The 144,179-nt window shown below is 40.7% G+C and overlaps 1 protein-coding gene across 3 annotated transcripts; it reads right to left on the bottom strand.

Moving 5' to 3' along the window:
- Nucleotides 1-5,979: 5,979 nt before the first annotated feature.
- Nucleotides 5,980-84,361, bottom strand: EPS8 (EGFR pathway substrate 8, signaling adaptor). Of its 3 annotated transcripts, none has more exons than XM_065411684.1 (20): nucleotides 84,300-84,361; nucleotides 82,920-82,993; nucleotides 65,207-65,274; nucleotides 62,593-62,754; nucleotides 62,235-62,384; nucleotides 59,884-59,966; nucleotides 56,840-56,976; nucleotides 53,866-53,939; nucleotides 52,816-52,942; nucleotides 52,365-52,453; nucleotides 50,260-50,334; nucleotides 46,235-46,383; nucleotides 43,542-43,725; nucleotides 39,610-39,644; nucleotides 35,945-36,056; nucleotides 33,436-33,579; nucleotides 18,779-19,010; nucleotides 14,952-15,132; nucleotides 14,082-14,211; nucleotides 5,980-6,093 (listed from the first exon to the last, which is right to left on the bottom strand). In XM_065411684.1, exons 1-20 carry the CDS (start codon nucleotides 84,359-84,361, stop codon nucleotides 5,980-5,982), a joined length of 2,382 nt encoding a protein of 793 aa, XP_065267756.1. The 3 variants fall into 3 exon arrangements, with proteins under 3 accessions (XP_065267756.1, XP_065267747.1, XP_065267764.1); XM_065411675.1 differs by having other exon boundaries at nucleotides 39,511-39,644; XM_065411692.1 differs by lacking the exons at nucleotides 82,920-82,993; nucleotides 84,300-84,361 and adding an exon at nucleotides 33,072-33,107 and having other exon boundaries at nucleotides 39,511-39,644; nucleotides 65,207-65,269.
- Nucleotides 84,362-144,179: the final 59,818 nt, after the last annotated feature.

Raw genomic sequence — 144,179 nt, forward strand, 5'->3', positions numbered from 1 at the left:
TGTATTTCAAGCCTTCCTGTGCTTACCTAGGACGTATTACCTGTCTTATTAATTTATATATCCACAGGTACACAAAATTCTTTGTTCAGGAGGAGATATGAATACCTTAATGGCTGTTTGATTCCTTCCAACATGGGCCTGGGCCTAATCTGCCACAGGCCTATCTGAAGTTCAAACACCCAATACTTGGATCTAGGATTTTCAGTTGCCACATTGGAGATGGGGCTGGCATCAAAGTTAGGACCCAGGTTTGGATTGCAGCTTCCACTCTGCCACAAAGTACAGGGGTGTTTGGCACTGGGGTTTTGGTTCAGGCTCCTCTCTACTCTAAAGTTGAGTAGGACGAACATCCTGTAAACTAGAGTTATGGTCCATGCACATTTAGAAATAGATCACCATGTAGTGATTTCAGTATACAGCTATATACCATACACACTGGCCATAGAAGCATAGGAATTGCTTTACAATCAATGGTAGAAAAACAAGTGTGTTGATTTCATTCTGTTGGAAGTGTTACAAGTTTCAATCAGAGCAGTAATGTGTATAAAATATCTGTTTTAGGCCTTGCTTATTTGAGGTTGTAGAATAGACTTTGAGCTTGGGTCTAGAGCTGTGTGAGGTTGAATGGCACAAATTACACTGGTCAAAGAAAACCTTGTGGATGTTTTATTTATTTTTTGTGCTGTCACTGGCCATTGCCCACTGATTCTCCAGATTCTTCATTTTGAAACAGAGGTTAATTAGTTCTAAAGGATCACAGCAAAGATGGATGTTATAACACAGCACAGACTGGACAGGATATGACTATAGATTACACCCCATAATTAACCAACCACCACCATTTCTGCAAATGGTACAGGCTCCACACCTGCTTGATTTAAGCAGATATTTATATAAAAGCCAAAGAGGTATTTAGGGTAAAAGGTTGACCTGATATTTTCTTTTTAGTAATTAGTACAGGTTAGACGTAGTCATGCTGAAAGTCTTCCTCCAGGCTGCCTCCCATTTTTCTTACGTGCAAGATGGTTGTAGACATTATGGAGGCTTCTGATACCCAGTTCTTCCCTCAGAAGGGCTGTCATTCCAATGTAGGCTGCTCCATTATTAGGCACCAAGGCCTCACTGAGGTGAATCTGAGAAAAGCAGGTGTTCAGCTATCTTCCCTGCAGAGCAGACTGCACTCCTCTGTGTTTCTAAAAATGTTATCTTGTGCAATCTCTGGAGTTTAGTGGGGGGAGGGGGGGAGTAGAAGGTTCTTTCCCTTCCTCCAGTGAACAGGAGCCTGCCACAGGTCAAGGGATGGGCCTATCGTGACTTGTTAAGGGCACAGTCACTTCTAGCAGAGTCAAGTGATGAATATAAAACTTGCATTGTTTTATAAACACTGAGTTTGAAACAGTCAATTCAAACTTTAAAGCTATAAGCCAAATACAGCCACCAGAAGACTAATAAATTTGGAGGTATCACCTTTCACAAAGCTCATTACACCTCTACCTCTATATAACGCTGTCCTCAGGAGCTAAAAAATCTTACCGCGTTATAGGTGAAACCGCGTTATATCGAACTTGCTTTGAGCCGCCGGAGTGCACAGCCCCGCCCCCCCGGAGCACTGCATTACCGCGGGGTAGAGGTGTATATTGTCACCAACTGTATACTTAAAGTGCAAAACTTTGTGATTTTTGGTTCAAAACCTTTTTAAGGTAGATCTCATGTGTGTTCAGCTTAATTTTTCAGTCAAAGCAAAACAAATGTGGTTTGGGTTCCTATCATAAATCAACCCTGGGGCAACTCTCAACTCATTGCAGGTTTGAAATCTCTCTCAAAAATGCAGTGTTGTAATGAAAGCCGGGAAATTGTTTGCTTTGGGTTCAGATCACTCTAGTACTGATGTAGAGGATCTTTATTGGCAGTGCTGTACTTCCCATACGCTGCCACCAGGTGTTCTGTACCAGATCTATCTCAGAAGTGCCATAAATTGATTGGCTGTGTTCCAGAACCAGAGAGGGAGCTACGTTAGCCATACTAAACAGACAGTACTTTACCTGCTAGCTCAGTGATGCCTAAGCCTAAGGGGGCATAGGCGTGGGAAACAATTCCTTAACCTCGCCACACTACTTATAGCAGTGATGAAGTTGTCATGGCTAAGGCAGAAATTTGTGGAATCTTCTAAGACCATGTGCAAGTGCTGATTTTTGGCTTATGTCCCTTGCGTTGCCCCAGTTTTTAATTAAGAAAGGAACAGTAGGTTTAAAGTTACTCAATTTCAATTCAAATCATCACTGTATATACTACAAAACTATTTGCACTTTAGGAGTTTGATGAATGGTGCTTAATCTTGTGTTTGACCTCCTTACTCAAATAAGCCTTACCAGTCCCTTCTATAGAAGTTTTAAAGGAGCCTGTGTGAAAACAAGCTGTATCTCATTCACCTAACCTACCATTGTTACTTTTGGCAGCTTCTCTGTTGTTTCTACACTGTGCAATTCTGTAATATAGATATAGTCAAGTTCTTTTGACCCACATTCTGACAGACATCAGAATTTAAGGAATTCTCTAAGCTACACCACCACTCATAAGAAACAGAGAAACAAGGGCTATAGCCTGCTAATGTTGATGTTCTCCTGCTGCAGCAGTAGTACAACATAAATGGAGCAACTATTACCCATCCATAGAATGTGGATGATATAAAGGGAGATTGATGAATATAGGGGATCAAATAAGATTGAGCACCCATAAGCATGCAAACACATACTTGATAGCTTAAATAGATACACGTTAGGGTTGTATGTATATACATGAAGACCCCACTTTGTGTATGCAATGCACAAACATGCATGCCCCTGGGAAGCGTGGGCCTGATTTGCTCCCCGCATTCAGAAACAGGAGGTTTCAATCAACTCTTCAATAGCAACCTTGGTAATTTGCCAGACCAATATTTTCTTTATCAACCTGTTCTTATGATGTTGGCCTTACTCCTGAGCGAAGTCCAGAGCTACTTGTTTCAATATGACTGTGCATGCAGGGAAGTTGAAAACCAGTCGCTTGTTCACAAATATCCCTCTGAAATGACAATTTGTCTTTATTTCTCACAAAAGAACACGCTTCCGAATACAGGGCTGCCTGTTTACAAATACTTACACTAATCATGTTTGTTTTTCTTGGCTTCTTTCCTCTCATCTTAAAAGCACTGAGGCCTCAATCCAGAAAAGTCCTTAAAGCATGTACCTAAGGAGGTTCCTTTGCTGACCAGGGATGACCTTAACTTTAAAGCATGTGCTTAATTCCCCCTGAAAGCAAAGGAAGGTCAGCGCAGGCTTAAGTGCTTTCCTGCCTTGAGCTCTGTCTAACAAATCAGTGTTTTCAGTGTACACTGCTACTGTGCAACCTGCATCTATGATTTGCCCCTAAAATTAAAGGCTGGAGTCTAAATTCTCCAAAGCACAGTTATAATAAAAACATAAATATGTTCTAAATCACCACTTTGCCTGAGTCAAGTGCTGTTTAACTGACAAACATTGGGTAACCTGTGTAGTTTCAAAGTGGTTTTCTTTTGCCTCTCTCTCCCCCTAGGGCAAAGTGAGCAGAAGTGACAGTCAGCTGTTAAGTGGGCAAGTCCCCACAGAACTTTTACATCTTCAGAGTAATTTTAACAAAAGCAGATACCTTCCTAAATGCAATGCAGCGAACACATGGGCACTTTAATTTAGCATAGATAATGCCATACAATTATAGCTTGCAATTGTGTGGGGATCAGCTATTCAGTTTGCTCATTTCTTGTCCCCTAAATAGCACGAGGATGATTTTTTCCATAGACGTCATTGTTGTGGCCTCCTTCCAACCTGTGAGCAGCTACCATAGTAAAAGGAGGATTATGCAGCTTATTCCTTCTCTCCGAGTATGTCTTCAACTGCACTAAAACACTCAGCTGGGCCATGTCAGCTCACTTGGGTTATAAAATTGCAGTGTAGATGTTCAGGCTGTGACTGGACCTTGGGCTCTGAGACTGGCTTCAGGCTGGAGTCCTCCCCTCCTCACAAACAGCTGTACAGCCTGCAGGCCAGCTCCTGGTCAGCTGACAGGGGCCAGCTGCAGGTGTTTTAGTGTAGCCATAGACTCGGCACCTAGAACAGTGTTCCCGCTCTTTCACAGTGGACATTACCTTTTGGCCAAAAGTGAATCAGTCCATAAGTGATCAAATAAACCTGAGGAAGGATATGAAAACTAAATGTAAACTTGTGACTGCCATCAATGAGGAGGATATAACTGTTCTGTGCCATTTTACAGTAGTGAGCATTCTTTGAGTTTCCAAAAGACCTACCTAAAATTTTACTACTCTGATCTGCTGGAAGCTATGTAAAATAAAGCAAGGTGCAAGAGTATTTTGTCAGTCATTCATTGCCCACAAGAGAACACCTACAACAGGATGACATTTCTTGGACAAAGACCAGGAAACCTGCACTATTGTAGAAGACTGGGGTACCATCAGTGTGTTGAGTTAAAGAGTTTGTGTTTAGAGACCCGGTCAAGGTGACCCATTGTGCTAAGACAGGATGCTAGTTCTACGCTATAATGCTAAATGTCAAAGACTTTGCCTGCATAAAATAGTTTTGTGCAGCCATTCAGGGACATTCCCCAATACTTTGTGTTCTCCATCCTTGAAGATGACTGCATTTGAGTGACAAGCGTAGACACTACTTAAATTTAATACACACACAGCAAAAGCATTTATAAAGGTGCTTTGGGATGAATGGCATTATTAAGATGTGGGCTTATCATGTTATGAAAAATGGAGCACTGATTACAAAAGACAATTTTTCTAGTATGTATATAAAGAGCATAATCGAAGCACAAAATCTGGAATGGTTCCTAGCCTCAACTCCCTCTTTGTAACAACAAAGATACAACTCTTTAACATACATCAAACACTGTTTATTGCAGACTTTCAGCTGAATCATGTGAAAAAGGCACTATGAAAATTAATGAAACTAGATGATGAAATCTTTCTAAATGACGTGTCAGTCTTTATACATGTGAAACAATAGAATATTTTGTGACAAAAATTGTGTTTCCAAAAATAACATTTGCTGGAAAGTGTTTTTTCCCCCCTGGAATCAATAATATTTCAAAAGATTAAATTTATAAATGAACCTTTTTTTTTTTTTTTTTTTTTTAATACATACAGAAAATTTGACATTTAGGATCATCACCAAAAAAAAGAGTCTAGATTACATTTTCCTTTTGACTAGTTTAGTTACCAACAAAAATGCAAGTCTATTAAAAAAAATACTGTGAATACCGTTATGGCTATCAAAAGCAGGTCTGACTACCTTTGTAAGCTGACTTGTGTGTTAATGTTTTCTATTTATTCCTGTGTAATAGTATGGTTCGTAACCAGTGAAACAGAAATAAAATCAAAGTACAGAATATATTCTCTCGCTATCAACAGCTTCATTAGTAATAAAGCACCTTGCACGAGGTACAAGAAAAATTCAGCCTATGTTCCGAAGGCTTGAACTGCTGTTTGCATTCTAACGTCTTTGATTGCTGGCATCAAGAACTTTTAAATAAATCTGAACATCCTGCTGTTCAGAGCATGAGACTGAGACAAAAGGAGTGAATCACAGACTACAGCGACAGAGGGAATTTAAACTCTTCTATTACTGAAGGCCAAGTATGTCTTACTGCTGGCTCAGCTTCACTGGAATAAATCAAAAGCAGCAATGTGTTTCTGATTATCCACAAAGAGCATGAAATGGTTAATTCCACAAGGCTAAAACTCATGTTTGGGTGTAAGGGTTTTCTCAAGTGCCAAGAACGTCTAGCAGTGGGTACTTCTGTCAAGTCCAATTGCATGGTTTCTTTATGGCAACAAGTTATGTCTACAAAATAATAATAAATCAGACATTCCCCTTCATTGCTTCCTAAAACAAAGCTTGATGGAATAATGCCAAGGACAATGGGATTAAAAGGAAAAGACATTCAGTGACTACTTCCCTCATCAAAAGATTCCACTCCTGAATCTGAGGCAGCTGCACTAATTTTTTCTTGTCGTCTTCTCATGATTTCCTGTAGTTCTGAGCTACCATTGTTAGCCTAAAAATGAAAAGGAGAAAACAAGTTAATTTGTGGTTCTAGCAACAGGATGAGGCTTTTCAGCCAAGATTTTAATAAGACAGACGGCTTAACGTTAGGTCTTAAATCCACATATAGGCCCTGATATGTAAAGTGGCCCATTCAGGACAGCACTTAAGTGATGTCCTACATAGTGAGGAACTTAACTATATTCTTAAATGCTTTCCCGAATGAGGGTTGTAGGCTTCTAAATAAGTTCAGCCTGATTTTCAGTACTGCTGAGCATCCTCAGCTCTGATGTCAACGAAAGCTATTTGGTACTCAGGGATGAAACCCTGACCTCAATGAAGTCAATAGGTGTTTTGCCATTGACTTCAATGGGGCCAGGATTTCATCCTTTTTGGCTAAATTTATTTAGGAGCTTAAGGCCTCAATCCTGCAACCATATGTTTAATTTTACATGTACAGTACCACTGAAGTCAATGGCCATCAACAAATTTAGGCCTCTAACCATCAGAGGAGTGAATTTCTGAAACAGTCTTATAAGGGGAGCAGTGGGGGCAAAAAGCCTAACTGGCTTCAAGACTGAACTTGATAAGTTTATGGAGAGGATGGTGTGATGAGACTGCCTACACTGGCATGTAGCCAATCTGCAACTTCTAGCAGCAAATATCTCCAATGGCCGGTGATGGGACACTAGATGTGGAGGGCTCTGAGTTACTACAGAGAATTCTTTCCTGGGTGTCTGGTTGGTGGGTCTTGCCCACCTGCTCAGGGTCTAACTGATCTTCATATTTGGAATGGGGAAGGCATTTCCCCCCAGGTCAGATTGGCAGAGACCCTGGGGGCTTTTTGCCTTCCTCTGCAGCATGGGGCAGGTTTAAACTAGTATAAATGGTGGCTTTTCGGTAACTTGATGTTTTTAAACCGTGATTTGGGGACTTCAGTAACTCAGCTAGAGGTTATGGGTCTACTACAGGAGTGGGAGGTGAGGTTCTGTGGCCTGCAATGTGCAGATCAGACTAGATGATCATAATGGTCCCTTCAAACCATAAAGTCTATGAGTCTATGCATAGGTGTAAAGTTGAACACACACAAGTGTCTGCAGGATTGGAACCTAAATAGGAGCCCCACTTTATTTACCCATTTTACCTGCTGTATAAACATTTTAGCACATGGATTTGGCACTTATGACAGTGCAGTTTGGACTGATCCATATCATCTAACCAACCCAAATAACGTTGCCTGAAAAGCAATTTCGATGAAGTTAAAAAATTATGTTCTTACCATTCTACATTTATGGAGAAACTAGAGCAAATCTCTGTGTTTCTCTTCTGCGTACAGACCATTTGGTAATTTGAATGAAGTCATTAGTATGCAAGCACACATGCTAATTATATTGGAAACTTCCACACTGTATATTACTTTGAATAAGATTAGTAGATTACACAGTTGGATACAGACCCACTATTTATCTAGCTATGTAACAAAATTACCCTAAGAACTAGGAGAATCTTAACCTTCCTCATCACTGATAGGAAGTCTGCGTCATATGAGGCTAGCAACAGTTTCCTTATGCAAAGGATAGGTAAACAATTCTTGAATTGGTTCTTAATTATAGCTCTTTACAATTTATGCCAAGTTAGACTGATTACAGGGTATTATCCAATAAGCTATTTTGCGAAAGCTAACTGCTGGGCAACATGTTGTGCATATTAGAAAAATCAGGCATCATTTTCCACTTGGGTGGGGGGGTAGGATGTCTAATTCTTCTGTATTTAGGCATGTTCATAGTTCCCATTAAGGGAGATGTGAAAGGGAATCAACTGGAACATGTTGGGGGTAATCAGGAAAATAGACAATGTAAAAGTATAATGTTTTGAACTTCTATACTGCTTTCAACAGAGGATTTAACACAAAAATCATCCCTGCAAGGGAGGCAACTGTTATTAATCCCATGTTACAGACAGGGAAACTGAGACCAAGGCAGATGAAGGGCCAAACAATTCTCAGGTGCACTAAGTTCATTTTGCATTGCATCAGTGGTGAAAACTGAACGTAAGCTGTCTGGAGAAACCCTGGGAAAATTCTCTATGCAGAGGAGAATGTCTGATTAGCATAAAGCAGGTGGATGCTACCTACTGTGCCTGATCTTCCACCTCTAGCCATTGCCTTCTCTGCTGGAGCTGCACTGCCTGGTGTGGCAAGTGGAGAGAGAATGGCAGGGCTAGTTTTTGCTGGGCCCGATGCGCTACATACCTTAAAGCTGACCCCTTGAAGTATTTGTTAGCCTGAGGCTGGGCAGAAAGCCCCAGGGAGCTGTGATCAGCACCCCTTTCTCCACTGTGCTTAAGTTTTGTGTGGGCAGAGTTGAACTCAAAGTGATTTACCTAAAGTCACTCGAGTCTGTAGCAAAGCCATGAACAAAACCCAGATCTCACAACTCCAGGCACTTTGCTTTGGGCAGAGAGCCATTCTTTTTACAGCATGCTGCTCAAGACCAGCAATTTATGCTTTCCATTTTTTAGACTTTTTAAAAAAAATTAAAAACAAATAGGAAAAAAGTTGATTCAATGTAACAATTTTTGTAAGAAACCATTTATCTCCCCTTAGGGGAAAAACAATCCAGAACACCTTCCTCCCTTGATTTTCACTCTCTTTAGACCATGTTTATGTGTGGCCACAGAAAGCCCTAAACATTTATGCTTTCTCTTCTACTTTTGAATTCTGGTTTAATTCAAAGGAGAGAATGGAGGATTTGCAGAACAATCAGAGGTGCAGGACTGATCAAAAAACATTCAGCAGAAGATAAAGCAAAACAGACATTTAAATTATTGCACTTAGCATATTATTTTTCCTACAGGTACAACTACTGAATTACAGTAGCCTAAGTTTAAGGCATTAGTTCACCGCTTAACTGAAGAATTAGCCATTACGCAGAGGAGGATTAAGGCAGGTTCCCTGAATCTGGTGCGCAGTTTGGGAGCGCCCCTGCATCACAGAGAGGACACGGATCAAGGAGCAGTCTTTGGACAAGCCTGGAGAGGAAGTTGTTTGGGTGGATCCAGACTTAGTCCAGCATGGGATGTTGTTTGTACCTACACTGACTTAAGAGTCAATTCCTCTGATACACAGGTCACAAGTATTAGACACAGGATGCAAAATCTAGAGTACATGGAATCTAATCATCTGTTTTATATATTAGCTACATCTGTATGGCTAAACTCATAACCCAATGGCTATTCAGACATTTATAGAAAAGAGTTAATTGTGCTTAGTCTGTATGTCATGGGCTACACTGGTTTAACAATTTTACATGGCTCTATAAAAACTTTTATTATTTGAATTGCTTCCAGTTTGAGTGATAACATATTTCTTTATCTTTTAAGAACAAGACAGCTCATTTTTGTTAGCTGGTGTAAAGATAATGTTTCAGAAATGGCCACTGCCATTCAATTGCAAGCAGACTGGCTTTCTGCAATTTAAGTAACAACATGCTCTTGGAGGCAGGACAGACATGCACAGAAAAAAACATGCTCCTTCAGGGTGATCAAATGTTCCCAGTAGGACATCAGTAGAGGGGTTAAAGCAGGGGTGGGCAAACTACGGCCCGCGGGCCACATTCGGCCTGCAGAACCGTCCTGCCCGGCCCCCGAGCTCCTGGCCCAGGAGGCTAGCGCCCCCCGCCCCGCAGCCTCAGCTCGCTCACTCCGCTGCCGGCGCAATGCTCTGGGCGGCGGGGCAGCGAGCTCCTGGGGCAGTGCAGCTGCAGAACCCGGCCTGACCCGGTTCTCTGTGCTGCATGGTGGTGGCTGTGGCACCAGCGGCGTGGCTGTAGCGCCGCCAGCCACCGGTGCTCCAGGCAGCGCGGTAAGGGGGCAGGGAGCAGGGGGGTTGGATAGAGGGCAGGGGAATTCGGGGTGGTGGTCAGGGGGCTGGGGTGTGGATGGTGGTTGGGGGGGAAACAGGGTTGAATGGGGGCAGGGGTTCCGGGGGGCAGTCAGGAAGGAGGGGGGATTGGATGGGGTGGCGGGGGGCAGTCAGGGGCAGGGGGTCCGGGGGCAGGGAGAAGGGGTGGTTGGATGGGGCAGTGGTCTTGGGGGCGGGGGAGGAGCGTCAGGAATGAGAGGAGGGATTGGATGGGGCGGCAGGGGCCCAGGGGCAGTCAGGGGACAGGGAGCGAGGGTGTGGAGATGGGGCAGGGGTCCCCGAGGGGCCGTCAGGGAACAGGGGGTTGGATGGGGCAGATAAGAGGTGGGGGCCGGGCCACGACCCCGTCCCCTAACCAGCCCTCCATACAATTTACGAAATCCAATGCAGCCCTCAGGCCAAACAGTTTGCCCGCCCCTGGGTTAAAGCATCACATATTCCAAAAAAAGATTAAATTTTAATTTAATAAGTTCAAAGTCAAATGATAAAGTGGAGACTGAATTTTAATTAAGCCTTACAGAAACCAACAAAAAAGATCAACCTCCTTGTTAAACTTCCAATACCTGCATATTAACATTTGCAGATAATCTTAATAGACAAGCCTGGACCACTCAAATTCCTGAAGAATGAAGAAACAACAGAAACCAAAGGCGAGCGAAAAAAGCCCAGAACACAGAGGGAGAATGAGACTTCTACTAACCTGATACATGTTCAATTTTCAAATTAATATCCATTGAACACAAGAATATTTTCCTAGATATATGCAACAAGAAAGACCACATCTGCTCATAGTTCATCTCCACAGTAAATTTAATTCCCTATAGGACACCACCATGCCCTTTGACAGCATAAACTATTAACAGGGGGATTCCTTTCACAAATCAGTGTTTAAGTTTCCTGTTTCCTTGACTGCCTCTATCAAACCAGTATTGTACCCACTTTGTAACAACTGTGAGGTGTGTGGATGTCTACAGTTGTGTTATTCATATGCCAAGTGTCTGAATCATCTTGTGTAATAAACATTATACAGTAACTCCTCACTTAAAGTCGGCCCGGTTAACGTTGTTTTGTTGCTGATCAGTTAGGGAACATGCTCGTTTAAAGTTGTGCAATGCTCCCGTCTAACGTCGTTTGGCAGCCGCCTGCTTTGTCCACTGCTTGCAGGAAGAGCAGCCCATTGCAGCTAGCTGGTGGGGACTTGGAACCAGGGTGGACTGGCAGCCCCTTATCAGCTCCCCGCTCCCCTAAGTTCCCTGTGCTGCAGCCGCCCAGCAGGCTAGCAATCGACAGTTCAGCTGTCCCTCCCCCCACTGCCATGTGCTGCTCCTGCCCTCTGCCTTGGAGCTGCTCCCAGAGACTCCTGCTTGCTGTGCAGGGGGGAAGGGGGGGCTAATGTCAGGGTGTCCCCTTCCCCCCTGCTCCTGCACCCCGCTTACCCCTTCTCCATATAGAGCAGAGAGGGGACACGGATGGAGAGTGACAGAGAGCGCTTGGGGCAGCAGCTGCTGTCAACTTCCTGATCCACTTAAAAAGACAATGCTCTTAAGAGTGGGTCAGCTTACTTAAAGGGGCAGTGTGCATCTCTCTCCCACACACAAGGTGTGTGTCTGTCTGCTATGCTTCTCCCCTCCCTCATGTTCGTGCTGCCTTGTGTGAGAGGCTACATTAACAACGTGTTAACCCTTGAGGGCTCAGCCGAGTGCTAGTTCATTATTTAGCAGCAAGGCATTCCCTGGGAAATATCCCTCCCTCTTCCACCCTCTAACTTCACCACCTCAACCAAGCTTCACAATCATCGTAGCTGTGAACAGTATTAAATTGTTTCTTTAAAACGTATACCGTGTGTAAATCTATATAATATATAGTTTTTTGTCTGGTGAAAAAAATTTCCCTGGAACCTAACCCCCCGGTTTACATTAATTCTTATGGGGAAATTGTATTCACTTAACATCATTTCGCTTAAAGTCGCATTTTTCAGGAACATAACTACAACGTTAAGTGAGGAGTTACTGTATTTTAAAACTGGGTACGTTTCCTTAGAGGATAATTTCCAAAACATATTGACATTAAAAAAGCCATAGTAAAAGTAAATGTGGGTATAATTAATTTTAAGTAACTTATTCCCTCCCATATACATCCAAGTGGTTGAGAGTGGGGGGTTTGTTATTTTCCAATAAAAGTATAGAAGCTATAGGCAAAGTAAGTAAAACACAAAAATATAATACATGTAAACACAATGGGCAAGGCATTCTTCCAGTATAGTCATTCTGGCTGTGGCCATTTTCAAGTGCTGAATTGAGGGTGGAAGACTAAAATTACATATAGAGTAGCAACAGTGCCTACTTGCCCATACTGCCCAGCTAATTTGCCTCAACCCTGAACTGGACAGTTCACCACTTTCAGGTTTATATTTGGTCTCCATGGCTCACTCTGTTTTTTGCTTCTCTGCTGAGACTGTCTCCCACAGTGCCAGCACTTGTAGTGGCATGCATGGCTCTGGTGACTGGTGAAGGAACATTTCACCTCAAGGTTACCAGTTCAAACAAGATGACGAAGATAGAGATTGGAAATCATTACTATCCAATAGATATTTGGTTTCCTATGCCAAATCAGCAGGTGGTATCAGCTCAGTCCAATCCAAGGGAAACAGGTATCACTGGACTTGATTTTCTAAAGTGCTGAGTACCCACAAGTCTAACTGAGATGGGAATGCTTAGCACATCTGAAAACAGGAACACAGCACACCGGACTGCTAAGGACCTCCTGGGTCATCGAATCCAGTCCCCTGCTACTGTAGACAACCCCATCATGTAAACCTGTTCATAAATTTATCAAGCTCCATCTTAAAACTAGTTAGGTTGTTTGCCCCCATTACTCCTATTGGAAGGCTCTTCCAGAACTTCACTCCTCGAGTGGTAAGAAACCTTCTTCTAATTTCCCATCTAAATTTATTCATGAGGTCTTCTATCACAAAAAGCTGTTGTAAATGTCAAGCTTTATAAAGTTACAAATCATGGGGGAGTAGGGGAGGGGAGGACATGTGTATACACACACACAAATGTCAATCAATAATTACTTATGGTTCTCCACAGTGATCTGATAGCCCTTATTCACCACCATTATCACATTTCTTAATCTTCAACTGATCCCTTCTAAGAAGGAATACATTCTTGATTATCTATGCAAAATGGCTGGCTATAAGCACACATTACCATCACTACAAAATGCATCAAGTCTGTTTGTCCTTCCAAACACTGTCCCACTAGTGGGTGGAATGTCATTGTGGGGAGAGTGGAGAAAGGAAGAATTTCAGTCTGTAATGGCTGCAGCCTGCTAGAGCAGTGGCTCTCAACCTTCCAGACTATTGTACCCCATTCAGGAGTCTGACTGGTCTTGCGTACCCCCAAATTTCACCTCACTTAAAAACTACTTGGTTACAAAATCAGACCTAAAAATACAAAAAAGGTGTCACAGCACCCTATTACTGAAAAATTGCTTACTTTCTCATTTTTACCATATAATTATAAAATAAATCAATTGTAATATAAATATTGTACTTACATTTCAGTATATACTATATAGAGCAGTATAAACAAGTTATTGTATGAAATGTTAGTTTGCACTGACTTTGATACTGCTTTCTATGTAGCCTGATGTAAAACTAGGCAAATATCTAGATGAGTTGATGTACCCCCAGGTGTATGCGTACCTCTGGTAGAGAACCACTGTGCTAGAGGATGGGGAGAAAAGGAAGATGAAGGTAGCAGAGAACAGGAGAGAAGGACAAAATGAGTGATGAAGATCAGAAGGAGGGGGAATCACCTCTGATTTTACAGTCAGAAGAATATAGGAATTGCCATATTGGATCAGACCAGTGGTCCATCTAACCTCTGATAATGGCCAGCATCCAATGCCCCAGAGGAAGGCATAAGAACCCTAACAGTAGGTGTAGGATAATCTGACCCCTGAAAATCTCATCCTAACTGCTAATGATTAGAGATTGGGAACCCTACCAACCTAAGAACTGTTCATGTTTACCAGCTAGTATATGCCATTTTGATGGGAGGGGTTAGACATACCTCTAATGCAGCTTTCTGTACAGTAATTTGGCTGTAGACTCTAGACCCTTCAGGACAAACAGTCTTTAATTCATCCTTATTGAGAGAGAAAAGCTGAGCCCCTGTCAGCACTCCAAGGCTATTGACAGTCCTAAAAAAGGCAGAGCAGAGAGTGAACACCAGAAGATTTTATAGTTCTGTGGGAAGCACAATAAAAATAAATAAAAATCCACCAGTTGAGTTGAGAAACATGAGCCATTTTCTTCTGCTTGGGGCGGCACAATTCCAGGGGTGGCACCCCGGTCACTTTTTTTTCTTCAGCAGTTGCGCTTTCGGAGGTTGTTTTTTTTTTTGCTTGGGGCGGCAAAAAACCTAGAGCTGGCCCTGATGCTGAGGTACTCAACATTAGTACCTCAAAACTGGTCAAATCCACTAATATTTTCCTTGACTTTGCAAGGGGTTAAGTGCCCTTATCACCCATTAAAGTGGAACCCTGTAGTAAAAAACCAGCACCTTGTAGCGCTCGGCCCATTTTGGGTGAAATGAGTTTCTAATTTTGAAGATGAGATTTACAGGTTACTAGGATGGAAGTCAGTCACCGACAGGAGGTGCAATCTGATCTCCTTTTGTTAGAATCAGTGTAAACGTGGACAACATTTTCAAGAGTGACTTGTGGTTCTGGGTGACTCAATATTTTGGGGGCTCAATTTAAGACACCGTATTAAAGGGGAATGGATTTTCAGAGGGAGTACTCAGCACATTCTGAAAATCTGGAAAACACCACAAGTTAGATAGTCAAAATCCTAGTCTCTTTTGAAAAATTGTAGTTTATTTCCCTTTATACAGTATTCTGAAATTAGAGAGTTTCCCCAAGTTCATCCTCAGACTTACACTGGGCTGAATCCTTTTGACTCCAACCACATTTTCACATCCTCAGCAGAGGAATCATAAGTGATATTAACTACCGGTATGTTTGGTCGTGGCACATGGAACTTTTTCTGGGCAGCACTCCGGCCAATGGTAAGCCTGTGAATAAGCTCATCCTGTACCTCTTCCATCTGAGATTTCCTACCTAAAAAGAGAGACAAGAAAGATGAACACAACAGGGAATCTATTTTTAAAAGATGCTTTTGAGAAAAAAGCATGTTTGCTCTTAATACCACCACACTCTGTTTTTAAAACAAAAAAAGCATTCACTAGAGATGGTCAAAAAATATTTTTTTCTACTCCATGGAAAATTTTGATAAAAATGAAAAAAAAAAATCACTTTTGTTTAATTTTCCACAGAATATTTGGGTTTTTTCTGCAAAATTTTGAATACTGAAAATTTTCAAACAAAAACCAAAAGAGGGAGTGGGGGAAGACCTTGCTGCTGCAGGGGAGATGTCCAGGCTGTAGATGAGAAGGGGCACAAACGTGCAGTAGCTGAACAACAATTCCCATAAGGCACTGTGGCAGCACTTCCAAATCAACATACTTGGGTTTGGGGCATTTAATTTTCTGACAAAACATTGACACTGGCTGTGGGAAACAGTCACATTTTGGGGAAAAACAGTTGAAAAACAATTCAGATGGAAAATTTTTGACCATCCCTAGCGTTCACTGCATTCCTTCTGCAAGCGACTGTCACTATTTAAATCCACTTTCGCAATGGGTGTTTTGGAGAAGGGGTAGATACAAATTATAAGAGAGAGCAAAACAGCAGTTTGTTTTTATTTTAAATGGTATCACTGCTGAAATTTTAAGGGGTATTTAGTGAACCTTACTAAGATACTGGTGCTTAGGGTCATTGGAAATTAGCAAGATATTTACCAAATTCTCCAGAATTTCCACCCAACAAAATTTTGCTTCTCTGAAGCTTCCAGCATTGGCCTCTAGTGTACAGCAAGCTGAACCAGATGTGCACTGGGTCAAATCTGTAACGGAAATTTGTACCTCTCTGGAAGGTTATATGCTTTGGCTGGGAGCACTAACTCAGAACACAACCTCAGAGGAAGGAAGTATTGGAATTATTTTCTAAGGATTGAAGACCTGCCTCATGCTTATGAGCTATCATCTCTGTGGCCCTTTAAGTGACAACTCACTTATTCCGATAGATGAATAAACTGTCCCCAAAATGAAACTGTAGATCTAGTTCATAGTGTAGGTGCAATATTACCTTGTGGTGATAATGACAGCTAATGCAGAGAGAGGCTTAACTCTGAGGGATTTTCATTGCTGAAGTAATATTTCTGTAGGACATTGAATCCACATCCGTTTGGCCCCATTAGTTAATGGCTAAATTAGTTCTTAGAGCTTTTCTTTAAATAGTCAGTCTGTTCCAGAAGGAAAGGACATAATGGGCCTCAGTGAAGTTAAGTTCAAAGTGCACGACAGTTTGTCTCAATAGGTCAAATGAAAGATGCCCTATTGATTTAGCTCTGAAGACTGAAAAATGTGTTTATTCAGTAAGGCATGTTTCTCACTTACTGGGAACATGGAAGGGAGAGCTCTCTCAGAGAACTAAACATGGACATTAGTACAACTTTACCAGAAATGTTGCTAGGATTTTTTGCCATGCCAGAGAGTGGGGAAAAAAAGGGAAGAGCTGTCAACCCACAAACAGCCAAATCACTTAAGATCTCATTTCAGTATCACCTTTTCAGTTTGTAACAGTTACTTGTAAACTAGAGACAACGTAGGTGAGGTATCTTTTATTGGGCCAACTTCTGCTGGCGGAAGGTACAAGCTTTCAAACTACACCGAGCTCCTCTTCAATTCTGGGGAAAGAAATCAGAGTGTCTGATTTCTCAACTACACTATTAAAGTGCTGGTTTTAGACATATGTAAAACTGCTCAATTATTGGAATTATGTTACTGTAAAAAACCCTTCTGATTCGAGGGATACACAGTAAGGGACACAGCAGCCCTGTGTTACAAATGCCATTTAAGTCTCAGGGGGTGGTCGTGTTAGTCTGTATCTACAAAAACAACAAGGAGTCTGGTGGCACCTTAAAGACTAACAGATTTATTTGGGCATAAGCTTTCGTGGGTAAAAACCTCACTTCTTCAGATGCATAGAGTGAAAGTTACAGATGCAGGCATTATATACTGACACATGGAGAGCAGGGAGTTACTTCGCAAGTGGAGAACCAATGCCATTTAAGACACTGTTTTGGGCAGAACTTGAGATAACATCCATACAATGCTGGATCCAGCGTCATGTTCTAGATAAAGTGCTGTGTCAACTGTCCCCTAGTTCTAATCTCCTGACATATGGGTCTGAATGGTTGGTAGAGATACTGAAGTTCACTTATGGGCCTGTCTATGTTACAATTTCAACCATGTTTAGGGGACTCAGTCTTCAGTTACATTATGGTTCCTACTTTGTAATGCAAACTTCAAATCCTCAAACTTGCCAACGCCTTGGCAGATCTTCCTAGGGCCTTAGCCCGAGACATGTTAGAACCAGAGTGACATTTTCAAAAGCACATAAGTGACTGAGGTGCCTAAGTCCCATTTTTAAAATGGAGTTAGCCTAAATCCCATAGATTCACTGAGTTCAGCCTCCTACATGCCATGCCTAAGACACTTCTGAAAAATGTTACCCCTTGACAATTTTATATCTTTTCTACAAAACAGACTGAGTGTTGTAACTAGTGTAACATAAATACACTTCTAGAAAACCAAGTCCTAACAGAGGGGAAAAGGTCTTGGAAATGTCATCGGTAAATGTACATATTTGTGAGTTTTCCAGTAGCCAGCCTCTTCCATCTCTCTTCCTTGATTACCAGGGAGCTCTTGTTAAAGAACTGCCATAATTTCAGGCCACGTGCTCTCAGTCAAGCCAGGAAAATATAAGAAATTAACTCCTTGCTTGTTCTTCTGCAGTTTTAGCCTCTGCCTCCTGTCAGAGAGCCCTAACTGCTTGCTAAATGCTGAAAACAAGGACAGCAGCAACCATGTGCATTAAAGGAAAGGGTAACTTTTCCCAGAATACTAGCATGGCACTTCGCATGCTGGAATACACTGCTATATATCTGAACACAAAAATACATCAAGACTGATACTAAATTATTTCAAATATATCACAATCATTTTTATAATGTTTTCTATTCAAAAAGGATCCCCAAAGCTTTCCCAAAATAACACACAGGGAATCACATTTTTCCACCGCTAACATGCAGCCACCTCTGGGGTTGGAGGTAATAGCTGTTGTACAGCCTTTCACTGCAGCGTGTGGGGCTCCACAACACAGTGACAACTGTGTAAGCAGCCTGCCTTTCACTGTGGCATGTAGCGACGTGTGTAAGTGTAGATGTAGCCTGTGATACATAGACAGTTGACACCCTTTTGCAATAAGTGTCATGAGGTCTTTAATGACATGAAGTGACCTTAGTTTTGTCTCATCTGAAAGACAGTATCGCCGCCACTGCTCCTTATCACATTAAAGCATCAGGCTACTACACATTAAGAGGGAGAATCCCCAAACATCACTTCTTGCAGCTACTACTTTAGCTACTTTCCTCGGACAACTTTCATTCAAGTATGGAACTGTCCCACCCCTGCTTAGCCTGGTTACTGGACAGGATCACCAGGTAATATGGAATTTTTTTTTTTTTTTAAGTTATGGTAAAAGCCAAATATCAAATGACAACATGAAAAGTGTGATTTTTAAAATGCTAAAATGGATGGAAATGGTGGAAAATAGCTTTTCTGGCTGTTTTGAAGAAACTTACGATCCACAGGAAGTTGTTTGTGTCTCTGGCTGTCACGCATAATGATACCACCGCTCTCACTAGAGGTGCTGCTTTGGCGACTAATGGTTCCTGGTGCTTTTGGCACAGGAACTGGAATAGGTGCTGGTGTACTAGGAGGGAGAGGGACAGGAACTGGAGCTGGTGTCGGAGGTGGTGATGGAGCAGCAGGACTGGGATCGGGTTGTTTCAGAACATAATCCATCCTTTGTTTCTGAAGAGAGGCAAACACATAATTAGCTCTGCACCATAAAATCCCTCAGTGTTCAAAAGACAAACCTTCTGCAGGAAAGCACTTGCGTACGTTGCAGTCAGCAATCTCATTTTATCCCAGAAAGGCATGCTACTTGTCAGATATACAGCTGCACTTTTCCAAAAAGCTTACTTTCGCATCAATATTCTCAATGTTGTCTGTCTGTCCATCTGTCTTACTATTTAGGATAAACTCTGATTATCCCAACACCATCACCAACATCTCCTTTTGCCAACGCCACAGTTGGGTAAGAGGGCCAAAGTTATGAGCAGATTCCATCCATATCTGTTTTGAGTTGCCTGGATGGTTTTATATACCAAGTTGTACTACTCTCTCATTGGATGTCCATGGCCTCTCTCTCGCCATGCACTCTTCCAAAGAGACCGTTTTAGGCAGTTGGCATGGTGTCATCCCAATATTGATTATACAGAACTCATTTCTTTCCTCCAAATATGAAATTTGTCTAAAATTAGTTTTTTAAATCCAAAACTCCTGTTATCTGAAGGTTTTGAGTGGCCTCTGAGACATGTATCTGGAGTTTACCTGATTAAACATATGTACAAGAGCTGGGTAAACAAAAATCCTAGGTCAAACATACCCAAGTCTTGGGAAAGCTTGCCTTTAATCTGCACTTTGCTGTTGACTCCTATGTTTGCAACAGGCCAAGCCAAAACCCCACATCTAGCAGTGATCATTATGACTACCTACTCTGACCTTCTGCGTAAACATAGGCCATATCGTTCACCAAGTGAACCTACCTGGATCTGGATGAATAGTGGATTTTTTGGTTCACTGGCAATTTGGGGAAGTGGGGGGTGGGGAGGGAGGGAGTCATTTCCAATTGAACCAAAAATTACATTTTACAAAATTGTTAGGAAGCCCAAACATTTTTTTTTTAAAAAGTTTTGTTTTGGGTCAAATGAAAAGTTTCACTCAACTCAAAATGAAATCTCTTGTTTTGATTCTGAGCATTTTTTATATTTTGTAGGTTTTTTATGAACAAAATTAAAGGAAATTTTTAACTGAAAAGTTGTTTTGAATAAAAAATCAAAAGCTTTAATTTCAAATGTGTCAAACCAAAACATTTCAATTTTTCAGATTTTTTGGGGTGTTCTTCCTCGAAACAAACAATTCAGCAAAATTAACACACGTTCTTTAGCTTGTGTAGACAAAAACTCATATCTGTATTTAAACAACTTCGCATTTCTACCGTGTTTTCAATTGTGTTATGATTTAAGTCTGTTTCTTTAACACAGTGATGCCTTTGTGGGTGTTTGTTACAATTTTGCCATCAAACTGTAGGGAAGCGTTGTGGTTATTTTCCTCCCTCTTTGTGTTGATCCACCTGCCACAATATGCTACATCAACTCTTGCAGCTGAGATGTATTATTTGGCTCAAAAACAATTTTGAGGAGCAATTTCTTTTTTAGAATGTACCAGATTGTACTAAACGGAAAGTATTTTCCAAAAGGGTTTGCAGGAAAGATACATTTACTCACTCATACAAAATTGGGGTTGCCCCCTTTCTAATGGGACACCCGAGGCCCCGCCCCCCTGCTCCACCTCTCCCCACCCCCCCAGATAAAAACCTGGACATCAGGGATTGTCAAATGGCACCCAGACACACAAGCCAAAACCCGAATGGTGAAAACTGGATGGGTGGCAATCTACATTGCCATGTCCCCTGCAAATTGTACAAGCTGAACAATGCAATATGCTAGCAATATACTCTGTATAGTTTGCAGGAGCAAAGTATTGGCATTTCTAGCAGTACATATTAATATAAAGTAGTGATGCCTTCTTAGTTATGAGAAGTTGTTTTATTTTTAGCGGGCAAAACAAATGAGTGAACTCCCCAGGCCTCAATCCTTCCTGGAGCACATATCTCCATCCCCCCAGGACAGGTGGGTTTATCACAGATTAAGTAGAGAAATCTTTGTGGGAACCACGTGTTAAAATATTAGCACATCAGTGCCTTAACAATATTTGAACATTCGACTTTCCATTAATTTTAACCAGCTGCCCCTATGCGTGAATGCCAAAATGGAGAAATTTAACCCAAAAATATACGGGTCCAGATCTTGACAGAGTGTAAATCAGTTTAGCTCCAGCAGAGTTATGCTGATTTACAACAGCTCAGAATCTGTCCTATTGGTTTCAAAGCTAATAGATTAAACTGAGAAACGCGCCTCTATTTCTCTGTGGCAGTCTCTCATTATTTATAGTGGTCAGTTATTAAATTAACAGATCTTCCTAAATATGTTCCCCATAAAAGATTTTTTACTTTGATTCATGCAATTTTATTGTTTAATATATTACCTTACAATTATTTTTTGTTTGGTTTGTGCAATCCAATGTGGGAAGCTTACAGGAATTCATATGCTTGACATTTTTTGTGCTATAGCATTTGGGTGTGATGCCAATAATTGCCTTTAAAAATATAATGACCACCACAAAAGTGGAATATGAATATGAAAGAACAAACAGAAAGCTACTCTTTAGGTGAAACATAAAGTGGCAAATTAATACATCAGCAGATGAGTTAATGAATTTGTTTAAGTACTTCATAAGTATCAGAGTAAAATGTTTTAACGAAATTCAAAAATAATTAAATTATGCTCACAGATTTAAAAATGCCAAACTGCTATCCCCACAATGTGATTCGTGTTTTCTTTTAACACGGGGAAAAAAGCATTACTGGTTTGATGGTACTGAATGGTTCATTAAAAAGCAAAACATCAACTTTCATCATCACCACAGTCAAACCTCAATGCAGGGATTACTGAATACCAGGTGTAACTCTTATTTGACATCCCTGGACACTTTCATTGTCAAATGAGCCATCCCACAAGCACTATGCCCATAGAAGAGACCAACTATCAGTTTCCTATTTGGAAAGAAAATATAATCCAACAGGGAAAACCATTCAAGTTCTACATTTATAAGTGGAACTACATAAAACATACTCCAAAATTTGTGCAATCATGTGCTAAAACCAACTGTGTACTAAAACTGAGTTTACTCAATTTTTTAAAAAAATTAAAGTATTTTGAAGACCTCTTCTACTCATTCATCAGGTTATCTTCATTTATCATTATGAAAGAAACAAGTATGCACTATTGAATTTCTGAAACAATGCAACCCAAAAGATTCAGCCTACAAAGAGACATTTTCGAAAATCAGTAACATATAATAGCAATTTGTGTTACCTCTGAAAGCTCTCCCAGTAATTGCTGTGAGGAAAATGGAGTAAATTACATCAAATGAGATGGTTAGCACAATATTGGAACTTCAACCACATCAGCAGTTTAAAAAAAGACATTAGTGGCATTAATTAGCTTTTGATACCAATGACTGCATACTTTATCAGCTGGCTTTCTTATTTTTTTCTTTAGAATAGCAGGTGAAAAGTTGGTCACCTAACATACATATATGAAACCAAATGTATGGTGGCTAGTACTCATCTAACGTATCTTTTCACACTTCACATCCAAATAAACAGACATTAAAACAGGTGGTAAGAAACCTAAACTGAAATAGACAAAGATTCAGAAACTACATCTAGGGAATACTTACTAATTTTGAACAGTGCACTATTACTCATTTTCATATTCATTCTTAGTTAAACCATTTGGGTATTGCATCAGACCTGCCAGGGCTCTTTAAAAAGGGATACGTTTGAAAAGGATGTGTAACCTAGAAACTGGGGTCAATGGGACTATTCAAATGGTTAACGTAAACCACATGCATAAGTACTTTGCTGGATCATGGCCAGAATGCTTAGTACATTGCTGGCTTAAGCCCTAGTTTTCCAGAGAATCATGAGCCAGATACTCAACTGATACAGACTGATATATCTCCATTAATTTACATACGCTGAAGATCTGGCCCCATGTATTTCAGAAAAACTTGCTGGCACTGGAATTAGGTTATTACAGGAGAACTTTGTATTTTACATGAAAAGGAAAGATCTCAAAAAAGGCCTCATCACGGTGGAGGCTACTTTGTCAAGAATCTTGGTTTTGCACCATTTGTTCTAATCTCTCCTCAGACACACATTCCAGCACAATAACTTATTTATCTAAGCAATGAAGATCCCAACTCCACTTCTTGATCATTGCCAGAACACCAAATATGAAAGCATCATATTTTCTATGTATATTTTGGCCATGTTCATCAACAAAACAGAATATATATGTTCAAACCATGACATATATATAGCCAAGTTTATGTACAAGCTCACCCCCCAAACACTTAACTTCAGTCTAAGCAGTCAATAGAAATATACAGTCCTTGTGGATCTATAAATTTCACTAAGCAACACCCCTCCTTCTCTCTTTATAACACTTTATCACTTATACTGGTCAGTTATTCAAGTAACTAATCTTCCTAAATATGTTCTCGTGTAAGATGAAGTGTTTGCACAACTTATGTCACTGCGGCTGCATTGTCAGACAAGAAAAAAAAAAAAAAAAGAAGGAAATATAGCCATTTCTCCTGATACTTGAGATACTGCAATTTATTAGTTTGTGTGTCTGTACACAAACGCACTTAATATTCACTTAAGGCCAAATTTCACATGCAAGTATCTCTCGCTGAAGTAGTGGGATCCAGGCATAAAATCAAGACCAGAATTTAGCTCTAACACTGGTTACACTTTTTTGGAAAATGTTCCAAAACACATTTCACATATTGCAAGCCAAAATATTGAACTAAGAATAACGTTTCCTTTGTTTTATGTTGCACACTGCTTTCTTCCAGTATCCTTTTAGTAAGCCTCAGAGCTAATTACACACTTTGTCCTTTGTGTTTCCTTGTTTTTGTGTACTATAAAGAACCTCAACAATGTGTCTCATTACAAGGTACGTAAGTTTACATACCTATAATACACCCAAAGCAGTTCAACTTAAGAGTTAATCATGCTATAAATTCCTATGTTACATCAAAGCATCAGGTTAATTCGCACTCACATCATAAAACTTCACAAAGAAACTTCATCTCTTTCCTTTGTTTTCAGAAACATGTAATGAAGATTCACCTGAAGCCTTAGTTTAAAACTGGCATCACTGACTAATGATGATTCTAGGCAGTAGGGATTCTGATTACATGTCCTTTTCAAAATCCCCTTCCCTCCCCCCGAAAAGATACGCTCCATGGATCAGACCTATATTTTTGTTATGCGGGTGTACAGCATCTGGCACAGTGGGGCCCTGGCCACCGGTCTGGTCTACCCATAGTTTTTGTACTGACTTAACTATTTTGATGATAGGTGTGATTTTTCTACTGAAATAATTAAAATGGTATACGTCTCTAATGTCGATTCAGCTGTATCAGTAGAAAGGTGCTAATATAATACCGATATAACTTATTCCCCTACATTTACGGGAGTAAGGGACTGTCTACAATTGGAAATTTACCAGCATAACTATACTAATACAACACCATAACGTATACTAATATAACTCCCCATGTGGGCACACTTATTCTGGAATAAGAGCGTCAACATGTGGAGTCATAGTGGCATAAATATAAAGGTGTAGTTATGCTGGTAAATTTCCCCATGTAGACTATACCAGTATAGGTTAGCGTTTAACATCTATATACTAGTATAACTTTGTTCACGCTCTCGGGGGGTTGTATCACTTTAACCTCAAACCAATATAATTTAAGGGGTACAAAAATTGTACATAGACCAGCCCTGTGACTGGGGCATCCAGGGGCCACCACAGTGCAAATTAATACATTATTAAAGAATAATAAATAGAAAATCAGGCTATCAAAGAAGAGTATTGGCTGTGGGACAGAATCAGACGCCTCTCAAACACAGTGACAGAGGGCACAGAACGGTGATACCTTTGTGCCAGCATAAGCAGCTGAAGAGAAGCGATGCCAACAGTGCATCTGAAAAAGCCAACTGAGGCAGAAAACAAGCTGTCAAAGTGGGAGCCCTGTTTAGTGCAAGCTGATATATTAAACCATAAAAGAAACTGATAGTACTTTCGGAGCAGAGAAACTGTCGGTAAGGCTTGTATATAGAGAAGAGAGTCAAGAGAAAAACCAGAAGAGGCAAAGAAAACTGCAAACTGGATGGCAGCGCACACACCTGGATGCAGATAGCTGCATTCTGTCAGTGCAGTCAGGGAAAAAATATACTCAGAGAAATGTTTTGCTTTAGGGATTAATAGTTTGTGATAAAAATCTTGTGCATGTACATCAACTTCTGTCCCAGGGGATCCATTGGTGCTTTATTGAGATGACTTATTGTCCAAATACACACACACACACACTCTCCTTCTCCCCATATGTGATTTGTATATATATATACACAGATACAAAATAAAATCGCTTTGCACTCTCAGACTACTAACTACCTCTGAGATGAAACACAGCAGCAGTGTAACAGTGCATAGCAGCAATACATAACTATTTAGGGCAGGAAGTGAAGAACACTGCAGACAGCTAGACCTAGAACGAGAATTTAGGTTGGGTGGTATTGGCCAGGATTGTCAAGATTAATTTCCCATTTCTTGAAAAAAGTACTAAATGGGAAATTTGAACCACTCTCAGTAATCAGGACATACTTAAATATCAGGACATCCAAACAATAACACTTATATCAGCTAAGTGCCCCCTTATAACATAATGCAGAATTGGATCAGTACTGACTCTCATAGAAAAGTGGCATCTTCTCAATCACTAATAACCCATTTTATGGCAACAAATTTAATAGAACAGCATTTTATTAAGGAATAATATAAAGGGATACTAGCTCAGTTCAAAATGACATCTCCTCTTTGGCCACTACCAAATGAGCACCTGGCATGTGTTTCCCTTTGTTACAGTACACTTCACAATCAACAGGGAAGTTAACAGTTGGCAATAGATAAGTACATCGGTATCTAGAGCAGCTGGCAACAGACATGAATTTTGGGCACAAATGCTCAGTGTCAGGGGGAAGTCACAGAGAAATAGTTTAAGCCAATAGCTAAACAAAAAATAAGACTTGAAAGAAAGGCTTCATGGTAGATTCCAAGGAATATAAAAGACATTTGTCCTAGAGGAGGATAACAGAGCTCTACCTTGGTGCTCACATGCAAAAGCAAACAAAAAGGTAGGTTCGTTGGCACAACGTTTGCCTTCTCTTGTAAGGATCCTCAGAATGACTGGTAAGAATTTAAAATGTAACATTTTCTTTAGGAAGTTATTAAGAAAAACACTAGAAAAATGAATGACACTCTAGTCATTTTGCTTTAAAAGGTACCTTTGAATAGATACAAACAGCATCTACTCTTTATGGTTAAAAAAAACTCTTCAGGTGAGATCAGGGAGACACTGTGCATCATTACAGTATTATAGTGTAAGCTTCTAAGTGTTTAGTAGCCTAATCATCTCTGATTCTAATTGTTTAAATGTGTGTTAGGGGTTCTGAATGGAAAAAAAGGACATTAAAATTTGTTCTTGCTGAAACTGTAACATTTGAGGCGATTTAACTAGAATTGTTAAAATGGAATCCAATTTACCAGTTTATAAAGCCCAAAAGGTTTGGTAGCATGACTATATCTGCCAGCTAAAGTAAAACTAAGGGCTTGTCTCCTCTTCCCAGTGGATCGACACTGTGGTGATCAATCCACCGGGGGTCAATTTAGTGAGTCTAGTGAAGACCCGCTAAATTGACCACAGATCGCTCTCCCGTCAACTCCGGTACTCTACCAGAATGAGAAGAGTAAGGGGAGTCGACGGGAGAGGGTCTCCCATCGACATAGCATAGTGTGGACCCCACGGTAAGTAGATCGAAGCTACGTCAACTTCAGTTATGCTACTAATGTAACTCAAATTGCGTAGTTTAGATCGACTTTCCCCCGTAGTGTAGGCCTGCCCTAAGGCAGATAAGGTTCATTGAGGGACCAGGTAAACCCAAGCAGGTGTGATCAATCCATGGCAGGCAGGGTTTTATTTCCACCACACCAGACTATATGTGCACGGGTGCTTAGATCTTGAAACTAGTGGCCAGGATTGTGTCTCAATATATAGGCCAAGTCAGACATACTGCTGTTTTCCACAGGATTGCAATGGTTAGAGAGAAGTACTGAGGGATGAAAAAGGAATGGAGAGGGAAGAGACAGAATTCTCTAATGCTTTGTTCTGTTTGCTAATAAACACACTTTGGTTTTAAGAAGAATGTTCTGTCACTGGCTCCTGAAGTGCAGGTGACCAAACCCAGTTGGACCTGCTGGGTAATGATGGTTGATATACAGGCTACTGTAGCCTAGAGCCCAGTCTAAGAATGGTGTAATTGTGAAATTCCACCCTAAGACAGGTAGGAGCATGAGGCCTAGCACCTGTGCTCTCAGAGACCAAAAAAGGGAGAGAGGTGCAGCTAGCTCTATAATCATGACAAATCCCTAATAAGCTCAAACACTCCTACAGCACTTGAATTTTCCTTTGGAGATCTCCCTTTTAATACTGACCAAGCCCAACTCTGTTATGGTTTACTCCTGGGGGGAATTCTGCAGCACTGCACACACACAGAATTCATGTCCCCCGCAGAAAATACATTCTGCTGGAGAGACGCTGCAGTTGTACCTTTAGCCCACCAGGGGCTGCTGTGGTGCCAGAACATAGGGCAGCCAGCTCATTGGCCAGAGCAGTCAGCAGCCGATAGCAAGGAAGAAAGGCTGCAGTCCTCAAAGCCCCTGCATACGGGGCCAGGTGAGGAGGCATGGGATATGGGGAGGTAACAGAGTGAGGCACACAGGCTGCTGGAGGGTCACATACACTGGGGTTCAGAAGGGCTGGTGGGGGGCTGAATGGGAGTGGAGGTGCAGGGCCACACAGGGGCAGGGGTGGCTGGGACACATGGGCACAGGGCAGAGGGTGCATAAGGGCAGGGATTGGCTGAGTGGGGGTGCAGGGACACGCAGACAGGGGCAGATGTGCCTGACTGAACGGGAGAAGCTAGGGGTCAGCCAGGGTCTGCATGGGGTGGTCCCTAACTCCCTAACAATCCCTCTCCTGCAAAAAAAAAACCTGTTCCATACTTCTCCCACCCATACCCAACAACCCTCCAGGTTCACTCCAGGGCTCCTACCCAGCAATTACTTCTCTCTACTTCAGCTCCTCTGTTACCCCTGACCTCCCCCAAGCCATTGCATTGTTTCTGTGGGGTGCAAAAATGCATTCTGTATTGTAGTTTAAATAAATTATTACTCAAAATTCTGTATTGATATGTCTAATAAGGAATCTATTTGACAAAAAACATTTCCTGAATCTTTTTTGTTGTCTTATTGTTACAGATATACTTGTTCGCAGGTATCTTTGAATTATTTTGGTAATTTATTTCAACTGGTGTGATTATATTGTGTTGTTTTGATAAATAATATATGCAGAATTTTAAAATATTGTCCACAGAATTTTTAATTTTTTGGCACAGAATTCCCCCAGGAGTAATAGCTGCAATATAGGAGAAGTGAAAGCATCTACCTGATATACAGCACATTCTAACTGATTTCTAACTGACAAAGTCTGATAAATGCTTTGCAATTCTTCGGAATTGCAAATGGCATAAAATGTGTAATTGTCAACATTAAATTCCTTGAAGATCCTGGGGGTATTTCCAGTGTGAACCACTGATCCTACACATGTACCTTTGGTAAATTTTATCATTGCTTTATTCTAGGTCATTTATCAAGATATTAAACACCACCATATCCAACAACAGCCCTTGAGGAATCCCAGTGGATTTCTGAGTTCAACTGTACTACACAATCAATTAGAGCTGGGCACATTTTTTGGCTGAAACTTTTTTTGGGGGGGTGAGAAATGAAGATTCAGTAATACTGAAACGGGAGATCACAGTCAAACTGGAAAGGCATATTGAGTGTGGTCCCGCAGGGATTGGTCCTGGTCCGGTTCTGTTCAATAGCTTCACCAATGATTTAGATAATGGCAAAGAGAGTACACTTATAAAGTTTGAGGACAACACTAAGCTGGGAGGGGTTGGGTGCTTAGGAGGACAGGATTAAAATGCACAATTATTGTATCTACTATATTTCCACTGGAAATATTACTAAAAGAAGGGAAATGATTAGATTGCTTGGCAAATTATTAATATGCATAATGTATTATTTATCTGACAGTCAAAATATCTTTGCTGCTCCACAGTAACAAAGGCAGATTAAATAGCTAAAATCGTAAGAGGCCATGACAACAAGGAAGTCACATTAGCATAAAATCCATACACAAACACCAGTGTGCCATACTAAAGATCTAAACGAAAATGTTACTAGTTTAGTATTTTGAATGGCTTTGTTTAGTAGTTTGAAATTCCACAGTTCATACTAGACCAGAGGGGAGAGCATTCCACAGCCCATGGGCTGCAGAGGTAGACTGGGCTAGTGGCTCGCCTATCTTGTAAGTCTGCTGCATCGATCACCATCTCCAAAGGCACCAAGGACTCACTGTCAGGTAACGATCTTGGACCAGCCCAGGAAGAGGTTTAAGAGTTCAATCCAAAATCTAATTCAATGTGTACCGACAGAGGTCACCAGCAGAGCAAACACAGCTGCAGGTATGCAAAAGTCTCTCTCTTGCATATATTAAAATAATTAAGTGCAATCATTAATGCCCTAGCTCAGGGGTGGGCAACCTATGGCTCCGGAGATGCATGTGGCTTTTTGGCTGCCCCCTTGTGGGCAGCTGTTTTCTGAGTGGGTGCAAGGTACAGGCTCTGGCCAGGAGGCGCTTACTACAGGTGGCTCCCGGCCAGTGGCACAGCAGGACTCTGGCCACATGCCGCTCCCGGAAGCAGCTGGCTGCTGGCATGTGTCTGCACGCCCCTTGGGAGAAGGGGGGCAGCAGGTCTCCGTGCGTTGCCCGCACCCGCAAGCACCACCCCCATAGCTCCCACTGGCCGGGGACCAATGTGAGGACAGGGCTGGGGGCAGGGGCAGTGCTCGGAGATGCCTCCCCGCATGCCAGGGCCGCGCAGAGACGTGCCAGCAGCCAGCCGCTTCCGGGACCAGCGTGGGGCCACAGCATGCAGCCTGCCTGAGCCCTGCTGTGCCGGCAGCTGGGAGCTGCCTGTGGTAAGTGCCTCCCAGCCAGAGCCTGCACCTCACACCCCCTCCCACACCCCAACCCCCTGCCCTAGGTCAGAACCCCCTCCTGCACCCAAACTCTCTCACAGACCCCACACCCCCTCCTGTTTATATTCAAATGGCAGAAGTCACATTAAAAGTATTGGTGAGTAGTAATAACTTTAATATGCTCAATTATTATTAGTTGATAAATTCTCACTCTATAAGTAGCTTTGCATGTGATGGTCAAAGACAAAAACAAAAAAAGGCTCTTCTTTGAAAGGTTGCCGACCCCTGCCCTACCTATTCACCTCCCCAAGAGAGGGCTTACATCTGGAGAAAAATCATACGAAAAATGAGTCTGACAGTCTCAATAGGGCCTTAATGCCTTAGCGCCAGGAAGTGGATTTTCCCTGCTGTCACGTATGCTTTACAGACCGCCAGGGACACATTAAATGAACGGACAAATAAATAACTAAATCAAAAATGCCCACAGCATTCGTCACAACTGACAGGCCCCATGCATGCCAGTTCTGAAGCAGAAGTTGTGTTTGAAAGCATGGAGAAGCCTGCTCAGCACTTGGGTGCATTGGAACTGGTTGTACAGAAGCCAGTGCTCACACCATTCACATTCGGAGGAGACAAAAGAAGGTTATGGCGGCAGTCTGGGACTCAGGAGGTCCAGGTTCAATTCCCTGCTCTCCCAGAGACTTCCTGGGGGAACTTTAGCAAGTCACTTAATCTCTCTGTGCCTCATCTCTCCCTCAGTAAAATGGGGATAATAGCACTTCCCTACTTCACAGGATGAAGTGAGGCTAAACATATTAAAAACAGTGAGGTGCACAGATGCTATGTTAATATGGGCCATAGTAATACCTGAGAGAAAAGGCTCAGGAGCACTTACGTTTATAATCCTCAACAGGAAATAGAAGGTGACATTAGTAACTAGTACCTGGGTTTGTAAAGACCTTCCTCGTTCATGACTATAAATCTAGGCAACGGTTTGTGATGCACTGAATCTCAGGTGATTTTTTAGATAACATCATAAATTATAGTACTGCCAAACGTAATTTGCCTCAGAGAGCAAACATTAGGATGATGACTATTTAGTGATTATTTTAAAATGATCAAACAACAATAATGAGCAAAGTACAGCCTGCAGCTGCCTGGGGAATGCTTTCTTTATGCATTATTTCCTATACTGTTTCTTTTTTATTTTTAGTATGTACAGATGTATAGGATTTGGACTTATCTGGCATTGGCCACTGTCAGAAGACAGGATACTCGGCTAGATGGACCTTTGGTCTGACCCAGTATGGCCGTTCTTATGTTTCAAATATAGGTTCTTTCTTTTGGGTTACATAGCCAACAGCTGCATCGACAAATCAAGCAACAGGATGAAGATAAGGAACGGAACAGTTAGGGTGAATAAAAGAAAATTCCCTGCGAGATCTAGAATAGCTTCTTAAGGGAAGTGGTGCATTTGGATTATTTCAAACTGGACAAAGCAGAAGTACAATGAACTGTTGGGAATAATCCACAACGGTAAGGGGGTGGGAGGACTATGGCATTAAAGGTCATTATTACCCATTTCTAATTTCCATGATTCTGTGAAATTAGTGAAAACATGGACTTCTATTTTTTTATGTTGTTTCATTATTTCATGAAATCCTCCAAAATCTGGAGTGAATCATGCAAAACGTTTTAAGAACTTCTACTCAAAAATGTCCCAACAAGACCTGCTTAATTTCTTTTGGTAAGTAGTTCCAAAACAAACAAACTGAAAACACATGCACTTGAGTAAGCAAAACAACAGATCTTTAAACAGAGTTTGCAAAACACTACACATACATGCTTCATTTCACACACAGAAGAAAACAGAATTTATTCAGAGGAAGAACTCAAATGTTACTGGAAAACAACTAGTGAGAGGAAAACTTCATAAAAGACCTGATTCAAAGTCCAATGAGCTCAATGGAAAGACTCCAGTTGACTTATATGGACTACTGATCAGGCCCAAGTTCAAGTAAGTGCTCAAACTTTTGGATACTTATCCAAAGTACTTTATCTGAACTGACTGGGTTTTCAATACTAGCCTGGAAATATTACGAGACTAGTTTCACAAGACATGCTCAGGTATCCCTAGTCAGGCCAGAAATAGCATAAAAGTCTGCACCTTCTTTTGTGTGATGTATATGGACAGCACCTAGCAGTAGAGCCTTGATTAGGACCTCTAGATGCCTCTGCAATACAAACACTAAACAATAATAGATGAGCATTTCTATTTCGAACTGGAAACTAGAAATGCAGGGGTACAAGGAAATGAATGATGGGGAACCAGGTTAACCACAGAAAGCTTCAGTTGAAGTTTGGTTTGCATTTTGGATCAAAGGTTGGTTCAGGTGCAGGGTTGGGAATTCTGCTTTATCTTAACTGGCTTGCCCATCAGTAGAAAGAAAAAGCAAGCTCTCAAAAACCACGATATCTCCAGCTAAATGAGAGCCGTTGACCTGTTACGACAGTGTAAAAAAATGTCTTTGACCCTTATCCTGCAAATCCTTATTCATATGAGTAATTATATGGATGTAAAGAACCCTTGTAATTTACAGTATCGGTTGTGCTCAGTGTATATAACGAGCAGATAAAATACTTCAACATACCATTATGTAAAAGAAAAACAAAATTAGGCCAAAAGCTTAGAGACAAGCATCAGCGCAAATTTTTCTGTTGGTGCTCTGGGGCTATCGTTGAGAAATCAAACAGGAAAAACATGATTCTATGGCACCCACAGAACCACACACAGGTCTATACCTATTCACTTATAAACGCCAAAACTGCGAGAATTAGATATTACAGACTAATAGATATACATACAACACGCAAAAAGGACAGAAACTAAAGGATATACTAAAATTCACTCTCTGAGAAGGAATTAAGTTAACCCTACCTTAAATAATTCAAACTCCTTCTTTGGCATCAACAGCTATCAACATATGAAAGGTATTTGCAATTAAAATAAATGTACAACATACATATTAGGTTACAAATATTTGATGTCTGTCAATCAGAAAACAGAAACAGAAGATTCAAAGGAAAAGTTTTGACCTATTATAAATTCTGTCAATTTTATTTTTATTTTAGACCCTACATAACAGAGAAATAAAATTCAACTTATATAGAGCAACAGGAATTTTGAGGTTGCAGTAGAATTTACAGATTTCTGTTGTTGTTCCAAGTCCTGCTTTGAACCACCTTACCCTACTCCATCATTAAAAATATAAATGGATTTTTTTCTAAGGAACAAAGGATACCTGTATGGTGTGACTGTATGCAGGTTCAGAATGTCCTAAACCAGGTTCCTGAGGTCGCAGTGGATCCAAGATGTTGTTTGGCACAAACCCTGCAAGGCCACTTTTATTTTGAACTTTCCACCATTGTTTTCTGTCATCGAGGATCTGAAATCATTTGATACAACGATAAGTCAAGTTAAAAGATTGAATGACATTTATATCAGGCTTGTTTTGAGGCTTGCGCCGCAACACTTAAAGCAAAGCCCTGTCGTTGCCAGGATCTGGTCCAGCAACTGTCAATTGTTCGGTCAGATTTAGTTCCTCCTTTGCTCCCTCCCCACTTTCCATGATCCCTATTTCCTTTTTTATTATATTGATTGCAATCACTGGAGGGAGGGCAAAAATTTTCTACTGCCGTCTCAAATTATGTCCGTCTCAGGTCAACCTGATTCACGACATTAAAAAATTAACCTGTACACCAGATTTTGCTTAGGACAGAACATCATGGAGGTGTGCAAACTGTTTGGTGACCTCTACACTGACATCATAAGAACTAACCTAACCAAACCAAATCTTAGATGAATCCCAGTCAACAGACAGGGAGTGGCCCAAACGTAGAGTAGCGAACAAACATTATCTGAAATCTTCCCAGTTAGCGGATTCATTAATATAGAAATATGTTGTTTACTGCTTCTAGACAGTCCGTGTTTCTAATTCACATGCCTGACCAGTAATCATACAAGAAAAAGGACACTGAAGGTTTTTTTTAATCTCGTCTATAATTGATCTTTAAGATTTAATAGAGGGCAAGTGCATTTTTAATGTAATTCACTTGCTTCCTCCAGTTCACCCACTCATTCTGAGCTAACTAGAAGACTTTTTTGTCTCCTTTTTGGTTTTATTTGGGTGTGTAGTGATTGTATTTATGGAACGTTGGGAGCTGGGTAATTGGGGATTTCTGGTGGCCGGTATGGGAACTTACTGCATTATGCTGCCTTTTATTAATTAAGTTAAGCTTGAGATATATTATCCCTCATGCTCAATTCAGCTAAAGAATTATTCTAATCTCCACAGGAGGCAACAAATAAGACTTCCCACCAGTACAGAAATCAAATGCTTCCAACACAGTCAATAGCTGAGAACACTTTAGAAATACAAATAATTGATTATAAGTGCCAAGACACAGCTCTTATTGATGCCTCAAAGGAACCATTGTAGACCCCCCTTTGTATCATCATAATTAATATTTAAATTTAGTAGCATTTAGAGGTTTACCTCAGGTGCCAATGTAGCTGGCACTGTACTTACAGATATAAATACACAGTTCCTCCCCCAAAGACCTTATAGCCTAACCAGTGATCTATGAAGGCAGGAGGGAGAAGGACAAATAAAAAAAGAATATATTTGATTAAGTACATTTTTTTTTAAAATTATATATTATGAAGTACCAACCATCTCTTTCTGTCCCTCAGTAGCTGCGGCTATACTTGAAGCTAGGGGTGTGATTCCCAGCTTGAATGGACATACCCATGCTAGCTCTCGCTGAGCTCGTGTGCGAACAACAGTAGCGTAGCCACAGCAGCACAGGCATCCTCAAGTAGTGGCATGGGCTCGCTGTCCTGAGTACCGGTAGGTTTGTACTTGGGTGGCTAGCCCATGCTGTTGCCCATGCTACTGGGACTACACTACTATTTGTGAGCTCGCACATGTAGGTCTATTCGAACTGGGAATCACACACCCCAGCTCCAAGTGTAGACATAGCCCATAAGGGCTTGGTTTCTTTGAGGCACTTAGCAGAGGTGGGATGTGGAAGAGAAAAAAAGAGTAATGATCTTACAGATCAGTTCAGATGGGGCATTCCTCCTGTAAGGGGTATAGTGGAAGTAAGCAAAGAGATGTGTGTGAGAAGATGACACACCCTTAAAGGTGAAAGTATGCATTCTAATCTGCTGGCCAAGGATATTAATAACCCAAGGGTATCATGACATTTTGGGAAGGTAAATAGTTGGGGAGACAGCATTGCTCCAAGAATAGGGAACTGGGCTGGTAGTCAGAGGACCCAGGTCTGACTCTGCCACTGCTATGCGAAAACTCAGGCAAGAACTTTATCTCTCTGTGCATCTGTTTCTTCTTCCCCCCTTTTGCCTGGCTTGTCTATTTAAATTGTAATCTCTCCAAGGGAGAGACTGTCCCTTGCTATATGTATGAACAATGACTGGAGGGATGGGGTCTCTAGGCTCTCTTGTTATACAAAGATTAGTAGTATTAAAATTCATATTGCAGAAGGCTATGAAATCCCAACCAACTATTAAAGAAGATGAGGTCTATAGCAACAAGTGATAGGTCAGCATGGAATCCCCATGCATGTTGGCTAAGATACAAGACAAAATAATTGAACTTTCCATATTCCTACAGAAGAGTTCAGACTAGCGTGTCAGGAGTCATCACCCAAAACGTTCACATTGCCCACAGAGAGGACGCCATCAGTTCTGGGAAGTATTAGAAATTTCATTTCTGTGTACTACATTACCTCTAAAATATCATCCTTCAAGACAGAAAGTTCACTGTGGTTTCTTGCCACAAAGTCATACTTGGATTTGGCATATCTCTTGGGCTGTGCCTTACTGTGTGCTTCATAATTTCTACAAAGCAAACAACCCAACCATTATTCTGCTAGACTTTCAAGAGAAGCAAGCAATTTAAAAAATAAAACATTTAAGCAAGCTGTATCCTGCTAATCTATTTTAGGGCACTTCATTGCCATAGAATTTACCAATGCACAGTATAAATCACCCATTACAACATTAAAGAGCCAGCAAAAGACAAAAAGTATTAATTGAGTTTCATAGACCTCAAGAGTTGGTAACAATGGTTAGCTCAGAACTTGCAGTAAGTACTGTAATAATTTAGAGATTAGCAGATGTCATTGCATTAAGGTAAATCAAATGCATGCATCAGATTTATAGCTGTATTCCTGTAAAGGATCATACTGGATTTAATAGTCTTGTGTAATAAAGCAAACTGATATATTGGGAAAGGTTTACAATTTGTAGTAATTTACAAAGCATCTTACGTGCTTAAAGAGAGATTGCACTCTCTAGAGTGCGTCACAATTTACATTTCAAATCAATTGTTTGTAATGTCTCAATGACTGCATACAGAATGAATGATTTTCAGCATTAAATCCAATCAAACTAAATTGCCAATGTCAAAAATACTTGTCCACCACAGGTAAATTCTCTTATTTGTCCATAAGGCTCTACGTAAACTAATAGCCCAGAGTCATTACCTCAAGTGAGAATTAAAAATGACTTATGAGCAGTTAAAAGGTAAGGTTCATATAAAACTTAGTGGGATGAAGAATACAGAGTACAGCACTCTCGTTCCACGAGGAAAGATCTGTTCAGATTCCTTTTGGAAAGTGAGCTAGTGGGTTCTCAGATGTACAACCAAGTCTTTGAGGTCAAAAGCCCCCCCACCCCACTCTCCCCAAAAAGCTTCTAAAAGAAACAAAAGCAATATGCACCTAACGCAAATGACATGCACATCAAAACCACCATGTAGAAGAGTTCATGAACTAGTGGATAATGTAAACAGTAAACAAATAATGACTTTGAAATGCTGGACATAACGTCACACCATGGAGAGGTGAATGAATTTTTGCTGTTGGCAGTTCACTGATTGTAACTACTGATCCCAAGTACGTCCTTGAGTACTCCAGTAGTTACCTAGCTATTTTTGGCTGTGGAGAACTGTCTCACTTTACTTGAAGAGCAGAACAAAGGCATAGTCATATTTAGATTGTAAATCTATATATAGGTTTGAAAGAAAAAACAATACATTGAAAGCGATTAGCACATGTAAGGGAGCAAAGGAAAACATGATATGAACAAGGTTCATACCCATAACCATAATTTAGTCATTACAATGTCAAAGGAGAGGATAGCAATCCCAGTTTTGCCTATTTTGTACTCACTTTTAAACCCCCTTATTGGTTTACACAGTTTCTGATTACCTTCTGCCATTTCAATGCATGACTAATGCCCTCCTGATGGTCCTTACACATTTTTGTGCTGCCTTTTCAAACTCATCCCACTATCTGCAGTTTCTAACCCTCGCTCCAATTACTCTCCCAATAGAAAAAAAAAATCCAGGTGGGATTTTCAAAAGCTTTCAGTACAGCTTTAACTCTGCTCCTGTTGAAACCAGTGGTAAATTTCCTAGAGCAGAGAGAGGCCAGTGGCAATCCCACCTTTAAATCCTCCCAGTCTACTTATGCTTGATTATTCTCTGTGAAACCTGCCCACTGCACATGCACCTTCACTGCTGCTCCACCACATTACCAATTAGATACAATGTAGTTATAATCAACTCTCATTTTCCTATGTTGGCTGCAACTGGTTGCTAGGCTTTCTGAGATACTGTGTTACAAATATTGGTGCAAAAAAATAAGCTTATTTTTTGCACCAACATTTGTAACACAGTATCCCAGAAAGCAAAATCAAGCACAAGTAGCCTGGGAGGCTCCTGGAGCTGGATTTATATGTATGCTGAAACACCACACAACTTCATTAGAAAGCATATTCACTAGTCCTCCTGTTGCAGAGTTATTATGTAAACCATGCATCCCAGGTGTCCATTACTGATACCACTGTGAGATCAAAAGTCAACTGCCTTCCACCACCCAAGAAGTGTGTGTCGGTAGCCTCCCATTGCACACTCTATCCCGTTAGTGAATGGCTCATTCAATTTAAGCGTCCTTCTCCCTTTCTCTCTCTCTCTTTTTTTTTTTTTAAATAAGGGATTACATGGAACCCTTCTTTGTCAAAGAAGTTTATAGCAGCAGTTTGTGGTCCAGCAGCCACTATCAACTCACCTTCCATTACAAAAACTAACTTTGGAGTGTTGAAAAATTACCAATTTAGCTTCTATCAATAAAAAGCGAGTTAAAAGTGGCTGAGGATATGCAACCTGTAACTGAAATGGGCAGTTTGTTTTCTTCTCCAGGCCACCCTTCCCCCTTCCACTTAAGCTCTCCCATCTCTCCACAATTGCTTCAACACAATTTTGAAATCAGCTAGTTAACACAACAGTTATAAGGATTTTGCCGGCCCTCCCCTTCCCCTCTCCCACATAACTAAGACCTTGTCTACACAGGAAAACGGTATCAAATATATCAGTATAGTTGTACCAGTACAATCCCCCTGTGAGAGCATTTCTGTTCTGGAGAAGAGTGACTTTTTTCAGTTTAGCTTAAATCTCTTCCCAAGTAACATGAGCTAAACCAAAAATAATGCACTTTTGTAGAGGATTGAGTGTCTACATTGGACCGATATAACTATATTTGTTTAAATTTACACCTTCACTTCTACCAGTATAACCTTCCCATACAGACACGGCCTAACTGGAGAACCCAACATCACATATCCAAGGTGCTGATTCAGTGGATGCAATCGTAATCTACTCAGACAAAGCTGAAGGGATGGGAAGGGAATGCTCCTTTGTGTAAAAACACTCCCTTACACTGTGCTTGGTCATCACTTGTTACAATTTCAGAGCTGTATGTGTAATTCCACACCGAGCACAGGGAAAAGAAAGATTTGATTCCTATTCTAACCATGGGTGTTAAGAATCAAAACTAGGGGTGGGGAGGGGGAGTAACAAAAAATTCCAAGGAATGGCAAAGCAATTCTTTGCGTTTCCAAAAAGAGTAAATGGCATTCTACATTTGGAAACAAACCAGAAATACATTTTGTTAAGTCTGTGTTAAAAGATCCTGTGTTCTGATTCAGTCTGATAATGCTCAGAATTCCACTTCCATTAATTTATTGCTTTTGACAGAAGCACCCATTTAACAGTGTGTACAAAGAGGACTTTAAATGGGCGCTCGTGCAGAGAGTACTCTAAAGGAGCTTTATATAATCAGCACTAAACAAAGCCAAGCCAAGTACTGTATTACAGGGAGGACTGTCTCCTTTTGGAAATGACGCAGTCTGGACATAGAAATAGAAGAATAAACAGAGACACCTCCACCCCAATAGCAATAAATTGGGACAGTTATCCACAGCTCTATACACGATGTCCATTCAATGTTACCTATCTACATGTCGGCTAACAGTTTGTTTAAAGGCAGCAACAGCTGCCCCCTGGTCCAGCAGAGGCCCTCTTTTGTAAACTGTGTTACTGAATGCATACCCATCAGATGGAGGATAGTCTGGGACACTGGGATGCTGGAAGACAGAAAACAAAAGGGATTAACATCATACACAAAGACAGCCGTAGTTATTTAACTGATTACAGCAACATCATCTGACACCTGTAGGTTCTCTGTCAGCATTCACATTCCCTTGTTCTCTGGCATTCGTTATTCTGCCATGAAAATTTAATTATTTGTGCATTTTAATACAGGAACAAAAAAATCAGAAGCACGAGAATAAAGAATTTGCATCCTAACTCAACCTATTGCATGAATAGTGCAGCTGATATTCTTCATCAAGACCGTTCTTTGGGGTAAGATCCACATCATCACTTAAACATCCCTACAGCAGCTGAGTTTTATAAACAGTGACTGGATATCTTAACAAAACAAACCACATCAGGCTTTAAGCCTTGTTTCTGGTTGCAGGCATTCTAACTCAGATAAACTACACACAATGCTGAGTATGTGTATGGAATAAGAGCTACTCAGTAAGATTACCTTATTTTAGGAGTATACAATCTTATTCCCTAAGGCCCCAGTTCTGCCACCCTTACATTGAGTAATACCTTGCTCTGCAAGTATCCTAATGAAGTCATGGAGCTGTGTAGACAGAAAGGTACTACTCAATGGGAGTAGGGGTGACAGTTTCAGGATTTAAATAAATAATAATTTAATGTGAATGTGGCAAAGCATATAGAAATATTAAAATCTTTGTTGAAGATTGAAAAGTACATTTGGAGGGCCTAGGAGGTCTTCTTGAATGGCTGCCACTGCATATATGCCAATAACCCACTGTACATGCAATGACAATATTTTTAATGTTGTTAATATAATTATAGCACCACCCAGTTCCAAAAGCAGAGCTATAGGCTAAGGAGTTAATTTCTGGGGATTATTACATGTAGGCAGTTGAAGCTGCTTATTCTAGGCCTCCCTTCCTCCTGCTATCATCAAAACATAGGGTAAAATAATATGGCACTGATAAAGTAGCACAGTCTAGTGAACTGAGTACAGACTTGTGAACCAGGAGCTGCCAAAAATCGGAGCCTGGCTCTGATTGTTACTTGTTGTGTGACTTTGGGCAAATCACATACCCTGTCTGTGCTTCAGTTTTGTGCTTCTGATAAATGCCTCACAATACCCCTCTGAAGTAGGTAAGTATAATCGTCACCAAAAATAGAAAATGTCGGTAGAGTAACAGCAATATTACAACCTCCTAGAAACACCATCAAGTGCTCCATGGCTTATACACCTCTACCTCGATATAACGCTGTCCTCGGGAGCCAAAAAATCTTACCGCATTATAGGTGAAACTGTGTTATATCCAACTTGCTTTGATCCACCGGAGTGTGCAGCCCCGCCCGCCCCCGGAGCACTGCTTTACCACATTATATCTGAATTCGTGTTATATCGGGTCACGTTATATCGGGGTAGAGGTGTAGTATGTATGCATGCAAGAAACAACTGGAAAGGAGTAAGTCACCTTAGTTCACACACAAAATTATTTGCATTGTGGTGGCCCCCATGGACTCCAATCAAGATTGGCTCCCCTCTGTGCTCCATGCTCCATAAAGGCAGAGGAAAACCGTCCCTGCCCCCAAGAGCTCACAGTCCAAGGAAAAGAGCCTAACAGCACAGCAACAATCATAAGCAAATCTACAGTGTTTCCATCATAGTTTCTCATTTGAAATAATTATTGCTGAACTGACTGCACATGCAACCCCTTCAGTGGAAACACCGTGTATACAATTGTATCTTAAAATTCAGGGATGGGAAATGTTCTCATGAATCAATCTCTGATCCACGTTGCTAGACACCAGATCAATCCCTAGTTGTAAAGGTTAGGAACCGTAACCATGGGAGCAGCAAGCATATCATTATTTAATAGTATTTCTTTTTGAAAAAGGATGCCCTGTAGGAAGAAAGGAACCCCAGGAGGACGAGGTTTGAGCTGTGGTATTCTGGTACCTGACTGACACTGGATCACCGTGTCAGTGATTGTTAATGGGGTTTCTTGTCATGAAAAGGGGGAGATCTCACATACTGCCTCAATTACCAGCTGACTACCTGGTAAGAGTGACATAACATGAATAAAAATGGGTGCACTTCAGGGAGATACCAACAGGAAAATACACATTTTCACCATCATCTCTCATCTGATTTTTCTCTTCAGCTATTGTCAAGTATAACCATACAGCAAAACAGATGACTGGTAATTAAGGCAGCATTTAGGTATCACCTTCTATACTGTCTTTATAGTATACACAAATAACATTTTGCCCTTCATACAACGTTCATCTGAGGACCCTAAAGCGCTTCATAAACATTAAGTCTCACAACACCTCTGTGAGACAGGTATTATGAGAGCGATGCTACCAGTGGGGAAGCCAAGGTACAGCAAGTTTAAATGATTTGCCCTAGACCATAAAGTGATTCAGTGGCAGTCAGAAATTGAGGAGTCCTGCCTCAGTGTTGCAAGATTCATTATAACATGTTTATTTCTTTTTTCTACTCAACCAAACAATTACCAATCAAGACAGAAAAATGTTATAGGAGTTTAAAGAAGTGCAATCAACTTAAAAATCACACTCCTGCCTGGAATATTTTTTAACGTAATACAATTACGAATGATACCTCTGATGATTATGACTAAAAGATTAGAAGACACCGTTCTCTGTTTTCTCAGGTTGTTTATTTTGCACTTTCACACAGAAAACAAGGAGAGAAAAGCATTAAATTAAAAAAGGAAAGTGTGATTTTAAAACAAAAAAAAAACATCATAAGGACTCAAGGGCAGCTTAGGTATTGGGGAAATAGTCAGGCGATGTTCAAAATAAGTGAATGGGAAACACGTATGACTTCTTCAGGAGACTGTGTCATTTGGGATACTTCTTATCCTACCTTGTTCATCTCCCTGCCTGCTCCCCTGGACATCCATACCTTTATATAGACATCTCTGCTACAAAAACATTTGCCAACTGACAATGTATCGGTATTTCTTAAGAAAGTAGCATTCATTTTAAATATATACAACAGATGTCAGGGCCCCAGAGACAGGTACAGCAAAAGGATTGATTTAATTTTAACCTATAGAGCCCTAAATGGTAACTACATCTTTTTACATACTGGAAAATGCCTTTTCAACAAGCAAAATCAACCAAAAACTTATTTTTTTTTTTAATTTTCCCATAATGAAACCCTGAAAAATTCCAGGAAAGTGATGAAAACAAACAAACGTTTGTTTTCCCGAAAGCTCTTCATGCGAAATAAAGGACATTTCCCGACCACCTCTCAATTAAACATTGAGGGGCTGATGGTAGGGGACTCTCCCTAAAAGCCCTTTCACTCTGGACTACGTGTCCATCCTTGGTTCCCCAGAGCTCAGATTTGCTAAACTTATGGATGGGCCCATCTGTTTATTAAGAGTTTGAAAGAGGACCAAGGGGATGGGGGCGGGGGGTTGTTCATGAGCCTGAATGTTTTAGTGGGCAAATATAGTTAGTTATCTTTCACACACAGACTACTGTATTAGATAATATTGTGTCACTTTGAGAGAGCTATGGGAGTTGAGCACATGTATCTAAGGGGGGAAAATGGCTCTTTAAGCCCTGGACTCCACTTACAATTTAAGACAGTAGCAAAAAACTCCATCGAGCTCAATGGAACCATGATAAGACCCTATATTTTAGCCACTGCACGAACCCGGCTTTTACCTGTTGCACAGGTTAAATCTAGAGTAACGCTACTTACTTCACTGGAGTTATTCCCAACTTACACTGTGCCAATGACATTAGAATCTAGCTCTACGTGCTCTTCATTAGCAGCAGCACCATTACACAGTGCAACTCTTAAGACAGTTTTGTTCATGGAGTGAACAGTTGGTCTGGTCTCCCACCTACTTCCCAAAATACTGTAGCAATTAACCTACCTCAGCTGACATTCTTTTCATTTCGTGTTTCCGTTGGTGCTCTGCAACATTTGCCACAGACTCAGCCAACTGATTTAGTTCTTGTTCATTTGGAGCTCCCATGAAGCTCAGCAAAGGAGGCTCCCAACCATTTCTGAAGCGTGGAATATAGGGTGGAATAAACTGATCTTTGGGCCAGTCCACTCTGTATAAAGAAGTCAGAGGCATATATCAAGATTTGCACAAGTTATTTTCAATAGTCAATCCTGCAGGTTCTCATGAAATGCTTTGCAATTGTTTACTCATGAGGAACTTCTAATTACAGAGAAGGAAACATTATTTACTGAGGATATCTATGCTCCCCTTTTACATAGCACAGAGAGACTGTCTCTGTCCCTAGGATCTTCCAACATCAGGACAGACCATACAAGTTCAGACGCAATGCGAAAGATGGATAGCAGGAGGACCAATCTCAAAGCAGAATGGGATTGGTTTTATCTTTTGAAAACAAAAGTAGTACAATACCCCTCAGTCTGGGGGGTTAATATGCACAGAGTTCAGAGGAGAGGCATGCTTTAAAATGAAATCTGCAAAGCAAACATGGAGGCTGGCAAGCAACGGGGACCTAGCTAAAACTAGGAAGAAGAAAGCTATAATAGCAATTTTTTTTGTCACACAAAAGATTATTAATAATAATAAAACCTCACACCCACAAGAGTAAATGTGATCACTACTTTTGCAGAACTGAATTTTCTGATACAGATTCCTTTTTTGAAATACCGTATTATTCCTTAGAGATCCACTGACTTTCACCATCTGAATTTACTGTATCTCAAGGAGTTTTTCACGGTGTGCTGTGCCTATATACTATACATAAAAAACATTGCCTTGCAGTTTGAATTATTGCCTCTTAAAGGAGAAATGGGCCCAGGAATGCACTTTATAGTTTCCTTTAATGTTTCTCATTATGGGCATTGTTGAAAATGACTGAAGGTGACAAATGCTATCAAACCAGTTGTAGGAGCAGCTAGCATTTCACAGGACACTGGCATGTCAATGTTAACTTATAGCTGACCAGCCACCTCTGAGTTTTTAATGATCATCTTGTTGATTAGTGGCACAGTATGGCTAAGCTGCCCAGCACAGTAGCACAACAGAAACACGGGGCCAGTCCCACCATTATTTCTAAGGTTCAAATCTTGCTTTCCCTTCATTTACATTCCTGTATTCCTCCCAAACCACCACCACATATTTCTCTTTGGATTAAATTATTGCTTCTTTTAGGGGACTGGATGGCACAGAGGATTCACAACAGGATAATGAGTTCTATTATTTAGGTCACTAGTTCAGTTCCAGCACAGGGCTCTGATCAAGCAAAAGAATCCCTTTTCCTGGAGTTCCAGTGAAGTCAATGGGTCTCTGCATGGATCGATATGGCCTTTGCTGGATCACGGCCTAGGTCAGTAATGACTGGAAGCTGCTCTTTGGTGGCAAAAGGAGTTTGATTTGCTCAGTCCAGTCCAGGAGCAATACAAAACAAAAAAGCGCCACCTCAGCTGGCACCTCTATTAGCAGTCTCAGTAAAAGGGCCAAAGGAAGAATAGGTTTGGAGATTCTTGCCCCTAATGATAGTCCACTTCAAGAAAGCAGGGTACCATGATGAACTTTGCACTACCAAAGCCTGTGTTCTTTCTATTCTATGGATGTTCATCAGCTATCCTGTGGCCTTCAGATTCCAGAGCAGTCAATTCAGCAGTTTTTACCAGTAATAAATTCAGTATTTTTTAATTATGTAGATTGAGGGTTAGTCATTTGATCTGATCTCTGAGTGGGTGGATGAGTAAATTCAAAAAGAATGGACACGCTTATTGATCATCACCATCACCTCAAAGGGCCACAGGTTTAAGAGATACTTGATTCATCCCAGGTTTTTTAGAAGTTCTGTTTGCAAGGCTTTTGTGTAAGCCCAAGACCATAAAAGTAATTAGATAAACTTGTTATATTTATATACACTACAGTTCACAAGCAACATGAAAAGGTCACATCTTTTGTGAGTCCCTAACCATAAGCACAGCTGAATCTATTATTTCACAATTTAGGATCCCTTAAGGGTAGATCTTCAGTGCGATTCAATCATTCACTCAATGACACTTCTTAAAAAATTTAATCTTTTTCTTACAGACTATAAAGATGCTTCTGAGGCATTAAAAATCATTGCAAGTCTCTGCTTTTAATAATCTGTGGGATGTTCAAAGTACAAATTGCTTTTTAATTCTATTTATATAATTTTGTTGTAGTTGTTACTAAATGCTGCACTACCCTTGAAATAGATTTTTAATTGAGTCCAGCTGGTTGATGACCAAATGACGATAGAAGGAGAAAAAGAATGGAAAGGACCATTCAGAGAGAAGGTGGGCAAGAGAATATGTAATTAAGCCCCATCCTCCCAATATCACAGACAGAATAAAATCAATGTTTGTAATTGTCCCCATTCTTCCACGTCCTTTCATATTCTTAAAGGGCCCTGTCCAACTCCCATTGAGATCAATGGGAGTCTTTCCACTGACTTTAATTGGAGTTGAATCAGGCTCAAAGCAAGCAAAAATGTAGACTACTAAAGGGGAGTTTGCTTCTTTGGTCGATACAGACTATGATAATAAATCCAAATATATATTCAAAGATCATCTATAAAATCAGCGAAGATATTTTCGTACCTGGCTTTGGTCCACGTGTCACCCAATGACATCCATAGTTGGCCTTCCTCGCTACTGATAGTGTAACGCAAGAAATCTATGGTATCCTTTGTTAGGAGAGGGCTGAGTACCGTACCAGCGAGCTCTGGACCTCCAGTTGCCTGCACAACCTAAATCAAGATTTTTTTTAAAGGACTATTTATTGTATTGAGGGGTAACAGAGAATCAATTCTAACAATAAACCATATAAAATGTAAAGCAGTAAGAATTCTAGGCTACCCACTCTATATTGGTGGCTTTTGCCGGATACAAGACCAAAGTCTGATCTACACACAAAGTTATACCTGTTTAATTAAGGGCTTGTATACAGAAGGCAGTAGTGTACACCTAGAGCACTTTGATGTAGTCCTATTTGTTGGGACTATATCAAAGTGCACCTGGGCACATTTACTGCACACCATGGGGATTTAAAGAGTGATATGTTGGAGCGCTCTACAATTTACACGCCTCTGATGCCCACTGTGTACACAAGCTCAAAATCAGTATAAAACCACACCTTTTAGTCAAACCAGTTCAATTTTGTGTGCAGACACTCTTATATCTGTTTAAACTGGCTCATATCAGTTGAGCTTGTGCCTGTAAATTTACTGATGCAAGCTAAATTTCTATAAGCCAGGTTTAAACAGATATACAAGAGATCTCACACAAAAGTTGAACTAGTTTAATTAAACCAATTTAAGTTAAACTAATACAACTTCTATGTGTAGACAAGCTGAAAATGATGATGACTGAAGTGTCCTTCCAGCCCATCTTGTCTAGGGCAGGTCAAAGGTTCAATATAGTAAAGGAAAGTTCAGACTTCTGTGTAATGGATCTGTGTAAAAATTCTGTCATGAAGCAATGTAAAGATGATGCATGGCGTTCCACGAGGGAGCCCAACCACCCATTCAGAATAATCCAAATCAGTTAAGTAATATGATCAGGTGTACAAGGCAACTAGCACCAGAGCCAAGGGGGAAAAAGTGAAAGAAGGGTCAAGATTGATGACTGGGGCATGTTTGGTGAAAAACAAAGAGTAAACAAGGATAGGAATAAATGGGGAACACAGGGAAGAAACAGGGATTGGGGAGAAAAGGGGGTATGAAAAGCAGCAGGAACATGATAGAAGACTGTGGAGAAAGAGCCAATAAAAAACTACAGAGGGGAAGGGGACTACCTATTATTAAGGTTACTCAATACTTCCCATGATAAGACCCTGTTTTCAGTAGCTTATAACTTTACCAGGCTAAGTGTTTGAACTGAAATTTTCCATGCCAGGTGTCTGCTTCAGGGCTCATGTGGTGTTTTGTTGTTTTGATTTTTTTGTGGGGAAGGGGGGAAATTTTCACCCAAAATGGTTCAGCAGTTTCCAAGAGTAGGGGTAGGGAAACTTGTTTTTTTGCCCATGTCAAAAAAAAAAAAAATGATTTTGAGACGCTCTAGCACCCCTGTGCTTTGGAGCAGGAATTTAGCAAGGGAGGTGGTCTTTGCATCTGGCCTTTTGCTGTTCCTATGAAAATCTACCCATGGTTGGCCAAATTATAAGCCTTTGAAATCTCTCATTTCGCACATGCTCATAAAAACTTCTTCGAATTTAGCAGCTAAACTCTTCAAGCTAAACTCTCCAAAGATTTCATGAGCATTAGCCATGTTCCATCCACTCTCAGCTCCTACTGTGCACATGCACTAGGATACAATCCTTAATTGCATGATCACATACTTCCTCCCTCGCCCCCTTCCCCCCCACACACACACACATACACAGGACCCCTGGCTCACTCAGTGTACATGATGGACCTGCTCTAGGTTGAATCAGGGCTGTGCAGCTCAAGAGACTGTTGTTTATAGGACATCTCCCTCGTTTGTTGTTGAAGTTGGGAGGTGAGTGCCTATTGGGGGTAACTGGGATGGACAGGCCGAGGCCTGCCCAAAACAAACGGCCACTCCCTTAGAGTGGAGGAGCCACTGAGCCCAATAGGCAAATGATTACGAAGAGCAACAAATGAAAAAACAGGCATGGGACTTAGGCTGAATGAAGCAGGGGACTGCAGGAACAGAAATGACGATCTCATGGTTCAGGCAGTTGAATAATACCCTGGAAAACTGGACTCTACCTCTGCCACAGAGTTCCCATGTGATATCACTTAAACCAAACTTTTCACAGGGATCACTCACTGTGCATTCCCCATTTTCTGGGTGCCTGACTTGAGACCCTGGGATCTGATTTACAGCAGTGCTGAACACTCACAGCTGCAACTGAAGTGAATGGGAGCAGTGCTTTGAACATATGAACTGCTGCTAAGGCTAGGTCTACACTGGGTGGGGGGGGGAGGGGATCGATTTAAGATACGCAAATTCAGCTACGCAAATAGCGTAGCTGAATTCGACGTATCTGATCCGACTTACCCCGCTGTGAGAACGGCGGCAAATCGACCGCCGCGGCTCCCCCGTCGACGGCGCTTACTACTACCCGGGCTGGTGGAGTACGCGTGTCGATTCGGGGATCGATTGTCGCGTCCCGACGAGACGCGATAATTTGATCCCCGAGAGATCGATTTCTACCCGCCGATCCAGGCAGGTAGTGAAGACAAGCCCTAAGTAATCTGAAAAAACAGGTCCGAGGTGTCTCAAATTGGACACATAAAATTAGTGGCTGCTTTGACCTTAACTTCTCTGTGTCTCAGCTCTCCATCTAGAAAATACCACCTCATTTTGCAGGGGAGTTGTGAAATGGTTTGTGAAGTACTCAGATGCTACAGTGATGAGTACCATAGAAAAGCCCATGAGGAAATTAATAAATCTGACTTCCGAGCAGGTTTTGAATCGTGTGCAGTAAATAAGGCCTGGGACCACACATTGAACAACGAGGGGAAAAAAATATTCAATAGCCCCTTACTAAGTGTGCTCCATTCATTCTGTGCAATGAATAAGGCAGGGGTCCTGTGGAAAAAAGTAGTATGGGATTAAAGACAGTGTCAGAACACATATGCAAAAGGGAGCTGATTTTAGGTTCCATCAGCAAATTTAATTCTGGCATTTCCTAACTTTCGAGTACTTTTCTTTGCAACCTTAATAATATTCTTTTCACATAGTTTTTTGTGCGTAATGAGTGTGCATATGAAGTAAAACTCAACTAATTAGCCCACAATCTTCTTTATAAAGCCCAGAGTTTGGACGCATACGGACCACAAGAAAGGGACATTCCACTGAATATGTAGACTAAACACTTCAACACTACGGAATGTTTGAGTACAAGACAGTTATGCTACTGTTTATAAGTATAAAATGTTTATTAGAAGACCATTGAAAAGCTAACATTACTGTGATTGGTCAATGCAATCTGGATACAAGATGCACAACAAGCTATTGGGGCTGGATAGTCTTATCATTATGCTCTTCATCTACCATCTGAAATTTGGACCCACTTTTGACAATTACTCTTCTAATACTATTTAGCTTCTTGGGTTTTAGATACAAGGTGATGTGTATCTTTGTATTGCCATGATCAAAAGCATTTAACTCTCCTGTAAATGCTGTCTATTCCTCACTCCGGTGTGTATGTATTTAATTTTCCTTCCACTTTGTGTAAATATGAGGTATTAGTTTTGTTTTTCTTTTTTAATGCTAAGAAACAAATCAGTAAAAGCAAAATGTAAATATGCATATGTGTGTGTGTGTGTGTGTGTATATATATATATATATATATATATATATATATATACACACACACACACACACACACACACACACATATATATACATACACACACACACACACTTTAGAAAAAGGACAATTTAGCTAAGTGGATTTATTTAAATGAGGGAATGGATATATAAACAAAATTAACATCCTGATTTTCTAAATATGTTCTAGTTCTAAAATAAATAAGTGATTTTTCCCCATAACCTGTCATCATTAACAATAAAATTTTAGCCTCATATTTTAAAGGGTTCTCGAGCATTTAAACAAAGCAGGTCTGAAGGACACATTGAAGATCAAATCTTACCATATTTAATGGTGTAAACAGAAAATGAACCAATTCGGGTGCACTAGGGTTCTGGATGTGGGACTTTAATTTAGCCTGAGGGGGGGAAAAGAGAAAAAACAAATTGGTAACTTCTATGACAATTGAATAGTACATGGTAGAATCATCCTTTAAAAGAAAGAACCTTAGTTATGGAATTAAAGTGCAGGTCATATTTATTTCTGCATTTATATATAGGATGTCAAAGGCTGACAAAAATATGGGTCACTTATCCTTTGGGAAGAAGAGATCACACAAGCATCCCATAAACTATAGAGCTGATTAGCACAGTATATCTTACAGTTGACCAAAGATGCTGGTGCAGAGGATTTTACGGTGTCCTTGGGGAAGAGCTGCTGAATGTGGGGATCAGGAGAAGAAAATGTTACGTAGGCTTCAACTAAGGCACCGTTACTGTGTTCAGCCTGGCGTCCTCAGACACAAGGGCATGGAGATGGTGGAGACCCACTCCCACTTCCCAACAAAAGTGTCAGTGGTTCATAGATTTTGAGGCCAGAAGGGACCACTGCGATCATCTAGTCTGACCTCCTGTATAACACAGGCCATAGAACTTCCCTGAATTAATTCCTGCTTCAAGTCCAACAACTGTGGTTGCAGAGCATGTGATGTAGGGGCACTTTCCCTGTAGCCTTCTCAACCCTTACAAATACCTCCTGAAGCACAACCCCCCCTTCCGTGGGATTTCATTTCCCCAAGGAGAAATAGAAGAAAGCTGATTGGCTCAGTTATTGGAGGAGGAGGACAGGTTCTCCCACTGGCACTGCTGTCACAGCCACTGAAGTAAAAAGCCAATAGTTGAAGGGGGGCACACAGGAAATTAAGATTTCCCAGTGACGCTCTGGGGCATATTGAGGAGAAGATGCCAAAAGTGGGTACCTGAGTTGGCAGCACTGGCTGCCAATGGCTAGTGATGTTTAGGGCAAGAGATGACCACAGGATGGAGCACTCTGAGGGTAGTGAGGTTTGTAAGAGAAGTCTCTCTTTATGGCCTATTTGACCCATGTTGTTTAGTATATTTAACGGTGGTAATGAGCATAAAGAATCTGACAAGCACAACTGAAAAGCTAAATAAAGAGCACAGCTGTGGAGGCTGGCGAGCAAACAAGAGTGAGCTGTACATTTTCCTAACAAACCTCTCTAGAAACCAGTTAACACTTTGAATGTAAAAGGGTTAAACTTTATTATTATTATTATTGTTACCACTTCTCCAGTCATATGGCACCATTGTAAAGTCTCTGCTGCTCGGGGGGGCGGGAGGAGTGTTTTGGAGATTGGGACTGCAGCCCTGCGCAGAAATGAAACCCGTCAAAAAGCCACTGCTTTTAGCCCTGGCCTGAATAGGGAGTTTGAAGACAAAAATCAATCAGGCACCATCTCTCAGGGCTACAGTAAAGCAGCTTGGCCGTTACTGGATGCAATGTGGGATTACGCTAGTAGGACTAATAACTCTGTTGACGGTGCAATATGAGGCTTGCTGCCTCTAGAGGCGCTGCAACAGCTGAGAGTGACACACAGGACTAGTCTCACCCAAAAGAAGGCATTCCCAAAAGTGACACAAACATCTGTGCGCAGTCACTAGCAACCATGTGCGTGGATGTGTGCTGGGTTGCAGATGTGCTAGGGAGTTGTTAGGCCAAAATTCTCTACTGAGGAGAAGGCCTTGTAGAGAGCCCAGGGGAAAGCATGACAGCGTGGTCACCATTCCAGAGGAAGGAGAGAGCTGTCTGGGGTCTATTCCAAAGAGGTGCCTCTGGGGAGCAGAGGTGCCATGAGCACAACCACCTGTTAGTAACCGGAGCAATCGGAGAAACCGGATTTTAAAATAAAAAGGCAAATCTACCTTTCTCCCACACTTCCACCTGCACAATCAGAAACTTCAAAAACATTTCTAGCACAGGAGGTGACTGGCGATATCTGAAAATGCGTGGGTGAAAGTGACACATCAAGGTGCACTCAGAGCCAATTTGTAGCAGCAGGGAAAGAGTATGCTGTATCTGACTTCAAACAAGCTAGGAAAAGTCGCCCCTGCCTGCCCTGTGGAGCCTCAGCTGCTGGCAGCTACTTACCAGAAGGTTAAAGCCATGCTTGAATTTTTGAAAACAGTCAACAAATTCATCTGGAGGTGGTGGCTTTGCACGAAGAGTGAGAACCCCCTCTAGAGAACAAAATGAAAAAAAAAAAAAGATATTATGGTAATTCGGGACATGTATATTTACTAACATAGGCTAGCTCTGTTGCCTTTTCTCCCATTGACTTCCAGAGAAGGATGACAATAGGACTTGCTCTCATGAGGAAGGGGAGCAGGACTAGAACCCAATTTTTTGTAGATCTCAGTGTATGTCCAGACCTAAGCCAAGGGAAACAAAGTGACTTGTCCAATTAAACTGAATGAGTAACAACAAAACCACAAAGCAATGCAATAAGAAAAACAAAACCACATTCACTAGCTACACGAATGACTTTTAAAGAACAAGGCAATAAAAAGACCTGGGGGATGGGAGGAAAAACAACTCTTACCTCCAGGTCCTTTCTTTTTATTCTTCTTGGTTTTCTTTCTCTTTGAAAGTTCAGCAAATGCTTCAGCAGCTTTTTGAAGTTTGGTAACAAAATATTCAATGTCATCCAAAATATGGTTCAGAATTTGCTGCAGAAGAGATGAACAACATTAATGCCTCTGTCTAATCTGTAGCACAGCTAGTCATTTACTTATTTTGTTGTAATTTACAGCATCCTAGCAGCAGTCTCCTATGCTCATTATTAATTCCAGGAAGTACTGCCTATGTAGATTCATCGTATGTCTGACATTTACAACTTTCTCAAGCTCTCATTTTGCTCTATTTTCAATAGTTGTGATCATTAAAAGCTTTTAAAGATAAGTATTGAGATTATTAAATTTTGCATTTAATTAGCTTGGAGTCACATACTATGTTTCTCCCACGCAGCACATGCAGAAATTTTGTTAAAACATAATTTTCCCTGCGATGCTATTGAGCCATTTTCTAACAACTGTAATTTCATATTCTCTGCTAAAACAAAGTATTACAGCTATTACTTGCTGAAATGCAGGGTTGCACTTTCCAGTAGATGTGACGTTCTTTGATGAATGTGAAAAATTCCTTTCAATGCATAAGAGTACCAGAGGAGACCAAGTGGGGGAAAGGTACATGCCCCAGTTCAGGAAAGCTCAAGCACTTGCTTAGGTCCATCATTATTCAGGGAAGAACATGTCAGTATGCTTAACTTTAAGCATGTGTTGAAGGTACATTGATTTAAAAGGGATTTAAGCACATGCTGAAGTGCTATCCTGAATCAAGGTCTTAGTGCACTCACATCTCATACCTACAGTTCAAATTCTCCACAGGACAGAACTGAATCTGATCTTGATGGTCTTATTTCAGTCCTTTTTTGTGCCCCTTATAAGTCTATCACACAGTTTGGCATGACTGGCAAACTCTCACCAAGAACTGTGTTTTGCCTGTGAAAAAGGCTCTTCCTGTTCATGAAGCAACCATCCAACATTTCAAGAACACTGAACAATACTGCACACAAACATGTATCTTAACTTACAACATCTCTGTCAATCCTTGCTGCCATCATCTCAGCTGTTTCTTCATGCTCATGGAACTGTCTGGGTTTTTCAACTACAGGCGGCGGGGAGGAAAGATGAGACATACAAAGTAAAGGATATGAGAAACTAAGAGCCAAAGCTTCATATATACTAATCTTACATATGGAACCACCGTGCCAGAAGTGCAAGGAAGACTAAAATGTTCATACCTCTCAACCTGCTGAGGCCCAAATGTGTAACACACAATGTGCAATAAAAACCCCAAAACAAGAGGGTCAAAATATAAAATATATATTTATGCAAGCAACTTAAAATGCTGTGAGATTCCTTCCTTTGGTGCAAAATAACTCTTTCTACAACTTTGATTTCATGAATCCTTCTTTCTGATGTAAATCATCTGCAACACTAAAAAAGGGAGGGGACATCAAATTTGCATGGAGCATAGTTAACTTTGCAATTAAGACAAGTGATGTTCATGAAAATGAGGGACAAATGAGACGTATGCTAATGTTTCCCTTGAAGAAGCATTTTAATACCTGATTTAAAACATGATCTACCTGAAACTACTGTACTGCACTCGAACTTATGTCTTTAAAAAAAAAAAAAAACTTTACGATTCAAAAATGGCATGGAGAGATGAAGAATCTCTGTGGGCAGATTTATTTTGTATTTGTAGAAAATACAAACAGATGACCTGTTTAAGGTTTGTTTTTTCTTTGGGCTATTTTTTTTTAAAATCCAGTCAATATTGTTCCCATTTCTTAAGTGTCCACCACTGTAATAACTGGGGCTTTAATTTTGTTTTTACTGAACACAAGGGGAAACTCCTCAAAATATTGCTTTTAAACAGAATAAAACAGGCTCAAGTTACAATTGAGTGAGAGTTAATCAACTCAAAGCCTCATTATTATTATTAATTTATATTGCATTAGCACCTCGAGGGGCCAGTTTGGAACAAAGCCCCATTGTGGTAGGCATCGTACAAACACAACATACCCAACTCAGCCTCTGCCCTGAAGAATTTACCATCTCAAGTCCTGATCCCGCAAACAATTAAACACGTGCTTAGCTTTATGCATCTGAGTAGGACCACTGAAGTCAATTGAATACCTTCACAAATTATGTTACTCCTGTGTAGAATGACAAAGTGGAGGACTGCAGACAAGGATATGCAATTGACTAATTATAAGTGAATAAAGTGTTGATTATCCTCATTTAGTCACCCTTACTTCACTGTTTTCGGATAGCAATCACAGTGAAGTAGGTCTTGAGGAGGATGGAGATAAGGGATGTGGTCTCAAGTATCCATATGAAAAGGGCAAAATGGAAAAAGGCATGGGGGCAGTTGTGTGAAACTGACAAATTAGGCAGAAGAGGCTGGCACAGTTGGCTGAGAGGAGGGGAAATGATGTGATAAGATGATAGTGCACAAGTAGGGAAGAGCAGACTCAGTTAGTGATTCTTCTTTGAAAACAGCAAATCTTAATGTTACAGGGAACCATTCTAAGTCTGCATTTTTAAAAATAAGTTTCATTAAAGGCTACGGCACTGGAATCTACTTAACTGCGGGGGGGTTTCAGTTACGACAATTTAGAAAATATCCACACAAATAGAAGAAAAATTATATAATTGTCAGGAACACAATTTAGTAAGAGTCCACTTTACGAAAAACACCACCACAAACACCGTTAAACAAAGAGAAATTCAAACAAAAGAACAAATTAGCCTTTGCTTGATGTAGCACATAATGCTGTGTGGTGATATGTAAAAATGTTCTGACCATTATTGCTTTCTGTGGACATTTTAAACTGCTTTGTGCTGCACAGTTGTACACTCTGTTAACGAATACTTTCATTCAACAAACAGAAAATGGGATAAAAACCTTCATGAATAATGGATTCTTTTGCTTTCTTTATTTTAATAAAAAACCATTAAAAGTAAAAACTCCAAAAACTCAATTTACCCAAAATTATTCTTTAAACATACTCTATTCTACTGAAAGTAGTTGCATTATTTCCAAATTAGCAATAGTTTCATTTTTTTCTGATAGAAAGCATGTTTTTCCATTATAGTAAAAAATCTGAAGCCCTGCACAGAAGATATGCATCACATATATTCATTTTTCTGTAACACACTTTTGTTTACACTTGTAAAGATGATCAGCCAACTTAACCACACCATTTGCTTAAAAATGAAGAGAAGTGGAGTCCAACCCCCTAGTCAGCTTATCATAGTAATTAGCTGAGAAAAAAAAAAAAAAAAAGAGTCAGGTTGTTGCCCTGAGAAATTTACCATGCAAGGGTTTGATCTTGCAAATTCCCTATTACTGAGCACAGCATCATCGAAGTTCCTTGAACTATGGTGTGGAGTAAGTATTATGCACATCAGCAAGGCCATGCAGCAGCCAGACTTCAGTTAACTTTCATAGACAGTGCCTAGAATATCATGTTCAATTCTGGGTATTTCAATATTACAGAAATGGAGTAAACAAACAAATTCAGAAAAACAACAAGGAGTCTGGTGGCACCTTAAAGACTAAAAACTGTTAGTCTTTAAGGTGCCATCGGACTCCTCCTTGTTTTTGTGGATACAGACTAACACGGATACCCCTCTGATACTTGACACAAATTCAGAAAAGGAAAAGTTGGGGTAAATGAGAAAGCTCAGGTTCTGACAGCCAAATCTACTAGATCATCAAATTGTCTCTCTAGGGAAGTGGCAGCTTGGGGCATTTAAAACTAGAGTGAACAAAACAGTAGAAGATATTCAAGAGAGAATAGCCCTGATCTGCCCCATTGGGAATGGAGCAGATGATTCAATTGGTCTTTTCTATTTTTAGCCTCAATTACCATAATCTTCACGGAGCTTCTGTTTGTAATTATTCTTTTTATTTGTTGGCAACATGCAAACATACTGCCCAGAATATTGCCAATCACTCAATTACCAACACCATCAATTCCCAGTAATACTCACAGTCTCCTTGTTCAGCTGCCCAAGCAGACCAGGCTGCCACTCGGCTTCTGACATCCACCTGTGTGACAGTACCTGGGGGAACAGGAGCGGGCGCTTTTGGAGGTGGAGGAATAGAGCTGTCAGCTTTGGAAATCATCCTAAAGAAATATAACAAACCAGAGATGAAGCTTGGAAAAAAAATGCTCTCCCTTCTAATGTGTTATTGGAAAAGGCAAGTGGGCGTACGGAGAAATCTCAGATACGTGACATGTCACTCTTTGTCAGACGTAAAAAGTTAGCAGTACACAGGTCTGTCATTTGTAAGTAAATTGAGCATACTTGAAAGACTGCTCTGTGATAAACTCTTTCTATGAATACTAGGCATCACTAACGCAGTACATATGAGAAACATGCACAAGGATACCAAGAAAACTATCCTTTGGTCATATGGAAAAGCCTTATAGGATTTAATGGAGAATTATACTCTTTCTACATAAGAATGTTCAACCAGGCTATATAATTCGATAGCAGAGATGAATTTAGTGGCTGGGACATATTAGGCGTCAGGCCATCACATGCAGAGTGGGGTAGCCTGGAGTCTTCATTAGAAGTAAGCTGACAAGAGGGAGCACCACAAATTCATTATCAAGCCGATGATTTCCTAAGCGGGTCTGTCAACCGCCTATTTCTTAAAGCTGAACTGATGAAACTTAATGATGAATTTGGAGGTGGGGAAAAAAAAACCTACCAACATTTAGTCTGACTCTGCTCACTACAAATGCAGGATTGTCCTCTACAGTACATTTTCTAGCATTTTATCTTGTACAGTTTTAAATACCACAAGCAACAGGGCTTTCCATCATTTTCATTGGGACACTATTCAGCAGCCTGAGAGACCTTATTGTCCAACAGGTTTCTCCCCCGCCCCCACCATATTAACCTTATTTCTCCCCCCCTCTGAATTCTATCTCATTCCTCCTATTCACACCCTTCAAATATTGGTAAATATGTGTTCTGTTTTATTTGTCTCTAGATTAATATATTAAACATTAAATCTTCCTTCCAAAGTTAGTACCTCCAGTCATTCTTTTTGTTGCTCTCCATATCTTTGGGATAATTTGGTATCCAGACTGAGGCCATGTCCATACTGTTTCGGCATGGCTATGCTGGGATAGCCCCCTAGTGCAGCTGCTGCAGCGTAGGCCAACAGAAGGAGTTTTTCCTGCCTGCATACCACCACCTCCCTGACTAACATCAGCTACACTGACAGAAGCACTCTTCTCCCTTATAGTGATGCCTACACTGGGGTTCTGCCAGCACAGATATGTTGGCTAAGGGGTGTGATTTTTTTTTTCTAGCCGACATAGTTATGGTGGTATATGTTTTAAGTGTAGACCAGGCCTGAATGCAGTATTTCTGGAGTAGTCATGATTGTGCCATATACAGAGGGACTATTATCTTCTTTCTCTGTGACCTCATGCCTGCACGTATGATGCCATAACGCATGGCAAACTCTAATCTGCCATACACTGTCTGCCTTTGCAGCCTTTATAGCATTACAGCTTCCTGGGTTCTACCACACAACATTGCATTTCAGATCATTTTCCCCCAGATGCGTTGACTTTCACTTTTCCAAACTAAATCTCGTTATTTTAATTTTCTGCATTGTTTCTAATGTTTCCAGGTCCTTTGGTATTACTACTTTGTCCTCATACCTGTTGGAAACTGCTCCTAATTTAAGACATGGTCTTGCACACACAAATGCAGCCATTTAACTTTAAGCCTATGAGTAAAGTTAAGCATGTGCGTGAGTCTTTGTAAGCTCGAAGCCTTTGTTATTATATGTGAACTCCATGAACATGCTGCTTACTCCCTCTACCAGATCATTAACTTGTGTCTATTTTCCCCATCAGTACAATGGTGAAATTAATATATAATTATCTTTGTACGGTGTTTTGAGAGCTACAGATGAAAATTTTTATAAAAGCTAAGCATTACTTGGAGATTTTTTCAAAGGCACAAAGGGCAGGTAGGTGCCAAACTCCCATTAACTCTCATTCACGCCTTTGAAAATCTACTCTATTGTTTCTGAATCCCCATGATACCTCACTTCTGTATTAATCAGAGTTTAAGGCCAGCAGATCATCTAGTCTGACCTCCTGTATATCACAGGCCACCAACAGCACATAGCACCTGCGCACTAAACCTAACCACCAGAATTATTACAGCCCAGCGGAGACTAGACTATTATGTGCCACAGGGAGAGAATAGGAGGGACAGAAGTGCACCAGTGCCTGAGGCCCCCAGAATGCCAGGAAATCGATTAAGTGAGATATACGCAGATGATCCTAGCAAGCAACCTGCATACCATCCTGCAGAGGAAGGCTTACCCCATCCCCCAATCACGCCTTCAAGGCCATTGCCAATCTGACCTAGGGGAAAAACTCCCTCCTGGCCCCATATATGGCAATTAGTTCGATCCTTGAGTGTGTGAGCAAGAATCAGCCAGGAAAGCACCTGAAAGAGACTATGCTTGGTACCTCCTCACAGCACCAACCCACCCCATCCAGTGTCCCATCTCCAGCTGTGGCCATCTCTGAGGATTCAGAGAAAAGAACCAACCAAACAAACAACCAAAAAAACCCAGAATACATTTGGAGGGGGCAAAAGAAACCTGTCCTGACCCCTGCAGGTAACCATTTGAAGCATGAGGTTTTAGGAACATCAGACATTAATCTTCTCTGAATTCAATGCACTCCACTCCCCCACCCTTAACACATCCTCTCACCCACTAGAGGAAGTGGCAGCATTTTCCCAACTGAACACAGTTATGTATAACATTGGAGTAGGAGAGAGTTAAGAACAGAAGTTGTAAATTCAGACAGTGAGAGAGAGAAATAAATCAAACTGTTGTCCCTGATGGTAGGTGTACACTATCCAGAAGATTACCACAAAATAGTAAAAAATAGTAGAGTTGGGAAGAGGAGAATGGGGGAGAAAAAGAAAGGATGATTTTAAATTACTTTCTACTAGACTGTTCCTGATACTACCTGGAAGGTTTTTACCTGAGCGTGTCAAGCCTCTTCTTTTGTTTCCCCCCTTTGCTGTCGCTGATTGCACTTTCAATATCTTCATGAATAAAGCTAGCCTGCAGGGACAGAAACAGATGTTACCTGGCTGCCAAACACTTGAGTTGTTAACTAGGCTAAATAGATAGGATTAAAAATATCCACCTGCTTGTTTTTGAAACACATTTAGGTCCAGGAACATATGTATCAAAAGAATTTTCTTTCAACTTTATTTTCAATACAGTTAGAGAGAGAGACGCAGTGCTACTGTCTGGATGCTGATACATATATCAGTGTTTTGATATCAAACTGTGTTCTGGTGTGTACGTTTGCAATGTTGTTGTAGCCGGGTTGGTCCCAGGATATTAGAGAGACAAGGTGGGTGAAGTAATATCATCTATTGGAGCAACTTCTGCTGGTGAAAGGTCAGAGCTGAAGGATTCTGAAGTTCAAAAGTTTGTCTCTCTCACCAACAGAAGTGGGTCTAATAAAAGATATTACCTCACCCAAGTTGTCTTTCTGGTGTGTATATGTCATTTAAGCTGAAATGTGCCTGAACAGTTGTAATTATTTCAAGTCAACAATTATTGCCAGAGCAAATGATTTCTTCTTTCCTACATGATGATGGTATTATGTTAAGTTTTCTCAAGCATGTTATTCAAAGGCATTGCACATCAATCAACAAATAGCAACAGCACTAAAGAGAAGAAAAGGAATGGTTGAACCCGGGATCCCAACCTGGGACAGCTCCAGCATCTACACTGCCTTATGTGGGCCTGAGTACAACCACCCATATCCCAGAATTCCTAGTACCCAAAATGTGGCCACTCTAGCCCTTTGTCCGTAATGTAGCATGTGAAAACTTGACTGTCCACTAAACTTGGCTGTCCAGAGGACAAAGAAAGTTGGCCCACAGGATTGTGGAATACTTTTTGCAGACTCCCCGAGTACAAGTCCAGTGGGGCTTGAGTCAGGCTCATACCTGCCACCCTACCAGGATCCCGGGACCCTGGATCCGAGCCCTGGGTTATCATGATGTGTGTAGGTGAAAGCGGGGTTAGGTTTGATCCTGAATTTGAACCTGGGCTTACACTGCAGTGTAGACATACCAATAGGGATTGCAATAAAAAGATTAGGAAAAAATGAGATGGGCAGGGAACATCCTTCAGTATGAACTTCACTACTAACTGAAAACTGAATGTATATAATCTCAGAGCTTGTCTGCACTACAGAGCCTTTGCCGGCTTAGCTATGCTGGCAGAGTCCCCCTAGTGGAGATGCAGCAAAAACCAACAGAAGTAGATCTGTCAGCATGCCACTGGTCACACAATTAACCCCAGTCATCTTCACATCACTATCGCTGGAACCATTCCAAATGTTTATTTGAAGAAACTCTACCATGTGATTAGTGTTTTTTTTTTTTTAAAGGATACAATAGGGTGACAAACTACTATGAAATAAAATTAAAAAGTTACATGAAATTACTTATCAGAATTTGAAGAAGCAGTACAAATTATATTACTGCACATGCCGAAATTGAGATGTACAATCCTAGAAATAAAGTCAAGTACTTTTAACAATTTTCTTTACTCTAAAATATTGCTGGCTTATCTTAACTGGAAGCAAACAAGATCTCTCTTCCTCTTGGTTTTGACCATCTTACCTAGTAATATTCCCCCCTCTCCCGCTCTAGTTTTCTAATAGAGCATAAGCCAATATTAGTCTATTTGCTTGCTTCCAAGCCTCTGATCAATATAAATGACGCCAGCACCTTCTGGTGACTAGAAGTCTGCCTCAGCACAAATCATTTGATGTCCTGCATGGGGGGAGAGAATACACGTGCGTAGAAGAGATTTAACTGCTCAATGAGAAAGGAATAGATGGAAAGGAAAAACGCAGTAAGAACAGATAACATTTCTCATCAGCTTCTACGAATTTGTAATTAACTCTCTTGAGCTATTTTACACCATCTTCTTAAGAAACAGTACCAGTGACTATTACTAACATATACACACAAACCTCAGTGATCTGCGAGCCTAATTTAATAGCTAAGCCTTGAACCTTACCCTCCCAAAATGCTCTCTCTAGGAAAGATTTATATGGGTGTGCATTCTACTAAGGTTTCACATATCTGAGATATCATTACCCTTAATGAATATACTATAGTATATTTATCATCATACTAAGAAAACTTAGTATCATCAATATATTCATGTTAAAGTACAACTGACAGAAGAAAAGAACAAAGTACATTTTGTGAGGCGGTATCATTGATTTTCCTCCTCACTGTCAACTCACAAAATTACGAAATTCAAGCGATCTGCAATGGGTCCGTATTATTGCTTTACCTTAACCTCATCGCATTGGAAAAGATGAAGATCTGGCTTGTTTTGGGCTGGTTCTTTGCAAACTAGTGCAAGAATAGAATCATAATTGCACGTGTTCATCACAGCTTGGCAATGTTGAATTGTGCTCAAAGGAAAATTCTCCAGTTCATTCTGCAGGGGGGGGAAAAAAAATCTTACATTTCTGGTTACCAAAAATTCAGAGTCTTGATCTCTGAAATGCTGCTGCAATTTCATCCAAACAATGAAAATAATACAGCGGTAATTAAAATAATATAAAAAAAACCTTCAGACACTCTTTTTCCCGCTGACTCCCTTCTTCTTCCTTTCTGAAAATAAGAATGCCATTTACAGACCCTACCTTTGATTCTAAGTCCACCAGACTGACAGCTTTGTCATCCACTTGAAGAATCATATCTTGAGTCCACACTTTGCCCTTGGCATCCAGCAATTTCAGCTTTCTTATTCCATCATCCACTGTTATCATAGCCTCTTTCCGGTCCAAAACAAAAGTGGTCAAGTGCTGATGATTGATACATGTGTAAAAAAAATGTACACACATTAAAACTCATTTTCCAAAACCAAATGTCTGTAGTATTTAAACTGTAGGGAAACAGGATGACAAGCCATGCATTTAAAAAAGAGTGCCTTTATACATGACACATCCCATTGATGATAAGCTACGATTTTTTATTCTATAATGTCACTTAAAGAAATCAACTGACTACTATAACCTACAATTTATTATCCTCTATCATTCTGTTAGTAGTTAAACTGCCTTGGATATTTTGACATTTTTCAGGCATCACAATCAGGATTAAAAAAAAAAAAAAAAAAAAAATACTCTCAGAACATTAATTTACCATGCATGACAAGTAGCAGCCTGGCACCTCTGGAAAGTGAAACAAGCAGCAGCACAACAGGAAGCTGACCTATACTCTGTTAATTTGCCCCAACCCTGACCTGGAAGGTCCTCATATTTCTGTTAAAGCTGACAACTAGCATACTAATAGCAATGATATGTTGTTCATTTGTTTCTCATAGAGACACCTTCTAGATAGATGGGCCACTCATTTCATATAGACTAGAAAATAAATATTTTATGGTATCATTTTGTTCACTACCAGCCTGGCATGTATTTTATTTTTAACCAGTGGCCTGTGAATGAAATATTATCTCACTGCCATTGTTCCGGATCCATCCAATTTCCTTGCAGTTATGATTTTGCTACATTTCTTTTCTAACATGTCAACAATGCATCAAATACACAGAATGGTATACCTATTAACTGTGTAACCAGGACAGTGGATATGGCAGCTGCATAAGACCAAATAATATTAACACAGAAATGAAAGGGAATTTAAACAACTCAAAAGGCAAAATAAAATTTAGTAAAGAGATTATACTGATTGTTCACATGGCAACGCTTGCATTCCAAATACATGCAGTAATCTTTATGCCAATAGAGTACCAATACCTAACTTTAATTTCTAAAGTAGCCAAAACCATAGAGTCAAAAGCAACATAAGTATTTCTTTGCAAACAGATTGTGAAGGCGATCTGAGCAATAGAATGTAAGATGATGCTGAGAACCATCAAACATGTAACAACTTACACAGGTTCTGAATTTAAAGCTGAACAATGAGGAACTGTGAATTTATGGCATTGGCAGGACCTAATTTAGTCCCACAACAGTGCTGCTTGGTTACACAACAGAATGTCTACTGTCGTATCAGAATAAGGCTGTAATATGAGGTCTTATATTTTAAATTGTCTTATATGACAAAGGATCACAAAGTGCTCACAATATGTGAGCATCCAGGACTTGCTTCCATAGGTGCCGACTCCGTGGGTGCTCCGAGGCTGGAGCACCCACGGGGAAAAATTAGTGGGTGCTCTGCACCCACTGACAGCCAAGCTCCCCTCCACTCCCACCCCACCTGAGCACGTTGCGTCCCCGCTCCTCCGCCTACCTCCCAGAGTTTCCCGCCCGGCCACCGCCAAACATCTGTTTGGCAGCATTAGGATGCTCCGGGAGGGATGGGGAGGAGCAGGAATGTGGCTCGGTCAGGGGTGGAGGCAGGGAAGAGGTGGAGCCGGAGTGGGAATAGGGGCAGGGAGGGGGCAAAGTTGGGGCGGGGATTTTGGGGAAGGGGTTGGAAGAGGTGGGGCGGGAGGGGCATTGAAGGGGTGGAGTGGGGGTGGGGTAGAGGGGCGGTCAAGCACCCACAGGAAAGCGGGGAAGTCGGCGCCTATGCTTGCTCCCCTGCAGAATTTAAATGGATTTACTCCTGGGGTAGAACACGACATCAATATACAGTAATTCTGCTCAGCAGTTTAGGACAGGAAGCAAGAGATAAACTCTGCATTGCAAAGTAGGGAGAATTTGGTAGGCAGAACGTAATTAATCATAACAGAATGTAGCTAGCCCTGAGGTTAAGACCCCTGCTGTTGTGAATACCAGTCTGAGCTCTCTGATGATGATGATATTTTATCAAAGCCTCCATTTTCCATATCATCCAACATGGAGCTTCAGTGACACAGAGCATCTCAACACTGTGCCTGAGGACTAGAAGGCAACAAGCTCAAGGAGAAAAGCACATCACCTATTGAATTATCAACATCACTTCCTGAGGCACCTAGATTTTGCATAGACACATCCCTGCCCCCTGCCAAATAGTAACTGCAGGCAATTCTGCTTTGCTCATAAAAACTGACACAATTGTAGCCCATTGTGGTCTAGCTGCAGGATCTAAGACATAATCAAATGTATATTATACTAAAAGTGACATTTGCCTGGCAAAACATTTTAGATGATGTATATGTCTTCAAATCTATGGACACTGCTTGGGGGGAAACAAATCATTGCATATTATGTAGAACTGTACTAGGAAGAGTAAACTAGACCTTGCATTTTACCCTAAAAATTGTGTCCAGGCATTTGCTATTTTTCCAATTGGAAATCTCAGTCTTACCTCCACATGATACTGTGAAGTTTCGGATATGCTGCTGGCACTGTCCCGTGCATAACTCTTTCTTTGCTCTAAAAAATAATAATTAAGAGAGTAATTATTCACCTGCTTCCATGTTGTGCTGAAGCTTATATCTTTTAAAAGTGTCTCAGATACCTGTCTCAGATACCCCACAATATTTTTATACAAATGCAGAAAAAGAAAAGCTGTTACTTATCATACTCAAAAGGAAAAGCCTTCACCTCATTGTAGCCCTGAGCACAATATATATCCACATGAACAATACCATGAAAAAAGCCAGTAGGAGGCAAACAAAAAGCTAGACTCAACACAACAATTCAGAATACAGCAGGTTATTGGCATTTTAAGTATTGTTTGAAAATATGGTATTGTAAAGTTTGAATATTAAATCTTTGACTTCCCACTTATGTAGCTAGCAAAACTGGCTTGGGGCTTTTCGTATATGCATTAATGTACTATGAAACCAAGTGTGCCTTGTTATATATTACTACTCTATAGCTAAAAAGCCCCAATAATTAGCAGAAAAAAGTCCTAATCAATATCTTAAATATCAGGACTGACTATTTTAGAAATTATTTTAAAAACACACAAATCTGATTTGCCTTTCTTTCTTTCTTCCCAAATATTCAAAATAAATGAATTACTGGTGTAGAAATAGGCTGAGAAAGGACAAATGCAGAAGATGCAGTACAGAACTGCCACACTGAATTACTCTAAAAGAAACATCTTATATTCTTCTGACTGTTATATAACGCTGCAAAATCAGAAATATCATGTTGGGTCTATTTTATGCCAGTGGGGAAAAAATAATACATATGACAATGTCATAATCAGTGAAAAAAGCATCTCATCTTAATTTAATACAAAAATATTCTTAATGTAATATTTGGACCTTTACTCATAATCACTGAAGGGCCTAATATTTCTTTCCTTTCTCGGGCAAAAGTCCCAAGTGACGCTAATAGGAGACCTGACAGGATAAGGTTTTCAGGATTTAGTTTTCGGTATTTTTGTTTTTTTAAATAATCAATTTTTCTGCCTTAAGATGAGATAAATGAGCATTTTGATGAACTGGGTTTCAAGCTGAGAAAAACTGATATGTACAGCGTACATCAATTTTACCATAGAGACAACTTGTGCATTTGTGAAAAATGAAGTGTGCTATTGTGTTAATAGTCTCCGAGAGCTAACTACATCAAAGCACTACTTCAACTACTAAAAATGAAGCCAGGTTTGGGTTGAATAGTTATTTAAGACCTTAGGGTCTATAAATTATGTAGATCTTTTGGGAGGGCTTACAGCAGAAAAGAATGATACCCATTGAGGTCTTAGACCAATGTAAAACAAAGGGCCTTCCCAAACCGTGTTTCTCTACATGGGTATTTCAAGTCAGGTAGAGTGTGGGTTTAATAACTCAGGACGCTTATGTTGCAAGAAGTGAAGTACCCTCAACTCCCATGATTTCAGTGGGATATTGCTTAGCAGGTGATAGTTAGCAGGAGGTACAGGCCCATAGTTTCATCGTGTCTGCGCATCTCATAGAAGGCAGTAGTTACAGAGAACTCTTGGTAGCTTGCTGTCATTCTTCCCAGAAGGCCAGTGTTGCTTACTGAAATAGAGCCACCCAAGGGCAATTAACTTACAACAGTTATTCAGTTTGTTTTAGTGAGATTAGTCTGCAGTACAATCAACCAAATACCAGACTACTGTGGATTACCAGAAAATGCATGTAGGATGGTGCACAAGGGCATACTGTAAAAAAAATCCCCATCATCTGCTCTAATTTACTTAGAAACACCAAAACAAATGTCCTTGGCATTTAATGCTTTAATTTAACTGTTACTAATATTTTTGCTTTTGCAGCATATTACTTATTTTCAGACGTGTTTAAAAAAAAACGCAAACACACACCCCACAAAACACTCAATAAACCACTTCTATTTCATTTGCTACCTTTCTTTTTTTGTTTGGACGATGATCTGAAGAAGTAAAGTCCATCTGTTCCTAACAAAACAGGGGAATTAAAAAAGCAATGTCTGATTTAACCCAATAGCTATAATTATTTCTATCCGAAAGATGACAGGGCAACAGTCTTAACTTACTAGCTGTAAAGGAATAATTGGATGTCGTGCAACAGGAAAGAGGACATGTAGAAAAACCACTGCACGTTCTGATTTACTGAAAGCTTGACCCGCTGGGCTTTTTCAAACAGAAGGTTAAATAGATTAACGTTTTTGCTTTCACCAAATTAAACCGGGACAAGGAATTTTACATCTGCTGTAAAGTTTGTAAAATTAAAACAATATTAATTAAAAAATATTAAAATATACACCTCTATTATACTTATACATTAAAGAAACTCTGGCTTGCATGGTGGTTACACTGCATTTCGTTTAAGGTCATAACAGGCCAACATGCAACTCTTCCAAAAGGTGGCCTACGATCTTTAGTGTGCACAACTGCTAAACACCTTAGTCTCAGTGCAGGGGTGGGCAAACTTTTTGGACCGAGGGCCACATCTGGGTATGGAAATTGTATGATGGGCCATGAATGCTCATGAAATGGGGGTTGGGATGTGGGAGGGAGTGAGGGCTCCAGCTGGGGGTGTGGCCAGAAATGAGGAGTTCAGGGTGCAGGAGGGGGCTCCGGGCTGGGGCAGGGGGTTGGGGTGTGTGGGGAGGGTGGGGGCTCCAGCTGGGGATGCGGGCTCTGGGGTGGGCCTGGGGATGACGTGTTTGGGGTGCAGGAGGGTGCTCTGTGCTGGGACCGAGGGGTTCAGAGGACAGAAGGAGGATCAGGGCTGGGGGTTGGGGCGCAGGAGTGGGTCAGGGGTGTAGGCTCCGGGCGGTGCTTAAATCAAGCAGCTCCCGGAAGCAGCGACATGTCCCCCCCTCTGGCTCCTACACGGAGGTGTGTCCAGGCAGCTCTGTGCACTGCCCCATCTGCAGGTGCCGCCCCTGCAGCTCCCATTGGCCGTGGTTACCGGCCAATAGGAGCTTCAGGGGTGGCACTTGGGGCGGGGGCAACATGTGGAGCCCCCTGGCTGCCCCTACGCGTAGGAGCTGGAACGGGGACATTCCTCTGCTTCTGGGAGTCATGTGGAGCCACAGCACATGTGGAGCGGGGCAAGCCCCGGACCCTGCTCCCCAGCAGGAGCTCAAGGGCCAGATTAAAACGTCTGAAGGGTCAGATGTGGCCCCCGGGTGGTAGTTTGCCCACCCCTGGCTTAGTGCAAAGATAGCACCTCCAAAAGCACTGTATGGCAGCAGCAACAAACATGTCCCCATCCAACAGAACAGCACAGCACTTTCGGTAGACAAGATGCACGTGAAATGTTTTCAGCCCCAGGAAGATAATACTTTTACACTGTTAATTACCTTTTATATATATATATATATATATATATATATATATATATATATATATATATATATATATATATATATATAAAAGGTAATTAACAACTGGTGTGGGCACACACTTTACTCGGAACAGAACCAAAAAAAAGCTGTTTATAAAAATCAGAGAATTGTGAGCAGAGCTCACAAATATCTATATTCATCACTCACTATCATTTACTATCATTACAGATTCAGGAGCGTTTCCTCACAATTTTTTAGATATCTACATGTGTGTGATGTTTGGCAGCATCCAACAGTAATCTCTATCTCAATTACGAGGGGCACTCTGCAGAAAATATTTGGGAGGCCAGTCACCCAGCAGAGCCTACCTCACAGATGATTTTGTATGGCACTAGATAATGGATATAATAAACATTCCAGAAGCAAAAGTAGAAAGCTTGAAGTTCTATTACAAGGAGAAATTAAGAATTCTATTGGAGAAGTGCTCTTATAGTATTTTCCATCATGCATTATATAATCCCAATTTGCTCAAATCTGTCTGGCAAAAATCAGATAGATTCTACCAGATCCCAAAGATTTACGTAACACTTATTCTCTCAATTATGGTTAAAAACATTAGCAGAAACAATCACTGCACTGAGACTTCTCAACCTTTAGAGAAAATATCTGCCAGAAAATATATTGTACACTTAGAGCTGTTCCAAAATTTGGCTTCTAATACATATACATCCCAATTTCAGCCTAAATACTGGTAGTCATTTCTGGCAGAATAATTTTTTCAAATACCCATTTAAAGCTCAATGGTTAGGAAGCTTCACTCCCTTCCCTGACATGGCCAACTCAGCTGCTTATTATCCAGTCTTCCTCAGAGCCAGTTCCCAGGGACTGCCCAGGATGGGTTGACTGAAGGAAAAGCTATAAAGGAGGCTCATGAGCAGACAGAGTCTCCATTCTTGACATAGACATTAGTGTCCAGAATTAACCATTTCCTGAGGTTTTCCTTTTTTGGTAACTTCAGTAGAAAAAAATCAATTTCAGTCTATGCTCTCCTAGGGCTTTGCTTGCATTTTATGGTTCTTCCTGCAAAACCCTTTAATCCCTGACCCTAGTTTGCATTTCCCTTCAAAAAGGGCTACACAAACAGCTTTATATTCTGGATTGGAGCTAATGTGCCCTATATGGTCTGGCTTCCAGCATAAATTAGCATGAGTCAGCAGAATAGCTCCGCCGCTCCTTGCAGGGACCTTAACTCTGAGAACCTGTCACAAGACTCCACTCCTTTGGTACTTGTCCTTCTCAGTTCCAGGTTATACCCTTCCACTATTGTCAGACTTTTCCGCACAGGGAACATTCTCTTTTGTACTTCCCTCATAGGGCAATTACTCTCATGCCCTTTTTTCTGGGCATCAGAGGTCCCTCCTGCTCCAAAACTACGAAATTCTCTATGAAGGAAATTTAAAAAATTAATAAATAGTTTAGGGTTGATCAAAACATTTTGTTTCAATAACAGTCTTGTTATGATGTCAACTTTTTATGTTGTATTATGTTATATAAAAAGTCATTTCAAAACAAAAAACTAAAATGTCTCATTCCAAAAATGTCAAAGTAGGATGTCCCAACATTGCTGGAACTTCCCCCTCCCGATTTTCTTTTTTAAACAAAATATCCAGTGAAATTCACAATATATTTTGATTTCAAGAGAACTGCAGATTTTGACAGAATATTCCTCCAATCAGATCCTTTTAGGAATTTGATTTCAAAAACAGGCTCTTGTTTTTGAAAATGTTGGCCCAAATCTTCCCTTAACCAAGATCAAGATGATAAATAATGTAGAGGGTTTGTCCCATTAAAAAAACAACAACAACAAAAAACCCCACCTTTCATTTGCGAGTGTTAGGAATTAATTTTTCATGGTTTTTCCTATAGTAATCTCCAGACTGGATTACTGCATCATCCTCCTCACAAAGCTACTCTTGAGGCCAGTATGACTGTATGATGTAATAAGATGTTTGCCTGTCTGTAAGATGTATGAATTTTCTGCTATTTGATTAATACAACCCTTTTCTCCTTTTTCATTAACTTACATCTACCATAAATTTCCTGGCTTTCAAATTCAATGTTTGAATATTTCCTTAAGTGATTCTTTTTTAATTAAATACATATTTAACAGTAAAAATTATTTATAAAACACCCAAACTGATTCTGCTAGGGATGGACTAGCAGCTTGGTACAAAACAATTTTCTATTGATGGCATATATCACATTGGTAGATGTGTAGGTTAACGAGCCCCTGATGGTGTGGCTGATGTGGTTAGGTCCTATGATGGTGTCCCTTGAATAGATATGTGGACAGAGTGGGCAATGGGGTTTGTTGCACGGATAGGTTCCTGGGTTAGTGTTTTTGTTGTGTGTAGTTGCTGGTGAGTATTTGCTTCAGGTTGGTGGGCTGTCTGTAAGCGAGGACTGGTCTGTCTCCCAAGGTCTGTGAGAGTAAGGGATCGTCCTTCAGGATAGGTTGTACATCCTTGATCACATGCTGGAGAGGTTTTAGTTGAGGGCTGAAGGTGACGACTAGTGGCGTTCTGTTACTTTCTTTGTTGGGCCTGTCCTGTAGCAGGTGACTTCTGGGTACCCTTCTGGCTATGTCAATCTGTTTCTTCACTTCAGCAGGTGGGTATTGTTGTTTTAAGAACACTTGATAGAGATCCTGTAGGTGTTTGTCTCTGTCTGAGGGATTGGAGCAAATGTGGTTGTATCTTAGAACTTGGCTGTAGACAATGGATCGCGTGATGTGGTCTGGATGAAAGCTGGAGGCATGTAGGCAAGTATAGAGGTCAGTAGGTTTTCGGTATAGGGTGGTTATGTGACCATCACTTATTTGCACTGTAGTGTCCAGGAAGTGGATCTCTTGTGTGGACTGGTCCAGGCTGAGGTTGATGCCACAAGGACTTCTCATTGTTTTTACTTATTGCTCTATCCACTTTTCTACTTCTAATTTGACTTGGTCCTATAACCACTTCCAGATATTTGATTAAATGTTACATAAAACTCAGTAGAGCCTTAAATTAAAATTGATCTTGTTTCTATGAATACACTTTTGGAAACTCTTACAGCAGCTCCAAAAGATTGACACGGACATTTCTTAGGCTCAGGCCACACTGTTTTTCTGTCTAAGACTAAATACTTACGATTCTCTGATGTGCTACTGGAATGAAATCCAAATGTGGAAATTAAAGTATCTAATTAATAGTCACTAGTATCATTTTGACAGCCATACAGCAACACTGAAGTGTTTGCCATTTGCCTGCCTATTGCAAGTTATTTCAATAAGAATATTTCTCATGGTGACTCTTGAGAATGAACTATGGAAGTTGTTGATTTAATGAAAGTTAACACTTTTCCCTTTATGCTTTCACTCTCCATTGTAATCATCTTGTTTCCCAGGTCCAGCTCATCAGTTCCCTCCACGCATGAAGAGAGTTATTAAGGCTCCACAACGGGCACAGCCAGATAGAATTAATACAAGTGTCAAAACCATTGAGTTTATTCTATTTAATCAGATAGTCTCTCTCTTCAAACCACGTTCACATCCAAAATACTAAACTTGTAGAAATGTAGTTTAGCACCAGTACCACAGGTAATTTAAACAGTTGAAATGCCTAAAACAATAGCTACCTACAATAATTTTTTGATGATGGTAAGAAAAAGAAACACAGATTTAAGTCAATCTATTAATTATGCGCCGCAGCTGAAGAAGTCTAATCAAAAGAATTATAACAGCATAGATCTAAAAATCATATCACATGGTAAGGTAAAGTCTTTGTACCACTTTACTCATAGTGTGGGCTCTCTGACTGGCTAGGAGATTCACTATTCTAATCTAGACCGGTGCTTATACTACATTTGTCACCATAGTATCTGAGTGCCTAGCTGAATCCCTGTCTGCTACTATCTTCTCAAATACACATAAGAACACTGATTAAGATGGGATTGTAATTCTTCCTCTGATGTGGACATGTTTACAGTTATCTGTGCCTTTGGAAACTCCATTAGTGTTGTCAGCTCTCTGGAATGTATTGTGATTTTTGCCTCTGCTGCAGACAATCTTGTGATGACAGGAAAAAGTATAGCCTTCATACCATTTGGGGGAAGCAAACAAGAAAGAGGGAGGGACTCCCCTTCGCTCTGGCCTGGAACCCAATGGAAGGTACATTCAATTGCAAGCCCAAAGACTCAGAGTTCTAGCCCCAGCTCACTTACTGACTGCTGTTAATATTTTTGTGCCCTTCACAACTTACTATGAACCAGAGTTTCATACTTTAGGGGGTAGCTATCACTCATGAGTTTCACGGGTAAGACAAGCCAGAGCTTGAACAAGGTCCCTTCAGGAGGAGCTATGGACAGAACCCAGGACTCTAATGTAACAGTCAAGTCTCAACCACTTTGCCAAACAGTCTTTCAGAAGGAACATGACAAATTAGGTGCTTGTGCCACCCACACTAACAGTGTGGCTCTGTGTCACCCTCTAGTGGCTAGACGACATATGATGTCTATGATTCTTCTATTACTTTCATACTAAGACACATCATGTTCTTTAGCTCAAGTGGTAAAGGCTCATGTTTTTACATATAGAGGTCTCAGGCTCCATTCCAACAGATGAGCCAAACAGGAGTGATGTTATATTTAGCTATGCTTTCTGTAACCATAAGGAAACATTCAGCTCACAGAGCCGGAAACAGAAATCAAGAATCCCGATGTCTAGTGTTCCACTGCTTAGGAATACTTATTCAATCCCAGGGCAATCTAGGTATGGTGCATATGTGTTTCTCCCCATATGGGCTGGTGCACAGAAAGAATAAAAGCATTGTCCCCCACCCTTCACTTATTTCACAGTTTCATAGAGTACAAGGCTAGAAGGAACCTTTGGATCAGTCTGACCTCCTGTTTACCACAGGCCATCAAATTTCATCCAGATACCCCTATATTATGCCCAAAGACTTTAGTTAGGTCAAAATATTTCAGTTCTCAGGAAACTGTGTGCCACAGGTAGAGAACAGGAGAGACCAAGGTACCACCAATGCCTGAGGCCCCTGCAATGGCAGGGAATTGAAAGGTGAGATATGCCCAGATGTACACGTGCACTGGGAGAGCGGGGAGGGGAGGACTATTTTCACTGATGGGGCTATCCTATCTGTGCTGCAGCCGTGGAGATAGGCCTGGGGGCAATCGTTGCGATGACTGTGCACTGCTGGGACTGCACGTGCATGTAGACGCACACCAGGAGAGTTACAGGCATGCTAGACAGACCACACAATGGTTAGCGAGCCAAATTTCTCTCAGGTAGGCAGTGCTGAAAGGACTAGACAGATTCAAAATGGTTTCTGCCCTTTTGGATAAGGGACAGGGCCAAAAGGATTATGCTGATTGGGCCTTTTTGGATCAATTATGGTTTGAGAGAGAGAGATACACACACACACAATTTAACAAATATAAATATAAATATTAAGCCTTTTATCATATCTGTAGCATGCCTAGCTCTATGGATCCCTTGACCTGGTTGTGACTTCTTGGAGCTTGTAATTATACAGTGTACAGTTTAAAAGCCTTCCAGACTTTGCTTTGCATTAAGTACTGAAAAATATGAAAATTCACAAGCAATTTAATCCCTACCATCTAAGCATCAGCACAATTATAATTACTGTTCTTTAAATATAAAAACACATGGTTTATTGAAGTGTCCTGAAGAAGCTAGAAATTTTAGACTCCAAAAGGAAGTATGTTTCATTATTAGGCACATTGCTGAAAGATATGATCAAACAATTTATCGTGCACCATCAACTCAGTTTTGCAAAAGAATGTCATTGTTTTATCATCACTCACTGGCAAAAGCCCAGTGCATCATCACTATTGGCTCCAAACTGAAGCCACAGAGCTCTTGTGACAACCAGAAGCAGTTCCACAGGAGACAGATGGAGAAGCTAACTTTAGAACAATAGATAAGATTAAGATTTCAACAGAAAAGATTAAGAGTTTAAAGTTCATTTCAGAAGCAAACGTCAGGAATTTTAAAAATGCGTAGGGCATTTTTTCTATGAGTTACCTGACAGCTCTCATCTCGAAGGAGAAAATATATCCTAAGGCAACTCTCAAGAGAACTGGATGGTCCAGGCAGGAAAGGAGTTGAAAATGAAGAGGTCACTGACACAGAAAAGGCCAAGACAGTAGTAATCAAAAGTTCTTACCATTTGATTGCCATGTAAAAGTGAGTGATAGCATACAAGTGTTCACATCACAAATACCATCTAAACTCACTTCACAATTGGAACAATTGTTAATAGTCTCAGATGAAAGAAAGAAAAGACTAAATAGTCATGGAGACTGAACTACCCTACAGAGGTGGCCACGTTTATGGGTATATCTTCACTACACAGTTAATCTGGACTCTTATCCAAGTGTTAGCCCCACCTCACCCATGCCCACTATCCACACTGCAAAACCTTTGACACAGTTTGGAGGTAATTTTAAGCCCAGGCTAGTTTACCAGGCTTGGAATATAGGTCAGGTTTAACTCTGGCTGGTACTTGCCACTTTGCAATGAGGATGCAGACAAAAAAAAAAAAAACCCACAAAAGTACTGATAGTCCTCCAATGCATTTCCCACAGTTCCCCCTTGAAAACAGACAAGTTCTCCTTCAATTGACACAACTGACTGGGAAAGAATCCTTGAGTGTCTCAGCACAAAGATCCATGGGCTATGCTCCCAGACACATACAGGCAAGAGCAGAACCATTGAGGACACAGTAACATGGGCAGGGTTTTGCTGTAGGGATGCTCACACCTGGGCTAAGCTAAGACTCGTATGCCAATCACTCAAGCTAACTATGCAGAGAAGACAGTCCTCATATCAAGATTGAGCCAAGTTGGTAAGATAGTGTGAAGAAGCTTCCACTGCCATGCTGGGCCCAATATGTAGTCAATGGGAGGAAATTAATTCAGTGAAATGTATGCCAGTTATACTTAAAAACATGTCAAATGCCTTAGATAAAGAGAGATCCCCTCAGTATTTTGTACATGTAAGGAATACTGAAAATGCTAAATATCAGGCCCTCCTAGGAAATATTGTAAATACTGAGATAATGGTATCAAAGGTAACTGTCAATTTTCTCAGAATGACCACTGTAGAGAAACAACTTTTAGGTATTAACATTAGACACATATCTATCTAGGAACTTCAGGGCTGACATTTTCAATGCATGAAAGTTTGAGCACCGTCCTCTCAACAAATTTTAAGAAGGCGAGCACACAATCTCACTGGGTCTCAATGAGATTTAGGCTCCTAAATCACTTCTGAAAATAGGACATTGGCACGTTTGAAAATTTTGCCCTCCTAGATGATAAAGCTTAAGCAACAGATATATTGCTACTGAGCATGTTCAGGAGAATCCACAACAATTTTTTAGCCTCTCCCTTTATGACATAAAAACAGGTCAGTGAGTGCAAAGGGCTGTGGCTTTTTCTGTTTCTTACAAGGGGACTAGCCAGGAACAAAGGCTGATGCTGGGATAATTACAAAAAGCAAATGAAACATTGAAACAAAAAGAGTAAAAATTTTCCCCATTGTCCCCCTGCTAAAAATTCCTTAACATTAAGAAAGGGAGAATGTTGTAGGGACAGTGTTTTATAACCTTCTTCATTTGAGGACCCCTAAAAATCTCAAATGGAAGTGAGGACCCTTTTCGAAATTAGACACAGTCTGGGGACTTCCGGGGTCCATGGACTACAGGTTGAAAACCACTGTTGTAGAGACATACTGGAGGCAGTTAGATGGTACTACAGTTACTAAAAATATTAAAAATATAATAAAATAAACTACATTGCTTTTAAGAGAGATTTCAGATGCATTTTTAAATACAGGCATTACTACCATTTTTTCTCCAATTTACAAATATTTGGTGGAACTGACTGACAGTCCTAGAGCCAGAACATATAAAGCATAGGCAGTTAACAGAGCAAACTTTTCTCTCAAGGTCCTGCTGGAGAGTTGAATCTTCATATCCATTCCACCCCTGGCAACTGCAATTGTAGTATTGTGATGTTTCTAATACTGCTGAAAATGAACTGAGATCACCAACTCATTTTACACAGGTCACCAAATAGCAATTATATGATAACTGTCAATTAATACTAATCTGGGCTGGATTCTAAGGTATTTAGAAATGAAAGCCTCTTCTGTCCCATCACTAATCTCAAATCCACCCACATGGTTCCTATTTTTTTCATAAATGAAAATTCCATACCTGAAATTATCTATTGTGTTTGAAATAAAAACTCAGGAAGATCCAGCACTTCAAGACAAAGAAAAATTCTACATTTGTAGATAACTACGCTGATTCTGCTACACTTCTTAGTTTAAAATGAATGGATGATAATACAGAGCTGGGAAGACAGCCAGAAGAGTAAAGCTGTGTCCTAGTCACATAAAAAATGTTCTATAAAATGAAACTTCGATCAACATTTTTCTTACTGGGTTTTCTTACCTACTTCCTAATGTTCTAATTATGTGTGATTTGTTTGTCCAGGGAGCGCATACAGGATGCAGAAATTCCTGTTTAAAAAGGATCACTAAGGAATTTAATATTAAAATAAACAGGAACTGTACTTGAGTTATGTTAAAAGAGGCATAGAAATGCAGGACTGGAAGGGACCTCAAGGAGTCATCCCGATCAGCTCCCTGTACTGAGGCAGGACCAACTAAACCTAGACAATCCCTGACAGGTGTTTATCTAACCTGTTCTTACAAACCTCCAGTGACAGAGATTCCACAGCTCCCTTTGGAAGCCTATTCCAGAACTTAACTACCCTTATAGTAAGAAAGGGTTTCCTAATAGCTAACCTAAATCTCCGTAGCTGAAGATTAAGCCATTACTACTTGTCCTCAGTGCCGGCTCCAGGGTTTTGGCCGCCCCAAGCAGCCAAAAAAAAAAAAAAAAAAAAAAGCCGCGATTGTGATCTGCGGCTGCACTTCGGCGGAAGGTCCTTTGCTCCGAGCGGGAGTGAGGGACCGTCCGCCAAATTGCCGCTGAATAGCTGGACCTGCCGCTCCTCTCCGGAGTGGCCGCCCCAAGCGCCTGCTTGCCAAGCTGGTGCCGGCCATGCTTGTCCTACCTTTAGTGAACATAAAGAACTATTGATCACCATCCTCTTTATAACAACCCTTAACATATTGAACAGTTAACAGGTCCTCCCTCAGTTTTCTTTTCTCAAGACTAAACATACCCAGATTTTTTAACCTTTCCTCATAGGTCAGCTTTTCTCAATCTTTTATCATTTTTGTTCCTCTCCTCCAGACTCTCTTCAGTTTAACCACATCTTTCCTAAAGGGTGGCACCTAGAATTGGACACAATACTCCAGCTGAGGCCTCACCAGTGCCAAGCAAAGCAGGACAATTGCCTCCCACGTCTTACATACAACACTCCTATTGATAACATGGTAACTTTTTTTGTAACTGTACCACATTGGTGATGCATATTCTGTTTGTGATCCCAGGTTTTTTTCAGCAGTACTACCACTAGCCAGTTATTTCCCAACCTGTAATTGTGCATTTGAGTTTTCATGCTTAACTGTAGTGCTTTGCACCTGTCTTTATTGAACTTCACCTTGCTGATTTCAGACCTATTTTCGAATTTCTCAAGGTCGTTTTAAATTCTAGTCCTATCTTCCAAAGTGCTTGCAACCCCTCCCAGCTTTGTGTCATTCGAATTTTATAAGCACACTGATCACTCCATTATCCAATCATTAATGAAAATACTGAATAGTACCAAATCCACCACTGACCCATGTAGAACCCACTAGACACGTCCTTCCAGTTTGACACTGAATCATTGATAACTACTCTTTGAGAACAATCTTTCAACCAGTTGTGCACCCTCCTTATAATAATTTCACTTAGACCACATTTCCTTAGTTTGCTTATAGGAACATCACAAGGGGCTGTGTCAAAATCCTTACTAAAATTGAGATAAATCACATCTTCAGCTTCCCCCTCATCCACTAGGCCAGTAACCCTGTCAAAGAAGGAAGTTAGGGGTTTGGAATGATTTGTTCTTGACAAATTGATGCTGGCAATTCCTTATAATCCTATGATCCTCTGTGAGCTTATACATTGATTGTTTAATAATTTGTTCCAGTATCTTTCCAGGTATGGAAGTTAGGCTGAATGGTCCATAATTCCTGAGGTCCTCTTTGTTCCCCTTTTTAAAAGGCATGTACTATGTTTGCCCTTCTTCAGTCCTTTGGGACCTCACCCATCCTTCAAGAATTCTCGAAGATAATTGCTAACCGTTCCAAGATTGCTTCAGCTAGTTCCTTACCTGCCCTAGGATGAAATTCATCAAGCCCTGCTGACTTGAATACAACTTCATTTCACTTCTTGACTCCTTTTCCTGTTTCTGCTTGTGGGGTTGGAGATGTCTAAAATTCTACACCGTCTCTTCCACTTGATGGTACGGGTTTGTGTGTCTTGGAGTTTCAGTCCCTTTGTCTTCAAACATCTCTTAACAGAGCCTTTCCATCCTATCCTTGTTCTTCCACTACTTTTCTTGTTGTCCTTTTCTCCCCAGGCTCTCTTTGCTGATCGTTCTTCTCCCATTCTTATTAGCCGACTGAAATGTGCACTCTGCAGCCTATCACAGAGTTCATCTTCCCCCTAATTTCCATGTACACACTGTCTATCATCCACTTGTCTATCATTCTCCTCACTATATTATTTTCTGTTACCTATACCTTGTTTTCTTTCATCTCTGTAAGACCCTCCATTTTCAACCCATAAAGCAGGCAGGGATAAACACATGCAGCATATGCTTTTCCTTCCATTTTGTTACATATTGTCAGTCCCACAATACTTCTGTCACATTTTTCACTGCTGCCCAGCCACACTGGATGGTTCTTCAACTATCCAGATCTCTCTCCTATGCAAGTGTACTTCCCTAGTGTACACACTTTTTCTTCTGATTCAGCTTCTCTCCTGCAACTTCAATCAACAGCTCTTCTTTCACCTTCCTTACTTGCATTAACTTCAGTTTTCTTTGAGTTTGTCCTCAAACACAGACATGTACTCCGATATCATATTGACCAATGTCTCGTTGCTGTCAACTTATGTAAATATTCTTTAGCCTGTTCTTTCACTATTTTGGCTTGCATTCCTTCCCCCTTGTTAATATTGTGTTGAGTATCTGGTCACCAGTAACACTTTTAGTGAAGACTGACGCAAAACAAGTATTAAACACCTCAGCCTTTTTGATGCCACCAGTTATCTCTCCTTCCATACTGAATAGAGGACCTGCACGTTCCTTCTCCTACATGCCTAATGTATTTAAATAACCTCCTCTTTTTGCTTTTTATGTCAGTTGCTAGATGTAACTCATTTTGTGCCTTAGCCTTTCTGATTTTGTCCCTGCATGCTTCTACTATTTTTTTTTCTCCTCCTTCACGATTTGTCAATGTTTCTATTCTTTGTAGGATTCCTTTTGGATTTTCAGGTCATTAAAGAGCTCTGCTGGAGCCATAACGTCCTCTTCCTATCTTTCCTTCGCAACATAACAGTTTGCTGTTCTACCTTTAAAACTGTTTTATTGAAGCTCTCCGAACTTCTTTATCCCTTAGATTTTCTTCCCTTGAAGCTTACCTATAAATTCTCTGAGTTTGTTGAAGTTTGTTTTGGAAGTCCATTGTCCTTATTCTGCTGTTCTGACTCCTTCCTTTCCTTAGAATTATGGAATTTATCATTTCATGACGACTTTCACTCAAATTGCCTTCCACCTACAGACTCACTAGCTATTTTTCCCTGTTGGTCAGAATCAAGTCTGAAATGTCTGTCTGCTGGTTCTGCCATTTTCTAAAACAAAAAGTTGTCCATAATATATTACAATAGCTTGTTGGAAAATTTTTATTTTGTTGTATTATTTTTTCCAACAGATGTCAAGGTAGTTAAATTCCCCCATGACTACCAGGGCTTGTGTTTTGGATATTTTTGTTGTTTGTTCTAGAAATGCCATATCCTCCTCGTCTTCCTGATCTGATCATCTGTAGTAGACTCCTACCATGAGGTCACCTCTATTTTTCCCCCCTTTTATCTTTACCCAGAGACTTTCAACTGGTCTGCCTCAAACCTCCTTCTGGACGTCAGAACAAGTTAAGAGACATTTGTTTTAAGTTTTACACAGTGTTGAGATCATTGTACCTCTACTCAACATTTAAATAGTACATTTATTTCTACATTTAGAACATAACAGGCAGATGGTCCCTTGTTAAGGTGACATCTGAGAGAGGCACGTGCAACAATTAAACTCTATCCATCTGCCTAAGGAGGATGGAGGGAGATGTGATGGCCCTGCCATGATGTAAGCCTGGGGTAACAAAAGAGCCTTTAGTATTTTAAATCTTATGCTTACACTAGTACATGAAACACAGCATCCGAACTGATTCTGGGCAATGACTTATGTTTAATCCTATAAACACAAGACAGGTATAACTATAAATGGCTCCTCCTCCATTTACCCTGGTAGCCAACGTTCTAACATTTTATAGGAAAAATGTCTCTATGAATCATGTGTAGAAACAGAGAGCTGGAAGAAAACCCTATATTATCAATACCATAGGGCCTCTTTTCAGGGCTAAGTTAAACAGTACGCAATAGAGATTTTTTTTCTCAGTGTATAGTACCAAGCAATTGAATAGTGTGTCTCAGAAAAACTATATCCCCCCAAATTTTTCAGAATTGCTGTAAATTAGTTATGTAGCTAGTATGTTTTGATTTTACCTTCCTGAAAGAGTAATAGGAAATTCAAAGGGCTAGGGCAAGACTTCACACCCTGAAATCCAAACAGTGAGGTCAATTGTAGACAACCACCTCCACCCCACCCTTAGCACATAAGGAGAACTATAGGCAAATTGTGTATAACACCACAAAGTTAAGGGGGCACTTAGATACCAAAGTGATAGTCACCTTCAAAATACGTAAGATAGCACTGCGTAGCACGGCATAACAGGTACCCAGGTATAGCACGGAGTTGTCATAGCTCTTTAAAAAGTAGAAAGTATTCCTGGCTTTTTGTATAAAGAAACTAATCCTGGTTGGTCTCTGACTTTTCTGTTACCCCATGGGGTCAAAGATGGAAATGACCAGCTTGCTATGGAAGGACGTGTCTACACAGCATTGTCTACAAATATGCTTTATCCTCACATACTGTGGGTTTGACAATGGAGATGGATAACAGGGATCATGTGAGAAAGCCTGAAAGAGATCTTCCCAACTTAATAAGAAAGCACTCAGTTAAAAGCTGTTCATTTTTTCATTCCACTCTTGGTCATGCTTCCTCAAGTCTCCATACTGGTTTACCATTGATCCATTTATTAACAAAGAATAAACTTCTTTAAGTAGAACACAGCAGTCAAACATATTCAACGCCAATGCCTTATAGAACAATGCAAAAGGTATAATGATCTAGGATTCCTTATTAGCAGCTGTAAAAATTCATCTCTTTTTTCTTGAAAGAAAGCATTTATTCAGGGTAGGCAATGCCAGTGCCCTGAAATATATACTGCTTTAGGGATCAGGCAGTTCTTGGCAGAGAGTTTTCTACCTAACATACAGGTGGGGGAAAAAACAAGACACAGAAAGACTAGTCGACTTGTTCACAAAGTTACAAAGCTCAGGGAATAGAATCCCAGGGTCCAGACTCCCATCCCCCAACTCTAACCACTAAACCGTAATCCAAAGGAGGCAGATTTGAGCCTGTTAACCTTGACAGAGTTTCTTTATATACCCCATGGTAGTTAGTTCCAATAAATAGTAATAACACTTTTCTTCAGCATCTTCCATCCAAAGAATAGAATGACCTTTCCAAGCAGTAATGAATTATTCCTACCACCACCTCTGAAAAGCAGATACATATTCTTTCCTTTTTGCAAATGGGGAAACTGAGAAACAGAAAGGTTAAGTGGCCACACAAAGTTTATAGCACAGCTGGGAACAGGCTCCAGATCTCCTGATTCCCTCTCATGTGCCTTGGCCACAAGACTATTCTTCAACTCATTATTGCAATAAATACTGTAAGAATGGTGACTTGTTAAAGGTAAGCAGTTAGAAGCCTACTTTATATTAAGAACAAAACTTATTCTTTAGCACAGTTAGTTTTAACTCAGATACAAATCAATTTCATATATTATATATATATACACACACACACACACACACACACACACACACACACTTGCAACACTTAAAAAGTCACTGTTTAAATGACAGATTCAGTATCTATTACGCAAGGCTTACCATAAATAGCCTTTGCACTTGCTTTCGAACTTTGTTCCCTCTCCGCCTGAGCAAACGTTGGCGAACCATATCCACTAGAAGAAAAGGTGTGTGGTTAGTCCATTTATAGATTTATTTGGTATCTTTTGCTAAAAGTATCTGAGCTTTGTAAAAATTTTCAAATACATATACCACATATGTATACAACAGTATTTCCCGCAAGGGCATTGAGAATGAACACCCCACCTCATGTACATACATAACTACACATGATTTACTTAGATTGTAAGCTCTTTGGGGCAGGGATCATCTTTTTGTTCTGTACTGGTACAGTGCCTAGCACTGGTCCTGGTCCGTGACTGAGGCTCCTAGGTACTACCACAACACACATAATAATAAAATTGATTAATAATTTCATAGATTTGAAGACCAGAAAGGACCACTGTGATCAGCTAGTCTGTCTTCCTGCGTTACTCAGGTCGTAGAACTTCCCCAAAACAATTTCTGATTGCACTAGAGCACATCTTTCAGAAAAACCATGATAAATACCAGATTTTTTTTTTTATTTTGGTGGGATTTTACCTTTTCTTCTATGCTTAACTCACTACTGCTTCTGTCTTATAAAAGAGACAGGAAAAAAAAAGAGTATCTGACTGCCCAAGGCTAAAAGGAAAGGGTAAGCAGTGTCCTCACTGTGTAAAAACAAGAACGAATTATATGTGGCATCAACTTAAATAAGGAACAACACTGGAAGTATAGATAATGTAAATTCCATCCCCATAGAAACACAGGCTGTCTTGTCCTAGGTTAGATAAGACTATGTTAGTGGTATAGCAAGCCTTATACTCTGCAATATCCTATGTCTCAGAAAAAGGTAGCTGGCAGCCAACAACCATCAACCAATATCATAGAACATTAATTGTACAGTACTGTCCATAGGGAAAAATTATTTTCTGACCCATGTAAAGATCAGTTTAGGCTTTGAAAAATGAGATTAACACTTGGGTTCAGCATCGACCTAACCATTTCACTTTCCAGACAAACTAGTATGACAGCTTTAAGAAAATAAATATATTATTGCCACTATGACATATCTCCATGTTGCAGACAGCCTGAAGAGATTATTCAACAATACAGATTTAAAATTATAATCACCAATACTAATCGAAAAATGATATATATTGATTTCATTTGTCACTTTGGTTACATAGTACAGAAACTCAAACTTCCCTTGCAGAAAGTCTGCATATTTTTTCAGGAGACAAATTAAAAAAACTTTTCAAGATTTTGATTATTACTACTACTCTGAACATCTGAAACTTAAATACAAACGGAAAAAATATAAAACTTTTTTGGGTGTGCAGGGGGCAGGTAACAGAGAGAGTGAGGGAAGAGACTTACTTTATTTGAGAAGAGTAACTTCCATATACACTAGGAGGGGTATTTGAAATATGTCCATTCATTCTGGTCTTCAGTCACTCAGGGGAACAATCTAGAAAAGAAAAAAACAACAACATATGAAATTAATGTATTGTACAATATATAGGTTTGTTATGGATGTAAAAACACTTGGAAAAATATGGTACATTTCAAATTAGGAAGGAAAAGAAACCAATAAGTTAGATTATTATTTGCAGTGGTATAGCACCTCGGGCTGCCAGTCACAGACCAGGACCCCTTTGTGCTAGGCACTGTCCAAACATAGAACAGTGTAGGTAAATTAACAGCATTTATTTTGATTTAATATTCTTTTGTAAAGACTTCTCAAATAAAGGAAAGTAGTTGACAAAAACAGTGATATTTAAACTTAAGAAAAATTCGACTACTTTTTCTAAAAGGCTAACTGGCTTAGTCAATATGCTTCATTTCAAACCAAAAACACTGAATTGAATTTTTTTTTAAAGTTAATAGCTATATTGTTCTATTTATAAAATGTATCAGCCAAATAGCTACATCACTTCTACTTAGAATTAAACAATGTCATCATCTAAGGAGACATGTTTAAAAACTGTGGGGTTTAAAATCCATTGGAGGGAACATTCTGAAAGTTTAAATTTAAAGGGAGTTAGGTAAAACACAGTGGTTTGTGTCTGAGATAATAGCTCTAAAGCAGTAAGCCTACACTGGCTGGAAGGCTGTAAACCCCTTTAATTTGGGTATGCCTTCAACAGCAATGTTAAAGCACTGCCGCAGCAGCGCTTTAATGTGCCTGTGTAGTCGCGGTACCAGTGCTGGAAAAGAGCTCTCCCGGCGCTGGAAAAAACCCACCCCCATGAGGGGAGTAGCTCCCAGCGCCGGTGCACTATCTACACTGACGCTTTACAGCGCTGAAACTTGCAGTGCTCAAGGGGTGTTTTTTCACACCCCTGAGCGAGAAAGGTTCAGCGCTGTAAAGTGGCAGTGTAGACAAGGCCTTAAATGTATCCTTTCAAGTCAAAATTGAGACTGAAATAACACTGGATTTCATGATCCTATAAACACAGAGAAATCATCATACAAAGTATTAGGAAAGATATTCTACCATTTGCACATGGAGGATTTATATTAATTTGAAAACTTTCAATATATCAATGGATAGGTAAGAAAAACAGACCCCTTGATCTTTGGGAAATAGCCAAAACAAGTACTGATTATGCAAATACTACTAAAAGGGAACAGACCGTTACTTAGGAATATGGGAATTGCCATACCAGTACTGAGTATATGGCTCCATCTATATCAGTATCTTGTATTTGAAAGTTAATGTTTTAGAAGAAGGCAAAACCCCATTTCCACAGTAAGCATAATTTGCTTTACTATACCATATGGAAAATTACTTCCAAACACACCTTGCAATCAGGTTATACCTTGAAGCACTAAGGATTGCTAATCCTTATTTTTTTATATAGTTAGTGAAACTGCTCCTGATATTTTATTCAGACAAATGTCTAATCTTTTATTGACACTTCATATGAAGTTTTCCTTAATATCCTGAAGCATTGAGTTCCGTAGATTAGTTATATATTGTGTAAAAAGAACTCACTTCTATCCATTTTAGATTTGCTGCCTTTGATTTTTAATTGTCCTCTCTCCTCCTTGTTTTATGAGGTAAAGGAAGCAATTGACTGACCTACACGATTCATTAGTTTGTATCTGCATAGTATCTTCCTATTACTCTTCTTTCATTCAAAACAAATTTTATTTAGACCAAATTGGATCAAATTCTGATCTCAGTTACACCTGTGAAAACTCATTCCATTCAATGGATTGCACCAACTGGTCCTTACTCTTTTTAATCTCTCCCTATATGAAATCCCACTGTAACTGTAGCAACTTTCATCATCATTCTCAGATAATTTGCTGTCTCTGATAGATCCTGTTTGAAATGAGGCTATCAAAGCTAAACACAGTATTGAACATTAGAACAGCCCATTACATGTAATCAGATAAAAGAATGAAACAGTATCTCTCATTTTCTCTATATTTTGTCATATAGTTTAAAGTAAACACTGCTTTTTCCTCTTTTAAACCTTGAGCAGTGTTCCACACTGAGATGTTCACAACAGCTAGACCCTTTTCCTGAAAATGGACAATTCAGACCCCAACAGTGTGTTTCACTTTTTTAAAGTGTTCTTTCTAGAGTGCATTACCTTGCACTTGTCTATAATTAATTTTGCTTGCTATATTGGAGTGTTATATAATTAATTAGTAATTAAAACCTTTAAGGGTCTCAAAATCATCTCTATACTTGACTCAGTTAAAACATTGTGTGCTCTCAGCAAAATTTACTACTATGCTATTTATTCTTTTCCCCCCAGATCAATAAATAGACTGAACACTACTACATCTAGTACAGATCCCTAGGTCATGCTACTATTAACCCCTTTCCACACTGGGAATTGGCCATTTAATTCTTTCACACTGCTTCCCATCTCTTAGCCATTGGTCTGGCCCTTTCCTCTGTGTGTTTAAGTGTTCTATTGGCAATGAACTTTTAAAGGCTCCCCTCCAAACCCAATCTAAGGTAAGGCCAATCGCTCATTTTTGGGATCTGTAGGTTCACTTAAAAAGAAATCTGTATAACATTCCAGTCCTCTGGGATATTGAGGATTGCATTTAATGAGAAATGGCTTATTTTTACTAATTCAGCAACTATATTAATCTTCAGATTCTTCAGAGATTTCTGATGAATACTTGCTTTATACTGATAACCTCTACTTACTAAAATGAGGGGTGAAATGAATATTTTCAGTAAAAGCAAAATCATATATAAGGACTACTGTAATGAATCTATAAAGTTAGCATCACAGATGGCAAATGAAGTCAAAGCTGGAACAGGAGTAATTGTTTAAACACATTTACAACAAAAACAAAGCAGATTAAAAGCAACAGAGGGTCCTGTGGCACCTTTAAGACTAACAGAAGTATTGGGAGCATAAGCTTTCGTGGGTAAGAACCTCACTTCTTCAGATGCAAGTAATGGAAATCTCCAGAGGCAGGTATAAATCAGTGTGGAGATAATTATCTCCACACTGATTTATACCTGCCTCTGGAGATTTCCATTACTTGCATCTGAAGAAGTGAGGTTCTTACCCACGAAAGCTTATGCTCCCAATACTTCTGTTAGTCTTAAAGGTGCCACAGGACCCTCTGTTGCTTTTTACAGATTCAGACTAACACGGCTACCCCTCTGATACTTGACACCAAAGCAGATTAAGTTAGTACAGACGAAAATAAACGTTTTGGCTAAACATTTGTCTAACTTGCCTACCGTTAAAACTTTTTAAAACTTTATATTTAAACAAATTTAAAACTGAATGGTGGTAAAAAATCTAGTCAGATATGATCCTCTGAAAGCTATTACTATCCCAGAATTTTCAGTTAGATGCACTACTAGGAAAAATATTGAAGAAAATTACATTTTTTTAAAGGTTCCTCAATTACTGGATTTTAGACAACTTGCAAGATTACAAATATCACAAATTAGTTACTGAATAGTTTTGAATGAGAGGTGATTACTAGTTACACATATTTTATCTTCCCTTTGCAACTTTCTGATATTAAAACTTCATATGCTTTTGAAATTAAATGGAGAATACTTTGGAAGCCATCATTATAAATATGTACTAAAGACACATTTCACTCCTTGGACCAAGACAGTTCAGGAGCTAAACCAAAACAAACCTAAACCACTTAGGAGTATGTTTTATCTGATACTTAGAAAATAGTACCAAAAAGTTGCTATTGATTACCAAAACTATATTTTTTCAATTTGCTTTTTAAGCTCAATGTTCTAAAATCACATTGTTTATCAAATTTATTTATTTATTTATTTTTTAATCTGGGGGTTTTAAAAATAGCTTTTAAAAACAACACTTATTTCAGAGTAACTGCATAATGCAGAGGGAATTTTTTTTAAATGCAGTATACAAGCACTAAACCCTTTACTATAATGTGTAGTGCATTAGTTTGTTAATATTCACTTATGAAATTGCCTCAGCTATTTTTTTTAATTCTAAATGCTCGTTCAGTCTCTGAAAACTAGTTCTATAGCAAGTCAAGTAGTAAACATTGTTAAGCCACTGAGATCCCAGAATCTAATAATAACTCTACTTCCTGTTTAATTTTTCCTCTCACTCAGCTCAACAGGTCTCACTCAAATAAGTTGGTGTTACTGGCTTTAGATAATTTAAAGATAAACATCCTAAAATAACTGTGATCCCTGCTTCTAAAGAGATTTTAAACAACAACAATTTACTTATGAAAGCATTTTTTTTTTTTGGTATCTTTATTTCTGTTTGAAGGAATTATTTCACTTTCCTACCCCTCTGAGAAATGCGCATTACAAGGAATAAAACACTAACTAAAAGTCAAGTAACACTATAGTTTTAAAAAAGAAAATTAATACAATTTTAAAATAAACAAAAAAAAAAATGTTACCTTGAACAGAGTTTTCTACCCTGAAAAGGGAGAAGTGGCAGAGACTGCATTAAGTCCATTGGGGACTTCACTTTTGTTATTAGTTTCACATGGAAGGCACCCAGATAGTACAGCAATGGGCAGCAGTATAAAACCTAAGACCGTGTTACACACAGTTTGTCTTCTATTTAATTATTGCAGATAGAGGTGAGATTTTTCTTTTCTTTTCTTTTTTTTTTTTTTTTTAAACTGAAAAACAGTTAAGTTGGTACATTCCTAGTGTGGAAGAAGCTCTACCAGTACAAAGGTGCCTTACGCTGGTATAGCTTATTCTGCCGAGTTTACAGGAATAAGCCCACACCGTCTAATTGCATTTGAACAGGCTGGGGGAGGATGTTGTACCGCTTTCACCACACTGGTATAGTGAAAGCAGCACAATGTGTGCAACGTAAACAATGAGAGATAAATAGATACATGGATAGATGAAATGATAGATTCTTTGCCAACCATAATGAAATTATGATGCCATTTGATTTGCTATATATACACACACAGAGGCTAGATACTGTCTGACCGTCATGTGACATCAAAGAGTTTTTTGTAATAACTAAGTCTATGAGCTTACCATAAAATCAAGGTCATAAAGGGGACTGATCTTTTTTCGAAATGCAATGTTGTCTAGTAGTTACAGTGGGCGACATATTCAAGAGACAGAGTTCTCTTCTACTCACTATGTGACCATGAACGAATAACTTAACCTCACTATGCTCCATCAGTAACATAGGAGTAATACTCATCCATCTTTATGAAGTATCTTGAGATCCGCCGACGAGAAGGGCTTTATAAGTGCAATGTATTAGTATTAATATAAAGAATACTTCACCCTAGTGGTAACTAAAAAGGGAGAAGAAAATGCAAAGATACTATAGGAGGACAGATAATGGGAAACACTAAGGGTACGTCTACACTACCCGCCAATCCAGCGGGTAGTGATCGATCCATCAGGGATCGATTTATCACATCTAGTGTAGACATGATAAATCGATCCCTGATCACTCTGCTGTCGACTCCACCGCGGCGAGAGGCAGAAGCGGAGTCGATGTGGGAGCAGCAGCAGTCGACCCCGCGCTGTGAGGACGCGAGGTAAGTTGACCTAAGATACCTCGACTTCAGCTACGCTATTCTCGTAGCTGAAGTTGTGTATCTTAAGTCGATCCCCCCCAGTGTAGACCAGACCTAAGTGCAGTCACCCAAAATCTGCACCAAGTTGAAAGGGAACTATGTGTTGAGCACAGGACACCTGCCAACTAAAGAATATTTTACTCAAGGTGTTTGGATCAATGTTGTCCAATTAGCAACAGAAAAATTCAAGATGGAGACTGCTGAGTTTTCAACTGAGGAAGAAAAAGTAACACACTAAAGAATTCAACTTCAGATTTCTTAGTGGTGCTAGGGTTATGGGCAGTTGCTGCACTTTAGAACGGATTAAAGCCTCCCAACAGAAAGAAAAAAGCTTGCAAGATAATACTAGCTACAAAAAATATTTCAGAAATGGTCTGCCTTTGATCTGCTAGTATGGAAAGGGGAATTCTCCAGCTGTAAAATTATTAAAGAAAAGCCTCTAACAATTAGGGAATGGGTATCTTGAGAATGGCCAATCATCAGGACTCTAAGTCATAGGACAACTATGAAATTTCATTGCATATCTTGGAGAAAATTACCTCTGGTGACAGCATATGGCATGATGGTCTTCGGTGGCGCATAGTACAGAAAGGGTTTGCATCAGGTCACTAATTCACATATGGAGAATTTACAGTGTAAGATAGTCAGACATGCCCAAGAGAAAATTCCTAGCACCTCATTATGAACTAAATTAGCCATGTCTGATAAATCCTATATTACTATTTTTATTAAATGATTTTATACACTTGTTTTGTTTGACACCCTCCTTGTTAAGTTAAAACATGGCTTCATAAATGAAAACACTGCAAACCCACTGAAAACACTGGTCTACAATTTTTGAGAAGTCGTCTGCTTCAGAGATAAAATGTGCTATTTACTATGTATTTTGATGTGCTGAATTCAAATATGACAATTAAAAACTGATTGGCAACTGTTTCTAAGATATTTAAGTTTTTACATTTTATGTCTATGTATATTGTGTAGATAGTAGAGTTTTAATCATAAATTGTAAACCTAGGTCTTTTCATGTGTTTATGGTTGCTTTACATGATAATATTTCACCTGTCCTGTTTATGTAACACTTTAAAAATCAGCAAAAGGGTTATATGAATAAAATTTATTATGAAACAAAAGGCAAAAAACTATTCTGTACATAGTTTAGTCCTATTCAGTGTCTACTCGGCGCTTCTTGGCTTGTCTCTTGTATTCATTAAATGGAGCATCTCTTGTCACTGTCCAGCAATAGTCTGCAAGCATTGATGGGCTCCATTTGCCCTGATAGCGTTTCTCCATTGTTGCAATGTCCTGGTGAAATCGCTCACCTTGCTCGTCGCTCACTGCTCCGCAGTTCGGTGGAAAAAAATCTAGATGAGAGGGCAAAAAATGTATCTTTAGTGACATGTTGCAACCAAGGCTTTTGTATGCCTTGAGGACGTTTTCCACCAACAACCTGTAGTTGTCTGCCTTGTTGTTTCCGAGAAAATTTATTGCCACTAACTGGAAGGCTTTCCATGCCGTCTTTTCCTTGCCACGCAGTGCATGGTCAAATGCATCATCTCGAAGAAGTTCACGAATCTGAGGACCAACAAAGACACCTTCCTTTATCTTAGCTTCACTTAACCTTGGAAATTTTCCACGGAGGTACTTGAAAGCTGCTTGTGGTTTGTCAATGGCCTTGACAGAGTTCTTCATCAGACCCAGCTTGATGTGTAAGGGTGGTAACAAAATCTTCCTTGATTCAACAAGTGGTGGATGCTGAACACTTTTCCTCCCAGGCTCCAATGACTGTCGGAGTGGCCAATCTTTCTTGATGTAGTGGGAATCTCTTGCACGACTATCCCATTCGCAGAGAAAACAGCAGTACTTTGTGTATCCAGTGTGCAGACCAAGCAAGAGAGCAACAACCTTCAAATCGCCACAAAGCTGTCACTGATGTTGGTCATAGTTTATGCACCTCAAAAGTTGTTTCATGTTGTCATAGGTTTCCTTCATATGGACTGCATGACCAACTGGAATTGATGGCAAAACATTGCCATTATGCAGTAAAACAGCTTTAAGACTCGTCTTCGATGAATCAATGAACCGTCTCCACTCATCTGGATCGTGAACGATGTTGAGGGCTGCCATCACACCATCGATGTTGTTGCAGGCTACAAGATCACCTTCCATGAAGAAGAATGGGACAAGATCCTTTTGACGGTCACGGAACATGGAAACCCAAACATCACCTGCCAGGAGATTCCACTGCTGTAGTCTGGAGCCCAACAGCTCTGCCTTACTCTTGGGTAGTTCCAAATCCCTGACAAGGTCATTCAGTTCACCTTGTGTTATGAGGTGTGGTTCAGAGGAGGAGGATGGGAGAAAATGTGGGTCCTGTGACATTGATGGTTCAGGACCAGAAGTTTCATCCTCTTCCTCTTCCTCGTCTGACTCAAGTGAGAATGATTCTGGTGCATGAGGAACCGGCAGTCCTTCTCCGTGGGGTATTGGGCGTATAGCTGATGGAATGTTTGGATAATGCACAGTCCACTTTTTCTTCTTTGACACACCTTTCCCAACTGGAGGCACCATGCAGAAGTAACAATTGCTGGTATGATCTGTTGGCTCTCTCCAAATCATTGGCACTGCAAAAGGCAGATATTTCCTTTTCCTGTTCAACCACTGGCAAAGATTTGTTGCACAAGTGTTGTAGCATATGTGTGGGGCCCACCTCTTGTCCTGATCTCCAATTTTGCAGCCAAAAGAAAGGTGATAGGCTTTCTTAACCATAGTGGTTATACTGCGCTTTTGTGATGCAAAAGTCACTTCACCACAAACATAGCAGAAGTTATCTGCACTGTTCACACAAGTACGAGGCATCTCTGCTCACTTTGGCTAAACAGAAATGTGTCCCTTTGCAAACACTGACAAATAAGAGAGCACGACACTGTATGATTTCTAGAGCTGATATAGGGAAATTTGTTCAGCAGAGTGATGTAAGCTTCATTATGATTGCATCATCCATGACTTCTAGGAATAACATGATGCAATTCATATCATGTATGACGCAATACCAGCTTCAGATTGCATCATTCATTGTTTTGCCTAAAAAGCAAGTACTGTCCAAACCCAGTCATAGATTTCTTCATAGATCCAGTCAAAGATGTATTTTAGTCATTTCTGGTTTAAATTGAGATCCCTTCCCTTTATAACTCACTTATCCTCCGCCATTCCCAAGTCAAGGGTCGTACATACTGACCCAATAGCATATCTTGAAAGCTAGAGCCAATCAACAATTTTAAGCATCATTTTCGTTCTCAGTGACCCAGAATTAGTAAAGTTTGACTACATTTATTTCAGAAGCATTTTGGCTGTAGAGCAGTGAAATTAACATTGTCAGAACAATCTGAGCTCTGCATGCTTTTCATCTTAACCAAATTCACCCATGTTACTCTTCCCTGGCCCCCCTCAACCACTCTTGATTTTCTATTAAGTCTCCACATCAGCAAACCACCCCTATTCATCAAAGGACATGATTAACTTTAACATGTGCCAAGTCCTGTTGACTTAAGCGCTTTGATGAATAAAAATAAGCTTAAGAACATGCTTACGTATTTTACAGAACTGGAGTCTAAATACTATGTTGACACTACATTACAACTACGTTAGTAACACCTCTATTCAGAGCATGACTTCTTCCCAAAGGGCCTAATGCTGAAAGCTGCTGAGTGCCCTCAACTCTCACTGAAGCTCGACAACCTCTAGAAAAGGACACTAAAAAGTTCCATTTTTTAAAAAAAGCCTTAGTATACTTAGTTTGTGGGTTAAGGTAAGTGCCTCAGTTTTTCTGAGATAATTCTTCCAGCCAGTGAAAATGTATCTTGAAATACATAATGCTGGTATTTACCCTTTACAAAGGACTTTTCTGCTACTAGCAAGGATCAATGACTGAATACAAAAAGTAGGGCAGCAACACGGCTTCTTAAAGTCATCACAGATCAAAAGCCAATTCCTCATTCTGGTTACTTCATCCTTTTCTCTTCTCTCACCCGCAATTATTTCCAGCGCTCCCAACCAACCAAGGGAGCCTCGCTCTTCTGCTGATTTTCTCTTCGCTGGTTATAAATACATAGTTATTTCTATACTCCTCAGATATGTCAATATGATGTTACCATCACAGTAAAAAGCTGTTCAGCCATCAACTCTTGCAAAGTCCAAAAATAAACACAAATGGCACACATTCTGAATTGATTACTCCCATCCAACAATATCGGATTGATAAAAAGCAACAGCTTATCAACATTGCTGAGGCTTGCCAAACAGCGACAGGGGAAGGTTATAGAGTGTGTGGGGGAGCAGGGATAGAGGAGGCTAAGAACGGGTGAGAAGTGATAATGTATGCCTTGAACAGTAGATACTCAATAACAAAACACAAACTCACTGTCAGCACATACCCCAAAAGACAAAGATTCTTCCCCAGCCAGATAGTAGGCAGAGTGCAATTATGATACCAAAAATAAAACCAAGTACAATAGTACAATGCAACGTCTATGTGGGTAGCAGACCAAAAACTCTTGTATCACTGTCAAAGAGAGCCATTCATATTTTTTCCTTTCAGATGGGTCTAAAATCTTAGAGGATAAAGCAAAATAAGATTAGTCTGTTACAGCATAACTAACCATGGATTCAATAAAACTGTATTTAGTGTCTCTAATATTGTTTGTGCTGATTTTATCATAGCATTTTTGTACCAAGCTTCTGGAAAACTTTTTTTTTTTTTAAATTAACTTGCTACATTGTATGTCCCCCTCTTATTTTTCCTGGTCTCTTTAATTTTCCCTTCCATATATGGTTCTCTCCCCCCTACATCCCAGAGTCACTCCCTCACACTATTTTTTTTTTCACAACTATTTTTAAATGCTCCTCTCCCTTACCCCCACAAAAAAACTCACCCCAACAAAAACAATTGTCCTTTCATGTCTCTAAACTATTTTCCTTTATGCTGCTGCATCTTTCCACCTTCATTTGTTTCTTTTCAATATCTTCTTACTTTCACTACTCTCTTTTCTATTGTTGAATGGACTCAAACATCTGTCAGGTGACATGACTGTCTGGAAACTCTACCTGCTAGAGTTACAGGTTATAGCTAAGACCGCTGTCAATGAAAGTTCATAGGAAAAAATATTTTCTTTGCTTTTTCCCCATTTGTTTCCTTTGTGCTTTTGACAACACTTTGCATATAGGCATTTTCAGTTTCCTCTACTTTTGCGTATCTTTCACATAGTATACACACACACGTTTATTATATGTATATGAGTGTAGAAATTCTATAAAAACACTGCAGAGCCTACTCCTGAGGGAATTCTGCACCAAAAAATAAAAATTCTTTGCCAAAAAAATTAAAAATTATGTGCAGACTATTTTAAAATTCTGCAAATTTTATTTGTCAATAAATAAACGTGGCTCCAGCATGGCAGTGGGGAGCACAGGCCACTGGCTGCCTTGAGATGGGAGATCACCCTGAAGCCCCCAACTTTCCTGGTACAGGGACTCGGCAATGAGGCTTCACCTGACCCAGTGCAAGGGCTGGGCCTGCCCCAGAAACACCCTGTGGCCCTGCCCCTCTGTACCAGGTGCACCAGGTGTGGGTGGGCAGGCTCAGTCCCGCAGGATCCAAGTGTGGAGGGGCTTAGTGTGGGGGGATCCAGATATGGTGTGAAAGGTTTCTGTGTGGGGCAATCTGGGTATGGGCGGCTCAGTAGGAGATCTGGATGCACAGGAGCTTGTTGCGGGGTTCTGGGTGCTGGGACAATGGGACTCTGCAGGGGATGCAGGTGAAGGTGGTTGTGGCTCAGCAGGGGGGGTCTGGGTGTGGGGGTCCAGGTGCCGGGGAAGTGGGGCTTGATGGGGTGGGGGATGCAGCTGGTTGGGGATCAATGGGGTGGAGGTCTGGGTATGGGGGGCTTGTCAAAGAGGTCCAGGTATAGGGACTACAGCTTGTCAGGGTGACCGTTTGATGGGCCTGCTTAACAGGGGAGCCCCAACTGCTGCTGAGGGGACGCCGCATGCTGGGCTCCTGCTTCCCCCTCACCATTCCCTTCTCCCCTTTTCTTCTCCATCCCCCTCCCCTCATTTCCTTCCCCCCATCCTCTCACCCCCCCTTCCCTCCCCATTGCCTCTTCCCACCAACCCCCTTACGCAGCCCCACCACGGGCACTCACTGTTGCACAGAAAACAGGAAGGCTCCCAGCACACAGAAGGGGAGAACAACTGGCACTAGGACCCAGAAGGCAATGTTCACGCAGCCTCCTTCAGCTGGGCAGATTTGAGCTTGCAGAAATGGGGGGTGGGCAGTGGCACATAACCCCATGTGTCCCCCCCATGCCTCGCCTCTGTTTGGGGGGGAAATCCTAACTGCACCCATGGTCGTCTTCCACCCCCCACCACCACCCCGCGCGCAGCTTCTCTTTGCTTCCCTACCATTTTCTGCAAGGAAGCACAGGAATTCTGTGAGAGGGCCATTTTCTGCAGGCATGCAGTCATGCAGAATCTCCCCAGGAGTAGGAGTCATATGGTAAGTAGTCTAAATAATCCTCTCTCAGAAGAGGCGTTCTGGACTTTCAAAAATTCAGAAAGGTAGATACAATCACTTGCAAAAGAAAGAGTTCTGTCTGCATTTCATATCCCCAAACCCAGAATTCATCTGTAAATACAGGCTACCAAAATCTGCTTTTAGCTTGAACAGGACAAACCAACTAAGAATTCATCCAATGTGTAAAGTACATTTGTAAAAGTAATCAAGATCATCAGAATATCGTATTCTCAAGTGTCAGAACTGAGATTTGCTTTGCCACCCTTCTTTAAACAAAAACCGCTTCATAGAAGACACTTTATCTGGACTATTTTAAATGCATTTGGAAAGATATCAGCCCTAGCTGACAAACCATGAGAAAGGTTTTGATTCAGAGTGTCACAACTTGAAATGAAATATTTTGTTTCAATGTTCCCAATGGAAAATCTAAAATTTTCACCAAAATCAAAATTGTCCTTCAAGTTTTTTTATTTTGCAGTAACTACTTTTCCCATCGAAAAAACCTTTTGATGAAATATTCCCGACCTACTGTCTAGTTGGAAGACAGATTATTAATTGGGGGAAAGGGAGAGAAATATATTGTCCAAAAGGAAACTTACATCACTGACCCTTAACACTGGTCCCAGTCTTACACTCAGATCTATTCACTGCTGCACCTGTGCAGAGCCCTATTGAAGATGATACTCCATATGCAGGCCCACTTTGATGGATGTCACTACAGGATTGGGGCCACGATTTGCAACTACATTCAGAGCACAGTGTTAGAACTGGGCTAAGGCACTATTGTGGACAGGGCATGTGACACAAGAGGGCACATTAGAATGCTATGTGCAAGTGTTAAAGCAACAGTAAAGCCACTGTTAATTAGAGAGTAAACTGCCTTGTCTAAAACAAAATGAGCATTAATTACTCTGAAGTTCTGCATAGTTATTCAAAGCCCCAGGAAAGAATCACACAGGTGTGAAATAGGTATCCTGGGTCAACGCAGCAGAGACAGATTAAAAGGTCCCCAGGACAGAAAAGAAAAGGGGAAAAGATTATCCATTGTTCAAAGATATGAACGCTAATAATTCCATGTGCAGAGAAATGCATCCCAATTAGCTTTGCCTTAAACATAAAGTCTCAGTTAAATGCAACTTTTACATGATTTGGAACCATCAACATAACTTGTGAACACAAACTAGCCTAGTACAGAGATACTGTATGATCTTATTCCTTTTGTTTTCCCTGTCTCCTATTGCTTATTGCAATCATTTGTTGCATCTTTTCTTAAACTAGACTGTAAACTCTTTGGGGGCAGGGACTGTGACTTCTTATGAGTTTTTGTAGCATCCAGCATAGTGCAACCCCAATCCTGATTGGGGCCCTTAGATGATGCTTCAATACAAATATCAATAAATAGTTGGGTTTTATTTATATTGCAACAAAACCATGGCCACCGAGCTCTTCAGAGTTGTCACTATACTGCCAAGGATGGAGCCTCTCAGATGTATAGGCTTCTATCACTTCAGCTGAAAGGAAAATCTCCGTTAGTAGTCAGAAGTATAGGACCTATGACTACTGATGAGTTCTGATTCTATCTGATAAATGTCAATGGTACACATACATATTAGCACATTACCAACACAAGCATCATTCATGTTGTGGCAGATTGCACTGTCTATAGAAAAGTCTGCTGAAGAACAAAACCAAAGCTATAAGATCCTTGTTGCTCTGAGTGAGACCATCAATCAAGAAAAGGATGGTGCTAAGGTGAACGACACTGTTGGCTTGAACAGGAAGCATGTCAGGCGAAGTTTCCCCAGAAAGATCAAGAGTTTTTGCAGAGCAGAGGGAAGGAAAAAATGTCTCACATTATTACATGAGGGGTAAAGAACTACTTAACTGAGACCAAGTTTAAAATACAGTAATAGCAGCTTACTGTTTTTATAAATGCAGTCATCTGCAACTAAAGTGTTTGCCAACTTTATGGACTCTAACATTTGCATTTAATAGAGGAGGTGGAGCTTTGCTTTCATATTATTACTTCAGATACAGCGTTGAAAATCAGCTCATAATTTACAAGTGATAAACCAGTGATTTGACTTTAAAAATAAGATTATGTTAAAAGGTATTATTAGACATGGGCAGCCAGCCATCATGATGCCTATAGATCCAGGCAGAACCCAATGAGAGAGGGCCCACCAATCTGCAGAATTCCTTCCCAGATGTGTGTCTGTCTTGAGTGATAGCCCTTGGGCACAGTTCCTGCTATACAGATATGTACCTGTTATACAAGTACTAAACCAAAATCATGGATCCAAACAGAAAATGGAAATCCCTCCCCCACGCAAAGTTTCATGTTTTGGGGGGGGGGGGGAAGGGGGGGGGGAGAAATTATCCCAAACCAGGATGAAGAGTCAAACTTTTTGTCCCATGAAATTTTTCTTGGGAAAGGATTTCCAGAAAAATTCCATTCCAGAAGAACCAAAATGGAATTTTTTGGCTTCCTGGCTGTCCACCCAGAAGGCTCTTGTCAATTTCATTTTCTGCCAATTGCTAGGAGCCTGACTGCTGGAAAGGCCAAGAGAACTGGCTGCTCAGCACCCTGCTCCTCCTTCATCTCCCAAATATGGGAACTGGAGAGTAGGGGGTTGTCTGCCTCTCTGGCCCTGGAGCGAGGGGATTTTCTGTCTGAAAATTTCTGACCCGCTCCAATCTGGAGGGTTTTTTTTAAATAATAGAGTTGCAAACAGAGTGAACAAGGCTGATTGTTAAAAGGTTTGAATTTCCGAGATTTTTTTTCATTGAAATGCTTGTGAAAGGTGTTAGAAGTTCTTCTTTTTCAAATGAACAGCTGTGGCCGATACCCACCCAATCACACCATGTTCCTACCCCCATCTGGAAGAACCACTTTACAGGAAAGCGAATGAGGGTCAGTCCATGTCCATTAAATCCTGGTCTCTCTGCAGACACTGCCACAGAGTGCCAGTAAGTGCTGAACATGACAGTCATTTTATAACCGGGACAGCTGTGTTCTGAGAGCTAGACTTGGAATCACCACATCATTTTATGTAAAAAAAAAAAAAAAAAAAAAAAAACACCTTTCAAACTAACCCAATCTATTAGTTTTCTCTTCAGTATATGAACATTAGCAAGGCAAATCTCTCAGCTGTCATCTGTTGATGCCAGAGATACAATTTTTCTCTTAGTCTGGCTGGAATGAGGATTTTGAGGTTAGGTTTTGGTAGTTTATTAATAGAGCCAAGCGTTCAAAGGCTTTTATTTAAAAATGCAGAACAGTTTTCAAGCTGGCTTCAGGGAGTCTGTAATGAGTAGTGAGGCAGCTCCAGCAGGGAGCGATGCCAGAGAGAGCACGTACACAGAAATAAATATACTGGTGGTAAATACCCGATGGAGGAATGGAGACAGTAAGCCACAGGCAAAAGGGGGATGAGTAAACAAGTGAAGCCTTCACTGCAGAACAGAACTACATTCACTGTGGGATCATCTATACTGGCAAATTATACAAGGCAGTGAGCTGGTCAGGAATTATTCCCAGGGCATTTATCTGAGATATGAGACACCCCCAGGTGCAAGTCTCTGCTGTGCCTGATTCAGAGCAAGGACTTGAACCTGGGTTTCTCCCCCCGCCCAACTGAGTGCTGGAACCACCAAGCCATTGGCTATTCTGAGGTGCACACACAGAGCAGCAGAGTAAAAACAGTGCAAGCACAATGCCCATTGTAGGACAATGGCAGGACAGATTAATTTGTGCTAGTTCATCAGCACTTCTCGCTTACACTGGCACCGCAAGCACAAAGTGAGTCAGCCTGGTTTGCAGCATGGCATAAATGGTATAAAGCATGGCTTTTAAAGTAGTTGCAGAAAAGCTGAGCTTAGGAGTGCTGGAGGCTAATAACTTTATCCAGCATAGATAAGGCCAACAGTGACACCTACTCTCACAATAAAACTACGCTATGTCAAGTTTTTTGAAGCATGGTTTAAAAGTGCTTCAGGCTAAAACATTTAATCTTGCTTTGGTCATATCCACAACAGAAGGCTAAAAAGTATTAAAACCCTTAGCCTGGAACATGTGTGGGGTGGAAACTGCCATGATTAACAGAATGTTAAACCAAGCTGCCTCAAATCACCATTCACCTGACGAGCCAAGGTCCAAAACTGTTGTCTTGATGCTGCAAATGGGGTGATCTCTGAACATCCATTGTAAGAAAGCCTGATTGGGGCCTAAGGGTATGTCTACACAGCTGACGTTAAAGCTCTGCCGCGGCAGCACTTTAAAGTGGCTGTGTAGTCACATCTCCAGTGTTGGGAGAGAGCACTCCCAGCGCTGTAAAAAAAAAAAAAAAAAAAAAAAAAAAAAAAACACACCTCAGTGAGGGGAAGCGCTACCAGCACTATAACACTATCTACACTGCCACTTTACAGCACTGAATCTTCCATTGCTCAGGGGGGTGTTTTTTCACACCCCTGAGTGAAGGAAGTTTCAGTGCTGTAAGTGGCAGTGTAGACAAGGCCTTAGAGAGGAAAGCTGGTGTTGTGGTTATGACACTGGACTGGGGGCTTGTCTACATTACAGATTCTACAGTGGCACAGCTGTGGAACTGTAGCACCATAGTGGAGATGCTTTCTGTAATGACAGAAGTGTTTTTTTCTGTCACTGTAGTTATTCCACTCCCTCAAGGAGTCAGTAGCTCTTGGGAGGGAAGACATCTTCTATCAACCTAGCGGTGTCTATACTGGGGCTTAGGTCAGCTTAACTACATCTCTCAAGAGTGAGTTTTTTACGCCCGAGTGACATAGCTAGGCCAACCTAAGAAGAACAGGCCTCAGATTCAGGAGATCTGGGTTTAACCCCCAGCCCTGCCACACACTTCCTTTGGTAACCTTGGGCAAGCCACCTAACCTCTGTGCCTCAGATCATCATCTAAAAAATGGGAATAATAATACTTACTTCCTTTCATTTTTTGGTCAGGACACATCTACACTCCACAGTTCAGTCAATGCAAGTTAAGCTGGCACACAGCTGCTGAAGTCTGTACATTGTTCCAGCTCACACATACTTGAGAGCTTGTGTTAGCACTGCCCATACTCACCATGGTCAAGTTACCCCCATGCCATTTTCTCCATCCCATTATACTTTTGCACAGCCCACAATTTTCATGCCTTTAGAAAAAGAAAAAGAAAAAAAAAACTCTCCCAGAGTCCCGCATGGCACTTTTCGGTCTCTCCCCTCTCTCTCTTTCGGACAGAAGCTTGGGTCATGCAGAGCTCAGGACAATTCTCATGAGCATTGCTAATAAAGTGCACATGATTCTCTTGTATTTGCCGAGCTTGAATCAGTACTACTACAACTGGGATTGTGATGAGCAGGGATCCTAGTTTTCTGCAATTAAAAAAAAAATCAAAGTTCTCTGATTAAAAAAAAAAAAAAAAAAAAAAAAACAGAAAAATCCATGTTTTTCCATGATTAACATGAAACTCTGAACTTTAGTTTCCCTAACCACGGTATATATAGGTATCAGTTGAACACATTTTATTGATATATTTACAATTTTTAAGCAAGTTCAAAGCCTACCAGTGCCATCAATCATTATAATACAATAAAATTAATAGAATTGCAATTTGTATTGGTTACATATACCAAATACTTCTATGTCTGTATTCCTGCTGTTCTTTGGCAGTTGTAAAACGCTGGAATGATCCAGTCACAGTGCATTGTTTCTTCATTGTTGGTGGCCCTACTGTTCCAGCCTATTGTTTTTGTTTCTTTTCATTCAGTTTGTTTAGTACTTTCCATGTGTTCTACAATTGTCGGCCTTCGAACGCAATCTACAGCCTTGCTGCATACAGTACAAAACAGCACATTATCATCAGTGTGAAATCTGTCCTTGCCAAACTCAGTGACACGGTCTTTAGGGGTGATTTTTAAATTTTTTGGCATCTTTTCATAACTTTCATTACTCACATCTAGATGCTGAAGTGAAATTTGAGATGCATTAAAACATGTAACCTCTATATGCTGGAAGCATTTTAGTCGAGTATGTTTAGCTATGTAAATTTAAAGCGCATTCAAAAATCAAGCACAAGAGTGGGAGGTTGTGCACACTGAATAAGTGACACTGGTACTTTCAGTAACATTTAGTTAATAGTTAATATATGTTGTTTTTCCACAAAATGTAAAAACTAAAGATTCTCTGTAAAAATGAAAATTCTGTATTTTTCTGTGGCAAACGGATTTCTAGGATCCCTGGTGATGAGGAAGATACAGATATGTTCAAGCACAGTAACTGGATGCTGAAGGGCACCGTGAAAAAAATGTCAACTTGTTGCTGGTGTTCATATCACAACTCCATACTGTGGATTGCTGCTTCTGGGCCCAAGAAACAAGCACTGACTAGTGGGATCATACTGTAATAGAGATTTGGGATGATAAGTAGTAGCTGCAGAACTTCCAGATGCAAAAGGCCACATTTCTGGATCTGTGCTCTGAGCTTGTCCCAGACCTCCATCATAGGGACACAAAATGAAAGTGACACATACAATGGAAAAGCAAGTGGTGATCACACTTTGGAAGCTTGCAACACTGAATTGCTATCAGTCAGTGGAAAATCAGTTTGGAGTTGGGTAGCAACAGTTCCCATTGTGGATTTCCTAAGTGTGTAAGGCCAGGAAGAGTCTCCTGCTACTCAGTACTGTGACGTACAGGAAATAGTGGATGAACATGCAGCAACAGGGTTCCCAAATTGCAGTGGGGTGATCGACAACACGCATATCCCTGTTCTGGCACAAGCACACCTAGCCCCTGGAGTACAACAGAAAGGGATACTTTTCCATGGTTAGGCAAGTGCTAGTGGCTCAGTTTCATGGATATTGATGTTGGCTGGTCAGGGAAGGTACATGACGCTCACATTTTTAAGAACACTGGACTTTTCAAAAAGCTACAAGCAGGGACATTTTTCCCCCGACTGGTGGGTTACCATTGAGGATATCCTGGGGGACCCAGCCTGTCTCTTGCTCTCCTGGCTCATGATGCCAAACCCTGGCCAACTCAACAGCACCAAGGAAAGATTCAACGACCATCTCAGCAGATGCAGAATGACTGTTGCATGTGCTTTTGTAGAACGAAGGGACACGGACACTGTTTGCTCACTAGATTGAATCTCAGAGAGAAAACACATCTGCATGGTTATAGTTGAATGTTGTGTACTTCATAATATCTGTGAGGCGAAGGGGAGAAAATTGCCACCAAGGTAGAGGGGCAAGGTTGCCTGGCCATCTGCTGAACTTGAACAGCCCAAAACAAGGGCTATTAGAAGAGCTAACCATGGAGACCAGTTTAATAGTCAGTCACAGTGGCGTTGCCTGATGCTTTTATGAAATTGTTTCTGTCGTGTGTACTTAGATTAAATACGGGTGGATCTTTGCCTCCAACTTTGAATTCCATCATGCGTGGTGTAAAATAATAAAGATACTCTCAGTTTCCAACAACAAAACTTTATTGTGTGCAAAAGAAACAGGCAACAAAGTAGGCTTTAAAATCCCAAGTAAAAATGGAAGTAAACAGTGAACATTTATGTCCATGTATCTAAGCTGTAGTAGGTTGTGGATACATATACGCTGACCTGTGGTTGGTGTATGTGTAGCTGTTGTTCTACTTGTTGTCCCCCAGCATGGAGTGGTAGAGGTAAGGATGTATACCATTTTGCTACGTGGTATGTTGGGAGTATAGGGCGCAGCGACGATGGACTTCTCCAAGGACAAAAGGCTGATGAGTCCAGAGCCTTTAGGCATGTAGGCCAATAATGCTCTGCGGCACACAAGTTTGTTGCTTGAGCAAATCAATCGTGTCCTGGTGCATTCCCCAACATGTATCTCGGTCCTTTTGCCTCTCCTGCAGCAGTCACACTCTATTCTTGGTCCATCTCCATGGTCACATTCACATGGTCCATCCAAAACTTGTGTTTGTGGTTCGAGACTTGAAAGGATTGGAGGATCTTACAGACTCTATCCTCCCTCCTGACCTGAGTCAGGCATTCAGCACGAAAGGATGGTGCACCCCTCAAGGCCACCATACCAGAAGCTGTTAATAAAACACAGACAGATGCAGCATTAGATTTACAGTCACAACAGAAAGGGAAAGATAAGTCTCAAAACTCCCTTACATTATTCCCATAATTCCCATTGAAGCATCTCATTGCAGCACTGCTCTGCAGCTTCTACCTTGGTGAATAGATCCTAGCGTGGAGATGGATGTTCTGTAGCAATGCTAGTCACCCCTACCGGGGTATGGGCATTGGAAAAGCACAGTAAATATTGGCACTATTTTCACAAGGAGTGGTGATTTTGGCTGGCATCTCACTCCTGAGGATGACAAAGGCACAGAGAATCCAGCTGCCACTGGCATTCCAAAGCCACCTGGGCCCATATGCTGCTGGTCTGTTTACTGAAATGGTGCCAGCCATACTCAGCACAGCATGGCATGGCAAAGTCTCCTACTGCCATGGATAAAAGTTTGACTGAAATCTCCCAAGAGAATAAAAAGGACCATCCCTATTCAGATAAACAAAGTAAACAAGGCAAAGATATAAAAAGCGACTCTACCTCTGTTTGTTCTACCTCTAACCAAGCACAGGACATCGATCTGATGAGGACTGTGCAATCAGACTGCCGTACAACTCTTTCTGAATGTATCCCCTAAACCTTTTATTTTCTGACATTATCAGTAAAGCTATCAAAAGTCAATACCTTTGTTCTCTAAACTTCCGGAAGGGATGGGTGCCACTTTTCAATGGGGAAGAGGGAGTTAGGGATGAGAAATGGAGAGAGAGGAGGTTTGAGGGGAGAGGAAAATATTATAAATTAAATTAAGGAATAATGTATGTATACACTTACCCAGGCTCCCTTCCCCTTCTCATCAGCAGGCTCATCTGCACTTGCCTGGTGAGACTGGCTAGAGTCTCTCGCAGAGTTTCCAACCGTTCCTGGCTTGAGGCATGGTTTGCGTCCCCCCATTGAGTTTCCTTCCTCCTCTTCGCTGTTCACCGCAGGGGTCTCTGCTTCAGGCTCCTCCAAAATGCCCAAAGTCATCTGTAGGGTGCTGCTGGGGTCACTGCCAAACATAGCATGCAGCTCACTGTAAACGTGGCAGAGCTGCAAGGCAGCACCTTTTGTCACCCTCCCTTGCTTTCACGTGGCACTGCTGGTCATCCCTGTTGCAGCATCCCCTGTACAATCTGCACAGAGGTGTCAATATTTCTATGGCTGTTCTGCAGCTCTGCTTGCACAGCCTCTTCTTTCCAGAGGCCCAGGAAATCCACAACTTCTTGCCTGCTCCAGGCAGGAGCACACCTAGTAGTTGTGTGTGTGCACGGAGCTAGCAGAGTCAGATGCACACAACAAAGGTGAGCTAATAGGAGTGTTCAGCAAAATGTGCAAACAGGAGAGGGCATTTCAAAACCACACTGGAGTTTTCAAGGGGGGAAAGGAGGTGGTTTCGGTGACCCCTGGGCAGTGAAATTCAAAATTATGACTGGAGCGGTGACCATCACAAGGATAGGGGCATTACGGGACAGCTGCTGGAGGACTTTCAGGGTTGACACAACTAATGCATTGTCTACACTCACACTGCACTGACCTAAGTAGGTTGATTGTGGTTCTGCTCGGGGGGATGGTGTTATTGCATCATTGTTACGGGGTGCTTATGTCAGTGGGAGACAAATTATGGTGTAGGAACATGCACAACTAGGTCAACACAACTCAGTTTACACTGACCTCAATTTTGTCTATTTAGATGACAAGCTATTTGTCCAAAGAGAATGTTTTTTACTGTACGTTCGTACAGCCACTAACACAATTGGACCACAAATTCATTTGTGGCCTCTAGGTGCTATGGTAATACAATGAATACGTACACTTATCAAATATTACTTGGTTAATGCCTCTGGGCCTAAGGAGACAGGACCAGACCAAAGAAGAATCTGAGAGGTGGCAAAGTCCTCCAAAGGTGTCACCCCGGGGTAGATGGCCAAAAGTAAGGATGAAAATGGCACACAAAAGTACAAAAAAGAAAAAAGGGCTAGTAGATCAGACAGATAATGCAGGATGCTATAAAAAGCAAAGGATGTCACTTCCCATACTGCTCAGGTTTCAATTCTCTTTTGGATAACAGAACTGGGGGTTGGAACTCTGGCCTGCCTCTGCCTCCAGAATTTCTCTCTCGTTGTCCTTCTAAAACAGGGGTGGGCAAACTTTTTGGGCCAAGGGCCACATCTAGGTATGGAAATTGCATGGCAGGCCATGAATGCTCATAAAATTGGGGATTGGGGTGTTGGTGGCGGTGCAGGCTCCGGCTGGGGGTGCAGGCTCTGGGGTGGGGCAAGAAATGAGGAGTTCAGAGTACGGGAAGGGACCCTGGGCTGGGGCAGGGGATTGGAGTGCAGGGGGGTGGGGTGCGGGCTCTGGGGTGGGGCTGAGGATGAGGGGTTGGGGGTGCAGAAGGGTGCTCCATGCTCGGACTGAGGGGTTCAGAGGGCGGGAGGGGGATCGGGCGCAGGAGGGGGTCGGGGTGCAGGCTCCAGGTGGCGCTTAACTCAAGCAGCTCCCGGAAGCAGCGGCACATCCCTCTTCGGGCTCCTATGCAGAGGGCCAGCCAGGCGGCTCTGTGCACTGCCCGGTCCACAGACGCCGCCCTTGCAGCTCCCATTGACTGCAGTTCCCCGCCAATGGGAGCTGCGGAGACAGCGTCCGGAGCCCCCTGGCTGCCCCTACATGTAGGAGCTGAAGGGGGGACATGCTGCTGCTTCCAGGAGCCACATGGAGCCACAGCACACACCGAGTGGAGCAAGCCCTGGTCCCTGCTCCCCCGCGGGAGCTCAAGGGCCGAATTAAAATGTGTGAAGGGCCGGATGCAGCCCCTGGGCCATAATTTGCCCACCCCAGTTGGTTTATTAACCTTGAATCAACTAGTCACTGAACTGAACTAGCTGAATAAACTACAATGCAGAAAAACAAACGAACAAACTATCCTCTTTTGCAGATGCAGTGAGAATGGTGGACTCAAAAGCTGGCTCAGCACTTCAACAAACTCTGGTTTCAGGTGCTCAGTCAATGACTTCCACCAGTCACTGGTGATTTCATTTTCTTTAAAACTTGGCAGCAAATATGAACTGCTTAGTTTTAATAAATAAATTTAGGTCTTAACATGTAAGTTGTCCATTTCAAATTTATTTTTAAATAAGTTGATATTTTTAATTTAAACCGGTGTTTAACTTAAATTAAAAAATGTGATTCTGTTTAAAGGCATTGATTTTTACCCACCCTGGCTGAATCCCACTAATATAGCATGCTAGTTACCTCTGAGAACCAATTTCTAAACTAATAGAAGGGATGGAATCTGATCTCAAACATGGCAGTGCAGACCATTAGCCACTAAAAGCTGAGGGCACATTCTCTATACATTCCTCTCTCCATCACCCATAGGAACCAGGTCATATATGAGCATTGGGAATGGAACCTAGATCCCCTATACTGGCACTAAGCACAAACACCAAACCATGAGAGACAGCAGAATCTCAATCTTCTCCTGCAATAAAGGAGTTAATGCTCAGTAATTTGATATAAGATGTATAATTTCATTTCCCCATAAGCTACAAAGAAATGTTTACCTGAAGCTTGATTCAACAGGAAATGCCCCGTGTAACTAGTGGGAAACAAAACTAAAAAGTTGCAAAGGCACCTCCCAACAAGCCCGAAACTAGGAGTGCTGACCTGAGAAGGCAAGTTCAGAGTGACATTTGACATAAGCCATAAAATCTTTCTACTTTAAAGTTCATATAAAAAAAAATATTAAACAAGGTTACTGGTAGCTCATCTCCATTTATTTATTCATTGGCAAAGAATGCCAACAAATAAATGGAGATGAGCTACCAGTAACCTTGTTTAATATTAAACCTGCCTGATTAGAAAATGCTGCTTATCCTCGGTTTCACCTGGACAAAATGGCATGCAAATAAAGCAGCAAACATAAAATAGTTAGACAATCTGAAAGTACTTGTGACTTCAGCTGTTACGGTGATTTATAAACCAAAAGAAGGTTTTCTGTATTAAAATAGAAAAATGTTGATTTTTTTTCCATGAGGAAATTCAAAATTAATTTGTTTTGTTTTGGCTTTTGCAAAGCAAAATGATTCAAATTTAGACTTTCACTTCAACAGGAAACTTCTTGTTTCATTTCAAATTTCATAAAAAATAAAACATTTAATCAAAATCCAATTTTCGTGAAATAGTTCCAATTTCAACAAACCTGCATTTTCTTGCAAAAAAAAATTTTTTGATCAAAAATGTCTTAACCTTTCTAGTCCTGAGGATTAGTTAATTTTTATAAACTCTTTCATAATGAAAATAGGTGATTTTTTTTCTCCATTGCCAGATAAAAATAGCCATACCTTAGTGCAAGGTACTTCCTGAAGATCAGTAATGGATAGGAGTCCCTTAGCTATGTCTACACTAGGAGCGCTTTATCGATTTAGGAATACTATATACCAGCAAAGCACTCCTACCATGGACACAGCTGTGCTTTGTACTATGATATCTAAACCACTGCCCACAAACAAAGCAAGCTACAGTAGAACCTTAGCGTTACAAAGACCTCGGGAATGGAGGTTGTTTGTAACTCTGAACAAAACATTATGGTTGTTCTTTCAAAACCTTACAACTGAACATTGATGTAATGCAGCTTTGAAACTTTACTATGCAGAAGAAAAATACTGCTTTCCCTTTATTTTTTTTAGCAGTTTACATTTAACACAGTATAATATTTGCTTCTCTCTCTCTGCTGCTACTGCCTGATTGTGTACTTCCAGTTCCAAATGAAGTGAGTGGTTGACTGGTCAGTTTGTAACTCTGGTGTTCGTAACTCTGAGGTTCTACTGCATATTGGCAAAAGTTCAGTTTTACCGGCATAATTGTCTCTATACTAGAGGCTTCTGCCAGCACAGCTGCGTTGGTCAGAAATTACACCTCTTCCTACCCCTGACTGACATAGCTACACTAGCAGAAGTTTGTAGTGTAGACACTGCCTCAGCACTCAGTTGCTTCCTGCTGATCACTCACTCCCAGAAAGTCTCTGTACTTTGATGGTTATTGCTTATACTGACTTGCTGTATTCAATAAAATATATACATTTTGCTAAAGCAACTTCTTAGTAAAGGAACCCCAGACGCATTCCTGGCATAGCTTCACCTAATCAACAGAGTGATAGCAGGGATTAATAGGGCCCATAAATTCAGCATGTAGCAACATTCCCTATAAATTATTCAAGAACACACACACACACAAAACCACCAGGACCTTGGTAATTTAAAAGTCTTTCCTGCCTCCCAATCAGGGTGGTGCATTATAGGGATATGCTATGAACATTGTAGCATGTTGACTTAAACAGTACAATGAAATCAACATAACTGAGACCCAGTTCTTTCTAGATCATGTGGCTTTTACCTGCCCGTTTGAATCCTGAGTAATTTCATTTGGAAACCAAAGCAACAACTTCAGGGACACCTTCCCCTCACCTGAAGTTAAAAGGCAGACATGTGTGATAATATGTAGTAAAAGGACAGACCTTGAGCACAAGCTACTAAATGCTCAGCATGTTTGGAAATCAGGGAACTCGGGTAGTACGGGGAGATGTCAGCCATAGTGGTTTCAGGCACCGTGAAAGTAAAGTGCCTGAAACCACTATGACTTATTGCTAAAAGCAGCTAAGTACCTACATTGACTCAAGAGCCGGACTTTGGTCAAGATTTTAGGTGACCATTGATTTTTTTGCGAGTATAGGGTGCACATGCTGAAGGTTAATATGCAACCATATTACTACCCTCGACAACTATGCAATTCAATAAGTATTACCTTAAAAATTAAACACAAATATACCGATTAGCCTTCAGTGAGCCTATGATTACACTGCTTATACACTGATTATAATCAAAAGGACAAGGATATGAAAAAACCTGGGACACTAACGTCATAGTTGCAATATTGGAATGACTTTATTACTGATGGCTACAAACATATAGATACATGATCAGGGAGACTGAACAGTAAGGAGTTACATAAATGGTTTAGATGGGTTTCATGGTTTCAAATCCCTGTACATCCCCTTATACTTCTTGTTTTAAAAAAGTAACCGTATGAACCAAATCCTGCTCACCTGTACTCCCATAAATCTCTTACCAAAGGCAATAATAAAGGAAATATGATTTGATCCTTTAAATGTTTTCAGAGTTTTTCCTTATTAATAATATAGTGAGGAAAAATGTAAATATGTTTGTCTTTTCCCCACCTTTGGCAGTATTCATTTTAGAAATTAAGGCCCACAGTTGTAAAAACAGTCTCTAATTTTGCGTGGCCAACTTCAGACAATTAAGGGTTAAGTGTTATAGAGGTGGTGACCACCCATGAGTATATTTTCAGGATCTTTAAGACTCATACCCATACGTGTCTACAGCTGGGTATCCAAAAATCAAAAGCACACAAAATTAGAAGCCACTTTTGAAAATATGGTTCTAATATCTAATCATAAACCAAAATTTCTGTTCGACTTCAGTTCTTTCAAATGTGTTAAATTAAAATTTGCCACATTTCATGGGATAACTGTCTGAAATTGCTCTCTTTGGTTACCAAGGCAAATTTAAAGACAAAAGCTCAAATGTTTCTGAATTAAAAAAAGAACAGCTGGTTTGGAAAAAAAAATTCAATGATTGGCATTTGCTGATTCATTGAAATCTAAACAGTTTGATTTCAACAAAATTTCTGACAGAACCCTGCCTCATTTCCTAGCAGATCAACAGCCTCATGAACTGCTGGGATGCCAGGATTTTCCAGGCTCCCAACTCCTCAGCGGCCTGCTTGGGAGCCCAACGCTCCGGGGCAGCCCAACTGGAGGACTGCCCCAGAGCCAAGACTCCCATTAGAGCTGGGTGAAGAATGGTAATTCCGTCCTGTGCAATTTTTGGTTTTTGTTCCAAACTGAAACTAACCCAATTTTCAAAATCTCTCTCTTCTCCACAACAAAATGACTGTTCTCCACCAAGCTCTTATAAAAAAGGATTTTTAAAAATACAGCCATCCCTGACTAGTTGGAGGATTCTTCTCTTAGAGAAGACAACTGAAAGCTCTGCATGGATATAGGGAGTCCGCACAAATCAGAGTGATGGATCAGGGTCTAAATCAGATAACAAAATCTTCTTATCCAGTTAATGAAATAAAAAATACTATATGCATTACACAAAGCTTCCATCTCCCGACCAATTACTAAGTTTCAAACTAGAATTCCAAGGTGCCTGTTTACACAACGAAGTCCAAGGAGGACAGTTTTCCTTTCCCGAGCAGGCACATTAGATAAAAATTAAACTCATACACTGTTTCAAATAAAGAAATATTTGTCACACACACAATTGCTATTCAAAGGTCTTGCTTTTATAGTGTTTAAAAAAAAATAGCTATGCCCTTGATAATTTGTTCATGTATGCCAATAAAAGCACATTGGATTAATGCCAGCATTCACCCAGCAGCACTTCAAATAAGTATTTAAATAGTTATGAAATCCTGAAAAAACATGAACACTATTTTTTCTGCTAATCTTTTTATTCTTGCTTCATCTTCTCCTCCTAGGATGGCCTGTTTTCATTTAGAAAGTCTTTGGATAGACTGAAGAGCAATGTACACAGTGAGAGACAGCAGCAATGACTGAAAGTTGGGTTTTTAAATGGCCCATTTTTACTAGCTTCTTATTAAAAGTTAAGAACAAACTACATTTTGCACTTTTATGAGCCATTTGCAGTGTTGCCAACTCATGATCGTATGAATTTTGTAATATTCTAATAGCCCAAGCTCCTGACGTAATTACATTTCATTTTTTTAAAATAAAGTAAATTCCAACCCTCATGGTTTCAGAGAAAAAATTGTGACCCAGCTGCACCCTGGAGACTCAGAAACCAGGAGGCCAATACAAAGAGCACAATGTTTATTTTTAAATATAACAATTTTAAGAGAATTGTGATTTTTGGGACCTGACTCATGATTTTTGAGTACTTGGGATTGGCTATACTGAACTTGATGCCATTGGACGGGCAGGTGACTAACAAACTTTGACCCCAAACCAATGCTGGCATCACTGATAAATGCACACAAAAAAGTAAACATAAAAGCTATGTTAAAAAACATGCAGGTTAAAAAAAAACACAAAATTCCTTATCTGTGGTACTAACAACTTCCGATTTTTGAAACCTAAGCATTTTTTTAAAACTATATTTGCTTTTCCCCATTTATACTGATTACTTTTGGCTTCAACCTCATTATTTACTTTCACACAGCCTGGATGATGGGCTAGTTTCACTTCTGGTTATAGTCACTTTCATTTGCATATTCCCAGGTACTAACAATATGTACCAATCATTGCCTTGTAAGCACTGCACAGGAATGTTTGGTTGTTTTTTTTTTTAATTATTTTTAAAAAATTCTAAGTCACAGTTTAAAGATATTATGGAAACATTGATGAACATTAAGCTTTGTGAAACCTTCATATTTTCAAAATCTGAATTTTGGTCCTAACTGCCTATATTATTATTGTTTACATTACAGTAGCCCCAACAACAAGTAGAGGCCCCATTGTGCTAGGCACAGTACATACACATAGTAAGAGACAGTGGCTATCCCAAAGTGCTTACAATCCAAGACCCCAACTCAGAAAAGCACTTTAAGAATGCGTTTTCTTGAACTGGAGTCGAAATAGAGAAGACAGACAAAGAACAAGAGAATGGAAGTAGTATCCCCATTTTACAGATGGGTAACAAGGCACAGAGAATTTAACTGGGCTTGTCTACATTACCCGCCGGATCGATGGGCAGCGATCGATAAAGTGGGGGTCAATTTGTCACGTCTAGTCTAGACGTGATAAATCAACCGCCGAGCGCTCTCCCGTGGACTCCGGTACTCCACCAGGGCGAGAGGCACAGGCGGAATCGATGGGAGAGCGTCAGCCATCGACTTACCGCAGTGAAGACACCGCAGTAAGTAGATCCAAGTATGTCGACTTCAGCTACATTATTCATGTAGCTGAAGTTGCGTAACTTAGATTGATCCCCCCCAGTGTAGACCAGGCCTTGCTCAGGGTCACACAGGCAGTCTGTGGAAGTTAGGAGCTGAATCCAGATCTCTTAAGTTGCAGTTCAGTAACTTAACCATCCTTCCACACTCAATGCTTGACCCGTCCCTTTTAGGTAAGATGTTTTGGGAAGGGGGGATTTAATCAGTGGCTCAAATTTTTCTTACTGGTGACCCCTTTCACATAGCAAGTCTCTGAGTGCAACCCCCCCCCCCCCTTATAAATTAAAACACACTTTTTTATATATTAACACCATTATAAATGCTGGAGGCAAAGTGGGGTTTGGAGTGGAGATTGTCAGCTTGTGACCCGCCACGTAATAACCTCGCGACCCCCTGAGGGGTCCCAACCCCCAGTTTGAGAACCTCTGGATTAAATTAATTTTGGTTAGGTCCATACAGACACCTTATTTATAACTTGAAAAAGCAGCACTGGATTAAAAGGGAATTTAGAGGACATTCTTCTCTAGGTAACATTTTAAATCTAGCTAAACTGGAGACCTAAAATACATTTGTTCCCCTCTATGGAATCATCTTTTCTGAATAGTCCAACATTTCAAAAAAACTAGTGTGCAGCAGGTCCATGTGTGCATTCAGCAAAATAAATAGCTGCAGAAACATTGAACAGATGCTGCAGTGCAGACACTTAGCTGTTCAGGAAATATCGCTTATCTAAAAATAAAAAAATAAAAAGATAACTATAGGTTTGACATAATCAGTGTTAAAAATGGGGTTATAAAAATATCCTGTTCCTCAATCCATCTTCACAGAGAACAGTTTTGCTTACATATACAGCCAAATTCCAAACCCTTGCTCCTTTCATAAACTTATCATCCCTATCAGCACTACAATAGGTTTAAAGGAGGAGGTCCCAAGTGAGCCCTCTCAAATGTTTTCCCAGCTAAGCAGTCCAAACTAAGCAGATGTCAACCTTAATTTTTTTCCCCCCAAGGAGACTGCCACACAAGTTGGAGTAACTGCAATTTTTTTCGCTATCTTTATATTGTCTTTCATTATCTCAATGTTTTTCTAAATCCGGTCCTCTTGCTTTTTCAACTTTATGTAACCTCTTCTCCTTCCTTATATTGTTTTTTTTTTTCCTGCTTTATTTTTTTCCTCTGCCTTTTCCTTTAGTTATGCATATTTATGATAGGCCTTCTCCAAAACGTGCAGTTAAAGTAGATTGCGTAGATCTTTAAAAGAAGATTCTTCCACTCCTTTCTTACATGCTTTGGTGAGCAGTGAAATAGTTAATGCTGATATTTAAAGTATCATGACTGGGATGTGAATGAGCACTCACTGAAATGAATATGGCACTTCAGCACTATTGTCTCAGCTTTTCTGCACACTCAGGTAGACATCACCGCATTGGCTACATTTCAATCACATTTTGAAGGTTTTTCTTCACAATCAAAATCACTGGAGACTAAGTTTCTTTTTTGTTTCTTAATAAAAGCAGAAGCTCTAGGGAAAAACTGAGACCTGACTGTGTCTCTCAGCTAATTTTTAGCATCCCACACTTCAGAAAATATTGGCCATGGGATCATGTTCTTCTATCTGGATCTATGGGCTTGTCTTCACTTCAGCAATTAGCGCATGTGAGAATGCGAAACAACACTGGAGCTCCACAGAGTGAATTTGATTAGCAGCTGACCAGTTGTACTAACTTGAGTGGGAGCTGCATCCCCACTGCATTACTAGCTCAAGTATCAGCGGCCTTCAAGCTTCAACCCACATCCCCCGATGCCCAGCTAGCTCAAGTAAATTTAAAGCACTATCATAATCGAGCTAGACAGAGATGTGTGTGTATATGTGCATGACAGTCGAGTTAGGAGCAACACTCCAGCTCTACCTCAAGCCAACACTGCACCGAAGACAAGCCCTATATTACATTCATCTTACAATTAAGGCCTAACAGTCTACTTCCATCCACTTGAAGGTTTTGGTTTTTTCTGCTTGTTCATTTTTATACAAAATTTAAAGGCACAGAGGATAGTTGATGCTTGACTCCCATTATAAAATCAGTAATAGCTTGGCACCTAGCCTGTGAAACTATCTCCCTGAAATGACACCTGAATACACTTATTCCCTCTGGCAGCACTGAGTTTCTCTGCAATGGCCACAGGATCAGTAAGATCAGAGCAGTGGTTAGTCACACACAAATCAACCAGCTTTCCCTGAAGTAGCAGCTGTTCCAGACCTGGTCAACCAATCAGCACCAAGAATGTGCTAATGTGTTCAAGAGGCACCTACTGTACAGTGTTCTCACTGAAGAATTACCTCACCCCAACAATGAGATTTTAAATGTGCCCCTTTCCTTCAGACAAGTGGTGATAAATGGAGACTATTATCTCCTGAACTCTGTAGGAAACCAGTGGCTCAGAAGCAATTAATTAGGAGGTTACAGTAGGAGGGATTTCAGAGTAGCAGCTGTGTTAGTCTGTATCCGCAAAAAGAACAGGAGTACTTGTGGCACCTTAGAGACTAACAAATTTATTAGTCTAATAAATTTGTTAGTCTCTAAGGTGCCACAAGTACTCCTGTTCTTAGTAGGAGGGATGAATGGAGAGGTTACTGAATCATTTGGAGCCATGAATAACAGGGTCAATTACCTTCTTATTCAGAGGGGTTGGGCACAATTAGTATCTAGACCAGCAGACCAAGAAAACCGCCTCCATTTCCTTTATTAAAGATAACATAACACGGTTGGAGTCCAGAACAATAAAGACAGTAAAACCATTTGTCTACAAAATTTGCATGCTTTAGTTTGATTCAGATTTATGATTCAAAGTGTAGATAATCGCAGCTGCTGCCAATGACTCAGGTGAGACTGAACAGAGATACACGTGGTTGCTTCCTCTAACAGAAAGAAAAAAATGAATCAGTTCAGACAAGACAAATATCATAGAAATTAGAAGTGGAGAAGCCATTTTAGGCCACCCCTCTTCTGGTGCATGAGCTTTGTCTGTTCTACAACTTGCACTGCTGGAACTCCATTCCTTAGAAGTTACAGGAGCAAATAATCACAAGGCAGGAGAAAGTGTTTTCCCCTGTTGCCAGGAGAAATGTGTTGTTGACAGCAGCTACACTTGACAAGTTGACCTCAGTTTCTACTCATATACAAAGCAATTCTTGCACTGATTTGTTGTCTTTAAGTATTTTTGTATGTCCGAAGAGGTTTTTACAGCAGGTAAAGGGGGTGTTTCCCATTAACTTTTGTTTATTGAATTAAAATGCCTTGCATCCACACAACTCAATTCTTTTTTTTAAATTAACTGGCCACTGCTATTCCCCTGTCTTCCTAAACTGAAGGGACCATAAATGCACTCCAAATTCAAGACGACATAAGGCTAAAGCGAGGAATACTTAACTTTGATCAAGATTTTCACAAGTGACTAATGATTTGGGGTTCCTATCAATTCTTGGGTGCCCAACTTAAGACACCTTAAACAGGCCTGATTTTGAGAAAGCACTGAGCACTCACCCTCTAGAAATCAGGCTCTTTTAAGGTAGGCCCTCAGAAACTGGCCCTTAAAACCCTCAATTAACAGAACACAACACTGGATTTATTTATTTCATTTTCTGTCAGTGCTTTCAGAGAGCTCAGTGATAGAACCCTCCTCTCCCCCCGAATCTGTGTGCTTTTTCAGGTTCCTAGCACAACCCAGGGCATGCCCAGCACAAATCTCCATTTGGAATGTGGAAATTCCAAGTGGTGTTCAGACTCCGTACAATCTTGATGAATCCTGGCAGCTTTCCCTGTGGGCCCAATTGCTTTGTGAACAGCAGGGCAATTATCGAGGGTTCCATCCCGTCATCCAGCCCCAGCTTCTGGCAGTCAGAGGTTTAGGGACACCCACAGCATGGGGTTGCATCTCTAACCATCGTGGCTAATGGCCATTGATGGACCTATCCTCCATGAACTTATCCAATTCTTTTTCAAACCCACATTATAATGTTGGCCTTCACAACATCCCCTGGCAATGAGATCCACAGACTGACTGTGTATTGTGTGAAGAAGTACTTCCTTATGTTTGTGTTAAGCCTGATGCCTATTAATTTCATTGGGTGGTTCTCATGTTATGTGAAGGGGTAATACTTCCCTATTCACTTTCTCCACACCATTCATGATTTTATAGACCTCTATCATATCCCCACTTAGTCATCTTTTTTCTAAGCTGAATGGTCCTGGCCTTTTAAATCTTTCTTTATATGGAAGCTGTTCCATACCCCTAATAATTTTTCTTGCCCTTTTTTGTACTTTTTCCAATGCTAATATATCTGTACACAGTATTCAAGGTGTGGATGTACCATTGATTTATATAGTGACATTGTGATATTTTCTGTCTTATTATCTCTCTCTTTCCTATTGGTTCCTAACATTGTTTGCTTTTTTGACTACTGCTGCACATTGAGCTGATGTTTTCAGAGAACTATCCACGTTGACTCCAAGATCTCCATCTTGAGAGTAACAGTTAATTTTGGACCCCATCAATTTATATGTATAGTTGGGTTTATGTTTTCCAATGTGCATTACTTTACTTATCAACACTGAATTTCATCTGCCTTTGTAACTCTTCACTGTCAGCTTTGGATTTAACTATCTTGAGTAATTTTGTATCGCCTGCAAAATTTGCCACCTCATCCCCTTCTCCAGATCACTTGTGACTATGTTGAGCAGCAGAGGTCCCAATACAGATCCTTGGGGGACCCTGCTATTTACCTCTCTCCATTGTGAAAACTGACCATTTATTCCTACCCCTTGTTTCCTATCTTTTACCAGGTATGATCCACGAGACGACCTTTCCTCTTATCCCCTCACTGCTTACTTTGCTTAAGAGCCTTTGCAGTGGGACCTTGTCAAAAGCTTTCTGAAAGTCCACGTACACTAAATCAACTGGATCACCTTTATCCACATGTTTGTTGACTCCCTCAATGAATTCTAATACATTGGTGAGGCATGACTTGACTTTACAAAAGCTGTGTTGACTCTTCCCAAACATATTGTGTTCATCTATATATCTAATAATGGTGTTTTTACTACAGTTTCAACCAATATTCCTGGTACTGAAGTTAGACTGACTGGCCTGTAATTGCCAGGATTGCCTCTGGAGATGTTGCAATTTCATATTTGAGTCCCTTCAGAACTCTTGGGTGAATACCATCTGGTCCTGGTGACTTATTACTGTTTAAATTATCAATTTGTTCCAAAACCACCTGCATTGTCACCTCAGTCTGGGACTGCTCCTCAGATTTGTCACCTAAAAATAATGGCTCAGGTGTGGGAATCTCCCTCACATCTGCAGTGAAGACTGATGTTTAAAGGATAACTTTTCATCTCTGCCTCTTTTACTCTGCTGTTCAGCTATCGTGGCATTTTTGGTCTTTTTTTTTTTTAAGTTCAACGGGGCTATGAAAACTGACATCTTCTGATGGTCTAATCCTAATGTTTTAAAATAGGTCAGAACTAGGCTTTGGAGACGTACCATTAATTAGAACCCTGCCCCAATGTCTCAACCAAATTCACACCCGTGCTATGCTCCTTATGTTGCTATTTATTATATATTTTCTTCATAAAGTGTATTATGTTGCATTATATCAAATGCACTGGAGTAACCCAATTACTGTAGATTACATTCCCTTTGCCTGGTAAACCAATAATTAATTTCAGCTTTCTAAAGACTTTAAATTAGATCTACTGTAACTATACAGCAGCAGGGAAGTTACGGTGACTTGCTTTTTAAAGAGGAGATATGCTGTACATCTTGTGCTTGGAATAAATAAAATATAATGTCATGTAATTTACACTTCCCAAACATGATGCTACTCCTATTCAGCATTCTTCCAATATTCTACTTGCTGTGATTTAGTGTACTCTAGAGGAGGAGACGGAGAGATCCAAAACAGAAAACTAGCCACCAAAGATATAAAGCTGGTGCCAAAGTGACCACAAATAATTTTCCATAAAACCTTCAAGCACACACAAGGAATGGAAGAAATCTCTCATCCTGTCAAGTTGACTCACACTACTGGCTTAGATCTAAGAAGGTTGGTACAGTCAAAAAATGGTAGTTATGCATTTTTCCCAGGACAGAGCACTGCACAGGATGAAGGAAACACGCTTCTCTCCGCATCTCCAGGTTTGCATGTTCTTACTTTCTGCAGAAGGAAGAGGTCCCACAACACCTTGTGCATTTGGAAGATTTTCAAGGCATGAGAGGTGTTTCAGTAACGTTCAAGAAGAACAGTGTATTTTAGGATACTTTGTTATGAACCGTGATGAAGACACTAGCTTTGGGCTGCAGGTGAAGGGCTGGTTGGACAAAGGAGTGCAGGAATCAGATCAGACCAAGAGTAAGGGGCATGACTGGATGAAAAGGTATTTTGAAAGCCTTAAGTATGGGGCTTGTATTTTACATTTGTCTGTAACAGTGAGGGGGGAGAGAAAATTGGTCACAAGTGTATGCAAACTTTTGCCTTCCTCATCTTTGTAACCCCAGAGTTTCCCCCGCCATCTATTCTTGTTTCCATTTTGTCCTCCTACAAATCAGGATTGTGAAAAATCAACTCAATTTCCCTCCCATTTCCCACTTCCTGAATTTCTGTCACTCATGTTTAACATGAACAGAACAGGTAACAAGGTTATTTTTAATATTGGAAATATTAGGCTCCAAATATCAATCCGTAAACAAAAATATGTCTATTATAAAATGGTAAAGTGAAGCAATGAGAACACCAACATTCTTGTTATGCCTATTAGACAATAATGAGAAAGTGACGGAAATTCCTAGAAGGGAAAGGGAGTGGCTGGAGCCCTGCTGATCGAGCCAAGGGGCCTGGCTAGCGGGTGGAATCAATTTTAATTTGATGTTAAAGAGCTGGAAGTGTTAACTATTAACTGGGCTTGGTTTGCTAGAAATTTAGAAGCTTCTGGAAGACAGGCATAACATCTAATAATGCAGATCTACATAACATTGGCTAGACTGCCTTATTTTTCAGCCCTCACAGGATTGAATTCAGGTTACATCCCCTTCTAGCTGCAGTCATGATACAATCTGTTGGTCCATATTGCAAATGGCCAAATAGTACTGAGGGATAAGTTCCAGCCACGCACATGAGCAAATGGCCCCTATCCAGCTCTGAATGAAATGGCTGGAATCTAGAGAGATCCTCCCAACAGTAAGAATCTGCCTTGCAGTAGCAGGGCTTTAAAAAGGCACCACCCTTATGGTCACTCACTGAAGTTGAAGCCCTAAAAAAAGGGGCATCTATAGGGGGATAGTACGTAGGGAGCAGGGTACTCATGTTAAATGACAGAAAGCTGAGCCACAAAAGAAGAACCCTGCTGAGAAGAATTTTCTCCCAACAAAGAAGAGTTCAGCTGGTTTCTCTTGCTACACCATCTCAGCTCCTCACTCTCACAGCCAGCATAAATAATAAGAGTGGATCATTGGACCCATACGCATTAAAAGAGTCCACCCTCTCCCTCACTAGTAATAACACTTCAATAATGAGAACACAGGATGGTGGGATAGACAAGGGAAAGTAATGTAGACACCAGTGCATGCAAGAAGTCCCAGAGGCCAGCACAGACTGGTTATCACCTCTCCGGGAGATGCACTCTTCACAGCTAGAAGTAGGGCTTCCTCTAAAGCAGCAGTGAGCAGAATACTGGGGCCATGCTTACTTTAACTGAAGAGGGCACTACAACCAGTGGAGCAACTTCAGCACTGCATACATACACATCACTGGGACTAAATAAGCAAAGAGGAGAGAAACAAGGGATGGACAGAAGGATATGGAAGCAAGAAGGAGAAAGACGAACACAGGGAGAAGAGAAAGCAGGAAAGAGGAAAAGTGAATTAGTAGAAAGAGGGAAATGATGTGGAAAACCTATCTGCCACGAATCTCACTTCTTATCTCTCATCCAATTCAGTCAGCAAACAGCAGCAAAAGGGACTAAGGATGGAGTCAAAAATTTTAAAAAAAATTAGTGAGCAGATCTCTTCAGTGCACATATGGGAATGCTGCTGCAGCAATGTATCTGAAAAGCAGCGACTCCAAAAAGATCTGGGGGTCATGGTGGATAATGAACTGAACATGAGCTCCCAGTGTGATGCTGTGGCCAAAAGCTACAAGCAAAAAGATTTAATGTGATCCTGGGATGCATAAAGAGGGGAATCTCAAGCAGGAGTCGAGAGGTTATTTTACCTCTGTATTTGGCAGTGGTGTGACTCCTGCTGGAATACTGTGTCCAGTTCTGGTGCACACAATTCAAGAAGGATGTTGATAAATTGGAGAGGGTTCAGAGAAGAGCCCCAAGAATGATTAAAGGATTAAAAAACATGCCTTCTAGTTACAGACCTCAGTCTACTTAGCTTAACAAAGAGAAGGTCATGGGGTAACTTAGAATCATAGAATATCAGGGTTGGAAGGGACCTCAGGAGGTCATCTAGTCCAACCCCCTGCTCAAAGCAGGACCAATTCCCAACTAAATCATCCCAGCCAGGGCTTTGTCAAGCCTGACCTTAAAAACCTCTAAGGAAGGAGATTCCACCACCTCCCTAGGTAACCCATTCCAGTGCTTCACCACCCTCCTAGTGAAAAAGTTTTTCCTAATATCCAACCTAACCCTCCCCCGCTGCAACTTGAGACCATTCCTCCTTGTTCTGTCATCAGGTACCACTGAGAACAGTCTAGATCCATCCTCTTTGGAACCCCCTTTCAGGTAGTTGAAAGCAGCTATCAAATACCCCCTCATTCTTCTCTTCTGCAGACTAAACAATCCCAGTTCCCTCAGCCTCTCCTCATAAGTCAGCCTCTCCTCATAACTTGATTACAGTCTGTAAGTATCTACATGGGGGACAAATATTTAGTAAGGGGCTCTTCAGTTTAGCAGAGAAGAGTATAACACGATTCAATGCCTGGAAGATGTAGCTAGATAAATTCAGACTAGAAATAAGGTGTAAATTTTTGACAGTGAGGGTAATTAACCATTGGAACAATTTACCAAGGGTTGTGGTGGATAACTCCTTCACCGACAACTTTTAAATCAAGATTGGATTTAGGAATTATTTTGGAGAAGTTCTATGGCCTGTGTTCCATGGGAGGGCAGAGTAGATGATCACAATTGTCCCTTCTGATTTTGGAAGCTATGACTCTATTGGCAAAGCAGAATTCATTTATTCACAAGTCTAAGGATAAAGGAGGAACAAATGTGAAGCAGTGCTGGTTTTGGTGCATTATATGCACTAATGTTAACAGAAATCTTTACATCGCATGCTTAACAAAAAATATGCTCAAGCAAGCATAGTACAGTGGGGTACATTGGAATAAAACAAAAACAAATGAATAAATCCCTTTATAAAAGAATATGCTTAACCAGTATAGTGATGGGAGCTATAGAAAACCCTAAAATAAACAGACCGAATGTAAAATTCTGTACTTTTCAAAAAACTTATTTTACCCATAGATATAAAGGGTTTTACAAAAGTTAAATTGTTTGAACATTAATGTATATAATGAGGCACCAAAGATACACACCAACAGCACTGCGATACACTTATTCTGAACAAGAGCATCTTGAGGACCTGATCATATCCCTCCCTAAAGGGAAAACTATTTAGTTTTCCAATGCTTGTTTCTCCTCCCCATCATGCTATGGAAAAGCTGACCAATCATTAAACCTAGCTATTGTTGTTCACCCTTTTATTTTTTACCTATTGAAGAGTTCAAACATCATGAGAATCTGAGCACCCAGGCACACCAAGATAAATCTCAGAGGAAAAATACAGCATGAGTAATACCGTGCACACATCAGTTTGGTCAGCTGGCCATTTTCACCATCAGTCAGACTTGTCTCTAAATGCCATGATAAATAATTTCTTTCACCCCAGTATGCGGTCACTATTCAGTAAATCCCACATCACATTACTTGAACATTAACATTTACAGACTATTCTACATCTCCCACAATATTAGTTTTGTCTGTTTTAAAACATGTACAGCGTAATGGGAGATTTAGGAGAGATAATGCTCACTCCTGGATTATTCTACCTTAATGGGAAAGGTTCAGAGAGTTCATTCTTTTCTCCCTTCCCCAGTTCTTCTAGAGCTGGGGTTCTCACCCTTTTGTCTTTCTGATTCCCTCCCCCTCCAATATGCTATAAAAACTCCATGTGCCACAATTGTTTTTCTGCATATAAAAGACAAGACCAGCATTAGGGGGCAGCAAGCAGGGCAATTGCCAAGGACCCCATTCCACAGGGGGCCTCATGAAGCTATTGCTCAGGCTTCAACTTCAGCCCCAGATGGCCGGGCTTGGGGCCCTGAGCTTCAGCCCCATGCGGCAGTGCTTTGGCTTTCTGCCCTGGGCCCCAGCAAGTCTAATGTCAGCCCTGGTTGGCAGACCCCCTGAAACCTGCTTGTGACTCCCCCAAGGGGCCCCAGACTCCTGATTGAGAGCCACTGTACTAGTATATCTGTCATACCTACAAAACAGACCTTTTTAGTGTGAGGTGGAAGAAATGGATACTCCAGTTCCTATAATTATGTTAGTCAAGAGACTAAATTAGAAGCCTACATATTATGTAGATTATACATTTTCAGAGAAGGCAGAGGAAAACCACAGAACTCAGTAGCAGCCTTTCTTAAAATTCAATTTGTAATTCAGAATTGAGACGTGTGTTTGTTTTGTATTTTGCTGCTAGATTTAACTGATATTTGTCTTTTAAACTACACACAGCACCTGCTGTGCAATACAATGAAAGAAAGTGCGTATTACATAAATATTTTTTTAAATAAAAAAAAAGGCAGAGACTCTCTTGGGAGGGAATCAATTAGAGGTTAACCATCTTGAATGTGTAAACAACAACTGCCTAGGTTCACCCAGGCTACTGTAGCAAGTATACATGGAAGAAGTTTAATTATTTATTGTCCATTCCAAAGAAAAGCTAGATTCCAAGGTCATCTATTGTGAAGTGTGAAAATAAAACATTAGCTTACAGTTTTATAACATGCTTGCCAGCACTTATAAATAGGAGTTGTAAAGTGGGTGAGTGAAGTGAGGGAGAATGAGAAATGCACTTTTAAATAATACACAGGTCTAAGGGTGGATTTTAGGTGAGCTAGAGCAGTAACAGGATAAACACTTTTTTTTTTTTTTTTTTTTATAAAGCAAAAGGATGTCTTTGCTAAATAGGTATACTTGGCATTTATGTGGCCTAGCAAGAGATTAACAGCACAATCAGCCTCCTTGCTGAGCCTCAAAATGAGAAGTTATCAGGAAGATGTCAACAGCTTTGGAATAAATCATTAAACTGGAATTTTTCACAAGCTGGAATCCTAGCCAAGGCCTTGTCTACAGGAGAGAAATTTAGGGTGCTAACCCTTTGCACATCTATAATGCACCTCTCATCCACACCTAAAAATGATGCCAAGAGCACACAGGTGACCACACAACCATTTGGATTAAGCTTACTTTAAGTTTACTAGCTGCCACATATGCAGCCCTTCACCATGCCAGGCTCCGCTGTTGCAATGCTAGCATGGGTGAGGACTGCTGGCGTAATAGCCCCTGTGAGCAAACAGTCTACTTGTTACCATCCCACAATGGGTGTCGGAATTGGAAACTGAACTGAAATAGTATATTCCAAGGGTTGGGCTGGGCACTGTTATAGTTATCTGTATCATTGCTTCATTTTTATTGAAGTGGCCACTGCAGCAGACAACCCCACACAGATTTGGGGGAGAGGTGGCAGGCAAACAGGACCCAAAGTGAGAGAAATAGCTGACAGATCTGAGATCCAAGAAAAGCTAGGTCAGACAGGACCCATTCCTGGACATGCAAAGAGACATCAATTACAACACACAATCGTGAATGCAATGGTGCAATACAGCATAAGTGTGGTTGCAGGGGGAAAAATGCAACCACAGCAGCACCATTGAAATCTCACCAGGTGCAGTGACCCATGGTTCAAATTGTTAATGTACACACAGTAGTCTACGCTTTCAAGAGTCACTAGTGATTTGAAGGGTCCTCAGTCTTTGAAGTGTCTCAAGTTGGGCTCCTAAAGGGGCCTGATTTTTAGAAACAAGCAAGTACCTGCCCTGTGAGAAATAACTGGTCTCAAATTGGGCACAACAAAATTAAGACACATAAATCACTAGTCATTTTGAAAATTTTGGCCAGCTATCATGTCAGTTCAGCTATCAGGTACACCAAACATTTTGGTCATTTCTGATTTTTAACGTTTAGGATCCGAGTCCCAAAAGCACTTCATTTATTCATGAAGAATTTATTATTTTGTTCATTTATTTCTGAAGAAAAGTGCAATACAACTTACTGGGAGCTAGATTAATGTTCTTTTCACAACAAAAAGCCTTCGGTAGCAAAAGCATTTTAGTAGAATAGTTATCACCCTAGGCAGACAGGGCCTTATTTATGGCCTGTAAGGTTAAGAGTAACAAAACTAATCCATGGTTACAAGAAGGACAAAAATTATGCAGTTCAGTAATGTAACTAGTTTAGAGTAAAACTGATATACAAGTATGTATCATTGTGACGAACAGCTCTGTAGATAGGTTTTCACGCCAGTGAATGCAAGAGATTAACTATATTGTTATTGCATTGTTTTGGAATGAAAGTCAAACACCACAAGCAAGGTATTAAAGTGGCTAAAGTTACAGGGATTTCTTAATCCCTGCTTATACCTTTATTTTTTCACACGGTATTTTGTGCCCTTCGCAGTGAATATTTTTTTCCAATGGCCTCGATTAAAGAAATGAAAATTGCATTATGCCAGCCAAGAGAATCTAGCAAGCCGAAAATTTTAAAGAGTTTCAAATTAGAATTATGTGAAACAAAATTCTTTCCACACACATGCTGCCCTGGTCTCTACAGTAATTCACTATGGTTAGCAATGTTTGTATCCAGTAGCATGACTTTAACACTTCCCCCCACCACTACCATCATCATTAAGGCATATTGCAAAACAATGTGTCCTCCTTGTAGATCCAGTACCACTCCCCACAGCTATACACAAAACCTCTTCAGCCATTTATTGACCATGGTAACATAGCCTATGCTTTTCAGAGGTTCATGTCAATTGAGCCTCATTCGAGTACCAGCTTGGATGGAGCGCACTAATATAAAAACAGTGGGCTGTCACAGGCAGGGCTACCAGCTTTGCTCTTCTGATAGCTGCCTTCGCCAGCAAAGCTCCTGTGGTTGCTGACTGCATACCATGCTCTCTCACAGGCGGTTTGTTTCACTAGCTGTAAATGACTCACCAGTGACACCTCAAACCAGGACTCTCAGCCAGTGAGGTCCAGTTGGTTCACTAATTCAGTATGCCTAGGGCAGGCCCCAGTTCAGGAAAATCTCTCCATTCAGGACAGCACTGAAGCATATGCTCAAGTGTTTTCCCGAACTGGGGCCTTAATCATTTGTGCTTCAATAGCAGCAAAACAGCTGACTGAACTACAAAGTCAGCTCCCTAGTATACACAACAACAGAAAATGAACATTTAATACTTAGGCACACATAAAAGGTACATATTTGTAAGGCTCTATATACACAACAAATGTTTAAGTGCAGTGCACTGATAGCGTGCCAAGTATAATATAACATGAATTAGCTTTGCCTGTTTGGGTTGGACCCTGAAGTATTAAAACCATGTTAAGGAACTGTACCCAGAGCCCATGGGCTAAGGCATGCTTTAACCTTGTCATACCACAATTCAATGTCAACTCACCCAGGCAGGAACAAGCATGCTTGAAATGGTCAGTCAGTCTAGAATTACAAGCAGGCCCTAAGGTGCGAACATACAAACCCAGGGAAGACAGGGCCTAGGACAAGAAAAGCATGCTTTGCTACTCAAGCTGGGTCTACACCAGAAAAATCAATAACTAGTTCACTTCTGCCAGCAGTAGCAACCTTGAGAGTGACAGCAAGGTCAAGCTGGAAGGATATATCAAGTGGGGTGTTGCAAGGATTGGTCCTGTTCAATATCTTCACCAATGATTTAGATAATGGCATAGAGAGTACAAGTTTGTGGATGATGCCAAGCTGGGAGGGGTTACAAGTGCTTTGGAGGACAGGATTAAAATTCAAAATGATCTGGACAAACTGAAGAAATGGTCTGAAGTAAATAGGATGAAATTCAATAAGGACAAATGCAGAGTACTCCACTTAGGAAAGAACAATCAATTGCACACATGCCAAATGGGAAATGGCTGCCCAGGAAGGAGTACTGTGGAAAGAGATCTGGGGGTCATAGTGGATCACAAACTAAATATGAGTCAATGGTGTAACATTATTGCAAAACAAGCCAATATTCAGGGTAGTATTAGCAAGAATGTTGTAAGCAAGACACAAGTAGTAATTCTTCCAATCTACTGCGTGCTGATAAGCCCTCAACTGGAGTATTGTGTGCAATTCTGGGCGCCACATTTCAGGAAAGATGTGGACAAATTGGAGAAAGTCCAGAGAAGAGCAACAAAAATAATTAAAGGCCTAGAAACATGACCTATGAGGGAAGATTGAAAAAATTGGCTTTGTTTAGTCTGGAGAAGAGAAGACACAATAACAGTTTTCAAGTACATAAAAGGTTGTTATAAGGAGGGAGAAAAATTGTTCTCGTTAACCTCTTGAGGATAGGACAAGAAGCAATGGGCTTAAACTGCAGCAAGGGAGGTTGAGGCTGGACATTAGGAAAAACTTCCTGTCAGGGTAGTTAAGCACTGGAATAAATTGCCTAGGGAGGTTGTGGAATCTCCATCATTGGAGGTTTTTAAGAGCAGGTTAGATAAACACCCGTCAGGGAAAGTCTAGATCAGCAGTTCTCAACCAGGCGTCTGGGGCCCCCTAGGGGACCACGAACATGTTTCAGGGGGTCCGTCAAGCAGGGCTGGCATTAGACTCACTGGGGCCCAGGGCAGAAAGCCAAAGCCCCACAACGCAGGGCTGATGCCTTGGACCCTAAGCCCCGCCACCCAGGGCTGAAGCTGAAGCCTGAGCACCTTACTTTCGCGGGGCTCCCTGTGGCGTGGGGCCCTGGGCAATTGCCCTGCATGCTACTCCCTAACACTGGCTTTTAGACGCAGAAAAACAGTTGTGACGGCACAGGTGGACCATGGAGTTTTTATAGCATGTTGGGGAGGCCTCAGAAAGAAAAAGGTTGAGAACCCCTGGTCTATAATACTCAGTCCTGCCTTAAGTGGAGGGGACTGGACTAGAAGACCTCTCAAGCTCCCTTCCAGTCCTATGATTCTATAGAGGAACACTCCTCTCCCAACCCCCCGCCCCCATTTAGATAGTCTTAGGAGTTTCTCTAATTGTATTATCAATACAATTTTACATGCAGTCCTGCATAATAGGTTTTAATCTCTCTCTTCTAAAGGGAAAACAAAAATCCCTGTGGTTTTTTTTTTAAAAGGGACAGGAAAAAAGTAAAATAAGTTACAGACAGTAGAAATTAATTAATCTTTCTTTATAAAATGAGAATTTTAACAAAGAAACTAATTTTTTTCATAAAGTTTAAGACTCTCTAATCTAGAACATGTATAAACAAATGAACATTTGTTTACCCTAAAATATTACATTGTTATATTCCAGAGGAGCAATGTATTCCTCAATCTGTATAATCTACTTTTATCTGAGAGAGTGTTCACAGCTTAGATGTAGGACAATGCACCAGCCATGCCAAGCTTGTGTGACTTTATGAAATTCAGAGAAACTCTTTTTTGCATGGAATGGGGCTCTCTTTTCATGATAAAAGAACAGAACTAACCAGTTTCTGAAAGGTCAGGTAAATATCACTGTAAGAGCAAGACACATTTACACATGTCAATATATTCTATTCTTTATTACTATGAATATGTCACTCCTGTAACATGTCAGGAAGGCAGATAGGGAAGGGACTGAATAGAAGCAATCTTTCATCTAGAAATAGCAAGCTAGTTAGTGGTTCTCAAGCATTTCACATTGTGAACACTACATAAATTAGAGACTGTCTGATAGAAATTTCCTATCAGCCTTTCTAATTTCAGTCCTTTTCCTGGGGAAACTATAGAGCTCTGTCACCTTTAAATAGTAACAATTTATTAGGCCTGTATTAAGGAGACAAAATTTAAATCAGCTCATTTAAAATCAATGAATGCGGCTGAATATTTACGACTCCTGCTTAGTATTTCACACCTTGCACATACGACTTCACATTTATTAATACACAGTCGCAAACTCTCTAGGGGCACCAACGTGTTTGTACAGCGCCAAACAATGGGGCCCTAATCTCCAGGGCCGCTGGACACTACTGCAATAGAAATCATTCCTACTTGTCTCATATCTCAAGGTCAGTTATTTATAGTACAGTTCCACCCTCCAATTTTAGCATCCTTTAGCAATTTTGGCCACAGTTGAATTCAAAGCAAAGAAACTCCTGATTACAAAACAAATGTAATGGGCACAGAAGATACAGAGAGGAGCTGGGGGGGGGGGGGTGTTGTTTATTTAGTTTAACTTGTCAAAAAAGCCCCTGAAAACTCTAACAGACTCTAGCCAGCAGGAAGTTTCATTGCTTGAAGACATAGATATTTCACCACTGTGACAAAAGCAGCTCCAGGTGCCAACAGATGATCTGTGGCCCTTGAGCCAGTTTGAGAATACGATAGTAGTCAGTGCTGTTGGTTAAAGGGAAACTTTATAGGTTATTGGGTCTAAAGTTTGAACAACCTTTCTTGTATGTCTTTTCCTCACAAATGAGTTTTTAAGTCTCTTTCATTGTTTATGGGTGTATTTCCAAGGAAACCACAATGCTCTAAGAGTACAGGCAGAAGTTCTACTCTGATAAATAGATCTATAAAATAGCACCGTCACACTCAGATCAACTCCCTGTTGATACTCAAGAGCAAATGCTGATTTTAGCGACATAAATAAGACTGTACTACATATTTACTTGTTAGCAAAGCAGTGCCAACACAGCTACAATTCTATTCTCTCTTGTATAAACAGAACTGCTTTCTCATTTCCATTTACTTGTACAATCAATCAGTTACAGCTGTGCAACCCAATGCAAAGTAATGGGATGTCAAGGTATCACGAGAGCACGATTAAGTCAGCAGAAGCTTTACGATTTGTGATGATGCCCAAAACAAAAAGAGCCCCGCTTGACTCTCAGATGCCTAGGTGGAGTCTGCAGTTACATGGAAACGGAGCATACTTGATCTGGAACCATCAAGACACAAACATGGAACCTCACAATGCCTCTTCCACATAACTACTTTTCAAAGTAGTTCCACTGTTTAAGTCTGTGATTTTTTTTTCCCCCTAGAAGAGAATAAACCCAGGGAAGCAGTTCAAAGGAAAAACCCTACAGTAACAAACCAGCACACGTGAGTTGGAAGAAAAGATCTGGTAAGCAGTTTTCAGTGCCAAACTTCTAAGGCGTTCTAAGCTCTGAAAAACACATTGACACCATCTTAATAGAAAGAGGGGCCTGGCAAAAGTATGACATCATGTAATATTAACCAAATGTTGGGACTTATTCTATTTAAAGTACTGGTTAGTTAATGATCTGAAAAGGAATTGGCAATAAAAGCTTGTGGTATTATAATTGGCATCTGTTAGTGTTTTTTCAGTGACATACATAGGAAACATTAGAAGGGGTAGGTTGAACTTGAAAATGAGGAATTCATATTTGGAAGTGTATTATGACCCTTAATAATAGGAATACATTATTGGGTCTGATGTGCAGCCTTGGAAACTGGGGAAAGAGTAGGTAGGGAAGTTCAAAGAAAGGAAACCATGGTGGCAGAAATCTACTGAAGAATTTAATACAGGGAAGTTTGAAACCAAACTTCCAGGACTAGAGGCTTGATAACTACATTTTCCTGGATTCAAAAACCAAAACCAAAAGCCACCATTGTCAGTGGATTTGGTGTACATGAAATGTTCTGGCTTGACAGTGCTGATGACTGAAGTCTTCTATTTATCCATAGAACAGGAAGCGCATCCCCCACATTTATTTCCTAATGTGCCTGAATCGGCTTGCCACCTTGGTTAAGGGCATGTGTTGTTATCCCATGCCAGCTCTCCATTCCCTCAGGGAGTCCTCCAGCCATAAGCGTGTCATGAGCTGAGATTTCTAACAAAACTAAGTCTTTAAGTTGAGGCTGTCTTTTACATCATGTGGTTGTATTAAAAAGCAGAATTCTTATTTACCTCCACAGTTCAATTTCTAAGAATTCAGTCTCCATGTCTATTAATACTAATACTTGGCCTCTCCTCCAAAAACTACTAGAAAGAGTGCTAAATTATCATGAAGAGTGATGTGCCCCTATGAGGTGACAAATGCATTTCATGTTAAGCCACCGAATAGCCAGTCAAAAACCAACAGCATGGACACTAGAAATGCAAGGCCCTATGTTGTTACCAATCTTCAGAGCTATCCATTCTCTCTGTATTCCAGCTTTTTATGGAGTGGTTGACTTCAAACAAAATATTTTCCCTGCCTATGTGATGGCAAGTGTTTAAACATGAGGGCAGGTTAGAAAAACACTCAGGTCTTGTCTAGACTTCAAATGTTTGGTGGCACAGCTATGCTGGTAGAGGTCCCTAATGTAAAGGCAGCGTATGCCGACAGAATGAGTTTCTCCCTGATCATTGGCTAAGCCAAAAGAAGCAGTCTTTTGTCAGCATAGTTGCATCTACACCAGGGTTTTTGTGGATGTGATTTTTTTCCACACTTCCCGCAAACATAACCATGCTTAATAATGTATACTAAGCCTCATTTTCAATGTTGTCACATTTTAATTTTTAGGTCAAATATTTAAAAATGCTGCTTTGTTAATTGCTAATAAAAGATTCATTCAATTGATGTTCTGTCAAGTTTGTGACTTTGTATGGATTTTGGGAGTTGAAACTCTTAGTTAAATGCCTACAGCGGATTAAGTGTCATTCTGTATAACCTCCCAGAGAAGGCCAGAGAGAGGTGATGTGGTAACAGACATGTGAATAAGTGCACTATGTGATAAATTATGTTTTCAGATGCCTCTACATTTTATCACATGGATAACACTTACATACCTGTACATATTTTGTGTCTTTGTGCACATATACATATATATACACACATGTTCATAGAAAATATACAGTTATTTTCATTTGGTCTGACTACAATTAGCACTTGATCAAAATAAGTCATTCACTCAACTACACAACAGGAGGAAAATGTATTACAGTTCATTGTCTGGTTGAAATGCAAGAAAACAGCTATCATCTACGATTTGCAAATTTTTAAAAACAACACAAAAATGCACGTTATGAGCTTTGGATCTGACCCTATGTGCCTAGGCAGCAGGGAGAGTAAGACTTCTTTGACATTAGCTGTTACATTCCATCATCTTTCTGAACCATTGTCACCTGGTTTATTTTGCCCCTCCTGTGTTCTGAGCAGTTACATTAAGTGCATCCTTGACCACAGGAGGCATATTCTTATTTCACTGCTTCTCTCACAGATAAAGCCTTCCCAGGGCTCAGTTCATGTGCTCTCAGCCTGAAGGCATGTGTTAGACTGGTTAGGAGAAAATCCCTCAAAATCCCTGAGGGGCAAGCAGTAGCATATTGTTTATTTCCATTAATGTGCAAAGTAACACCAAGAACATTTTGCCAATTCTCCTGGCACAAGGGGAATAAGTAGCACTAAGCTTTCTGTCTCTGTATCAGCAAACGTTTTGATTGAATTTTTCTTTATCGTTGTCCTTGTTTTGGGTTAAAGATTTTAACTTCTTGAAGGATGGTACATCATCAGTTGCTACTCCAAGACAACACAATTACATGTTGCTTGTATGTCATCTATCCTTGTTTGTCTGGCTGCCTTATCTAATTAGATTGTAAATTCTTTCAAGTGGATGCCATCTTTTATTCTATGTTTGTACAGCACCGAGCACAAGGGAGCCCTGATTTTGATTGGGAGCTATACTACTAGCATGTAAATACATTTGTCACATTGAGCACCCCTGTATTCACACCAGACACACTATTGCAATAATCTTTGTACAAAATATGCCTTGTGAGGTATCAATTGAAAGCTAATAACTCACTGGTCATTAATATTCTTGTGTGATATATGTACATGATGGGTATAAAGAGTTATAAATATACGCTGGAATTATGACTGAAGTGTGTGTAAACCAGGTATGTCAGGGGAGCTGTTAAACAGGGCTGTCCTAAACAAAGGAATCTGTGTTTACCTCAATTTACATATAAGCAGTAAACAGCACCATTAAGACAGCAGGAGGAGGAGATGGCAGAAAACAGAATAATTTGCATTACAGCAAACACACGTGGATGAAGAAAGAGCATGGAGCTTCCTTCACCACCAGCCTCCATGTTGCCTTCTTCACAGCTTGAATAAACTTTACTTTGAGGGGTAACCCTTAGAATAATCCATTTCAAAGGTTTACTAGTCTATAAAGACTAACTGGGAGGGATTGGACCTCAAGTGATAAGGAATTGAATCAATTGATTGTATAGAATATTACTGTGTTATAGAAGTGTATAGAGTCAGGTCTTTTCTGAAAGCTAACAAACTGGTGAATAATGTCATTGTGAAATATATGTATTAACACTTTATGAGGAAATATGGATATTTAATGATATTATGTGGCCAAGGAGGGAGAAACAGGTTCCTTCTCAGACAGGAGAGAAGGCAGCTATTTACTTGTCTCCTAGGTCATTGGTTTTCAACCTGTGGTCCTTGGACCCCTGGGGGTCCGCAGACTATGTCAGATTTCCAAAGGGGTCCACACCTCCGTTTGAAATTTTTTATGGGTCTGCAAATTTAAAAAAAAGTTGAAAACCACTGTCCTATGTAAATTAAAAGCATGGTGGAATCAAATCAATGGAAGCCCCATTTACATACAAGGTATGGGAAGGTAGAGAAGAACAGCATTAGGCCATCCTGCCTCTTGAAACAAAGTTATTGAACTTTGGAAGATATAAGCAAAGACAGAAGCCATCTTTGGCATCCATCACTAGACAGACACAAGGGACCAGAGCTCTTGCAAGCTGAGAAAGATGGGTCCCTCTATCAAGTGGGGACTGAAGTCGCTGGAAACTGAATACAGGGCAGAAATCTACTTAGGCAAAGCTTATACCTTGCTAGATTAACTTTTAGACTTTTGGGTGCACATTGTCACTTTTATTTGCTTGTAACCATTTCTAACTTTCTCTCTTATGCTTGAGCTCACTTCAAATCCTATCTTCTTTTGTTAAACTTGTTTTACTATTAATATGAACCAACGGTGCTATGTTTAAATTAAAGTGAATGTTAACTCCAGTTAATGTGGTAAGCTGGTGTGTTTTGTGTCTTTAGAGGAACAAACAAACCTTATTATTTCCCTGAACTGTCCAGGAGAGCGCTGGACTTTACAGATCACATGGTTTGGAGACAATCTGGGATTGTGAGTGGTTGTAACCAATGGTGGAAGCCAAAGCAGGGCCGCAGACAGGCTGCTGGGGTCAGAGCTGCTGAACTAGGGCTGTCTAAGCACACAGACACTCATGGTGTGACCCGCCTGCTTTTAGGCTGGTTGGGAGCATCCCAGGTTGGGAGCTACATCAGCAAAGCACTGTGAGGCACCCAGGGTTGCAGGGCAAGTGATGACACAACCCCTCACTGGTCTGGATTGCACCCACCCCCAAACTAAGAAAACCTATTGAAACACTGCAACAAGCCAGACAATGCAAAAACCTGTCTTCAAGCCCAATGCACCACTTTGCCAGTATGTCAGAAATAGCTGTATATATGAAGGACTTCTTCACTTTTATTCCAACGTAATCCTTGGATCATACAAGTTCTCAGCCAGCTGCCCCCACAAGCAGCTCCCCATCCTATGTTCACCCTCAGCCTTTTTTCTTTCCTCTCAGCCCTTCCTACTCCTTGAACATTTTTTAAAAAGATGTAGTGTGTGAAGGGGTTAAATTCGAGAAAATAAGCAACTAAATCCAACGGCAGAATAAAAGGTTGTCTGTCACCTTTATTTTGTATTTCCAGATCCTACTGTGCTTAGTATCTCAGATTTCGAATGTGGTTCCACTTTAGAAAGTGACTGAAAATATAACCTTTTGGGATTCCGTGTTCTGTATTTCAATGGTTTTCATGACAGATGTGGTAAAGTCATAATCAAAAAGATGTTTTTTCCCCACTTAACTGCCAGCCCGACATACTCAACGTGGTCTCAGATTGAAGCTAAATTGTAATATTCCACTTTGGGGTGGAAAAGGAGGCAATCCTGGGAAAAAGAAGTGAGGACTTTAGCCATCAAGTGGGGTCTTGATATAGCAAAACTAGTGCTTAATTTGTAGCGAAAGAGGTGACGGGGCTCAAGCAATTAAGTGTCGGGGCTATGAACTGCCAAGTCTAGAGGTGCCGGGGCTCAGCCATGGCGCAAATTAAGCACTGAGCAAACAGTTCATCACAGAGGATTCTCTGCACTGTAATGTGACTGATTGCTTGCTTTATAAAAATCTATTTAGGACCTTCTGTCTAGAATCATGACCTTTTTCAGCCACTAACCCAAAGGTTTTGGAGTTTGTCATTTTGTCAAAATGGCAGTCACCAACATATGCACACTCCCTTCACTGTTCATGACAACTTCATTAGAAAAAGTATTTTTAAATCACAAAAAATTCTTCTTCCATTGCACATAGATCTGTTACTACAGAAGGATTTTGGTATATATATATATAAAAAAAAGCCTTATTTGTATCCATCTTTATAAACCATACGTCTATTGCCTAGAGCTTTTCAAACGTATTTGCTTAACACAAAAAATGACAAAGGCTTTGAACATACATTTAAAAACAGATGCATCAAATCTGGAGTTTTAACAGCCTTTAACAGTCCAGGCACCAAAACGTTAAATACTACAGATGCTAAACCAACTCATAATGTTTGGACAGCTGTCTGAAATAGAAGGTTACCAGCTTGCTCACCTGTGTGTGCTTAAAGTAGTAGAAAATGGGGACTACTTCTTCCTCATCCCTTCAGCTAAATAAAAATAATTACCAGTTTTATCTGTGTTGTCTCCTCAATTAATCATGGAAATTAATAGCCAGTCTGATTATTTCTTGTAATTATGTCCCACACAAAATGCCATTAATATGCAGAAATGGTCGAGAATATAGTGCTCCTTGAAACACAGTGGTAGTAAGTTATCCTTTAAAGAAAATGCTAGAAACTTTGGGAATCTGAAGATTTTTCCTACCTGCAAAGGGAGGGAGAGGGGAAGTATGGTGCTTTTTTATTTGATTCTTTAAATTCTACCGAGGCACTTACACGATTCCCAACACTGTACTACCTGAGGGCCTCACACCATTAATTAATTTAAAAACAGATCACCACTGTGACAAAGGGAAATAAGTCTGCTTTACCGATGGGAATATGAGTCTCAGAAGCAAAAGTGACATACACCTAAGGTCAAACAGAAAATCTGTAATATAGCTGGGAACTCAACCCAGATCTGACAAGTACCTGTCCAGTGCTTTAGCCACAGACCATTCTTGAAAACCTAAAATGATTCTTTAGAATAAAAGGTGTGCTGATTCAGGTTTGGCATACCCTGTTCTTCATGAGAAGACAACTGACGACTGGGTTGCTAACTAGGTTAAAAAGCAAACAAGTTTAAAAAAAAAAGTTTCCTCAAGCCTTCTTTATATTAAAAGCTTCTATACACACACACACACACACACACACGCACACGCACACACCACCTTGTTAAAAAGCAACATACCTACTTTTCCCCCCATTCTCCTTCAGGTCACATTTAACTCAGCCCTTTTAACTCTGCTCACAACTCTCTGGCACATTCTCACTAACTGTACTATGAAATGCATGGGTAAGCCTGCCATGCTGAAGCAAAGCAAACATTGTATTTCATGAACACAGTATTAAAAAAATATCCTCCTTGGCTGTGACTAGGAGAGTAGGAAGAGGTAAGTGGAAAGCAGGGACTGTTGGGATGTAGGCTTTTGACTGGAATGGGAGGGCAGAGTTCCCATCATCCCCTCAGGGGGAGCGGTAAAAAGTTGCAAAGCTTTGGCTGGAACAGGAGTGGATCTAGTTCTGCTCTTCAATAGGGAGTGACTTTAAGACCTGCTCTGTGGCTGAGATCGGTGGAAAGCAGAGGTCTGCTGCTATAGGCCACAGAAAGCTCTGGCACCTGTCATATAAACACAGATGAGGTCTTGCAGCAGACATCAGTCTTTTTCAAGTACCCAGCCTGTACCCTCTGCAGTAATCAGCCATGGAACAGGTTCCAACAGGTAAAACTTGTAAGCTACACAGACCCTAGCTACAAAAGTTACAACAGCACCAGACACTTCATCATCTACAACCTGCAAGATCTCGCACACAAATTATAACATAGGAGGACAATTAACTAAAAAATTAGGGTTAGCAAAGAAGTGCTAAACAAGGGGGAAGATTCAAATTACTTTCAATTGGAGTTGGCAACTAACTGCCATTTATGTCTTTAAAAGCTTTATAGTTTCTGATGTGGACCAAAGTGAAAATGAAAACAGAAGTTTAGTCAAGACTTTTTGAGAGGACAAAATAAAAGAACTCCATATAAATAAAAATGGCTTTTCTGATTTATCTGATGAACCACAAATAATTCTCTTCTGGACCAAGGCCAAGCATGCAGACTTTCGAGACAAAGGAATAGGGTTTTTCCCGCTATTTTACCGGAGATGGGCATTGGGTATAGGGAGGAAAGCGGATAGGGCAAGAAATGAGGAGGGAGTGCAAAAAAGTCAAAGATAGGGTGAAAAATCAGTCTCACAACTGAAATTATCATCCTCAACTAGGGAGTCACTTCCACAATGGTCATGGTGCAGCTGTTCCTGCTTTGATTGATTGTGTAACTTTTCTTTATTGTATTTTAAAATTCATGTCCAGGGCACTCAGCACTGTATTTGGGAATTCTTTGGTATGGAGTTTTTAAATACAAATAAGACAGACAGTCATTTGCACAGACCATAGTCTTATTGACCTCGAGGCATTTTAAAAATATCCATATTATCCTCTCAAAGTGATTTTTAATATCTTTTTAAATCTATCAAAAAGATAAATTATTCTCTTTGTGAATTAACAATTTTACTTTCTAATGTAGAAAACTGAAAGAATTTGAAACCATTTAGTTCAAATGTTGTAGGGTAAAATCTTAGAGCACTGAAGTGAAACAGAATTTGAGCTGTTGTAATACAGCTGGAGATGCCAAGAACAAAAAGGCTACAGAACAGATTCTTTCAGCATTTCAAAAATCATTAACACCCACTCACAGAATTTAATCAGAAAAATATATTCTTCTAGTCCACTCAATTTGAAGCTGAAACCATGGATTTGCTAAGTGTTTTGCACGTTTTATATTAATATTGTCAAGGCTGTTTTCATCGAGAACTCAGATTCATCATAGTGTGTCACTCCATGACATCTTATGCTGGCCCAGAATCCAAATCTGAAAATGTTCTCTAAATGTCACATTTAAAAAAAAAAAAAAAAAAGTATTCCTGAACAAGATGAGTCATTTTACAGTAAAAGGTTCTCCAATGTCCCACAGACTATTAAAACAGGAAGTGCCTCATACAGCTGACTACGATACAAACATGTTCTATTCACTTGCCTCTTGTACAGTTCAAATCAGGCTTTGAATGAACAGCTTAAGCAGAAATGCTCTGAAACTGAGCTACAGTATTAATTATTGGAGCTGGCTGAATAGTGAAAAAAATCATTTGTAAAATGTTTTGCAAATATTAGGGCTTCAGCATGACTGGACAGTATTCCACAACATTAGCATTCACAGAACTTTTAAAACAATTTGACCAAATACATATAGTTCTTGCTGAACATGTGGTCGATCCACTAGCTGCATAACTAATTCTGAAGGTCAAATACCAACATGCAACCTTATGTTGACTGATATTTGTTTGCTTCTGGTATTTCAATATGTTGAATACGAAAAAGTCATAAGAAGACTAGTTCATAAATGCATTGCAAAGCCACAAAAAGTCAAAATTCACCAACTTGTATTTGGCAAAAAAAGATTTATTTTTTTTTAAATTAGCGTTGTCACTTAAACAAGGCTAATACACTAATTTACCTCAGTAATGCAGACATAGCTTAGACAGCTATTAATGAGTTCTGAAAGACTGACAAAGACAAATTATCTCTGAAACCACAACAAGCATTTTTTCCTCAAACCTTATTTCAGTCCTGATCCAGGTGGTGGTTTTCTTCAGCAGCGCACAGTCTTCCTTCAGTCTAATTGTGTAAACAGAAAGCGATGGTCGGCAGCTTGATCAAAATAAAGACCCATGAGTATCTCCTAACTAAAAATTATAAAGGCTTCTTATACGGAACAGTGCTCAGCAAAGCTCAGTCCAACAGACAAGCCTAGAGGAATAACTGTTCAACCCTTTTAAAATCTTAGCTACAAATGACTAAGAGCAAAAATGTCATGATTATAAATGGGTGGGAACTGGAAGATCAGAGTACAAAGCATTTTGTACATTCCGCAAGGAGTTTCCTTATCTCACAATATGCCAAGAATAGAATCAATAGGGTGTCATAGTTTACCTTGGACTTTGGTTTGTTACATTGCTGAAGAAGATGCTTATAAATGTTCTAAGTAATAATGAACTCAAATGACTAAATAGTTACAAGAGACTCACTAATGACTACGGAGAATTAAGACAAATATTAGTCTTAATTATCTGGATCCACTAAATTGTTGTCCCTACTCCTGGGACAGATACATCCGCTTGGTCCCCATGGGATGGGCAATTGTCTTTCTCCCACTTCTGACTCCAGTAGGCAGGCAGTCATCAACAATCAGCTGATCCTTGGGCTGCTGCCCACTTTTCTGACTCATTTTTCTGTTGCATGTGGCCTCTGACAATGGGGCCTGGCTCCTAACAAATAAGTTACCGATGTATTGTTTTGGCAAGGTGGTAACTTTCTGGTACACTGTTTGGATGAGATTAACAAATTCTAAATGTGTACTAAATTATTTGGGGCTCAAATCTATGTTATTCTTCTGTTTAATTGAGGACACGCTTATAAGGTCGTCTCAGCTCAAATTAAGAGAAGTTATAATGACTGACAGAGAGGGCATTTCCTGGACACTAATGACTGGCTGGGTTAAGGGCCTCAGGCAAAGTCAACAAGGCTCTTTAATGCAGCAATTAAACACCAGGAAATTCCTGACCTGAAGGTCATTGTTGCCATTGCCATGGACACAGGAGAAGGAAAATACATGCACAGCTCCTCAGGAATTTTCCTCGACTGGCCACAACTATTTACCAATACCAGCTTAGAGCAGATGCCGCCCCAGTGGAGGGAGTACTTCCAAAGTGACTCATTTTGGGGATGGGAAGTGTCCTAACAGTCCTCTCCCCCAGCCACATCTCTGGAACACCTTCATTCCACCCAGGCCCAACCTCTTAGGCATACCAGTGTATAGGCATCTTCCTCACTGCTCTAGGACTGAGATTTCAAGATTTCCACTAGATCAGGGTTGGGCAAACTATGGCCCGCGGGACCATCGTGCCCGGGCCCCGAGCTCCTGTCCCGGGAGGCTAGCCCCCGGCCCCTCCCCTGCTATCCCCCCCTCCCCGCAGTCTCAGCTCACTCACTCCGCCGCCGGTGCAATGCTCTGGGCGGCGGGGCTGAGAACACCTGGGGCAGCACAGCGGCAGAGCCCGGCCTGACCCGGTGCTCTGTGCTGCGTGGTGGCGACGGCGGCATGGCCCAGCTCCAGCTGGGCAGCGTGGCTGTAGCGCTGCTAGCCACCGGTGCTCCAGGCAGCGCGGTAAGGGGGCAGGGAGCGGGGGGGTTGGATAGAGGGCAGGGGAATTCGGGGTGGTGGTCAGGGGGTGGGAGGGTGGATGGTGGTCAGGGTGTGGGGGGGGGAAACGGGGGGTTGAATGGGGGCAGGGCTCCCGCGGGCAGTCAGGAAGGGGGGGGGGGTGGATGGGGTGGCAGGGGGCAGTCAGGGGCAGGGGTTCTGGAAGCAGTCAGGGGACAGGGAGAAGGGGTGGTTGGATTGGGCAGGGGTCCCGGGGGGGAGGCATCAGGAATGAGAGGAGGGGTTGGATGGGGCGGCGAGTGTCTGGGGGCAGTCAGGGGACAGGGAGTGAGGGTGTGTGGATGGGGCAGGGGTCCCAGAGGGGCCGTCAGGGACCAGGAGTCCGGGGGGGGAGTGAGACAGATAGGAGGTGGGGGCCAGGCCACAACCCCCTCCCCTATCCGGCCCTCCATACAATTTACAAAACCTGATGCGGCCCTCAGGCCAAAAAGTTTGACCGCCCCTGCACTAGATAGACAAGGTGGGTGAGGTAATAACTTCTATTGGAACAACTTCTGTTGGTGAGAAGAGAAGCTTTCGAACCTCACTGAGCTCTTCTTGTCTCTCTCACCAAGTTGGTCCAATAAAAGATATTACCTCACCCACTTTGTCTCTCTAATATCCTGGGATCAACACAGCTACAACACTGCCTACAAGACTTTCACTGGCAGCTGAACTTATATCAGAGAATAAACCATAGAGTGGCATCTCAGCAGCAGTGTACATGCCGGGCAGGAGTGGCACCTTGCTCTGTGCTCTAGGGTTGGGGGTTCCTTTACAAAAGCATACCGGACTCCCTGCCATAGCCTCAGGGCCTCATGCTCTTCCACAGGTGCATGCTCCCTCAGACCAGCCACATGCTCCTTCCTTGTCCTGGTTGTTCACTCTCCCCTCTCCTGCTGCAATGGGAAAGGCACAGAGCTTGTGCAGCAAACTCACACTTCAAGGTACAGCTCTTTATTTGTGATTTGCACTAGTTGTAGCATCTCACTCTGTGATGAAAGGAAAGATGTTCACAGACAGCTGAGAGCAGGAAAAGCCACCCACAGCTGACACAGATGGAGAGGGGATCTTTCATAGGCCCTGGGCAGGGACAAGAGACAGGACCTCTGCTACAAGCCCATTCTGATGGACACTAATGACCCCTGGAACAGTCAGAGTGGCCTTCTCACTTGCTTACCATGGTACCTCTCCAACCAGAAAGCTGCATCCAATGATATCACACTTCCCTTCAATGAGTATACCTTTTCTCTGGGTCCCCTCCAGTGAGTCCCAACAAGCTATGACCTGCTTAAAAAGCCAGGCAGGATTGTAAATCTAACACGGTAGAATATTTTCCCCTTGATTTTTTTTCCTAAGTCAAGTGTGTCCTTTATTGGCTATTGATGAGTTCCTTGATTTCCAATACTGGTCTTTACCTAGCAGTTAATGATGGCTACAGAAATCAGTGGGAAAGCAGAACCTTCAATATGAATGTTCTGTTAGCCTAGCATAGAAAAGAAGCAAGAAAAATGCTATATATTTCTAGATCAAGTGAGCCATGGATATTTAAATTTGCTTTAAATGACGCACAAAAGTCCCCAAATAGATGTGAAAGAACATGTGTGGCATTTGGTTCACTATGCATGACACCGTATAATGGTTCCTATCAAAGCAGAGAGTAGTGTCTTACATATTGAAGGATGAAATATGTAAGATATTGGGCAAGATTTTCAAAATTGACAAGTGATTCTGAATGCTTCGGCTTTCAGGTTCCCAACTTGAGACAACTTAATAAAGTCTGATTTTCAGAGGTTGAGTGGCTCAGCACTTTCTGAAAATCAGGCTCCTTTAAGGTATCTCAAGTTGAGCACCCAAAATCACTAGCCATGTTTGAAAATCTTGGTCGCTACCGCCCTGCCCCTCAAGCATATAGACATGTAGGTACGCACATAGCGGGAGTCTGTCCAGCAGTTGAACAACAGGATTAGGAGTCAAAGATCTAGGTTCTAGTCTCCCCTGATATATTCTCCATGAGCCCCACTGAGCAAGTAACGTCTCATATTCTTTCCCCAATCTGCAAACTGGGAACATTACTCATTTTCCTAACACAGATGATATGAAGCTTGATTTTAAATGGCTAGGAGATCCCTGAACGGAAGGCACTATAGAAATATTATGTGTACATAGCTCATACCCTCAGAACAAGTATTACAACAGGATTGACCATAAACAAATCTACTAGAAAGCGTGGGTTAGGCAAACACTGACTGAAGCTAACACATTTTATCTATGCAAGCTTTTTATTTTTTTTTAAATGCTTCCATTCATGTATATCAGTGTCTCCTTGGAAGTCTATGTTTTGCTTCGAATCTTTACCATATGATGACAGATATTAGAGGCTCTGTATTCCACTCTTTTTGGGACTAAATCCAAACATTGATACAGGAAATTGGCAAGATGAAGTATGTGAACAGCCAAGATCAACCTGTATTTGGTCAATAAACAAATATAAGTTTATAAGCATGGTAAATTAGATTTAGTTGGGGTTACTTCTCCAGCTTGAAAATGCCGGTGATAATCAT

This window comes from Emys orbicularis, chromosome 1, assembly GCF_028017835.1.
Source record: "Emys orbicularis isolate rEmyOrb1 chromosome 1, rEmyOrb1.hap1, whole genome shotgun sequence".
In the NCBI taxonomy this organism is placed as follows: Eukaryota; Metazoa; Chordata; order Testudines; family Emydidae; genus Emys; species Emys orbicularis.

Coding starts and splice junctions, on each gene's coding strand:
- EPS8 (XM_065411675.1), bottom strand. CDS start 84,361: ATGAATGGACATATTTCAAATACCCCTCCTAGTGTATATGGAAGTTAC. Junction 56,977..59,883: donor AAGAGGCTTGACACGCTCAG/GTAAAAACCTTC, acceptor ATATTTCTTTAG/GATGATTTCCAAAGCTGACA. Junction 36,057..39,510: donor GTTAGCCGACATGTAGATAG/GTAACATTGAAT, acceptor TTTGCTTTGTAG/AAATTATGAAGCACACAGTA.